Source organism: Ascaphus truei, chromosome 21, assembly GCF_040206685.1.
Source record: "Ascaphus truei isolate aAscTru1 chromosome 21, aAscTru1.hap1, whole genome shotgun sequence".
NCBI classification, from domain to species: Eukaryota; Metazoa; Chordata; class Amphibia; order Anura; family Ascaphidae; genus Ascaphus; species Ascaphus truei.
The window spans coordinates 1,691,296-1,835,474 of NC_134503.1; the positions used below are offsets into that span (position 1 = coordinate 1,691,296).

At 53.3% G+C, this 144,179-nt stretch overlaps 1 protein-coding gene across 2 annotated transcripts; it reads right to left on the bottom strand.

The window, feature by feature from the left end:
* Positions 1 to 5,313: 5,313 nt before the first annotated feature.
* Positions 5,314 to 69,740, bottom strand: AVPR2 (arginine vasopressin receptor 2). Of its 2 annotated transcripts, none has more exons than XM_075578367.1 (3): positions 69,542 to 69,740; positions 15,547 to 16,426; positions 5,314 to 6,804 (listed from the first exon to the last, which is right to left on the bottom strand). In XM_075578367.1, exons 2-3 carry the CDS (start codon positions 16,424 to 16,426, stop codon positions 6,602 to 6,604), a joined length of 1,083 nt encoding a protein of 360 aa, XP_075434482.1. In that variant the 5' UTR covers positions 69,542 to 69,740; the 3' UTR covers positions 5,314 to 6,601. The 2 variants fall into 2 exon arrangements, with proteins under 2 accessions (XP_075434482.1, XP_075434483.1); XM_075578368.1 differs by lacking the exon at positions 69,542 to 69,740 and adding an exon at positions 25,938 to 26,215.
* Between the last annotated feature and the right edge of the window lie 74,439 nt (positions 69,741 to 144,179).

Consider the following 144,179-nt stretch of genomic DNA (forward strand, 5'->3'; position numbering starts at 1 on the left):
ATCCCCCTCTTATCCCGTGATTTGGGAACCCCGCAGGGCTGGGATTTGGGGACCCCTCAGGGCTGGGATTTGGGGACCCCGCAGGGCTGGGATTTGGGGACCCCTCAGGGCTGTGATTTGGGGACCCCGCAGGGCTGTGATTTGGGGACCCCGCAGTGCTGTGATTTGGGGACCCCGCAGTGCTGTGATTTGGGGACCCCGCAGTGCTGTGATTTGGGAACCCCGCAGGGCTGTGATTTGGGGACCCCGCAGTGCTGTGATTTGGGGACCCCGCAGGGCTGGGATTTGGGGACCCCGCAGGGTTGGGATTTGGGGACCCCGCAGTGCTGTGATTTGGGGACCCCACAGGGCTGGGATTTGGGGACCCCGCAGGGCTGGGATTTGGGGACCCCGCTGGGCTGGGATTTGGGGACCCCGCTGGGTTGGGATTTGGGAACCCCGCAGGGCTGGGATTTGGGGACCCCTCAGGGCTGGGATTTGGGGTATGGTTGTGGGTACAGGCTCCGTCACTGACAAATCCAGATGCACAAATAGTAAAAAAATAACCGTGAATATTATTAGCACATTGCAATTTCAGCATAAAAAAACATGCTCAAAAGCAAACGTTACACATTACCGAATCTGGGGGGGAACTATATCTCTATGCAGGATAAAGTTCATTATATCTCTAAGATGGACAAAAACAAAATATTATTCTAACTAAAACCGGACTCGCTGTGAGCAGCCAAGGGGAAATAAGACTAACATTTTCACAATCAGTGCAATCAAATAAGAATATTATCTCTCCCTCTGCAACAGTGCTCAAGGGCCACCAACAGGTCAGGCTCTCAGGATATCCCTGCTTCAGCACAGGTGATGCAGTCGAAGACCGAGCCACTGGTTGAGCCACCTGTGCTGAAGCAGGGATATCTCGAGAACCTGACCTGTTGGTGGCCCTTGGAGACTGGAGATGCCCACCCCCTGCTGTACGACCGGTCAGATCATTTCTAAACCCAATCCCCAAAGGAAATCGGAAATAATAAACTGCTCCAGAGAAGCTGGTTTGAATAAAATCGGTGCGGGAGCCAACAGAGGAATTAATAACTACAGCTGAACTTTCCCCAAGCAGAAGATCTCTCAGAGATAACACGTCTCTGGGACCTGTGTCTGCCCCAGAATTTATTACAAGATCTTTGCCTCGGACCTGGTACCCGAGCTGCAGAAGTTATTTCATCCGGTCCTGTCCATCTTCCATGACGAGAGAAATGATTGTATTAGTTCCCAGGGAAGGAAGAGAACAGACTTATTGGGCAGGTAAGCAACCAGTAGCTCTCTTACATTCAGAACTTGGACTATACGCAGAAGTGCTGGCAATCAGACTTACAGCATCTGGGTTTGTGCCTCTGATCTTGTAGCTTTCATCCCTCGGAGACACGATTGAGACAATACTACATGATTTATACATTTGATCAACTACGATACCACCGCAGAAAACCCACCGCCATCCAGAGCCTCGACACCGAAAATGCATTTGACAGAATCGATTGTCCCTTTGTGTTCAAAACTCTTAAAGCCTTTAATTTGGGGGGTGGGGGATTTCCACAACAGGTAAAACATATTAACCACATCCGTCCGTGATCGGTAAAGTCAGAGTTTCTGACGTATCCCTGTATGTCATCATTGGCCAGCGATTCAAGGCAAAAATCAATCACATTTGATCCAATCCTGAGATCACCGGCGGACCGATTGGTAATTCGGCATGTGATGCCCGCGTGTCGAAATGACATTACCCACCGGTCATTTCCCTCCCTAACTTGTTCCAGGAGTTGGAGACTCTGGGGAAACTGGCAAACGTTAAAATGAATGGCAAAATATCAAAAGATCTTGATATTCCCCAAAATGCAACAAAACACCTGCAAGAAAATGGAGATTTTTTTTAATGGTGTACAACATGCGTTAATATTTCCCCCACATACTGTATGAAACCCTATTAAAGGCTAATTTTACGGCACTATTCAAAAAGATCCTTGACAATATGGTAGACTGGAAGGACTGGGATATCGTGGATAGGGAGGATAATGGTATTAAGATGAATTTACTGCTCAAATGACTATATCATTTCCATACTCTTCCTGTTATTATAATATTATTATTATTCCCTTGTGTGAGCGTGTAAAAACACGAAGCGCATTTGCGCCAGTTATTTGGGATCCCGCGTATCCGACGGCTTGCTTCCCAACGCCCGGCGGATCGGGACCTGCCATTCCTGATCACACGCTACAATGCTTCCCAGGTCAGTGTCCCGGCACTAACGATGGAGAGATAATGAGCACGGGCTTTACCGACCTGCTGAGCCAGGGGGGCAACTCCAGGCCTCAGGACACCACCATGTCCGGTTTTAAGGATATCCCTGCTTCAGCACAGGGGGCTCAATCAGTGGCTCAGTCAATGACTCGGGCGTGATTTCCATGGCTGACCTTGCACCCACGCCGCGATGGGTAGATTTCAGAAAGTTTGGACACCTTGGGTATTAAACTTCAGCCAACCCCCTAAATATAGACAAAACAAAGTAGGGGGAGCGAGGGATAAGTAGATGCACAGATAAATGAATGAGCCTGAGGAAGCCGTCCAATCGGCGAAACGCGTTGCTCTAATTCGTTGAAGTCTTTTGGAACACTGGGGCTTCCGTAGCTGAGGGGAGCAGTCTGCAGTCACAGCCGCGCCAGGAACTGACATCAATCCCAACTCCGGACGCGGAGGAGAGAGCGGCCGGGGACCGGTGCAAACCGCAGCCACGGGAACACACCAGCATATTGTAATACCATGTGAGTGCATTTATTGTGGATTTTATTTATGTGCATTAAACGTTGAAGTTTTAAAGAGCACTGTTGATCCCAATACATTATTTTGCCTCACCCACGCCCCTCTCTGTAACGGGGAGGGGAAGAAGCCCAGAACGGGGGAACCGAAATAGAGACCTGCATTGAACCCCCTGCCCACCAGCAGTAACGTACACAACACCCCTGGGAGTATCTCTGACTGGGAACCTAGGTGTACAGTATACCATAAAGACAACTGCCCTGCGACTTTACTCACACTGGGCCGTGTGAGTATTTCTATATTTATATTGTGAACAATATATTTATATTGTGAACCACAACGACCCCTCCTGCACTCAACTGCGGAAGGGTCACCATCTACCACAAAGATACCAACTTGTATACACACGTATACACACTTAGACATTGTGTCACTGTGTGACTTCCCTGTATACACACAGGACAGAGATGGGACACTTAGACATTGTGTCACTGTGTGACTTCCCTGTATACACACAGGACAGAGATGGGACACTTAGACATTGTGTCACTGTGTGATTTCCCTGTATACACACAGGACAGAGATGGGACACTTAGACATTGTGTCACTGTGTGACTTCCCTGTATACACACGGGACAGAGATGGGACACTTAGACATTGTGTCACATCTTAATAGCTTGATAAACAAAGGAACAGATGGGGTTATAAATCCCAGAAGTAACCGGGCGACATGAAGGGTCAAAGTCCTTGCAGTGTACAGATCGGCAGCATTTTAGGCGCTGTACCGACGCCAGCGCCGCTGTTTGCACAAGAGAATTCCAACTTTGGGGAGAAATCCCGAATTACAATCAAAATTTACAGTTTTTTTATTAGTATTTGAAATGAATCACAGGAAACAAAGCGCACAGCCGAGTGGGGGTTCCCGGCGCGAGTGGGGGTTCCCGGCGTGGGTGGGGGTTTCCGGCGCGAGTGGCGGTTCCCGGCGCTTTTATCGCGTGCGCGGTCGCGCGCTCTTTGTCCTGCCTCAGAGGCACGGCATTGTGAATGCAGCGAGGCACGGGGCTGAGACCGCGGAGGAGGGGAGGGGGCGCAGAGGAAGTGCGTCTGGTTCACTGCGTGACGCACTCTGCGTTGTAATGTTCGTGGGGGATATAATAAGTAACTTATTGCCACGATAGGGGAATTATCGGGGGTCCCCAGAGTGGATCTGTATGTGGAAGGTTTCAGCAGAAGCCGGCGTGTCCCACCACAGCCTGACCTCCATCTTATCTCCCGCGTGGCGCTGACACCCTCAGGGAGCCACGGCCTGCAGCGTCCCACAAGGAATTCAAAGTATCAATCCCCTGTCCGTTATTAGGGGGGGCGGGGGTGCTCCTGTATCTCAGTTATTAGGGGGGCTGCTCATGATAATATCATGAGATATGTACTTTAATCCATCTGGTGCTTCAGGGGTTAATGTGATGGGAGTTTTAGTGTAATATACCACGTGTTGGGTCTGTAACGGGCCAGGACTTTCTCTGGGTTTGTGCATGTCTTCAAAGCGAGCTTAATTGGAGGGTTTCTGTCCTGTATAGCCACTTCAGCACAAAAAGGAAAAAACTGCGACGCAGCGCAGCAAATAGCCAGGAGGAGGGCAACGCCAAAAGTAAAAACGTTTATTTGGCCAATAACAGAAGAGCGACATGTTCCGCGTACGCTGCGCTTTATCAGGGGCCGTGGTAGACATGTTCCGCGTACGCTGCGCTTTATCAGGGGCCGTGGTAAACATGTCCCGCGTACGCTGCGCTTTATCAGGGGCCGTGGTAAACATGTCGCTCTTCCTGTTATTGGCCAAATAAACGTTTTAATTTTTGGCGTTCCCCTCCTCCTCGTTATTTGCGGTGGTTGTGCGTCGCAGTTTTTTTCCTTTTTGTGCTGAAGCAGCAACATCGCAGACAGCGCACCGGAGAAGCCTGCTCCTGCCAGGACGGATTTGGAGGACAAGGATTCGTTCTTCACATCGCAATCGTCCCTGGTTCAGTCAATTTTGGGGAATTTATGTTTGGAATAAGAAGGCTGGGCGTCATTAATTTCATATTCCTGGATGTTGCTCTGAGTCAGAGTAAGGCCAGGCAGACGCCATCTTATCAAATCCCAATTGTTATTGTATCCCCTCAGTCTGGTAACCTCCTATATTTGTGACATATCAGACCTTATTGGACAGAATCAGTTTTGTTCTTGTATATACATATATTTATATGGAGTGGAGACTTCGCTGGTCTTTCCTCCCTCTGCTGGATTACTTTTTAGAGCCTCCGTTTTCCATAAACTTCATATCCTGTATATCCCACTTAAAAGGGCCAGAGGTTTGTATATTACAACCATTATCTGAGTCTCGAGATAAGGGCAGCTGTCTGCTAGAGGTGGATATAAAATCAAGCCCCTGTGACAACTTCCTATAAACATGGTCTTTTTAGAGAACTAGTCTCAAAGCATTCTCTGGAGGGTTCTGCAGGGTTCAGGGGGCTAAGAAAGTATAAAACCAAAGAGTGTGTTTATTAACAATGAGAATATCATGTGATGTCATCTCCTCTGCATAATAAGAGTTACACATCGGGAATCATGTCACAGAATGCCATGTTCTGACATCACACACTGCACGTTCTGACATCATACACTGGGTTTCACAGGAACTGCGGGACAGATATTAATTTGTCACTCAGGTTTAGGGGTAAAACGGTCATGTTTAGTCTTCGCGTCTGCCATGAGCGCGTCAATGTATTAATGTAGCTCACGTGTGTGTAAGTATCACAGAAGTGAGATTATGAGTGTGTATCTACTGAGGCAAAACTTTAAAATGCCGGTTGGTAAAGTTTTTTTTTTTAATCTGTCGTAAAACTGTCAATCTCAAAGCCGATTTACGACGGGGTGGGATTGGGGGTGGGATTATGTGGGATTGGGGGTGGGATTATGTGGTTTCCATGGGAAAAATTATATTTACGCTATATTTGGACCAAACACATGATATCTTATGTTCCTGAACCAGTGACCTCTGGTAATGGATAGGATTTTCTATGTTTATCCTTTTTATTTTGAGAAACTGTTCTGCATTTATTGTATTTGTATGTTCTTGTAATCCCTTTTTCTGTAATATAAGTACTGTATTTTTATATTAAATTAATTATATATATATATATATATATTAAAACATTTAATACGTGATGCTTTGGGCTCTGAATGAACGCTCTGGAGAGAGTATTTACATTTTCTGACACATTTTGCTACAACGGATTTTTTTGTACTAAAGTTAATAGAAAAAACGATTTTTTTCTGTAATAAACAGGGACCTGGGACCCTGGCAAATATAAATGTGACATCTTATTTGCATTTCCCCGGTGGTGGAAGCAGCAGCAGCAGCATATAGATATGATTGCAATTTGAGTAAGGGGTTAATATTAACTCATCAGAGGTACCTTGCGCAGGCGAAAGGTGAGTTGGCTAGAGTAGCCGTGTGTATACACCCTGGTTGCATATCTAAATCACGTGTATCACAGTTATTAGGGGGGCTGCTCCTGTATCTCAGTTATTAGGGGGGGCTGCTCCTGTATCACAGTTATTAGGGGGCGCTGCTCCTGTATCACAGTTATTAGGGGGCGCTGCTCCTGTATCACAGTTACTAAAGAGGAGGTAGGTTGCATCCTTCATTTCCGGCCTCTCGTCCGCTATCACATGTTAGGGGTCAGTTCCACGTGCTCCTCCGTCCTTCCCACAGCCGGGTCCTGCCCTCCCCCGGCCCCTTTGCGTTTCGCTCCCGCGCTGCTCACTAGAGAGAGTCCTTGGGCAGGGAGGAGGAGCCGGTGAAGCAGGAGTCCTCGGGCAGGGAGTTCTTGCGCCTGCGGGTCCTGCAGCCGCAGCACAGGATGGATTGCACGTCCTTGGAGACGCTGCTGCTGAAGATGGTGTAGATCCAGGGGTTGGTGCAGCTGTTCAGACTGGCCAGAAGCATGAGGATGGTAATGGCAGCGTCTGCAGGGGGGAAGCACAAAGCAGTGTGACACAGTGTTAGTGTGCAGGGGGGAAGCACAAAGCAGTGTGACACAGTGTTAGTGTGCAGGGGGAAGCACAAAGCAGTGTGACACAGTGTTAGTGTGCAGGGGGGAAGCACAAAGCAGTGTGACATAGTGTTAGTGTGCAGGGGGAAGCACAAAGCAGTGTGACATAGTGTTAGTGTGCAGGGGGGGAGCACAAAGCAGTGTGACACAGTGTTAGTGTGCAGGGGGGGAGCACAAAGCAGTGTGACACAGTGTTAGTGTGCAGGGGGAGCACAAAGCAGTGTGACACAGTGTTAGTGTGCAGGGGGGGAAGCACAAAGCAGTGTGACATAGTGTTAGTGTGCAGGGGGGGAGCACAAAGCAGTGTGACACAGTGTTAGTGTGCAGGGGGGGAAGCACAAAGCAGTGTGACACAGTGTTAGTGTGCAGGGGGGGAGCACAAAGCAGTGTGACATAGTGTTAGTGTGCAGGGGGGGAGCACAAAGCAGTGTGACACAGTGTTAGTGTGCAGGGGGGGAGCACAAAGCAGTGTGACACAGTGTTAGTGTGCAGGGGGGAGCACAAAGCAGTGTGACACAGTGTTAGTGTGCAGGGGGGAGCACAAAGCAGTGTGACACAGTGTTAGTGTGCAGGGGGGAGCACAAAGCAGTGTGACACAGTGTTAGTGTGCAGGGGGGCAAGCACAAAGCAGTGTGACACAGTGTTAGTGTGCAGGGGGGGAGCACAAAGCAGTGTGACACAGTGTTAGTGTGCAGGGGGGAAGCACAAAGCAGTGTGACACAGTGTTAGTGTGCAGGGGGGGAGCACAACGCAGTGTGACATAGTGTTAGTGTGCAGGGGGGGAGCACAAAGCAGTGTGACACAGTGTTAGTGTGCAGGGGGGGAGCACAAAGCAGTGTGACATAGTGTTAGTGTGCAGGGGGGGAGCACAAAGCAGTGTGACACAGTGTTAGTGTGCAGGGGGGAGCACAAAGCAGTGTGACACAGTGTTAGTGTGCAGGGGGAGCACAAAGCAGTGTGACACAGTGTTAGTGTGCAGGGGGGGAAGCACAAAGCAGTGTGACATAGTGTTAGTGTGCAGGGGGGGAGCACAAAGCAGTGTGACACAGTGTTAGTGTGCAGGGGGGGAAGCACAAAGCAGTGTGACACAGTGTTAGTGTGCAGGGGGGGAGCACAAAGCAGTGTGACATAGTGTTAGTGTGCAGGGGGGGAGCACAAAGCAGTGTGACATAGTGTTAGTGTGCAGGGGGGGAGCACAAAGCAGTGTGACACAGTGTTAGTGTGCAGGGGGGGAGCACAAAGCAGTGTGACACAGTGTTAGTGTGCAGGGGGGAGCACAAAGCAGTGTGACACAGTGTTAGTGTGCAGGGGGGAGCACAAAGCAGTGTGACACAGTGTTAGTGTGCAGGGGGGGAAGCACAAAGCAGTGTGACACAGTGTTAGTGTGCAGGGGGGAGCACAAAGCAGTGTGACACAGTGTTAGTGTGCAGGGGAGAAGCACAAAGCAGTGTGACACAGTGTTAGTGTGCAGGGTGAAGCACAAAGCAGTGTGACACAGTGTTAGTGTGCAGGGGGGAAGCACAAAGCAGTGTGACACAGTGTTAGTGTGCAGGGTGAAGCACAAAGCAGTGTGACACAGTGTTAGTGTGCAGGGGGAAGCACAAAGTAGTGTGACATAGTGTTAGTGTGCAGGGGGGAAGCACAAAGCAGTGTGACACAGTGTTAGTGTGCAGGGGGGGGAGCACAAAGCAGTGTGACCCAGTGTTAGTGTGCAGGGGGGAAGCACAATGCAGTGTGACACAGTGTTAGTGTGCACGGGGGAAGCACAAAGCAGTGTGACACAGTGTTAGTGTGCAGGGGGGAAGCACAAAGCAGTGTGACACAGTGTTAGTGTGCAGGGGGGAGCACAAAGCAGTGTGACACAGTGTTAGTGTCTAGGGGGGGAGCACAAAGCAATGTGACAGTGTTAGTGTGCAGGGGGGGAAGCACAAAGCAGTGTGACACAGTGTTAGTCTGCAGGGGGGAAGCACAAAGCAGTGTGACATAGTGTTAGTGTGCAGGGTGAAGCACAAAGCAGTGTGACACAGTGTTAGTGTGCAGGGGGGGAAGCACAAAGCAGTGTGACATAGTGTTAGTGTGCAGGGTGAAGCACAAAGCAGTGTGACACAGTGTTAGTGTGCAGGGGGGGAAGCACAAAGCAGTGTGACACAGTGTTAGTGTGCAGGGGGGGGAACACAAAGCAGTGTGACCCAGTGTTAGTGTGCAGGGGGGAAGCACAAAGCAGTGTGGCACAGTGTTAGTGTGCAGGGGGGAAGCACAAAGCAGTGTGACACAGTGTTAGTGTGCAGGGGGGAGCAAAAAGCAGTGTGATACAGTGTTAGTGTGCAGGGGGGGAGCACAAAGCAGTGTGACACAGTGTTAGTGTGCAGGGGGGAAGCACAAAGCAGTGTGACAGTGTTAGTGTGCAGGGGGGAGCACAAAGCAGTGTGACACAGTTTTAGTGTGCAGGGGGAGCACAAAGCAGTGAGACACAGTGTTAGTGTGCAGGGGGGAGCACAAAGCAGTGTGACATAGTGTTAGTGTACAGGGGGAATCACAAAGCAGTGTGACACAGTGTTAGTGTGCAGGGGGGAGCACAAAGCAGTGTGACACAGTGTTAGTGTGCAGGGGGGAGCACAAAGCAGTGTGACACAGTGTTAGTGTGCAGGGGAAGCACAAAGCAGTGTGACACAGTGTTAGTGTGTAGGGGGGAGCACAAAGCAGTGTGACATAGTGTTAGTGTGCAGGGGGGAGCACAAAGCAGTGTGACACAGTGTTAGTGTGCAGGGGGGAGCACAAAGCAGTGTGACACAGTGTTAGTGTGCAGGGGGGAGCACAAAGCAGTGTGACACAGTGTTGGTGTGCAGGGGGGAAGCACAAAGCAGTGTGACACAGTGTTAGTGTGCAGGGGGGAAGCACAAAGCAGTGTGATACAGTGTTAGTGTGCAGGGGGGAAGCACAAAGCAGTGTGACACAGTGTTAGTGTGCAGGGGGGAGCACAAAGCAGTGTGACAGTGTTAGTGTGCAGGGGGGAAGCACAAAGCAGTGTGACATAGTGTTAGTGTGCAGGGGGGAGCACAAAGCAGTGTGACACAGTGTTAGTGTGCGGGGGGAGCACAAAGCAGTGTGACACAGTGTTAGTGTGCAGGGGGGAGCACAAAGCAGTGTGACACAGTGTTAGTGTGCAGGGGGGAAGCACAAAGCAGTGTGACACCGTGTTTGTGTGCAGGGGGGAGCACAAAGTAGTGTGACACAGTGTTAGTGTGCAGGGGGGGAGCACAAAGCAGTGTGACAGTGTTAGTGTGCAGGGGGGGAAGCACAAAGCAGTGTGACACAGTGTTAGTGTGCAGGGGGGAAGCACAAAGCAGTGTGACACAGTGTTAGTGTGCAGGGGGGAAGCACAAAGCAGTGTGACATAGTGTTAGTGTGCAGGGGGGAGCACAAAGCAGTGTGACACAGTGTTAGTGTGCAGGGGGGAGCACAAAGCAGTGTGACACAGTGTTAGTGTGCAGGGGGGAAGTACAAAGCAGTGTGACACAGTGTTAGTGTGCAGGGGGGAAGCACAAAGCAGTGTGACACAGTGTTAGTGTGCAGGGGGGAGCACAAAGCAGTGTGACAGTGTTAGTGTGCAGGGGGGAAGCACAAAGCAGTGTGACATAGTGTTAGTGTGCAGGGGAAGCACAAAGCAGTGTGACACAGTGTTAGTGTGCAGGGCGTGTGGGGAGGCAGAGTATCAATACTTATTGGGGGGTTTCAGGGCCTACACTTCCCCCTATTTATTTAACTGCTTTGCAATATGATGCAGGCCCCTGTGTCTTAAGCCAAGGGGGGCTCAACTCCAGTCTCCTCCCCCCCCCCCCCCTCCCACAGGTCAGGTTTTAAGGATATCCCAGCTTCAGCACAGATTGCTCAATCAGATGACTGGGCCTCTGATTGAGCCATCTTTGCTGAAGCAGGGGCTGGGATATCCTGAAAACCTGACCAGTAGAGGGGGGGGGGGGGCTGAGGACTGGAATTGAACCCCCCTGGCTTGAGCAATAAGGCATCTGCTTTAATAATCACCGGTGTTTCTCTGCTCATTATAACATCTGATATTAACCCCCTCAGGGAGGACGCACACTATGTAATCCCTCCAGGCAGAGCATCTGATCCACACGTTTCCTAGAGAGACCCGTACCCGTGTTGGTAACCTTACCCCAAGGTGCTACGCTGGGTTTAAGGAGCAAGCCAAACATTTCCAGGCATATACATGAGATAAGTGTCTGTCTCCGGATTTCAGGATCTGGTTTCTGTGCCAAAGCCTCTGTCCTGTCTCCCTGCTGGGATCCCGCTCTCCTGCCCCTGTCCTCTCTCACAGGAACCCTTTATCTCTCCCAGGAATCCCTTATCTCTCCCAGGAACCCCTTATCTCTCCCAGGAACCCCTTCTCTCTCCCAGGAACCCCTTCTCCCAGTAACCCCTTCTCTCTCCCAGGAACCCCTTCTCTCTCCCAGGAACCCCTTCTCCCAGTAACCCCTTCTCTCTCCCAGGAACCCCTTCTCTCTCCCAGGAACCCCTTCTCTCTCCCAGGATCCCCTTCTCTCTCCCTGGAACCCCTTCTCTCTCCCAGGAACCCCTTCTCTCTCCCAGGAACCCCTTCTCTCTCCCAGGATCCCCTTCTCTCTCCCAGGATCCCCTTCTCTCTCCCAGGAACCCCTCTCTCTCCCAGGAACCCCTTCTCTCTCCCAGGAACCCCTTCTCTCTCCCAGGATCCCCTTCTCTCTCCTAGGATCCCCTTCTCTCTCCCAGGAAACCCTTCTCTCTCCCAGGAACCCCTTCTCTCTCCCAGGAACCCCTTATCTCTCCCAGGAACCCCTTCTCTCTCCCAGGATCCCCTTATCTCTCCCAGGAACCCCTTATCTCTCCCAGGAACCCCTTCTCTCTCCCAGGATCCCCTTCTCTCTCCCAGGAACCCCTTGTCTCTCCCAGGATCCCCTTCTCTCTCCCAGGATCCCCTTATCTCTCCCAGGAACCCCTTATCTCTCCCAGGAACCCCTTCCCTCTCCCAGGATCCCCTTCTCTCTCCCAGGATCCCCTTCTCTCTCCCAGGAACCCCTTCTCTCTCCCAGGAACCCCTTCTCTCTCCTTATCTCTCTCCCAGGAACCCCTTCTCTCTCCCAGGAACCCCTTCTCTCTCCCAGGAACCCCTTCTCTCTCCCAGGAACCCCTTATCTCTCCCAGGAACTCCTCTCTCCCAGGAACCCCTTCTCTCTCCCAGGAACCCCTTCTCTCTCCCAGGAACTCCTCTCTCACAGGAACCCCTTATCTCTCCCAGGAACTCCTTATCTCTCCCAGGAACTCCTCTCTCCCAGGAACCCCTTCTCTCTCCCAGGAACCCCTTCTCTCTCCCAGGAACCCCTTATCTCTCCCAGGTTCCCCTTATCTCTCCCAGGATCCCCTTCTCTCTCCCAGGAACCCCTTCTCTCTCCTAGGTTCCCCTTATCTCTCCCAGGATCCCCTTATCTCTCCCAGGAACCCCTTATCTCTCCCAGGAACTCCTCTCTCCCAGGAACCCCTTATCTCTCCCAGGAACCCCTTATCTCTTCCAGGAACTCCTCTCTCCCAGGAACCCCTTATCTCGCTCCTGTTTCTCTCGGTCACATCTCATAAACTTGACAGCATTCCCTTGTAAGAAAATGTTCTCACAGTCCTGAGGTCGGACAGAATAACAGGCTCGATGTATCATCCCAGGGAGAAGGAGCGGCTCAGTGAGTAAAGACACTGACTGGCACTGAGATTGCTGCAGGGGAACCTGGTTCTATTCCCTGTGTCGGCTCCTTGTGACCTTGGGCAAGTCATTTTATCTCCCTGTGCCTCAGGCACCAAAAACATAGATTGTAAGCTCTACGGGGCAGGGACCTGTGCCTGCAAAATGTCTCTGTAACGCGCTGCGTACAATTAGCAGCGCTATACAAGAACATGCTATTATTATTATTACTTCGTAGCATAACCGTGTTTTTCCCCTGCACCTACGTATCAAAGCATTGTACTCCAACTTTGCCCCGTCGGTCCCAACTTTGCACCTTGGGGAGAGTCAGTAGGAGGAGATGGGGGAGTTAGATGGGGCACAGATTATAATGAGATGTATCACATTGTGTCTCTGTCCCAGCTTGCACCTTGGGGAGAGTCAGTAGGAGGAGTTGGGGGAGTTACATGGTGCACAGATTATAATGAGATGTATCACATTCTGCGTCTCTGTCCCAGCATGCACCTTGGGGAGAGTCAGTAGGAGGAGTTGGGGGAGTTACATGGGGCACAGATTATAATGAGATGTATCACATTCTGCGTCTCTGTCCCAGCATGCACCTTGGGGAGAGTTGGTAGGAGGAGTTGGGGGGAGTTACATGGGGCACAGATTATAATGAGATGTATCACATTCTGCGTCTCTGCCCCAGCTTGCACCTTGGGGAGAGTCAGTAGGAGGAGTTGGGGGAGTTACATGGGGCACAGATTATAATGAGATGTATCACATTCTGCGTCTCTGTCCCAGCTTGCACCTTGGGGAGAGTCAGTAGGAGGAGTTGGGGGGAGTTAGATGGTGCACAGATTATAATGAGATGTATCACATTCTGCGTCCCTGTCCCAGCTTGCACCTTGGGGAGAGTCAGTAGGAGGAGTTGGTGGGAGTTACATGGTACACAGATTATAATGAGATGTATCACATTCTGTGTCTCTGTCCCAGCATGCACCTTGGGGAGAGTCAGTAGGAGGAGTTGGGGGGGTTACATGGTGCACGGATTATAATGAGATGTATCACATTCTGCGTCTCTGCCCCAGCGTGTGATTTGAGGGGTGTCAGTAGGAGGAGTTGGGGGAGTTTGAGGTTCAGAAGTTTAACATTTAAGGGCGTGAGCTCTGCAGAACTGCTGGAAATGTTTCAATAATATCCTGCTTTGTAATTATTTGTATTTATTTTGTTACAAATCTTTGGCATACTGGCTGATTTAACCCCTCCCCTGCCACAGGATCCAGTCCCCTTTAGCAGCGAGGTATGTCATCGACCAGACAGGAGGACACACACAGGCCAAACTATGTGCTTGCCACATGAGCTTGCAATCCGTCCGTGTGTGCGCTCCTGCATTCCATAATCAGGAACTGTATCTTATTTCTGAATGTACGTCACACTGTATAATAACCCCGTTACACATACTCCTTCATAATTCGGAGCTCTGTAGAGGTACTCTGTTTACATCACAGATTTGGGGGGTAATTCTATGTAATCGCAAACAGCCGTTAGGCCCAAATCTCCAGTGATTGTAAAGGGGATTAGAACAAGGCTCTTAGTAATGTTTCTTTTGCTGTTGCCTTAAATCCCAATCCTGCAGTAAGCTTGCTGTGTGAAAGTGTTTCCGTGGCACGAGTATTCAGATCCTTCTTTGATGCTCGTAACGCAGAATTACTACCTGACCCGCTTTGAGGTGGGGTGAAATAAATGCGGCTTTTTAGAAGCGGTTTACATAACGGAGCTACGAGAATTTCAGTGCTGGGCAGAAAGTGCGAGTTTGAGACTTTGTTTGACAAACTGATGGGATTGGCAGAACCGGAGTGAGAACGCTTCTAGAAAAGCCATTTAGACGCTGATTGGACGCGCCTGAAGGGCTTACAGCATAGCGTGCCGATCCACTGCTAAAGGGGCACATTAGAGGCGGTTTGTCGCACTTCGGCGCTGCGAGAATACGCCCCTGTCTCTTGCAGTGTTCGTCACTCCTGGGAAGAGGAGCTCGCTATCAAATCTTTTTACGTTGTGTTTTCAAACGATTAGATTGTCAGCTGTTTGTGACAGAGGTGTCCTGGGCTGCATGTCTGCCGGGCACAGCTTCACATGTATGTGGTGATTTGGCTGGAGCTGCGGTAGAATAGCTGCTTATTATACGCCGGGCAGTAATGTGTGGGACGCTGCGCTGGGTGTCTCGCGCAGGTCCCCGCTCTCTGCACTTGGCCTCTGTGTTTACTTATCACAGCCCTAATGAATGGTTACTAATTAAGAGGCCCAGGGACAGAAAGCTTTGGGAAACTGAGAGAAGTGCCAGAGGACAAGAGGTTATCACATGTTAAAGCATGTACTGAGCGCTCCCATCCCTCCTCTCTGTGCCTATCCCCCTCTCCTCCTCCTCCTCCTCCTCCTCCTCCTCCCCCCCTCTCCTCCACTGTGCTTGTATCCTCCCTGTGACTCTCCCCCTCTGCTCCTCTCCTTCTCCACTGTGCTTGTATCCCATCTGTGCCTCTCCCCCTCTCCTTCTCCACAATGCCTGTATCCTTTCTCTCTCCACCCCCTGCCCCCCCCCTGCGCTGGAGACCTCAGTGGCACACTGCACTGGAGTGTGAGTTGACCCTTGGTGTGTGTGTGTGTTGCTGATGTGCTGTACAGAAGGTTGATACCAAACTGCTATAATGCTGAATGCCGCAGATATCACCTGAATGTCTTTGGTCACATTTGTTGCATTTATGAGGACAACCAAAGATACCGGTTTTAGAAGTGCCAGATCCTCGTGACCTTCAGTATGTCAATGTATCACTGTGCTGGAGTCATATAAAGATTAGATTGTAAGCTCTATGGGGCAGGGGTGGCTGGTGTCTGATACCTCTGCTACGCCTGGCGCTGTACGCACTCCACGAGGATTTAATCGGGGTAACTTACTGTTAGTGGCTGTCGTGGGGTTCCAGACGTTCCAGAGCTGAGCGATAAAGAAGGGGGCCCAGCACACCACGTACACCAGCACGATGACCAGAGTCATCCTCACCGTCTTGGACATGGCACTGGTCACTCCAGAGTCCAGCACCGGTGGCAGGCCGTTCCTCCCGCCCACCAGCTTCCCCTTCCTCCTTGACCCCGGCGACCGCTCAGTACCCAGGTAGAGGCTGTGGTGAATCTCCCGGAAGATCAGCACTTGGCATGTGGCGATGAACATGGCCGGCAGGATGAAGACCATCAAGGTTATCCAGGTCACGTAGGCTTTGAGCCCCCAGGGCTCCACAAAGTGACCCCAGCAATCGTACACCCCTGGGAGGACCTCTGTCCGGGAGAAGATGAAGATCTGCGGAAGGCTGAGGATTGCCGAGCCCAACCAGGCTAAGCAGACGGGGACGTTCCACCGCGCTGAGCCCTTCTTAAAGGTCATCATTGGTCGGCAAATAGCCTGGTGCCGGTCAAAGGTCATGGCCACGATCATATAGGAGGAAGCAAACATCCCCACCACCTGGAGGTACCGAACTCCGCGGCAGAGGATGTCCGGCCCCTGGAAGCGGTCAATAATGTCCCAGACCATCTGAGGAAGAACCTGGAAGAAGGCCACCACCAAGTCGGCCAGGCAGAGGTGGATCATGAAGGTGTGCATGAGGGCGTTGTGCTTCCGCCGTCTCAGCAGGGTGAACAGGACCAGGCAGTTACCAAAGGTAGCGCAGGCAAAGATGATCGCGAGGATGGCGATCTCCCATTGCGCCACGTAAGCGTCCCGCTCATCCTCTGCCACGCCGGTGAGGTTGGAGTTGTTGTCAGGAGGGGACGAGGTCCCGGCCATCTAAAACAAGGACAGAAACTAGGTTAAAGTAATGACTACCAACTGCAGTGGGTCAGGAGGGGGTGAGAGGTATGTGCCCCTGATGTCTGTGTATTAGGAGGGGGTGAGAGGTATGTGCCCCTGATGTTTGTCTATTAGGAGGGGGAGAGAGGTATGTGCCCCTGATGTCTGTGTATTAGGAGGGGGTGAGAGGTATGTGCCCCTGATGTCTGTGTATTAGGAGGGGATGAGAGATACGTGCCCCTGATGTCTGTGTATTAGGAGGGGGTGAGGTATGTGCCCCTATGTATTAGGAGGGGGTGAGAGATATGTGCCCCTGATGTCTGTGTATTAGGAGGGGGAGAGAGGTACGTGCCCCTCATGTCTGTGTATTAGGAGGGAGTGAGAGGTATGTGCCCCTGATGTCTGTGTATTAGGAGGGGGTGAGAGGTATGTGCCCCTGTGTATTAGGAGGGGGTGAGAGGTATGTGCCCCTGATGTCTGTGTATTAGGAGGGGGTGAGAGATATGTGCCCCTGATGTCTGTGTATTAGGAGGGGGTGAGAGGTACGTGCCCCTGATGTCTGTGTATTAGGAGGGGGTGAGAGATACGTGCCCCTGATGTCTGTGTATTAGGAGGGGATGAGAGGTATGTGCCCCTGTGTATTAGGAGGGGGTGAGAGATACGTGCCCCTGATGTCTGTGTATTAGGAGGGGGTGAGAGGTATGTGCCCCTGATGTCTGTGTATTAGGAGGGGGTGAGAGCTATGTGCCCCTGATGTCTGTGTATTAGGAGGGGGTGAGAGGTATGTGGCCCTGATGTCTGTGTATTAGGAGGGGGAGAGAGGTACGTGCCCCTGATGTCTGTGTATTAGGAGGGTTTGAGAGGTATGTGCCCCTGATGTCTGTGTATTAGGACGGGGTGAGAGGTATGGGTCCCTGTGTATTAGGAGGGGGTGAGGGGTACGGGTCCCTGTGTATTAGGAGGGGGGAGAGGTACGGGTCCCTGTGTATTAGGACGGGGTGAGAGGTACGGGTCCCTGTGTATTAGGAGGGGGTGAGAGGTACGTGCCCCTTATGTCTGTGTATTAGGAGGGGGGGAGAGGTACGTGCCCCTGTGTATTAGGAGGGGGTGATAGGTACCGGTCCCTGTGTATTAGGAGGGGGTGAGAGGTACGGGTCCCTGTGTATTAGGAGGGGGTGAGAGGTACGGGTCCCTGTGTATTAGGAGGGGTGACAGGTACGTGTCCCTGCACCACCCCTCGGGGAACAGACTGTCCGGGGAGGGGTGCTGAATGTATAATACGTCTGGAATCTCTTCTGGCGGCAACATGCGAGTTCTGCACCTCACAGGTAACTATTACCCGTGGGTATTTATAGCCAGCCTGCCGGCCTCACCCACATGTGAATAGTACTCGCAGTGCCAGGGTAATTAGTGCTGCTTAATGGCTCTGCCTCCTGTGTTCACAGCGGATGCCCGTCACTTGCGCAATGTTCTCTGGGGAAGGGAGACGGTGGGGGACACGCGTGTCTTCTACCCTAATTACAGTCCGAGGGATGAGAAACCAAATCTCTGCTGCAACCTGGGGCCACGAAGAGGGGTTTAACCAGCTTTATCATCTTCTTGATTAGTGTATGTATGCTGGCCCAATCTCCATGCTTAATAACACCCCCAAACATTCCCAGGGACCATACTTCATCCCACTATGAGCAGCCACTTCGCCTCTAGATGGTAAGCTCACAGGGTCAGGGCCCTTGTTAACGCTGTGTATATGTTTGTGTGTACCTGTTTGTACCGCGCTGTGGAATCTGTTGGTGCTTTACAAATAAGTATTCATAGATATATTTTATTTATATAGCGTTAGCAGGTTATAAATCAAACAACATGAAATTCCTGCCCCGGAGAGCTGACAATCTAAATGGTATGTTGGAAGACAAGTGTCACTATATGAGACTGGCACCTGGTCAGTATATAGTGTGCTGCACGTAGGAATATAGCTCCTCTCTCCCCCTTTCTCCCCCTCTTCCGCTCTCTCCTCTTCTCTCCCCCTCTTCCCCTCTCTCCCCCTCTTACCCTCTCCCCCCTCTCTCTGCTCTCTCCCCCCTCCCCCACTCCAGGTCCACATGCTAGCGCCACTTGCTGGACCATTGCCTCACTAGCTTGAGGTCCATCTCCCGTCCCAACCCCGCGTTCCAATGCTGCAGTTACCTAATGATGTCAGCTGCACCCCTGCCCTCTCCATGTGCCCTCCGCCCTCGTTCGGGAGGCTATTAATATTCCTTGTCTCGCCCACATTTACAAAACAATCGGGCGTAGCTTGGGAAGTGTTTCCGGTTGGTTCAGAGGCACAGGTTGCTTCCAACATCTCCTGACCTTGTTACCCGAGCCCTACTATAAAACGGGTACATTGAAGATGGCGGCTCCAGGAAACGTGCGTACGCATTCATGTATAACAGAGATAAGTATTTTCTGTTGGAGTGTCGCTCTGTTCTCTGATATAGGCAGTAAGGAGAAAGAAATGGCTGGTTATCCTGTGTGGAAGCTTTAAAGGAGAAATCCCCCCGAACTAACCTCCATTGTTTTATAGGATTGGAACAGGGGGTTCTCCAGAACAGAACCAGACTATTTTCATCTCCAGAGACCCGCTTGGATCAGTATATTTAGGCCAGGGTCCTGCAGTTGGTGTGGTCTGCTTAGATGTTGCAAATCCTTTTGATTCGGTTCCGCACAAGAAGTTGGGGTACAAAATAAAGCAAATTGGACTCGGTAAAAATATTTGCACTTGTATTAAAATCTGGTTGAAGGATAAACAGAGAGTTGCAATAAATGGAACTTTCTCTTGTTGGGCTATAGTCGTGAGTGGAGTACCTCAGGGATCGGTACTGGGACCCCGGCTTTTGAACTTGTTTATTAATGACCTTGAGGTTGGGATCGAGAGCAAAGTCTCCATCTTTGCTGGTGACACTCAACGTCAGGCAGTAGCTGCAAAGTCAAACAAGATCTTATTTTGCATTAAACGGGCAATGGATGGAAGGGAAGTAAACATAATTATGCTCCTTTACAAAGCATTAGTAAGACCACACCTCGAACATGGAGTACAATTTTGGGCACCAATCCTTAGAGAATACATTATGGAACTAGAGAAAGTGCAGAGAAGAGCCACCAAATTAATAAAGGGAGTGGATAATCTGGTTTATGAGGAGAGGCTAAATTAGGTTTGTTTACATTAGAAAGGAGGCGCCTGAGAGGGGATATGATAACTACTGTATATACAAATATATTCGGGGACAGTACAAGGAGCTTTCAAAAGAACTATTCATCCCACGGGCAGTACAAAGGACTCAGGGACATCCCTTAAGGTTGGAGGAAAAGAGATTTCACCAGCAACAAAGGAAAAGGTTCTTTACCGTAAGGGCAGTTACAATGTGGGATTCATTACCCAGAGAGACTGTGATGGCAGATACAATAGATATGTTCCAGAAAAAGTTGGATATATATTTAGAAAGGAAAGGTATACAGGGATATACCAAATAAGTATACATGGGAAGGATGCTGATCCAGGGAGTAATCTGATTGCCAATATTTGGAGTCCGGAAGGAGTTTTGACGATGTCACTGGGGTTTTGTGTTTGCCTTCCTCTAAATCAGGGGAGCGCAATCTTTTTCCCTGTGCCCCCCTGCCGGCTGTCCCCCTTTCCGCGAGCCCCCCCACCCCTTACCTCGGCTACTGCATTCTGGGCGTCATGACGTCACGTTGCCTGCGGAGTCATTTGATGCCGCGTTGCCATGGCGACGCGTCTCTAGAAGCCATCTGAGCCATGGTAAGCGCAGTTTAATTTACAGAGACCCTAGCCGCTTCCCCGGCATTTAAATTAAGTGCCTTCAGGAAGCGCGCGGGGCCACTGTAAATCCTGCGCCCCCCGCAGGCAACAAGGGAGGTGCGTCCCCCAGTTTGCACGCCCCCCAATTTGCGCGCCCCCCAGTTTGCGCGCCCCCCCCCCCGTTTGCGCACCCCCCAATTTGCGCACCCCCCCAGTTTGCGCACCCCTGCTCTAGATCAATATACTGTATAAACACAAACATAAGATTAGTATCTGTCATCTAAATTTAGCATAGGTTGAACTATGTAACTATGTAAGGATGTAACTATGTAACGATGCATTGCTCCATTAATTACAGTATAGCTGGACTACAGCATGTGTCCAAACAGGAGGGAACAGTGAGTCATTTATTGGGTTACATTGTTATTATAAGGTTTTGCAAGCAGCGCCATTAGAGGCAATGCAAGCGGCACTTATATATCTATATATATCTATATCTATATATATTCGTGTGTTAATATATCCAGCCTTTGATTACCTTTGTTGAAAACTAATTAGCTAAGCTGCTGATCGATTAGTTCTCCATTGATCGATCAGCAAAGATCCTGCTTCCCTGGGTTCCCTAAATGGCCGCCTTTCAGTTTCAATCAGTCCTTCAGTCTGTGTAACTCAGCAGCTACAATGTATTCTTTTATTACTAAGGTAACATTATCTGTTGTTACAGTTTGCAGCTCAAACTGCTGGGAACTTTGGCAACAGGGAAGTGTTACAAACATCTTGCACTGCTGGGGAGGTGTGCTAAAGCCTGCTATGGAGATCAAAGGATGCTCCGTATATTAAAACTCATTAAACATTGGATACAAAATAAATAATGTTACAAGCTCGTAATGTCACACCGGGGAACCTCCAGTGCCAGCAGCCAAACTGGGAGACGCTCTGATTTACAGCCGGTAAATCCCCGGTTAGGAAAGCTTTACCATTCCTGTGGTTTGATACTAAAACCAACAGCAGAGTAATACCCAGCAGACACAGACGCTGTATGTTAAAAGCGCTCAGCCACGTGACACTGCCTGCCATTATTAGGGACGTATTGTATTAGTTCATCATTTGCGCCATTTAAGGGTAAGAACGGAGGGGCGCAAATGACTTTTTTGGTGCAGGGAAATCTCGTTTTAAATTGTGTGTTGTGCGCTGCTGCACTAACCTGACATCCCCCCATGCGCTGCTGCACTAACCTGACATCCCCCCATGCGCTGCTGCACTAACCTGACATCCCCCCCTGCGCTGCTGCACTAACCTGACATCCCCCCCTGCGCTGCTGCACTAACCTGACATTCCCCCCCTGCCCTGGCACGGTTACACATCAGTTGGAGAGATGCATGCTGGGTATTACCCAAAGAGACTGGGAAAAGAATGAATGGGTTCGATACCAAACAAAAGTCTGTAACATCATCACACGGGGAGGGGAGAAGTTAAAATGGCGGTGGGTCGGACATATCGCAAGAAGAAATGACCATCGCTGGACAAAGATGGTACTCGACTGGATTCCCAGGGGTATGAAAAGTCCAGTACGATGACCAAACGTGAGATGAAGTCAGATGGGAGGATGGGATGAGGGAATGTGTGGGAGCGACGTGGAGAAGAGAGGCTGTAACTGCAGGACCTGGGAGATCACTGGGGAGGCTTCATTCAGCAGTGGGGAGACACGGGCTGGAGAGGATGGGATGAGGGAATGTGTGGGAGCGACGTGGAGAAGAGAGGCTGTAACTGCAGGACCTGGGAGATCACTGGGGAGACTTCATCCAGCAGTGGGGAGACACGGGCTGGAGAGGATGGGATGTGGGAATGTGTGGGAGCGACGTGGAGAAGAGAGGCTGTAACCACAGGGCCTGGGAGATCACTGGGGAGACTTCATACAGCAGTGGGGAGACACAGGCTGGAGAGGATGGGATGAGGGAATGTGTGGGAGCGACGTGGAGAAGAGAGGCTGTAACCGCAGGACCTGGGAGATCACTGGGGAGGCTTCATCCAGCAGTGGGGAGACACAGGCTGGAGAGGATGGGATGAGGGAATATGTGGGAGCGACATGGAGAAGAGAGGCTGTAACCGCAGGAGCTGGGGGATCACTGGGGAGGCTTCATCCAGCAGTGGGGAGACACGGGCTGGAGAGGATGGGATGAGGGAATGTGTGGGAGCGACGTGGTGAAGAGAGGCTGTAACTGCAGGACCTGGGAGATCACTGGGGAGGCTTCATCCAGCAGTGGGGATACACGGGCTGGAGAGGATGGGATGAGGGAATATGTGGGAGCGACGTGGAGAAGAGAGGCTGTAACCGCAGGAGCTGGGGGACCATCGGGGGGCTTCATCCAGCAGTGGGGAGAAACGGGCTGATATATATCCAATACACTGCATATATGTATGCATGATGCACAGTGTATGGATGTGTGTGTGTATATATATATGATGTATCATATGTATATATATATAATATTTTTGTGTGTATATATATAATATATGTATATATATAGATATATATATATATCAAGCAATTCACAACACCATCAGTATCCAAAATGCAGATGCTTGTCCCATATAATATCAATATTCCATGTTCACCAGAATCTAACTGGCAAAAAGAGACAGCACACTGAATGTTATAGAAGTAATATGTATTTAAACATCGGCACCACAACCAACCAACGTTTCGCTCCTCAAAATGGGACCATTTTGGCTTTATTTTTGTTAAATAAATCATGACACGGTGTAATATGTCATGTGTACACACACACACACACACACACACACACACACACACACACACACACACACACACAGTGTAATATGTCATGTGTTGTTGTTCATCTGAGGTTGTATTTACCTCATTTTTAGACCTGCTAAGGAACAGATGATTGTTATTATGTCCTGATATGTAAAACCATGGAATTCACAGAGGGTGTACTTTCTTTTTCACATGACTGTATATGAATGTGTATGTATATATATATATATATATATATATATATATATATATATATATGTACGCACACACCACACACCCAATATATATGTGTGGGTGGGGGGGTCCCTGTGTGTGAGCGGGGGAGGGTGTCCCCGGTGTGTGAGCGGGGGTTGTGGGTCCCCTGTGTGTGAGCGGGGGAGGGGAGGGTGGTCCCCTGTGAGCGGGCTAGGAGAGGGGGGGTGGGTGGCCCCCTGTGAGCGGGGGGAGGGAGGGTGGCCCCGGCCCCCTGTGAGCAGGAGGAGGGGGGGGGGGTGGCCCCCTGTTTATTTCTAGTGCTCGCTCACCGTTGGCAGCAGAAGCCCCCGCGGGAGTAGAACTATTTGATGCATCTTTCGCAGAGCTTGCTTTGCAGGACTGAAATATCCCGGGCGTAATAAATGAAATCCATGAGACCGGGTAGGGGGGGATCTGCAGTGTGTGGTTATGGAAACACCTCGGCGCCTGGAAACCTTTAGCCTTTAATATGCTGGGCTGCACCTCTAAGATCCTGTCCTGGTGAGGTACATGCAGTATAATCCGGGCTGTTTCCCTCTCTCCGCTCTGAGCTCGTCGTGCAGTGCATCACACAAAGCAGAATACACACAATTTGCTGGGCACACATCCTATTTAGTGTAGTGCTCAAACTGTTGGTCTTGCACAGACACTCGCCTGCACACACGCACTCGCCCGCACACACACTCGCCCGCACACACACTCTCTTGCACACACTCACTGTGCTATGTGGGAGAAATCTTTGTGTCATTATCTAATAATAACTGGTATAGTCCCTTTCTCCCTATGAAGTGCTTTGCAATGGATTACAGGCCCCTCTGCAGCTAATGAAGGGTTAAAATCTGTTTCAGCATGTGCAAGAATCCCATTGGAGTAGCTAGTGTTATATTACACGTAGCACTGCTTAGTAAATCAGCCCACTATACTGATTATAGCCACTAGTAGGATTGGTGCAAAGTCTCTTCTCATGTCCCCAAAGATAAACCTGCTCCGTCCTGAGCCCAGGGGCAAACATCTCTCATACAGAAAGAGTCGGTACAACGGCCCCTTCAAGAGTGGGTGCATGGGGAAAGGGGCAGAGGGGAGCGGGAGCGTTTCCTGTATTACATATAATATTATCTTTATTATATGCAAAGATCATGTGTATCTCACAACACGGTATATACATCACATAGAAGTACAGGGAACATCCCTGTAACATGCGGATCGTTATCCAATCTGTGATCAACCTTCAAACCGCTGTGAGCACTGTGAGTCTCCCCAACAATAGACAGGCAGGGGGGCACCCCTCTGCTCTCACACATGGGCACACAGGTATAATAGGTACACCTGGTTGGAGTAGGTACAGGACACACAGGTATAATAGGTACACCTGGTTGGAGTAGGTACAGGACACACAGGTATAATAGGTACACCTGGTTGGAGTTGGTACAGGACACACAGGTATAATAGGTACACCTGGTTGGAGTAGGTACGGTACACCTGGTTGGAGTAGGTACAGGACACACAGGTATAATAGGTACACCTGGTTGGAGTAGGTACAGGACACACATGTATAATAGGTACACCTGGTTGGAGTAGGTACAGGACACACAGGTATAATAGGTACACCTGGTTGGAGTAGGTACAGGACACACAGGTATAATAGGTACACCTGGTTGGAGTAGGTACAGGACACACAGGTATAATAGGTACACCTGGTTGGAGTAGGTACAGGACACACAGGTATAATAGGTACACCTAGTTGGAGTAGGTGCAGGACACGCATGTATAATAGGTACACCTGGTTGGAGTTGGTACAGGACACACAGGTATAATAGGTACACCTGGTTGGAGTAGGTACAGGACACACAGGTATAATAGGTACACCTGGTTGGAGTAGGTACAGGACACACAGGTATAATAGGTACACCTGGTTGGAGTAGGTACAGGACACACATGTATAATAGGTACACCTGGTTGGAGTAGGTACAGGACACACAGGTATAATAGGTACACCTGGTTGGAGTAGGTACAGGACACACAGGTATAATAGGTACACCTGGTTGGAGTAGGTACAGGACACACAGGTATAATAGGTACACCTGGTTGGAGTAGGTACAGGACACACAGGTATAATAGGTACACCTAGTTGGAGTAGGTGCAGGACACGCATGTATAATAGGTACACCTGGTTGGAGTAGGTACAGGACACGCAGGTATAATAGGTACACCTGGTTGGAGTAGGTACAGGACACACAGGTATAATAGGTACACCTGGTTGGAGTAGGTACAGGACACACAGGTATAATAGGTACACCTGGTTGGAGTAGGTACAGGACACACATGTATAATAGGTACACCTGGTTGGAGTAGGTACAGGACACACAGGTATAATAGGTACACCTGGTTGGAGTAGGTACAGGACACACAGGTATAATAGGTACACCTGGTTGGAGTAGGTACAGGACACACAGGTATAATAGGTACACCTGGTTGGAGAAGGTACAGGACACACAGGTATAATAGGTACACCTAGTTGGAGTAGGTGCAGGACACGCATGTATAATAGGTACACCTGGTTGGAGTAGGTACAGGACACGCAGGTATAATAGGTACACCTGGTTGGAGTAGGTACAGGATATAGAGGTAGGGACGGCTGCAGTGTGTGACCAGTTAGAGATGTCCTGTGGTGCTGCAGATGGAAGAGATAGCTGCCTTACCTTGCTCTGAGACGTGTGTTTCCAATCCCGCAGCCTCTACACAATACTACCCACTGCGATAGCCTCCAACATGAGCCCAGTGGTACGCTGGTTCCTCCGGCTGTCTCCGTCCCGGCTGCATTTTGCTGTTCCTCTCTCTCTTATATACGTGCCAAATCATTAATCTCTCTCCTCCCAACTCTTTCACCAGACTCTGACCTCATTTCTCCCTCACCTTCCTCCTCTCTCTTTCTCCTCCTCTCACCTTCCTCCTCTCTCTGCTCCTCTCACCTTCCTCCTCTCTCTCCTCCTCCCTTTCTCCCCCTCTCTCTCTCGTCCTCTCTCTCTCTCTCTCGTCCTCTCACCTTCCTCCTCTCTCCTCTTTTATGTTAATCTGTTATCTCTTCCTTTCATCTTCCTTCTTTCTCCTTTCCTTTTGATCGCTCTCTTTCCTTCCGTCTTTCTAATTTCTATTCTCTCTTTCACCTGTCTCTTATTCCCAAATGTGGTTCCTTTTCACTAGACAGCCTTTCTTTCTGCAGAAGGGATGTGTGTGTGTGTGTGTGTGTGTGTGTGTGTGTGTGTGTGTGTGTGTGTGTGTGTGTGTGTGTGTGTGTGTGTGTGTGTGTGTGTGTGTGTCAGAAGGAGTGCTTCTAAGTGTGGCCAAATGTATACAACAAAAGACAAAAATACTCAATGCTACATCCAAAGCAATGGCGCTATATGAAGACATACATACATACAACATACATACAGTGGTGTGAAAAAAAAAGTACACCCTCTTTGAATTCCATGGTTTTACATATCAGGACATAATAACAATCATCTGTTCCTTGGCAGGTCTATAAATTAGGTAAATACAACCTCAGATGAACAACAACACATGACATATTACACCGTGTCATGATTTATTTAACAAAAATAAAGCCAAAATGGAGAAGCCATGTGTAAAAAACTAAGTACACCTTATGGTTCAATAGCTTGTAGAACCACCTTTAGCAGCAATAACCTGAAGTAATCGTTTTCTGTATGACTTTATCAGTCTCACATCGTTGAGATGTTTAATAATAAATATTTCTATAGATGGTACGCATTGGGGATTTGGGCATCGTTCTATAGGTGGTACACATTGGGAGTTAGGCATCATTCTATAGATGGTACACATTGGGAGTTGGGCATCATTCTATAGGTGGTACACATTGGGAGTTGGGCATCGTTCTATAGATGGTACACATTGGGAGTTGGGCATCATTCTATAGATGGTACACATTGGGAGTTGGGCATCATTCTATAGGTGGTACACATTGGGAGTTGGGCATCGTTTTATAGATGGTACACATTGGGAGTTGGGCATCATTCTATAGATGGTACACATTGGGAGTTGGGCATCTTTCTATAGGTGGTACACATTGGGAGTTGGGCATCGTTTTATAGATGGTACACATTGGGAGTTGGGCATAGTTCTATAGGTGGTACACATTGGGAGTTGGGCATCGTTCTATAGATGGTACACATTGGGAGTTGAGCATCTTTCTATAGATGGTACACATTGGGAGTTGGGCATCGTTCTATAGATGGTACACATTGGGAGTTGGGCATCATTCTATAGGTGGTACACATTGGGAGTTGGTCATCGTTCTATAGGTGGTACACATTGGGAGTTGAGCATCTTTCTATAGATGGTACACATTGGGAGTTGGGCATCGTTCTATAGATGGTACACATTAGGAGTTGGGCATCTTTCTATAGGTGGTACACATTGGGAGTTGGGCATAGTTCTATAGATGGTACACATTGGGAGTTGGGCATCGGTCTATAGGTGGTACACATTGGGAGTTGGGTATTGTTCTATAGGTGGTACACATTGGGAGTTGGGCATAGTTCTATAGATGGTACACATTGTGAGTTGGGCATCTTTCTATAGGTGGTACACATTGTGAGTTGGGCATAGTTCTATAGGTGGTGCACATCGGGAGTTGGGCATATTTCTATAGGTGGTACACATTGGGAGTTGGGCATCATTCTATAGGTGGTACACATTGGGAGTTGGCATAGTTCTATAGATGGTGCCCATTGGGAGTTGGGCATCTTTCTATAGGTGGTACACATTGGGAGTTGGGCATAGTTCTATAGGTGGTACACATTGGGAGTTGGGCATCGTTCTATAGATGGTACACATTGGGAGTTGGGCATCTTTCTATAGGTGGTACACATTGGGAGTTGGGCATCATTCTATAGATGGTACACATTGGGAGTTGGGCATAGTTCTAGAGGTGGTACACATTGGGAGTTGGGCATCTTTCTATAGATGGTACACATTGGGAGTTGGGCATAGTTCTATAGATGGTACACATTGGGAGTTGGGCATAGTTCTATAGGTGGTACACATTGGGAGTTGGGCATAGTTCTATAGATGGTACACATTGGGAGTTGGGCATAGTTCTATAGGTGGTACACATTGGGAGTTGGGCATCGTTCTATAGGTGGTACACATCGGGAGTTGGGCATCGTTCTATAGGTGGTACACATCGGGAGTTGGGCATCGTTCTATAGGTGGTACACATTGGGAGTTGGGCATCGTTCTATAGGTGGTACACATCGGGAGTTGGGCATCGTTCTATAGGTGGTACACATCGGGAGTTGGCATCGTTCTATAGGTGGTACACATTGGGAGTTGGGCATCGTTCTATAGGGGGTACACATCGGGAGTTGGGCATTGTTCTATAGGTGGTACACATTGTGAGTTGGGCATCTTTCTATAGGTGGTACACATTGTGAGTTGGGCATAGTTCTATAGGTGGTGCACATCGGGAGTTGGGCATATTTCTATAGGTGGTACACATTGGGAGTTGGGCATCGTTCTATAGGTGGTACACATTGGGAGTTGGCATAGTTCTATAGATGGTGCCCATTGGGAGTTGGGCATCTTTCTATAGGTGGTACACATTGGGAGTTGGGCATAGTTCTATAGGTGGTACACATTGGGAGTTGGGCATCGTTCTATAGATGGTACACATTGGGAGTTGGGCATCTTTCTATAGGTGGTACACATTGGGAGTTGGGCATCATTCTATAGATGGTACACATTGGGAGTTGGGCATAGTTCTAGAGGTGGTACACATTGGGAGTTGGGCATCTTTCTATAGATGGTACACATTGGGAGTTGGGCATAGTTCTATAGATGGTACACATTGGGAGTTGGGCATAGTTCTATAGGTGGTACACATTGGGAGTTGGGCATAGTTCTATAGATGGTACACATTGGGAGTTGGGCATAGTTCTATAGATGGTACACATTGGGAGTTGGGCATCGTTCTATAGGTGGTACACATCGGGAGTTGGGCATCGTTCTATAGGTGGTACACATCGGGAGTTGGGCATCGTTCTATAGGTGGTACACATTGGGAGTTGGGCATCGTTCTATAGGGGGTACACATCGGGAGTTGGGCATTGTTCTATAGGTGGTACACATCGGGAGTTGGGCATTGTTCTATAGGTGGTACACATCGGGAGTTGGGCATTGTTCTATAGATGGTACACATTGGGAGTTGGGCATCGTTCTATAGGTGGTACACATTGGGAGTTGGGCATTGTTCTATAGGTGGTACACATTGGGAGTTGGGAATCTCATGACAGGCCTAGCACCGACTTTATCATACTTCTCGTGATATAAATTGATATATTTTCATGTATTCCCCTTTCACTACTCACAGCTTTATGAGCTCTGGGGGGAGGGAGGGGGGGGGGTAGGTTTCACAATCTCTGCCTATTACCCGTTACCCCCCTCAGTTTGTGTGAGGAAGGGGCGTCTCCCAAAATTAATGTCGGCAGATATTATGAATTCAGCACAATTTAGTTGCTTTAGCTGCTGGTCTGGGGAATAACCCCCGCTCCTGCTCCAAGGGTCAAGAATGAGTTAAGGCAACACCCCCCCCAGTCAGATTTAATATACACATCTATTGTTGCTGTAACCTTTTAACACATCATGCTTTTGCACAAAGCCGAGTCCTTATCCTTCCTATATACACTGGAGCACCCCGGACATGTTTTACTAGAGTTTTTAGGCCTTTGGGGATGATTAAAGATGGCGCCCATCTCCTGTCTGTATCGTTAAATGAATGCCATGTGATTTCCATAGAAAATCAATAGGATTGAAACAGAGTGCTGAATATTGTCCGGGTTCCTTCTGTCTGTGTCACTGTGTGTCTCCTTTCTTTGTCACCTCTGAGTGGTAGGAAAACGTCAATGTGTCACCGCTCGGTGAGATACTCTGCCCGCGTCACCGCTCGGTGAGATACTCTGCCCGCGTCACCGCTCGGTGAGATACTCTGCCTGTGTCGTCCTCCTGAAGTGTCGTGTTACATAATTAGCAATTCCGATCAGCGTCAATTGCATGCATGACATCTTTGGGTGACACACAGTAAATAATATGTACCCAATATTTAATTGTAGGTGCGCCAGAAAATTGCACATAAATGTGTCAATTTCATCCGCCAGTATGAAAAGTATGTGTGTAATATATCAAACAATATAAAAAGCTGCACAAGGAATGCTGTATATTAAACCCGGAAACTCATTCATATGTATGTGACTAACCTTTTTTACATTTGTTTCTGTAGCTATATCTCAAGTAAACTTGTATACTCATTTATTAAACTGTATATATGTAAGTATTGGGATTTGTAAACTAGAATCTGTTTGGGTTGGTGGGTTTGGGTGGGTTGGTGTGTGTGGGTGGGTTTGGGTGGGTTGGTGTGTGGGTGGGTTGTGTGTGGGTGGGTTGTGTGTGGGTGGGGTTGGGTGGGTTGGTGTGTGGGTGGGTTTGTGTGGGTGGGTGGGTTGGTGGGTGGGTGGGTTGGTGTGTGGGTGGGTTTGGGTGGGTTGGTGTGTGGGTGTGTTTGGGTGGGTGGGTGTGTGGGTGGGTTTGGGTGGGTTGGTGTGTGGGTGGGTTTGGGTGGGTTGGTGTGTGGGTGGGTTTGGGTGGGTTGGTGTGTGGGTGGGTTTGGGTGGGTTGGTGTGTGGGTGGGTTTGGGTGGGTTGGTGTGTGGGTGGGTTTGGGTGGGTTGGTGTGTGGGTGGGTTTGGGTGGGTTGGTGTGTGGGTGGGTTTGGGTGGGTGGGTGTGTGTGTGGGTGGGTTGGTGTGTGGGTTGGTGTGTGGGCTGGTGTGTGGGTGGGTTTGGGTGGGTGGGTGTGTGGGTTGGTGTGTTTGTATGTAAGACGTGAATGTGCTCACAAGTGATCTTTTTATTTGCTATATGCTACACGGTGGAGGTTTTTCACCCACCATAACTTATATAAAGTATGTAAAAATGAATTTTAGGCAAAAGGTGACACGGTGTGCTCATTTGCATGTCATTTCCCAGAATCCCTTGCTGCAGTGGAAGCACTGTATGCTAGGTCAGGGGTGCGCAAACGTACCAACATGCGCCCTGGCTCGCGACCCCCCTCCCTGCACGGCTCCGGCGTCAAATGACGCCGCGGGGGGGGGGGGTCATGTGACGTTGCCATGGCAACGTGACGTCACATGGCCATGGAGACGCATCACTGGGACTCCAGGTAAGTGAAAACTTACAGAAGCCTCGCGCGATCCACAGCATTTATTTTAAATGCCTTCGGGGAAACGCGGGGCCTCTGTAACAGCCGTGCCCCCCAGAAAATCTCACGCCCCCCACTTTGAGCACCGCTGTGCTAGGTGATAATGGTGAAAGGCGGGGCTGCAGACCTGTCTAAGACATGTGAATGTGCTCACAAGTGATCTTATCTCTTATAAGGGTCCATGTTAAAGTGGATTAAAAGCAAAAAGTGGCACTGAGTGCTCATTTGCATGTCATTACCCAGAATTCCTGGCTGCAGTGGAAACATTGTATGCTAAGGCAGGGATGCGCAAACTTTTTCCCCTGCGCCCCCCCCTACTCCTCCTCTCCCTACCATGTCTCTGGCGTTCTGATGTCACAACGTCTTGTGACATCACGTTGCCATGGCAACGCAATGTCAGAAACCGCCAGAGACCAGGTAAGGGAACTTACAGAGGCCTCGCACGGTCCCCAAACGTGGATTTGGGTGAGGTATACATTATCTCTCTATTTGATTGTTATGATACGTGCGCATGCTATAGTTACCCTGTTTGTTTTTGGGGGTGCTTACTTTAGTTTTTTGGGGAGTGCTGTGTGTGTGTGCGCGTGTGTGTGTTTGTTTGTGTGTGTTTGTGTGTGTGTGCGCGTGTGTGTGTTTGTGTGTGTGTGCGCGTGTGTGTTTGTTTGTGTGTGTGTGTGTGTGTGTGTGTGTTTGTTTGTGTGTGTATAAAGACATCAAATGCTGTTATATTTTCATGTTTTTATTCGTATTTCACAATAACATACACGTGTTTTATATATATATATATAACACTTTGCGTCAACGGATGTATAAAAAGCGTGAGCGCTGTGCCGCACAGCACCAGAGAAGGTTTTATCATCGCGAGATTGGTAACACAGGGGCCCCCTTTATACACCCCCATTACTGAGGGAATATAAAGTTAGTCTCCTGGGACTTTATAATGTGTGTGTCACAATATCTCATCAGGGTGACAAAATGGGCAACAAACTCCAGGCGGGAGCAGCGTCAGAATGTGGCGCAGTCCCAAACCTCCGGGAAAAGGTCACACACAGGATGTCACAGCACTGAGACGGAGTAATAATTATATGCACTTAGACGGGAGCTAATCATTAGCTGGGGGCTCCTGGCTGGGGCACTGGTTTGGGGACATTATTTATTTTATTTATTATTTATTTATAAAATATTTTACCAGGAAGTAATACATTGAGAGTTACCTCTCGTTTTCAAGTATGTCCTGGGCACAGAGTAAATAATACATGGTTACAAATACAGGTACATAAATGAACAGGGTATACATTATATACAAGACATTGTAGAGTGATGTCATTATAGGGAGACGTTCCCTCTGGGTCAGTACTGCTCGAAGCACCACTCTGGTCATTGGCTGTACATCAATCAGCTGTGACCTTCAGTGGACGGGGCGCTTGTTTGCATTACAGAAGGACATCTCATTGTTAGGAGGATAAGAGACTCTATCCGCACTGGTGCCATGTAATTTGTGTAATGTGGCTCTGTACACACACACACACACACACACACACACACACACACACACACACACACACACACACACACACACACACACACACACACACACAATGCAGCAGTCCCTGTGGGATGCCTTCGCTGCGGGGAAATGGCGCAGCATTTTGTACCATGCGCTGATGATAAAGGAGACCTCCCTCTCCCAAAATAACCTTTTATTGCGTGAAACACTAAACACACACAAAACTAAGGCGACAGGGCTACTGTGAGGATCCGGCTGCGGAACGCGCGGGCTTTTATCAATACGCCTGCGCATTCCAAGGTGGCCAAAAACCATCGATGCCGCACCTGTTTGTTTGTTTAACACATCCTGTCATTCGATATATTTGAGGACAAAGTAAGATTAGAGGCTCCACGGATTTTGCAAAATGGAAATCTTTATTGAATCAGATTGTCCCAACGCGTCGGCCGCCCGGGCAGACTTATATCTTCAGAGTTAAATCATTCAGATAGGAAACTGCAATCCTAGCAATTTGTTCTGGGGGGATCAGAGGATTTAAGTTGCAACATTTCAGGGGGTCCCAAATACCGAAACCCCCCATTTATTTGAGTCTTCCTGCATTGTATGATGCACGTTTTATTGCGGGTTCTAGTTTAATTAGTCACAGGAATTGGATCCCTTATTGGAATTTATTCAGAGTTTTTTCTTTTTATAAATGTTTTGTATATTCTCGGTTCTTTTGCACTTTCAAGGACTTGGTACCCCACCTCCCTCCAATTCCTTCCCCTGCGCCCGAGTGTCCCCCTGTCCTTCCTATTTGGACCTTGCCTCTTTTATCACCCCCAGCATGTTTGAATTCCCATACTGTATTGGCCGCTACCCCCTCGGCTGGGCGGCGGTTCCACATATCCTTTCCCTAAATGTCACTTTTATGTCTGCAGCGCTTCTTCCCATTGTGTTATTTGTATTACTTGGTATTTATACGATTGTCGCGTGTATTACTGCTGTGACGCGCTCTGTACATTAGTGAGGTAAAAGGGAATATAAAGGTGTCATTTCCTAAAATCAGGAAGCTAGCGGTTGATTTGACATTTGGGTGTATGGTGACGAGCGCGCCATGTATGCACCGCCAGGCACACACCGCCAGGCACACACCGCCAGGCACACACCGCCTTGCACACACAGCTTTGCACACACAGCCTTGCACACACCGCCAGGCACACAAAGCCTTGCACACACAGCCATGTATGCACCGCCAGGCACGCACCGCCAGGCACACACCGCCTTGCACACACAGCTTTGCACACACAGCTTTGCACACACAGCCATGCACGCACAGCCTTGCACGCACCGCCATGTACGCACCGCCAGGCACACACCGCCAGGCACACACCGCCAGGCACACACCGCCTTGCACACACAGCTTTGCACACACAGCCTTGCACACACCGCCAGGCACACAAAGCCTTGCACACACAGCCATGTATGCACCGCCAGGCACGCACCGCCAGGCACACACCGCCTTGCACACACAGCTTTGCACACACAGCCTTGCACACACAGCCTTGCACGCACCGCCATGTACGCACCGCCAGGCACACACCGCCAGGCACACACCGCCAGGCACACACCGCCTTGCACACAAAGCCTTGCACACACAGCCATGTATGCACCGCCAGGCACGCACCGCCAGGCACACACCGCCTTGCACACACAGCTTTGCACACACAGCTTTGCACACACAGCCTTGCACGCACAGCCTTGCACGCACCGCCATGTACGCACCGCCAGGCACACACCGCCAGGCACACACCGCCAGGCACACACCGCCTTGCACACACAGCTTTGCACACACAGCCTTGCACACACCGCCAGGCACACAAAGCCTTGCACACACAGCCATGTATGCACCGCCAGGCACGCACCGCCAGGCACACACCGCCTTGCACACACAGCTTTGCACACACAGCCTTGCACACACAGCCTTGCACGCACCGCCATGTACGCACCGCCAGGCACACACCGCCTTGCACACACAGCTTTGCACACACAGCCTTGCACACACCGCCAGGCACACAAAGCCTTGCACACACAGCCATGTATGCACCGCCAGGCACGCACCGCCAGGCACACACCGCCTTGCACACACCGCCTTGCACACACAGCCTTGCACACACCGCCAGGCACACACAGCCTTGCACACACAGCCTTGCACACACCGCCAGGCACACACAGCCTTGCACACACAGCCTTGCACACACCGCCAGGCACACACAGCCTTGCACACACAGCCTTGCACACACCGCCAGGCACACACAGCCTTGCACACACCGCCTTGCACACACAGCCTTGCACGCACCGCCTTGCACGCACCGCCTTGCACACACAGCCTTGCACACACCGCCAAGCACACACAGCCTTGCACACACAGCCTTGCACACACAGCCTTGCACACACAGCCTTGCACACACTGCCAGGCACACACCGCCTTGCACACACCGCCTTGCACACACAGCCTTGCACACACAGCCTTGCACACACCGCCTTGCACACACAGCCTTGCACACACCGCCAAGCACACACAGCCTTGCACACACAGCCTTGCACACACTGCCAGGCACACACCGCCTTGCACACACAGCCTTGCACACACCGCCAGGCACACACAGCCTTGCACACACCGCCAGGCACACACCGCCAGGCACACACCGCCAGGCACGCACCGCCAGGCACGCAGCGCCAGGCACGCACCACCAGGCACACACCGCCAGGCACACACCGCCAGGCACACACCGCCAGGCACACCCAGCCTTGCACACACAGCCTTGCACACACAGCCTTGCACACACCGCCAGGCACACATAGCCTTGCACACACAGCCTTGCACACACCGCCAGGCACACACAGCCTTGCACACACAGCCTTGCACACACCGCCAGGCACACACAGCCTTGCACACACCGCCTTGCACGCACCGCCTTGCACGCACCGCCTTGCACGCACCGCCTTGCACGCACCGCCTTGCACACACAGCCTTGCACACACCGCCAAGCACACACAGCCTTGCACACACAGCCTTGCACACACCGCCAAGCACACACAGCCTTGCACACACAGCCTTGCACACACTGCCAGGCACACACCGCCTTGCACACACAGCCTTGCACACACAGCCTTGCACACACCGCCAAGCACACACAGCCTTGCACACACAGCCTTGCACACACCGCCAAGCACACACAGCCTTGCACACACAGCCTTGCACACACCGCCAGGCACACACAGCCTTGCACACACCGCCTTGCACACACAGCCTTGCACGCACCGCCTTGCACGCACCGCCTTGCACGCACCGCCTTGCACACACAGCCTTGCACACACCGCCAAGCACACACAGCCTTGCACACACAGCCTTGCACACACCGCCAAGCACACACAGCCTTGCACACACAGCCTTGCACACACTGCCAGGCACACACCGCCTTGCACACACAGCCTTGCACACACAGCCTTGCACACACCGCCAAGCACACACAGCCTTGCACACACAGCCTTGCACACACCGCCAAGCACACACAGCCTTGCGCACACAGCCTTGCACACACCGCCAGGCACACACAGCCTTGCACACACCGCCAGGCACACACCGCCTTGCACACACCGCCAGGCACGCACTGCCAGGCACGCACCGCCAGGCACACACCGCCAGGCACACACCACCAGGCACACCCAGCCTTGCACACACAGCCTTGCACACACCGCCAGGCACACACAGCCTTGCACACACAGCCTTGCACACACCGCCAGGCACACACCGCCAGGCACACACCGCCAGGCACACACAGCCTTGCACACACCGCCAGGCACACACCGCCAGGCACACACAGCCTTGCACACACCGCCGGGCACACACCGCCGGGCACACACAGCCTTGCACACACCGCCGGGCACACACCGCCGGGCACACACCGCCGGGCACACACAGCCTTGCACACACCGCCAGGCACACACAGCCTTGCACACACCGCCAGGCACACACCGCCAGGCACACACTGCCAGGCACACACCGCCGGGCACACACCGCCGGGCACACACAGCCTTGCACACACCGCCAGGCACACACAGCCTTGCACACACCGCCAGGCACACACCGCCAGGCACACACTGCCAGGCACACACCGCCAGGCACACACCGCCAGGCACACACAGCCTTGCACACACCGCCAGGCACACACCGCCAGGCACACACAGCCTTGCACACACCGCCAGGCACACACCGCCGGGCACACACAGCCTTGCACACACCGCCGGGCACACACCGCCGGGCACACACCGCCGGGCACACACAGCCTTGCACACACCGCCAGGCACACACAGCCTTGCACACACCGCCAGGCACACACCGCCGGGCACACACCGCCAGGCACACACTGCCAGGCACACACCGCCAGGCACACACCGCCAGGCACACACCGCCAGGCACACACCGCCAGGCACACACAGATATTCTCTCTGGGCTGTGTATCCGAGTTCCTGGAATAATACTGCAGGAATCGGCACCGTGTGGGTACATTTCCATTGGGGAGTACCGGGAATAGCCACCAGGTAGCAGCAGTGTCCGGTGACAGCCAGCTGTGCCACTGCCCTGAGGGCCGGGACGGTGACACCTGAGCGTGACTCCGGCCTCAGGGCGACACATATCTGCGTTACCTGCTGTCCTCATACAGGTGCGGGGGACAATGTGTCCGCTTCAGCATAGCAGCGAAGGGGACACGTTACATCGGGGGCTCAAGACCGCTCAACAAGTCAGGTTTTAAGGATATCCCAGCTTCAGCACAGGTGGCTCAATTAGTGGCTGAGCCACTGATTGAGCCACCTGTGCTGCTGAAGCTGGAGTATCCTTAAAACTTGGGGGGGGGGGGGCTGAAGTTGAGCCCCCTGCTTTACAAGGTGGAGAGATCCACTTACAAATAGATAAATAGATACGGGCAATAATTAGGAGGACGGGAGAGGAAGTCGCTCTCTTCTCCCCCCCCCCCCCCCTCTGGTATAGCAGAGTCAGCCCCTTACGCAATGAAGAAGTTCATCCAGCCCAGAAACCTGATTACCAACATGGAAGGTGATAGCAGATAAGAACCACGTGCCCCCCCCCGTGGCTGCCTCCCGTGGCTGCCCCCCGTGGCTGCCCCCCGTGGCTGCCCATATTCCTTTCTGCTGTGAGACCTCAGACCCTCTTTGAACGTTGGCCGCTTCATCCTCCCACGCATGGCCACGTATCTATCCCTTCCCAAGTAAAAAGGCCGTTAAAGTAAAAATAACTCAGAACAAGGTCAACAGATACTGACCTTTTGTAAAAACATTATCAGCCTATCCCGGCCCTTCTCGGTGCCGAGGGAGAAGGGATCCCTTTGGGGGTACAGGGATCCCTTTGGGGGTACGGGAGCTGCGGCCATGCGCCTGTCGCCTCAGCGATCTCTGGTCTCCGATGACGCGTGCGACGGGGGGGGGGGGGGGGTTGTGGCTGATTCACCCTCATTGGCTCACGTGACGGGCCGTCGCACATAAACAAACTAATTTGTCTCCTTCAAATGCTGCCGCGCCATTGCTCTTGCGCGCGTGCAGTGTGTCCGGACTGGTTAAGGTGATGCATTTGTTTGCGCCGCGCGCACTGCGTCCGCAGCCTTTGGTGTGGATTGGACGTTTCCCTGGTGGTGGGGTTTGTGATTGTGCAGAACTATGCATGCAATGTTTAACCCCCCCCCCCGCCCCCCCCGTGCCTGCCCAGGGCAGAGGGCACGGCCCGGGCATCCAGTCAGACAGGTTCCTTTAGTGTGTAAGGACAGAGTGACAGTCACAGCGCTCTCTCAGCCCCATGTGCAGCCAGCTCCGGCGTGCAGCCAACCCGGCCCGTATTCACTAAGGAGTGCTTAGCTTTAGCCCGACCTAATGAATGAGTTTGGATGAGCTCAAGGTGGCAGAGGAAGGAGGCAGAGAAGGGGCACAGTACGGGGGGAGGAGGGGCACAGTACGGGGGGAGGAGGGGCACAGTACGGGGGAGGAGGGGCACAGTACGGGGGAGGAGGGGCACAGTACGGGGGGAGGAGGGGCACAGTACGGGGGAGGAGGGGCACAGTACGGGGGAGGAGGGGCACAGTACGGGGGAGGAGGGGCACAGTACGGGGGAGGAGGGGCACAGTACGGGGGGAGGAGGGGCACAGTACGGGGGGAGGAGGGGCACAGTACGGGGGAAGGAGGGGCACAGTACGGGGGGAGGAGGGGCACAGTACGGGGGGAGGAGGGGCACAGTACGGGGGGAGGAGGGGCACAGTACGGGGGGAGGAGGGGCACAGTACGGGGGGAGGAGGGGCACAGTACGGGGGGAGGAGGGGCACAGTACGGGGGAGGAGGGGCACAGTACGGGGGAGGAGGGGCACAGTACGGGGGAGGAGGGGCACAGTACGGGGGGAGGAGGGGCACAGTACGGGGGGAGGAGGGGCACAGTACGGGGGAGGAGGGGCACAGTACGGGGGAGGAGGGGCACAGTACGGGGGAGGAGGGGCACAGTACGGGGGAAGGAGGGGCACAGTACGGGGGAAGGAGGGGCACAGTACGGGGGAAGGAGGGGCACAGTACGGGGGAAGGAGGGGCACAGTACGGGGGAAGGAGGGGCACAGTACGGGGGAAGGAGGGGCACAGTACGGGGGAAGGAGGGGCACAGTACGGGGGAAGGAGGGGCACAGTACGGGGGAAGGAGGGGCACAGTACGGGGAAGGAGGGGCACAGTACGGGGGAAGGAGGGGCACAGTACGGGGGAAGGAGGGGCACAGTACGGGGGAAGGAGGGGTACAGTACGGGGAAGGAGGGGTACAGTACGGGGGAGGAGGGGTACAGTACGGGGGAGGAGGGGTACAACGGGGGAAGGAGGGGTACAGTACGGGAGGAGGAGGGGCACAGTACAGGGGGAAGGAGGGGCACAGAACGGGGGAAGGAGGAGCACAGTACGGGGGAGAAGGCACAGTAAGGGGGAGAAGACACAACACGGGGGGAGGAGGGGTACAGTACGGGGGAGAAGGGGGAGGAGGGGCACAGTACGGGGGGAGGAGGGGCACAGTACGGGGGGAGGAGGGGCACAGTACGGGGGAAGAGGGGCACAGTACGGGGGAAGGAGGGGCACAGTACGGGGGAAGGAGGGGCACAATACGGGGGAAGGAGGGGCACAGTACGGGGGAAGGAGGGGCACAGTACGGGGGAAGGAGGGGCACAGTACGGGGAAGGAGGGGCACAGTACGGGGGAAGGAGGGGCACAGTACGGGGAAGGAGGGGCACAGTACGGGGGAAGGAGGGGCACAGTACGGGGGAAGGAGGGGCACAGTACGGGGGAAGGAGGGGCACAGTACGGGGGAAGGAGGGGCACAGTACGGGGAAGGAGGGGCACAGTACGGGGGAAGGAGGGGCACAGTACGGGGGAAGGAGGGGCACAGTACGGGGGAAGGAGGGGTACAGTACGGGGAAGGAGGGGTACAGTACGGGGGAGGAGGGGTACAGTACGGGGGAGGAGGGGTACAACGGGGGAAGGAGGGGCACAGTACAGGGGGAAGGAGGGGCACAGAACGGGGGAAGGAGGAGCACAGTACGGGGGAGAAGGCACAGTAAGGGGGAGAAGACACAACACGGGGGGAGGAGGGGTACAGTACGGGGGAGAAGGGGGAGGAGGGGCACAGTACGGGGGGAGGAGGGGCACAGTACGGGGGGAGGAGGGGCACAGTACGGGGGAAGAGGGGCACAGTACGGGGGGAGGAGGGGCACAGTACGGGGGGAGAAGGGGCACAGTACGGGGGGAGGAGGGGCACAGTACGGGGGGAGGAGGGGTACAGTTACGGGGGGGAGGAGGGGGCACAGTACGGGGGAAGGAGGGGCACAGTACGGGGGGAGGAGGGACACAGTACGGGGGGAGGAGGGGTACAGTACGGGGGAGAAGGGGCACAGTACGGGGGAAGGAGGGGCACAGTACGGGGGGAGGAGGGGCACAGTACGGGGGAGGAGGGGTACAGTACGGGGGAGGAGGGGCACATTACAGAGGGGGAGGAGGGGCACACAGTACGGGGGGAGGAGGGGCACAATACGGGGGGGAGAAGGGGCACAGTACGGGGGAGGAGGGTAGAGGACACAGACAGAGAAATCGCACTGACAAATAGGATGTGCAATGTGTGTGTGTAGCGATGGGTCGGCTGTGAAAGGGTTAACCTGGCGGTACTTGATGTGAGTGGGAAGGAGGGGGGGGGGGGGATTGGTGCCAGCATTGGTCTGATAACCCATCTCTCCCAGCCCGTGTCATTGCACAATGTTATTTATCTGATGCAGAAAAGTACAGTATGCAGTCTGACTGCCCTCCCTCTATCTCTCTCCCATCTGATCCTCTATCTCTACCTCTCACCCCCCATCTGATCCTCTCCCTCTCTCCCCCCCATCTGATCCTCTCCCTCTCTCCCCCCATCTGATCCTCCCCCTCTCTCCTATCTGTTCCTCTACCTCCTCTCTCCCTATCTCTCTCTTTCAGAACCTCCTATCTCTCCATAGCCTTCCCTCTCTCGCTATCTGTACCTTTCTCCCACTCCCTCTACCTCTATCTCTACTCCCCATCTCTCTTCCTCACTCTCTCTCTCTCTGCCGTTTGTCTGTCCTCTCTCCCCATCTCTCTCTCACTCTCCCCTCCCTCCCCCTCCCCTCTCCCCCCTCCCTCTCTCCCCATCTCTCTCTCACGTCCCCCCTTCCCCACTCTCCCTCCCTCCCCTTCCCCTCATCCCCCCTCCCTCTCTCCCCATCTCTCTCTCACTCCCCCCTTCCCCACTCTCCTCCCTCCCCCTTCCCCTCATCCCCCCTCCCTCTCTCCCCATCTCTCTCTCACTTCCCCCCTTCCCACTCTCCCTCCCTCCCCCTTCCCTCATCCCCCTCTCTCTCTCCCCCCCCTCCCCCTCACTCTCTTCTCCCTACCCCCCCTCCCTCTCTCTTCCCCCCCGCCCCTCCCTCCACGTGAGACCACCATGAAAAGACCCTCCCATTAACAGCTGTAAGAAGCCTCCGGAGCCTTGTGACAAACAGGGATTCAGCTCACAGCTGAGAAAGCTGCATTTCTCCGCTACCCCGTCCCCCCATACCCCCCGTCCCCCCGCCTGCCCCAAGTAATCTTTATAGCAGAGATGCTAGGGACCGTCCGATGCGCACTTCTCCCTTCTCCGCTTCTCCCCTTCTTCTCTGCATCTCCGCTTCTCCCCTTCTTCTCTGCATCTCCGCTTCTCCCCTTCTTCTCCGCTTCTCCCTTTCTCTGCATCTCCCCTTCTCCCCTGCATCTCCCTTCTCCGCTTCTCCCCTTCTCTGCATCTCCCCTTTCTCCTTCTTCTCCCCTTCTCCTTCTTCTCCCCCTTCTCCGCTTCTCCCCTTCTTCTCTGCTTCTCCCCTTCTTCTCTGCATCTCCCCTTCTCCTTCTTCTCCCCTTCTCTGCTTCTCCCCTTCTTCTCTGCTTCTCCCCTTCTCCTTCTTCTCCCCTTCTCTGCTTCTCCTTCTTCTCCCCTTCTTCGCTTCTCCCCTTCTCCGCTTCTCCCCTTCTCCCCTTTTCCTTCTTCTCCGCTTCTCCCCTTCTCCCCTTCTTCCTCGTTTCCATCAAACTTGCCAACAAATATTCTTTTAAAAAACCTCGAATATTTTGATCGAACTTTTGGTGCTAAAAATGTGAACAGACCAAATTGTAAAAAAAAATTATGGCTATTTCACTTTTTTAAACGTGGCGAAAATAGCCGCCACGCGCCTGTTATCTGTTATCTTATTCTTTGGTTCATTCGATCGCATTTTTAAGCCAAAGTAATCCACATTTAGTGAACTTTGAGATCAAAGCAAACAGGGTAAAAACTTGCGCCAGTGGCAGCCACATCCACGCCTGCAGGGCCACCAACAGGCCACATATTAGGGATATCCTGGTGTTCGCACATGTGGCTCAATCAGTGGCTCAGTCTTTGACTGCATCACCTGTGCTGAAGCAGGGATATCCTGACAACCTGACCTGTTGGTGGCCCCTGACGTGCACACATCGGGAACGCCTGGGAGAAGATTGCACATCTCTAGTAGTGAAAATAGATTTCCACGGCCACGAAGTCCCACGGATGTGAGCCTGCGCACGAACGCCGAGCAAATCGCGCGCCCGCGGGAGGGTTTCTCGTCACGGGTTCGGATTAAAGCTCGCGGTGATTTTGGTGAATGGTTTTTTTTCACCCTTTTTTTGCAGATCACCAATTTTTAGGATTGGCAAAGAATTGAAACATCTGTAATTAGAATCCCTGCAATGGGGGGAATATCTGCGGGGTGGCACTGGAGGGGTTACATGCCGTGGTTTCACGTGGATGTACAGAACGGGTGCAGCATAAATACAAACGGACTTGTGCACCTTCGCACGGATACACAGAATCCGGGAAGAACCGTGGACACCCGCTCTGTGGACATCCGTTTCCGTGGCTCCTCTGCCTGGAGTCTTGTGTAAGAGAAGCCACGTCCACGAGAAAATGCTCCATTTAGTGAGTGGAATTTAGTAATGGCGGCACTCGGCCTGTAGCATCAGGTGATTCAGTGACTGAGCCACTGATTGAGCCACTTGTGCTGAAGCCGGGATAATCAGCGGCTCAATCGTTCACCGAACCACCTGCGCTGAAGCAGGGATATCCATAAAACCGGACCTGTTGTTGGCCCTTGAGGACTGGAGTTGGCTGCCCCGATATAGTACATAGAATAAACGTCGAATAAAGACGCCCGTCGAGCTCAGCCTTTTGCGGCACTCTCACAGGGCGAGGTCGTCACGCCATCATTATATGTGTAGCGATTCAGATGAAGCCGGACAGGAAACGCCAGAGCATCATCTGCCCCCCGTGCTTCAGCATCATCTGCCCCCTGTGCTTCAGCATCATCTGCCCCCTGTGCTTCAGCATCATCTGCCCCCTGTGCTTCAACATCATCTGCCCCCCCGTGCTTCAGCATCATCTGCCCCCCCGTGCTTCAGCATCATCTGCCCCCCCGTGCTTCAGCATCATCTGCCCCCTGTGCTTCAGCATCATCTGCCCCCCCGTGCTTCAGCATCATCTGCCCCCCCGTGCTTCAGCATCATCTGCCCCTGTGCTTCAGCAGCATCTGCCCCCCGTGCTTCAGCATCATCTGCCCCCTGTGCTTCAGCATCATCTGCCCCCCCTGCTTCAGCATCATCTGCCCCCCGTGCTTCAGCATCATCTGCCCCCCGTGCTTCAGCATCATCTGCCCCCCGTGCTTCAGCATCAACTGCCCCCTGTGCTTCAGCATCATCTGCCCCGTGCTTCAGCATCATCTGCCCCCTGTGCTTCAGCATCATCTGCCCCCCCGTGCTTCAGCATCATCTGCCCCCTGTGCTTCAGCATCATCTGCCCCCCCGTGCTTCAGCATCATCTGCCCCCTGTGCTTCAGCAGCATCTGCCCCCCCCCCGTGCTTCAGCATCATCTGCCCCCTGTGCTTCAGCATCATCTGCCCCCTGTGCTTCAGCATCATCTGCCCCCTGTGCTTCAGCATCATCTGCCCCCTGTGCTTCAGCATCATCTGCCCCCTGTGCTTCAGCATCATCTGCCCCCTGTGCTTCACCAGGGAAATAAGGATTCCTTCTTAAAATAATTGGCAATCAGAACTCACCGGATCCATGATCTGCGTCTGTTCTATCCGGATTGATCACTCCTTGGATGAATCCTGAACGGATCACTCGCCTAGCTTGCTGCACCGGTACTGGGTATTTATTTAACCTGCTCGCACGGTAAATACCCTTACTGCTGCTGGTGGGATCTGCTGTCCTTTTATCTCAGTGGGTGACCCTGTGTTCATTGTACACCCCTTTGGGGTGAGCGTGTTTGACGCAGGTTTTTAGGGGCGCAGGAATGAAAGCTTCTGGTTCAAGACTTTTGTTCTCTCTTATTGTTCAGCTGGTGAGTTTAATATCAGGGAGGCCCCTGATATCCCTGCTCACTTGTCACGCTGCACCCCTCTTGGCATATTGGGGGATTGAGGGGATCGCTGCCACTGGGAATGCGCTGGTGATTAAATTTTATAAACCCAAGGAGAGGAAAGAATAACATACGTGTTATTCATAGCGCCCGGAGATTCACTGAGAGATCAGCGCGGGGAGATTCACTGAGCGATCAGCGCCCGGAGATTCACTGAGCGATCAGCGCGGGGAGATTCACTGAGCGATCAGCGCCCGGAGATTCACTGAGCGATCAGCGCGGGGAGATTCACTGAGAGATCAGCGCCCGGAGATTCACTGAGCGATCAGCGCGGGGAGATTCACTGAGAGATCAGCGCCCGGAGATTCACTGAGCGATCAGCGCCCGGAGATTCACTGAGAGATCAGCGCCCGGAGATTCACTGAGCGATCAGCGCCCGGAGATTCACTGAGAGATCAGCGCGGGGAGATTCACTGAGAGATCAGCGCGGGGAGATTCACTGAGCGATCAGCGCCCGGAGATTCACTGAGAGATCAGCGCGGGGAGATTCACTGAGCGATCAGCGCCCGGAGATTCACTGAGAGATCAGCGCCCGGAGATTCACTGAGCGATCAGCGCCCGGAGATTCACTGAGCGATCAGCGCGGGGAGATTCACTGAGCGATCAGCGCGGGGAGATTCACTGAGCGATCAGCGCCCGGAGATTCACTGCGCGATCAGCGCCCGGAGATTCACTGAGCGATCAGCGCCCGGAGATTCACTGAGCGATCAGCGCGGGGAGATTCACTGAGAGATCAGCGCCCGGAGATTCACTGAGCGATCAGCGCCCGGAGATTCACTGAGCGATCAGCGCCCGGAGATTCACTGAGCGATCAGCGCCCGGAGATTCACTGAGAGATCAGCGCGGGGAGATTCACTGAGCGATCAGCTCGGGGAGATTCACTGAGCGATCAGCGCCCAGAGATTCACTGAGAGATCAGCGCCCGGAGATTCACTGAGCGATCAGCGCCCGGAGATTCACTGAGCGATCAGCGCTCGGAGATTCACTGAGAGATCAGCGCCCGGAGATTCACTGAGCGATCAGCGCCCGGAGATTCACTGAGCGATCAGCGCGGGGAGATTCACTGAGCGATCAGCGCCCGGAGATTCACTGAGAGATCAGCGCCCGGAGATTCACTGAGCGATCAGCGCGGGGAGATTCACTGAGCGATCAGCGCCCGGAGATTCACTGAGAGATCAGCGCCCGGAGATTCACTGAGCGATCAGCTCGGGGAGATTCACGGAACGATCAGCACCCGGAGATACACTGAGCGATCAGCGCCCGGAGATTCACTGAGCGATCAGCTCGGGGAGATACACTGAGCGATCAGCGCCCGGAGATTCACTGAGCGATCAGCGCCCGGAGATTCACTGAGCGATCAGCGCGGGGAGATTCACTGAGAGATCAGCGCCCGGAGATTCACTGAGAGATCAGCGCCCGGAGATTCACTGAGCGATCAGCGCCCGGAGATTCACTGAGCGATCAGCGCCCGGAGATTCACTGAGCGATCAGCGCGGGGAGATTCACTGAGCGATCAGCGCCCGGAGATTCACTGAGCGATCAGCGCGGGGAGATTCACTGAGCGATCAGCGCGGGGAGATTCACTGAGCGATCAGCGCGGGGAGATTCACTGAGCGATCAGCGCGGGGAGATTCACTGAGCGATCAGCGCGGGGAGATTCACTGAGCGATCAGCGCCCGGAGATTCACTGAGCGATCAGCGCCCGGAGATTCACTGAGCGATCAGCGCGGGGAGATTCACTGAGAGATCAGCACCCGGAGATTCACTGAGAGATCAGCGCCCGGAGATTCACTGAGAGATCAGCGCCCGGAGATTCACTGAAAGATCAGCGCGGGAGATTCACTGAGCGATCAGCGCCCGGAGATTCACTGAGCGATCAGCGCGGGGAGATTCACTGAGCGATCAGCGCGGGGAGATTCACTGAGCGATCAGCGCGGGGAGATTCACTGAGCGATCAGCGCCCGGAGATTCACTGAGCGATCAGCGCGGGGAGATTCACTGAGCGATCAGCGCCCGGAGATTCACTGAGCGATCAGCGCCCGGAGATTCACTGAGCGATCAGCGCCCGGAGATTCACTGAGCGATCAGCGCCCGGAGATTCACTGAGCGATCAGCGCCCGGAGATTCACTGAGCGATCAGCGCCCGGAGATTCACTGAGCGATCAGCGCCCGGAGATTCACTGAGCGATCAGCGCGGGGAGATTCACTGAGCGATCAGCGCCCGGAGATTCACTGAGAGATCAGCGCCCGGAGATTCACTGAGCGATCAGCGGCCGGAGATTCACTGAGCGATCAGCGCCCGGAGATTCACTGAGCGATCAGCGCCCGGAGATTCACTGAGCGATCAGCGCGGGGAGATTCACTGAGCGATCAGCGCCCGGAGATTCACTGAGAGATCAGCGCCCGGAGATTCACTGAGCGATCAGCGCCCGGAGATTCACTGAGCGATCAGCGCCCGGAGATTCACTGAGCGATCAGCGCCCGGAGATTCACTGAGCGATCAGCGCCCGGAGATTCACTGAGCGATCAGCGCCCGGAGATTCACTGAGCGATCAGCGCCCGGAGATTCACTGAGCGATCAGCGCCCGGAGATTCACTGAGCGATCAGCGCGGGGAGATTCACTGAGCGATCAGCGCGGGGAGATTCACTGAGCGATCAGCGCGGGGAGATTCACTGAGCGATCAGCGCCCGGAGATTCACTGAGCGATCAGCGCGGGGAGATTCACTGAGCGATCAGCGTCTGGAGATTCACTGAGCGATCAGCGCCCGGAGATTCACTGAGCGATCAGCGCGGGGAGATTCACTGAGCGATCAGCGCCCGGAGATTTACTGAGCGATCAGCGCCCGGAGATTTACTGAGCGATCAGCGCCCGGAGATTCACTGAGCGATCAGCGCGGGGAGATTCACTGAGCGATCAGCGCGGGGAGATTCACTGAGCGATCAGCGCGGGGAGATTCACTGAGCGATCAGCGCCCGGAGATTCACTGAGCGATCAGCGCGGGGAGATTCACTGAGCGATCAGCGCCCGGAGATTCACTGAGCGATCAGCGCCCGGAGATTCACTGAGCGATCAGCGCCCGGAGATTCACTGAGCGATCAGCGCCCGGAGATTCACTGAGCGATCAGCGCCCGGAGATTCACTGAGCGATCAGCGCCCGGAGATTCACTGAGCGATCAGCGCCCGGAGATTCACTGAGCGATCAGCGCCCGGAGATTCACTGAGCGATCAGCGCCCGGAGAATTCACTAAGCGATCAGCGCCCGGAGATTCACTGAGCGATCAGCGCCCGGAGATTCACTGAGTGATCAGCGCCCGGAGAATTCACTGAGCGATCAGCGCCCGGAGATTCACTGAGCGATCAGCGCCCGGAGATTCACTGAGCGATCAGCGCCCGGAGATTCACTGAGCGATCAGCGCCCGGAGATTCACTGAGCGATCAGCGCCCGGAGATTCACTGAGCGATCAGCGCCCGGAGATTCACTGAGCGATCAGCGCCCGGAGATTCACTGAGCGATCAGCGCCTGGAGATTCACTGAGCGATCAGCGCGGGGAGATTCACTGAGCGATCAGTGCGGGGAGATTCACTGAGCGATCAGCGCCCGGAGATTCACTGAGCGATCAGCGCGGGGAGATTCACTGAGCGATCAGCGCCCGGAGATTCACTGAGCGATCAGCGCCCGGAGATTCACTGAGCGATCAGTGCGGGGAGATTCACTGAGCGATCAGCGCGGGGAGATTCACTGAGCGATCAGCGCTTGGAGATTCACTGAGAGATCAGCGGCCGGAGATTCACTGAGCGATCAGCGCCCGGAGATTCACTGAGCGATCAGCGCCCGGAGATTCACTGAGCGATCAGCGCCCGGAGATTCACTGAGCGATCAGCGCCCGGAGATTTACTGAGCGATCAGCGCCCGGAGATTTACTGAGCGATCAGCGCCCGGAGATTCACTGAGCGATCAGCGCGGGGAGATTCACTGAGCGATCAGCGCGGGGAGATTCACTGAGCGATCAGCGCGGGGAGATTCACTGAGCGATCAGCGCCCGGAGATTCACTGAGCGATCAGCGCGGGGAGATTCACTGAGCGATCAGCGCCCGGAGATTCACTGAGCGATCAGCGCCCGGAGATTCACTGAGCGATCAGCGCCCGGAGATTCACTGAGCGATCAGCGCCCGGAGATTCACTGAGCGATCAGCGCCCGGAGATTCACTGAGCGATCAGCGCCCGGAGATTCACTGAGCGATCAGCGCCCGGAGATTCACTGAGCGATCAGCGCGGGGAGATTCACTGAGCGATCAGCGCCCGGAGAATTCACTAAGCGATCAGCGCCCGGAGATTCACTGAGCGATCAGCGCCCGGAGATTCACTGAGCGATCAGCGCCCGGAGATTCACTGAGTGATCAGCGCCCGGAGAATTCACTAAGCGATCAGCGCCCGGAGATTCACTGAGCGATCAGCGCCCGGAGATTCACTGAGCGATCAGCGCCCGGAGATTCACTGAGCGATCAGCGCCCGGAGATTCACTGAGCGATCAGCGCCCGGAGATTCACTGAGCGATCAGCGCCCGGAGATTCACTGAGCGATCAGCGCCCGGAGATTCACTGAGCGATCAGCGCCCGGAGATTCACTGAGCGATCAGCGCCCGGAGATTCACTGAGCGATCAGCGCCTGGAGATTCACTGAGCGATCAGCGCGGGGAGATTCACTGAGCGATCAGCGCGGGGAGATTCACTGAGCGATCAGCGCCCGGAGATTCACTGAGCGATCAGCGCGGGGAGATTCACTGAGCGATCAGCGCCCGGAGATTCACTGAGCGATCAGCGCCCGGAGATTCACTGAGCGATCAGTGCGGGGAGATTCACTGAGCGATCAGCGCGGGGAGATTCACTGAGCGATCAGCGCTTGGAGATTCACTGAGAGATCAGCGGCCGGAGATTCACTGAGCGATCAGCGGCCGGAGATTCACTGAGCGATCAGCGCCCGGAGATTCACTGAGCGATCAGCGCCCGGAGATTCACTGACCGATCAGCGCCCAGAGATTCACTGAGCGATCAGCGCCCAGAGATTCACTGAGCGATCAGCGCCCAGAGATTCACTGAGCGATCAGCGCCCAGAGATTCACTGAGCGATCAGCGCCCAGAGATTCACTGAGCGATCAGCGCCCAGAGATTCACTGAGCGATCAGCACCCGGAGATTCACTGAGCGATCAGCGCCCGGAGATTCACTGAGCGATCAGCGCCCGGAGATTCACTGAGCGATCAGCGCGGGGAGATTCACTGAGCGATCAGCGCGGGGAGATTCACTGAGCGATCAGCGCCCGGAGATTCACTGAGCGATCAGCGCCCGGAGATTCACTGAGCGATCAGTGCGGGGAGATTCACTGAGCGATCAGCGCCCGGAGATTCACTGAGTGATCAGCGCCCGGAGATTCACTGAGAGATCAGCGCGGGGAGATTCACTGAGCGATCAGCGCCCGGAGATTCACTGAGCGATCAGCGCCCGGAGATTCACTGAGCGATCAGTGCGGGGAGATTCACTGAGCGATCAGCGCGGGGAGATTCACTGAGTGATCAGCGCGGGGAGATTCACTGAGCGATCAGCGCCCGGGGATTCACTGAGCGATCAGCGCCCGGAGATTCACTGAGCGATCAGCGCCCGGAGATTCACTGAGCGATCAGCGCCCGGAGATTCACTGAGCGATCAGCGCCCGGAGATTCACTGAGCGATCAGCGCCCGGAGATTCACTGAGCGATCAGCGCCCGGAGATTCACTGAGCGATCAGCGCCCGGAGATTCACTGAGCGATCAGCGCCCGGAGATTCACTGAGCGATCAGCGCCCGGAGATTCACTGAGCGATCAGCGCCCGGAGATTCACTGAGAGATCAGCGCCCGGAGATTCACTGAGCGATCAGCGCGGGGAGATTCACTGAGCGATCAGCGCCCAGAGATTCACTGAGCGATCAGCGCCCGGAGATTCACTGAGCGATCAGCGCCTGGAGATTCACTGAGCGATCAGCGCCCGGAGATTCACTGAGCGATCAGCGCCCGGAGATTCACTGAGCGATTAGCGCCCGGAGATTCACTGAGCGATCAGCGCGGGGAGATTCACTGAGCGATCAGCGCCCGGAGATTCACTGAGCGATCAGTGCGGGGAGATTCACTGAGCGATCAGCGCGGGGAGATTCACTGAGTGATCAGCGCGGGGAGATTCACTGAGCGATCAGCGCCCGGGGATTCACTGAGCGATCAGCGCCCGGAGATTCACTGAGCGATCAGCGCCCGGAGATTCACTGAGCGATCAGCGCCCGGAGATTCACTGAGCGATCAGCGCCCGGAGATTCACTGAGCGATCAGCGCCCGGAGATTCACTGAGCGATCAGCGCCCGGAGATTCACTGAGCGATCAGCGCCCGGAGATTCACTGAGCGATCAGCGCCCGGAGATTCACTGAGCGATCAGCGCCCGGAGATTCACTGAGCGATCAGCGCCCGGAGATTCACTGAGCGATCAGCGCGGGGAGATTCACTGAGCGATCAGCGCGGGGAGATTCACTGAGCGATCAGCGCGGGGAGATTCACTGAGCGATCAGTGCGGGGAGATTCACTGAGCGATCAGCGCCCGGGGATTCACTGAGCGATCAGCGCCCGGAGATTCACTGAGCGATCAGCGCCCGGAGATTCACTGAGCGATCAGCGCCCGGAGATTCACTGAGCGATCAGCGCCCGGAGATTCACTGAGCGATCAGCGCCCGGAGATTCACTGAGCGATCAGCGCCCGGAGATTCACTGAGCGATCAGCGCGGGGAGATTCACTGAGAGATCAGCGCCCGGAGATTCACTGAGCGATCATATGATGCGTGTTCCCTGTGATTATGGGATTTGATGCGTGTTCCCTGTGACTATGGGATTTGATGCGTGTTCCCTGTGTCTATGTGATATGAAGCATGTTATATGATGCGTGTTCCCTGTGACTATAGGATATGATGCGTGTTCCCTGTGACTATGGGATTTGATGCGTGTTCCCTGTGTCTATGTGATATGAAGCATGTTATATGATGCGTGTTCCCTGTGACTATAGGATTTGATGCGTGTTCCCTGTGACTATAGGATATGATGCGTGTTCCCTGTGACTGTGGGATATGATGCGTGTTCCCTGTGACTATAGGATTTGATGCGTGTTCCCTGTGACTATGGGATTTGATGCGTGTTCCCTGTGACTATGTGATTTGATGCGTGTTCCCTGTGACTATAGGATTTGATGCGTGTTCCCTGTGACTATAGGATATGATGCGTGTTCCCTGTGACTGTGGGATATGATGCGTGTTCCCTGTGACTATAGGATTTGATGCGTGTTCCCTGTGACTATGGGATTTGATGCGTGTTCCCTGTGACTATGGGATTTGATGCGTGTTCCCTGTGACTATGGGATTTGATGCGTGTTCCCTGTGACTATGGGATTTGATGCGTGTTCCCTGTGACTATGGGATTTGATGCGTGTTCCCTGTGACTATGGGATTTGATGCGTGTTCCCTGTGACTATGGGATTTGATGCGTGTTCCCTGTGACTATGGGATTTGATGCGTGTTCCTTGTGACTATGGGATTTGATGCGTGTTCCCTGTGACTATGGGATTTGATGCGTGTTCCCTGTGACTATGGGATTTGATGCGTGTTCCCTGTGACTGTGGGATATGATGCGTGTTCCCTGTGACTATGGGATTTGATGCGTGTTCCCTGTGACTGTGGGATATGATGCGTGTTCCCTGTGACTATGGGATTTGATGCGTGTTCCCTGTGACTATGGGATTTGATGCGTGTTCCCTGTGACTATGGGATTTGATGCGTGTTCCCTGTGACTGTGGGATATGATGCGTGTTCCCTGTGACTATGGGATTTGATGCGTGTTCCCTGTGACTATGGGATTTGATGCGTGTTCCCTGTGATTTATGAGACGTGAGGTATTCTGTAAGAGGAAGTTATTTTCCTTACGTAACGTGCATGACAGGGGCCCCTTGTTATCCGGGCAGCTGTTTAAAACATAACGAAGGATAATCAATTACGTGCTGCTTCCTTGTTTAACCCTTTCCCTGCCTGGTGACCACGTAACACTGCACGGATTTTATCTGACTCGATGAATTTAGCTCTGACAATGAAGAAGTCAGCGGCCCATCCGCCTGTAATCTGCGCGCAACAGCGGCGCCGGCCGCAGAAATACATTCAGGCTGCGGACAGCAACAGGTTGGAGGTTTAGGGAAGGTCCAGTCAAAATGGATTTGGAAGCAAAAAGGCGACACACCATTTAGTTTCTGCCAGAGCGGCCTGCAATGCGCTGCTCAATTATTTTAAAATCTATTATTAATTGTTACCAATAGTTACAGATTGTTACCGTTTGTTACAGATTATTGCCAATAGTTGCAGATTGTTAGCAATAGTTACAGATGGTTAACGATAGTTGCAGATTGTTACCAGTCACATATAACACCGTATCGCCCATTTATAGCCGTTGTCCGGCCTAAAATTGTTTTATTTTTTTAAACCGAATTTGAGCCAGCCGGCCTTTAAGACTGAACCCATCCATTTCCAGCCCCCGCCCCCGCGGGTTCGTTCTTCCAGTTTTTTAGGCGCCGGTGCACTTCTGTTTTAAGATATATATTTTAAAGATGGCGTCCATTGTCATCCAATAGGCAGCCACAAAGTCACGTGTTGCAGCTTCGTATTGGCCAGCGGTGTGGTGGTGATTTTGTTTCCTCGGGATATTAGAACACCGGCGCTTAAAACAGTAAGGGTCCCAGGAGCCGAGGGGTCCCAGGGGCCAACAAGCGAGTAATGGGTCCCCCGATTCCCTCCGGATTGCTGCTTTACGCTGGGGTACGGAGTAGCACTGCTTAGGTAAAACGGCCCTGTATGTGCGCGGTTTATTCCTGGCGCTATAGGCAGAGACGGTGGGACGCGCGTTCATGGATTTGTTGCCCATTCATCACTAAAGTATTGTCGCGATAAGGTTTGACTTTAATACGTGAATAACGAAACCTTCGGATCCGCTGCAACGCCTCTGCGCTGAGAACAAACATCTGGCGGGAAAAGCGGAAATAAACCGTAAATCGGGGAAGTGTCGTACTCGGCAGCGTCATACACAGCGAGGAGAGGGGGGGGTCGTACTTATCAGCGTCATACACAGCGAGGAGGGGGGGGTCGTACTTATCAGCGTCATACACAGCGAGGAGAGGGGGGGGTCGTACTTGTCAGCGCCATACACAGCGAGGACAGGGGGGGGTCGTACTCGGCAGCGTCATACACAGCGAGGAGAGGGGGGGTCGTACTCGGCAGCGTCATACACAGCGAGGAGAGGGGGGGTCGTACTCGGCAGCGTCATACACAGCGAGGAGAGGGGGGGTCGTACTCGGCAGCGTCATACACAGCGAGGAGAGGGGGGGGGTCGTACTTGTCAGCGTCATACACAGCGAGGAGAGGGGGGGTCGTACTCGGCAGCGTCATACACAGCGAAGAGGGGGGGGGGGATCGTACTCGGCAGCGTCATACACAGCGAGGAGAGGGGGGGGTCGTACTCGTCAGCGTCATACACAGCGAGGAGAGGGGGGGTCGTACTCGGCAGCGGAGGACAGGGGGGGGTCGTACTCGTCAGCCGAGGACAGGGGGGGGGTCGTACTCGGCAGCATCATAGGCCGTGAGGGGGGGGGAAGATTCGCACTGTCCAATTGTTCTTTTTAACCTTTTGGGTACAAGACTGTCTGGTAATTGAGGGGTTAAAAAGGAAGTGTATTCACAATGTGCAGTTTTCATTATTATTCCCGTGTTAACCCCTTCAGTGATAGCGGGGCCGGGGCCTGCGATTGCTTTGCAGGCCTCTCTGGCACGGGAGGGGTTAACGTGGCGTCTTGTTGGTTACAATTTGAGCATTAAAACCGAAACATCGGAAAACATAATAAAAGGCAAAATATACAATAGTGTGTTACTGCGGGGGAAGGGATTGTGTGTGTTACTGCGGGGGAAGGGATTGTGTGTGTTACTGCGGGGGAAGGGATTGTGTGTGTTACTGCGGGGGAAGGGATTGTGTGTGTTACTGCGGGGGAAGGGATTGTGTGTGTTACTGCGGGGGAAGGGATTGTGTGTGTTACTGCGGGGGAAGGGATTGTGTGTGTTACTGCGGGGGAAGGGATTGTGTGTGTTACTGCGGGGGAAGGGATTGTGTGTGTTACTGCGGGGGAAGGGATTGTGTGTGTTACTGCGGGGGAAGGGATTGTGTGTGTTACTGCGGGGGAAGGGATTGTGTGTGTTACTGCGGGGGAAGGGATTGTGTGTGTTACTGCGGGGGGAGGGATTGTGTGTGTTACTGCGGGGGAAGGGATTGTGTGTTACTGCGGGGGAAGGGATTGTGTGTGTTACTGCGGGGGAAGGGATTGTGTGTTACTGCGGGGGAAGGGATTGTGTGTGTTACTGCGGGGGAAGGGATTGTGTGTGTTACTGCGGGGGAAGGGATTGTGTGTGTTACTGCGGGGGAAGGGATTGTGTGTGTTACTGCGGGGGAAGGGATTGTGTGTGTTACTGCGGGGGAAGGGATTGTGTGTGTTACTGCGGGGGAAGGGATTGTGTGTGTTACTGCGGGGGAAGGGATTGTGTGTGTTACTGCGGGGGAAGGGATTGTGTGTGTTACTGCGGGGGAAGGGATTGTGTGTTACTGCGGGGGAAGGGATTGTGTGTGTTACTGCGGGGGAAGGGATTGTGTGTGTTACTGCAGGGGAAGGGATTGTGTGTGTTACTGCGGGGGAAGGGATTGTGTGTGTTACTGCGGGGGAAGGGATTGTGTGTGTTACTGCGGGGGAAGGGATTGTGTGTGTTACTGCGGGGGAAGGGATTGTGTGTGTTACTGCGGGGGAAGGGATTGTGTGTGTTACTGCGGGGGAAGGGATTGTGTGTGTTACTGCGGGGGGAGGGATTGTGTGTGTTACTGCGGGGGAAGGGATTGTGTGTTACTGCGGGGAAGGGATTGTGTGTGTTACTGCGGGGGAAGGGATTGTGTGTTACTGCGGGGGAAGGGATTGTGTGTGTTACTGCGGGGGAAGGGATTGTGTGTGTTACTGCGGGGGAAGGGATTGTGTGTGTTACTGCGGGGGAAGGGATTGTGTGTGTTACTGCGGGGGAAGGGATTGTGTGTGTTACTGCGGGGGAAGGGATTGTGTGTGTTACTGCGGGGGAAGGGATTGTGTGTGTTACTGCGGGGGAAGGGATTGTGTGTGTTACTGCGGGGGAAGGGATTGTGTGTGTTACTGCGGGGGAAGGGATTGTGTGTGTTACTGCAGGGGAAGGGATTGTGTGTGTTACTGCGGGGGAAGGGATTGTGTGTGAGCTCAGGAGGTGCGGGGATCCCAGAGGCTGTGGGGATCCCAGAGGGTGCGGGGATGCAGGATCCCAGAGGTGCGGGATCCCAGAGGGTGCAGGGATCCCAGAGGTGCGGGGATCCCAGAGGTTGCGGAGATCCCAGAGGCTGTGGGGATCCCAGAGGCTGTGGGGATCCCAGAGGTGCGGGGATCCCAGAGGTGCGGGGATCCCAGAGGTGCGGGATCCCAGAGGTGCGGGGATCCCAGAGGTGCGGGGATCCCAGAGGTGCGGGGATCCCAGAGGTGCGGGATCCCAGAGGTGCGGGGAACCCAGAGGTGCGGGGATCCCAGAGGTGTGGGGATCCCAGAGGTGCGGGGATGCGGGATCCCAGAGGGTGCGGAGATCCGAGAGGCTGCGGGGATCCCAGGGGTGCGGGGATCCTAGAGGTGCGGGCATCCCAGGGGTGCAGGGATCCCAGAGGGTGTGCGGATCCCAGAGGTGCGGGGATCCCAGGGGTGCGGGGATCCCAGAGGTGCGGGCATCCCAGGGGTGCAGGGATCCCAGAGGGTGTGCGGATCCCAGAGGTGCGGGGATCCCGGGGGTGCAGAGATCCCAGAGACTGTGGGGATCCCAGAGGCTGTGGGGATCCCAGAGGGTGCGGTATCCCAGAGGTGCAGGGATGCGGGATCCCAGAGGTTGCGGAGATCCCAGGGGTGCGGAGATCCCAGACGTGCGGGGATCCCAGAGGTGCGGGGATCCCAGAGGCTGTGGGGATCCCAGAGGTGCGGGATCCCCGAGGCTGCGGGGATCCCCGAGGCTGCGGGGATCCCAGGGGTGCAGGGATCCCAGGGGTGCAGGGATCCCAGAGGGTGTGCGGATCCCAGAGGTGCAGGGATGCGGGATCCAAGAGGGTGCGGGGATCCCAGAGGGTGCGGGGATCCCAGAGGGTGCGGGGATCCCAGAGGGTGCGGGGATCCCAGAGGGTGCAGGGATGCGGATTGAGCTGCAAGGCATTTCTTCCACAACTCACGACAGCGGCCATATTTAAGGGGGTCAGTGAAATGTTTCCGACGTGGATGTCCCTCTGCAGGTGAGGGCGCTGGCTGTGTGACAGGTGAGGGCGCTGGCTGTGTGACAGGTGAGGGCGCTGGCTGTGTGACAGGTGAGGGCGCTGGCGGTGTGACAGGTGAGGGCGCTGGCGGTGTGACAGGTGAGGGCGCTGGCTGTGTGACAGGTGAGGGCGCTGGCTGTGTGACAGGTGAGGGCGCTGGCTGTGTGACAGGTGAGGGCGCTGGCTGTGTGACAGGTGAGGGCGCTGGCTGTGTGACAGGTGAGGGCGCTGGCGGTGTGACAGGTGAGGGCACTAGCTGTGTGACAGGTGAGGGCGCTGGCGGTGTGACAGGTGAGGGCGCTGGCGGTGTGACAGGTGAGGGCGCTGGCTGTGTGACAGGTGAGGGCGCTGGCGGTGTGACAGGTGAGGGCGCTGGCGGTGTGACAGGTGAGGGCGCTGGCGGTGTGACAGGTGAGGGCGCTGGCGGTGTGACAGGTGAGGGTGCTGGCTGTGTGACAGGTGAGGGCGCTGGCGGTGTGACAGGTGAGGGCGCTGGCTGTGTGACAGGTGAGGGCGCTGGCGGTGTGACAGGTGAGGGCGCTGGCTGTGTGACAGGTGAGGGCGCTGGCGGTGTGACAGGTGAGGGCGCTGGCGGTGTGACAGGTGAGGGCGCTGGCGGTGTGACAGGTGAGGGCGCTGGCTGTGTGACAGGTGAGGGCGCTGGCTGTGTGACAGGTGAGGGCGCTGGCGGTGTGACAGGTGAGGGCGCTGGCGGTGTGACAGGTGAGGGCGCTGGCTGTGTGACAGGTGAGGGCGCTGGCGGTGTGACAGGTGAGGGCGCTGGCGGTGTGACAGGTGAGGGCGCTGGCGGTGTGACAGGTGAGGGCACTGGCGGTGTGACAGGTGAGGGCGCTGGCTGTGTGACAGGTGAGGGCACTGGCGGTGTGACAGGTGAGGGCGCTGGCTGTGTGACAGGTGAGGGCGCTGGCGGTGTGACAGGTGAGGGCACTGGCGGTGTGACAGGTGAGGGCGCTGGCTGTGTGACAGGTGAGGGCGCTGGCTGTGTGACAGGTGAGGGCGCTGGCTGTGTGACAGGTGAGGGCCCTGGCTGTGTGACAGGTGAGGGCGCTGGCGGTGTGACAGGTGAGGGCGCTGGCGGTGTGACAGGTGAGGGCGCTGGCTGTGTGACAGGTGAGGGCGCTGGCGGTGTGACAGGTGAGGGCGCTGGCGGTGTGACAGGTGAGGGCGCTGGCTGTGTGACAGGTGAGGGCGCTGGCGGTGTGACAGGTGAGGGCGCTGGCTGTGTGACAGGTGAGGGCACTGGCGGTGTGACAGGTGAGGGCGCTGGCGGTGTGACAGGTGAGGGCGCTGGCGGTGTGACAGGTGAGGGCGCTGGCGGTGTGACAGGTGAGGGCGCTGGCTGTGTGACAGGTGAGGGCGCTGGCGGTGTGACAGGTGAGGGCGCTGGCGGTGTGACAGGTGAGAGCGCTGGCGGTGTGACAGGTGAGAGCGCTGGCGGTGTGACAGGTGAGGGCGCTGGCGGTGTGACAGGTGAGGGCGCTGGCGGTGTGACAGGTGAGGGCGCTGGCTGTGTGACAGGTGAGGGCGCTGGCGGTGTGACAGGTGAGGGCGCTGGCGGTGTGACAGGTGAGGGCGCTGGCGGTGTGACAGGTGAGGGCGCTGGCTGTGTGACAGATGAGGGCGCTGGCTGTGTGACAGGTGAGGGCGCTGGCGGTGTGACAGGTGAGGACGCTGGCGGTGTGACAGGTGAGGGCGCTGGCGATGTGACAGGTGAGGGCGCTGGCGGTGTGACAGGTGAGGGCGCTGGCGGTGTGACAGGTGAGGGCGCTGGCTGTGTGACAGGTGAGGGCGCTGGCTGTGTGACAGGTGAGGGCGCTGGCGGTGTGACAGGTGTGGGCGCTGGCTGTGTGACAGGTGAGGGCGCTGGCTGTGTGACAGGTGAGGGCGCTGGCTGTGTGACAGGTGAGGGCGCTGGCGGTGTGACAGGTGAGGGGCGCTGGCGGTGTGACAGGTGAGGGCGCTGGCTGTGTGACAGGTGAGGGCGCTGGCGGTGTGACAGGTGAGGGCGCTGGTGGTGTGACAGGTGAGGGCGCTGGCTGTGTGACAGGTGAGGGCGCTGGCGGTGTGACAGGTGAGGGCGCTGGCGGTGTGACAGGTGAGGGCGCTGGCGGTGTGACAGATGAGGGTGCTGGCGGTGTGACAGGTGAGGGCACTAGCTGTGTGACAGGTGAGGGCGCTGGCGGTGTGACAGGTGAGGGCACTAGCTGTGTGACAGGTGAGGGCGCTGGCGGTGTGACAGGTGAGGGCGCTGGCGGTGTGACAGGTGAGGGCGCTGGCGGTGTGACAGGTGAGGGCGCTGGCGGTGTGACAGGTGAGGGCGCTGGCTGTGTGACAGGTGAGGGCGCTGGCGGTGTGACAGGTGAGGGCACTGGCGGTGTGACAGGTGAGGGCGCTGGCGGTGTGACAGGTGAGGGCGCTGGCTGTGTGACAGGTGAGGGCGCTGGCTGTGTGACAGGTGAGGGCGCTGGCTGTGTGACAGGTGAGGGCGCTGGCGGTGTGACAGGTGAGGGCGCTGGCGGTGTGACAGGTGAGGGCGCTGGCGGTGTGACAGGTGAGGGCACTGGCGGTGTGACAGGTGAGGGCGCTGGCGGTGTGACAGGTGAGGGCGCTGGCGGTGTGACAGGTGAGGGCGCTGGCTGTGTGACAGGTGAGGGTGCTGGCGGTGTGACAGGTGAGGGCACTGGCGGTGTGACAGGTGAGGGCACTGGCGGTGTGACAGGTGAGGGCGCTGGCGGTGTGACAGGTGAGGGCGCTGGCTGTGTGACAGGTGAGGGCACTGGCGGTGTGACAGGTGAGGGCGCTGGCGGTGTGACAGGTGAGGGCGCTGGCGGTGTGACAGGTGAGGGCGCTGGCGGTGTGACAGGTGAGGGCGCTGGCGGTGTGACAGGTGAGGGCGCTGGCTGTGTGACAGGTGAGGGCACTGGCTGTGTGACAGGTGAGGGCGCTGGCGGTGTGACAGGTGAGGGCGCTGGCGGTGTGACAGGTGAGGGTGCTGGCTGTGTGACAGGTGAGGGCGCTGGCGGTGTGACAGGTGAGGGTGCTGGCTGTGTGACAGGTGAGGGCGCTGGCTGTGTGACAGGTGAGGGCGCTGGCGGTGTGACAGGTGAGAGCGCTGGCGGTGTGACAGGTGAGGGCGCTGGCGGTGTGACAGGTGAGGGCGCTGGCGGTGTGACAGGTGAGGGCGCTGGCTGTGTGACAGGTGAGGGCGCTGGCGGTGTGACAGGTGAGGGCGCTGGCGGTGTGACAGGTGAGGGCGCTGGCGGTGTGACAGGTGAGGGCGCTGGCGGTGTGACAGGTGAGGGCGCTGGCGGTGTGACAGGTGAGGGCGCTGGCTGTGTGACAGGTGAGGGCGCTGGCGGTGTGACAGGTGAGGGCGCTGGCGGTGTGACAGGTGAGGGCGCTGGCTGTGTGACAGGTGAGGGCGCTGGCGGTGTGACAGGTGAGGGCGCTGGCTGTGTGACAGGTGAGGACGCTGGCGGTGTGACAGGTGAGGGCGCTGGCGGTGTGACAGGTGAGGGCACTGGCTGTGTGACAGGTGAGGGCACTGGCGGTGTGACAGGTGAGGGCGCTGGCGGTGTGACAGGTGAGGGCGCTGGCTGTGTGACAGGTGAGGGCACTGGCGGTGTGACAGGTGAGGGCACTGGCGGTGTGACAGGTGAGGGCGCTGGCGGTGTGACAGGTGAGGGCGCTGGCGGTGTGACAGGTGAGGGCGCTGGCTGTGTGACAGGTGAGGGCACTGGCGGTGTGACAGGTGAGGGCGCTGGCGGTGTGACAGGTGAGGGCGCTGGCGGTGTGACAGGTGAGGGCGCTGGCGGTGTGACAGGTGAGGGCGCTGGCGGTGTGACAGGTGAGGGCGCTGGCTGTGTGACAGGTGAGGACGCTGGCGGTGTGACAGGTGAGGGCGCTGGCGGTGTGACAGGTGAGGGCGCTGGCTGTGTGACAGGTGAGGGCGCTGGCGGTGTGACAGGTGAGGGCGCTGGCTGTGTGACAGGTGAGGGCGCTGGCTGTGTGACAGGTGAGGGCGCTGGCGGTGTGACAGGTGAGGGCGCTGGCGGTGTGACAGGTGAGGGCGCTGGCGGTGTGACAGGTGAGGGCGCTGGCTGTGTGACAGGTGAGGGCACTGGCGGTGTGACAGGTGAGGGCGCTGGCGGTGTGACAGGTGAGGGCGCTGGCGGTGTGACAGGTGAGGGCGCTGGCGGTGTGACAGGTGAGGGCGCTGGCGGTGTGACAGGTGAGGGCGCTGGCGGTGTGACAGGTGAGGGCGCTGGCGGTGTGACAGGTGAGGGCGCTGGCGGTGTGACAGGTGAGGGCGCTGGCGGTGTGACAGGTGAGGGCGCTGGCGGTGTGACAGGTGAGGGCGCTGGCGGTGTGACAGGTGAGGGCGCTGGCGGTGTGACAGGTGAGGGCGCTGGCTGTGTGACAGGTGAGGGCGCTGGCTGTGTGACAGGTGAGGGCGCTAGCGGTGTGACAGGTGAGGGCGCTGGCGGTGTGACAGGTGAGGGTGCTGGCGGTGTGACAGGTGAGGGCGCTGGCTGTGTGACAGGTGAGGGCGCTGGCGGTGTGACAGGTGAGGGCGCTGGCGGTGTGACAGGTGAGGGCGCTGGCGGTGTGACAGGTGAGGGCGCTGGCTGTGTGACAGGTGAGGGCGCTGGCGGTGTGACAGGTGAGGGCGCTGGCTGTGTGACAGGTGAGGGCGCTGGCGGTGTGACAGGTGAGGGCGCTGGCTGTGTGACAGGTGAGGGCGCTGGCTGTGTGACAGGTGAGGGCGCTGGCTGTGTGACAGGTGAGGGCGCTGGCGGTGTGACAGGTGAGGGCGCTGGCGGTGTGACAGGTGAGGGCGCTGGCGGTGTGACAGGTGAGGGCGCTGGCGGTGTGACAGGTGAGGGCGCTGGCGGTGTGACAGGTGAGGGCGCTGGCGGTGTGACAGGTGAGGGCACTGGCGGTGTGACAGGTGAGGGCGCTGGCGGTGTGACAGGTGAGGGCGCTGGCGGTGTGACAGGTGAGGGCGCTGGCGGTGTGACAGGTGAGGGCGCTGGCGGTGTGACAGGTGAGGGCGCTGGCGGTGTGACAGGTGAGGGCGCTGGCGGTGTGACAGGTGAGGGCGCTAGCGGTGTGACAGGTGTGGGCGCTGGCGGTGTGACAGGTGTGGGCGCTGGCGGTGTGACAGGGAAAGCTGCAAGGTGTTTCTGAAAGCTAAATATTTAAAAAATGTCTATGGTGAACTGTGGCAGAACTGGTGGCAAGGTGAGTGTTTCAGGCCTGGCAGTTCAGGGGTTACCACACATGAGGGAAAGTGTTTCAGGCCTCTGGCAGTGCAGGGGTTAGCACGTGAGGCAATGTGTTTTTGGCCTCTGGTAGTGCAGGGGTTAATGTGCGAGGCAAAGTGTTTCAGGCCTCTGGCAGTGCGGGGGTTAACGTGTGAGGCAAAGTGTTTCCGGCCTCTGGCAGTGCAGGGGTTACCGTGCAAGGCACAGTGTTCCCGGCCTGTGGCAGTACAGGGGTTAATGCACAAGGAAAGTGTTTCAGGCCTCTGGCAGTGCAGGGGTTAACACATGAGGGAAAGTGTTTTTGGCCTCTGGTAGTGCAGGGGTTAATGCGCGAGGCAAAGGGTTTCCGGCCTCTGGCAGTGCAGGGGTTAACGTGCAAGGCAAAGTGTTTCCGGCCTCTGGCAGTGCAGGGGTTAACGTGCAAGGCAAAGTGTTTCCGGCCTCTGGCAGTGCAGGGGTTAACGTGCAAGGCAAAGTGTTTCCGGCCTCTGGCAGTGCAGGGGTTAACGTGCAAGGCACAGTGTTCCCAGCCTGTGGCAGTACAGGGGTTAATGCATGAGGAAAGTGTTTCAGGCCGCTGGCAGCGCAGGGGTTAACGCATGTGAGGGAAGTGTGAAATCGGAGGTTTCCAGCAATTGAACTAATGTAAATATACTAATTATCCGGCTAACGATGTAATGATCAGGCTAACGATGTAATGATCCGGCGCACACGCGTGCGGATAATTCCGTGTGCGCCGCCGGCACTTCCATGTGCCGGACTTTGTCTGTAAGAAACGTTTGTGCATTGATATTAATCGGGTAATACGGGGTTAAAGTAACTTTGTAACTCCTGAGGTGCCTGACTGGTCTGTATGATGCATTGCCAACTGCTCTGGCACTCAAGGGGTTGATTACAGAAAGAATGATAATACCCCCCCCCCCCCGCATTCTCACTATACACACTCACTCACCCTCTCTGCATTATATCGGTATCCCCTGTATTACACACGGGCCAGTGATTCCTATCTCTGCATTATATCGGTATCCCCTGTATTACACACGGGCCAGTGATTCCTATCTCTGCATTATATCGGTATCCCCTGTATTACACACGGGCCAGTGATTCCTATCTCTGCATTATATCGGTATCCCCTGTATTACACACGGGCCAGTGATTCCTATCTCTGCATTATATCGGTATCCCCTGTATTACACACGGGCCAGTGCGTCTCCCAGACACCTTCTGTAAATAATAGTTACATGACACTGTGTATCTTCTTCTAGATCCTGTTTAAAATGAAACACGAGATGGAATTCGTGATGTGTGGAAGCTGCAGTTTGCACGCTCAGTGTCTGGGCGAATAACAAACACTTAGATTGCAAGCTCCTTTGCACCAGTCTCCTTCTCTCTGGCTTCTTTGCGAGTCACACTTTGATCTCTGTATACAGCACAATGTATTATACGCCTGTCTGTGTTGTAAGGAGACGCTCTGTGTATCTGAAAATACTGATAGCAAGAATAATAAAATGAATAGTAATTTCACTGGTGTTTGTATGCGTCTGTCAGACACACTGCGGGCAGCTCACCTGTGCAATACATCCACAGACACACTGCGGGCACCTCACCTGTGCAATACATCCACAGACACACTGCGGGCAGCTCACCTGTGCAATACATCCACAGACACACTGCGGGCAGCTCACCTGTGCAATACATCCACAGACACACTGCGGTGTGCAATACATCCACAGACACACTGCGGGCACCTCACCTGTGCAATACATTCACAGACACACTGCGGGCAGCTCACCTGTGCAATACATCCACAGACACACTGCGGGCAGCTCACCTGTGCAATACATTCACAGACACACTGCGGGCACCTCACCTGTGCAATACATCCACAGACACACTGCGGGCACCTCACCTGTGCAATACATCCACAGACACACTGCGGTGTGCAATACATCCACAGACACACTGCGGGCACCTCACCTGTGCAATACATTCACAGACACACTGCGGGCAGCTCACCTGTGCAATACATCCACAGACACACTGCGGGCAGCTCACCTGTGCAATACATCCACAGACACACTGCGGGCAGCTCACCTGTGCAATACATCCACAGACACACTGCGGGCACCTCACCTGTGCAATACATCCACAGACACACTGCGGGCACCTCACCTGTGCAATACATCCACAGACACACTGCGGGCACCTCACCTGTGCAATACATCCACAGACACACTGCGGGCACCTCACCTGTGCAATACATCCACAGACACACTGCGGGCACCTCACCTGTGCAATACATCCACAGACACACTGCGGGCAGCTCACCTGTGCAATACATCCACAGACACACTGCGGGCAGCTCACCTGTGCAATACATCCACAGACACACTGCGGGCACCTCACCTGTGCAATACATCCACAGACACACTGCGGGCACCTCACCTGTGCAATACATCCACAGACACACTGCGGGCACCTCACCTGTGCAATACATCCACAGACACACTGCGGGCAGCTCACCTGTGCAATACATCCACAGACACACTGCGGGCACCTCACCTGTGCAATACATCCACAGACACACTGCGGGCACCTCACCTGTGCAATACATCCACAGACACACTGCGGGCACCTCACCTGTGCAATACATCCACAGACACACTGCGGGCAGCTCACCTGTGCAATACATCCACAGACACACTGCGGGCAGCTCACCTGTGCAATACATCCACAGACACTCTGCGGGCACCTCACCTGTGCAATACATCCACAGACACACTGCGGGCACCTCACCTGTGCAATACATCCACAGACACACTGCGGGCACCTCACCTGTGCAATACATCCACAGACACACTGCGGGCACCTCACCTGTGCAATACATCCACAGACACACTGCGGGCAGCTCACCTGTGCAATACATCCACAGACACACTGCGGGCACCTCACCTGTGCAATACATCCACAGACACACTGCGGGCACCTCACCTGTGCAATACATCCACAGACACACTGCGGGCACCTCACCTGTGCAATACATCCACAGACACACTGCGGGCACCTCACCTGTGCAATACATCCACAGACACACTGCGGGCACCTCACCTGTGCAATACATCCACAGACACACTGCGGGCACCTCACCTGTGCAATACATCCACAGACACACTGCGGGCACCTCACCTGTGCAATACATCCACAGACACACTGCGGGCACCTCACCTGTGCAATACATCCACAGACACACTGCGGGCCCCTCACCTGTGCAATACATCCACAGACACACTGCGGGCCCCTCACCTGTGCAATACATCCACAGACACACTGCGGGCACCTCACCTGTGCAATACATCCACAGACACACTGCGGGCACCTCACCTGTGCAATACATCCACAGACACACTGCGGGCACCTCACCTGTGCAATACATCCACAGACACACTGCGGGCACCTCACCTGTGCAATACATCCACAGACACACTGCGGGCACCTCACCTGTGCAATACATCCACAGACACACTGCGGGCACCTCACCTGTGCAATACATCCACAGACACACTGCGGGCACCTCACCTGTGCAATACATCCACAGACACACTGCGGGCACCTCACCTGTGCAATACATCCACAGACACACTGCGGGCACCTCACCTGTGCAATACATCCACAGCAGCCTTCTATATAACCACACAAGTACTATATACATATATACAAACATACGTACAAGTATATACAAACACATACACATATATACAAACATACGTACACGTATATAGCAACTGTAAATATTACTGTATGTTCATTTGCATGTCTTAGACAGGTCTGCAACCCTGTCTTTCCCCATTGTCACCCAGCATACAGCGCTTCCACTGCAGCAAGGGATTCTGGGAAATGACATGCAAATGAGCACTCAGTGCCACCTTTTGTCTCAAGCTCGTATTACACAAGCTCGTATTACACGTATATACAAACATACATACATACAAACATACATACAAACATACATACACATATATACAAACACATACACATATATACAAACATACGTACACGTATATACAAACATGCATACACATATATACAAACATACGTACACGTATATACAAACATACAAACATACATACACATATACAAACACATACACATATATACAAACATACGTACACGTATATACAAACATACATACACGTATATACAAACATACATACACATATATACAAACACATACACATATATACAAACATGCATACACATATGTTATTCTGTTATTTATGTCTTATTGTTTATATGATTGTAACTGTTACTGCTGTGAAGCGCTATGTACATTAATGGCGCTATACAAATAAAGACATACATACACATATATACAAACACATACACGTATATACAAACACATACACGTATATACAAACATACATACATGTATATACAAAACATACATACACGTATATACAAACACATACACATATATACAAACACACATATATACAAACACATACAAATATATACAAACATACATACACGTATATACAAACACATACACATATATACAAACATATTCAAATATATACAAACATACATACACATTTATACAAACATACTGTATGTGTTATTGTGTTATTTATATCTTATTATTTATATAATTGTAACTATTACTGCTGTGAAGCGCTATGTACATTAATGGCGCTATACAAATAAAGACATACATATATACACATATATACAAACATACATATATACAAACATACATACATATATACAAACACATACATACATATATACAAACATACATACATATATACACACACAGATACATACAGTACAATCATACACACATGCATACGCGCACATACACAAAGGCAAATACACACGCTGAAGGGTAATGCGCTATATAATGGGACGATGTAGGGTAAGGGGCTGTATAGTGATGGGCTGTATAATGGGCGCTGTATAGCGAGGCGCTGTAGAGAGGGGCTCATAGCGAGGGGCTGTATAATGGGCGCTTTATAGTCAGGGGCTGTATAGCGAGGGGCTGTATAATGGGCGCTGTATAGCGAGGGGCTGTATAGTGATGGGCTGTATAATGGGTGCTGTATAGTGAGCCGCTGTATAGTGATGGGCTGTATAATGGGCGCTGTATAGCGAGGGGCTGTATAGTGATGGGCTGTATAATGGGGGCTGTATAGCGATGGGCTGTATAATGGCCGCTGTATAGTGAGGGGCTTTCTACATATAGCGCCGCTCACACAAAGTATCAGGGACACCGTTGTGCAAATCCTCCATATTCCCAGGAGTTTTAGAGCGTAAGCTCCTTGGGGCAGTGACTGCCCTCCTATCTCCTCAGTTATTGTCTTATTGTGAAACAATGTTCCTGTCCTCCCTCCCACATTGTACTGCGCTACGGAATAGGTTCGCACCACACAAATAAAAGATAATAATATAATATAACCCGTAAGGGGCTGCTTATTATAACCGCTCCGCTGCATCAGTGGGGCAAAGCGAGCCGCGTGTATCTGTGCGTATCATTGTATTTATACCGCGCCAACATTACAACGCAAGGAAAATCCGCCACAAGCAATATGTGCGCCAGGGAAATAACACAGCAAGGAGATCTCGTGCGGAAGAGCTGACACTCTAAGTGTATCCAAGGCAATTGCGGTCAGTTGGAATGACTAAATCCAGTGCTAATTCTGACCTGGTTCTGACCCGGGACCCGGAAGGTTCTATAAAGGGGAGTTTTTTTTCTATAATAAATCCCTTGGGTCTCCTGGCTGCAAACGTGCGACAAAAACAGCCCCAAAGGAGACCCTTCCTGTCGATGTGAGCGTTTTATTCCGCAGTTTTATTTCTCTCGTGTGTGGCGTCCTGCGCAGGATTGTACGTGCAACAGCGCAAATAAAACGAAATACAAAATGAGACATAAAACCAGAGAAATGGAGCAAACCGCACTGGTATCGCACAGTCTGACATCCAACAACCAGTCGCAGCAGGAAATACCGGGGGGGGGTGGGGGGGGGGGTGTCTCTGAGACGCGGGATAAGCGTGTGAATAATATAAAGCATAACAATGTATAAAACACGGCGCCCCCAAAACAGACGGTTTGGAATTTCACCATTCCATGAAATCTCCCCCAATGTCCCGTTTTCTCCCCCGTTTTACTCCATGGAACGGGGGGGGGGGGGGGATTTGGTAGCAAAGTGTAAGGGAACTAATTCCAGGGACAAAATGTTCCCCGCTCAGCTGGCGGCGGAGCCTGGCTTAGGCCGCGCTTATATCGCCGGCGACGCTGACGTCACGCTGCGGTCGCTGCAAAAAATCAAATTGAAGTGACTTCCAGCGATCGCGACCAAGCCGACACTCCGCGCTTACTATAAGCGAACGCGGCGGCGGCAGTGCATGTTTTGACGCGACGTCGCTGTCACCGGCGCTATAAGCGCAGCCTTACACAGACGGACTGGCCCTTATTCTCGCGGGTCTCTCTTATCCGTGATGTGCTGCGGATAATATTCTATTAGCCAGCCCGTCCTGTTTGTGACGGACAATCCCTGAAGTTTCCCTGACCGCGCACGGTTGTTTTTTGAAACTTTCTCCCTGATAAGAGTTCCCCGGGCATGTGATAGGCACACGGAGAGACCTTCCACATCTCTATGCCCGTGACTCGTTTCATCCGCCCCCCGTGTGTCACAACACAAACCCCACAATGGTGGCCAAGTGGGCAGCGCCGACGAGGCATGGCGTCTCCTTACCTTTGCCGTGGGTATGGTTTTGGCAGAGGACCGCCTATCCTGGCATCAGTCCGCTGGTTCTAATAATCCACAGTGCCCATGCGGGACCCTGAGAGCGGTCCGTGTCGGGGCTGTATTGCCCGCTCCAGGCTGCGGTCCCAGGTGGAATAGGAAGGCTGTCGGGCGAGGAGTTGTGTGTTTGACAGGAGAGCTGCTGTGTGACTTGTGGGCTGTGTGTGAGGGAGGAGGAGGAGGAGGAGGGGGGGAGAGGGGGGGAGGGGGGGGGGGAGGGGGGGGGTAGGAGTGGATCACACAGGGGCTGGCAGTATACACAATCCCAGCACTTGCTTCCAGCTCTCAGCCTCCGGCAGGAGCTGACCAGAAACGGTTACAGTGCTATGGAGCCCAAACAGATTGTTGGCTCACCGCGGCGGGGTTAACCCCTTCCACGTCCCAGGACCGAAGGCAGGTCCCGCAAAGTCACATTTAGTTTATCTCTGTCGGGGCCAGAGGGGGACGGAGCTGATGGGGTTAACCCCCCCGGCACCGGGAGCGGTGCTTGTTCTCCGCTGACTGTAGATCACGGTGGCACTGCAGGGGTTAATGATTGTGACCAGTGAGTGAGCATCGAAGTGTGGCAGAAAATACACGCCCGCTGCAAAGTACTTGTGATAGGGAGTCATATTGTGTGAGAGTCAGATTGTGTGAGAGAGTCATATTGTGTGAGAGTCAGATTGTGTGAGAGTCAGATTGTGTGAGAGAGTCATATTGTGTGAGAGTCAGATTATGTGAGAGTCAGATTGTGTGAGAGAGTCATATTGTGTGAGAGTCAGATTGTGTGAGAGAGTCATATTGTGTGAGAGTCAGATTGTGTGAGAGTCATATTGTGTGAGAGTCAGATTGTGTGAGAGAGTCATATTGTGTGAGAGTCAGATTGTGTGAGAGTCAGATTGTGTGAGAGTCAGATTGTGTGAGAGTCAGATTGTGTGAGAGAGTCAGATTGTGTGAGAGAGTCAGATTGTGTGAGAGAGTCAGATTGTGTGAGAGAGAATCAGATTGTGTGAGAGAATCAGATTGTGTGAGAGAGAATCAGATTGTGTGTGAGAGTCAGATTGTGTGTGAGTCAGATTGTGTGAGAGAGTCAGATTGTGTGAGAGAGTCAGATTGTGTGAGAGAGAATCAGATTGTGTGAGAGAATCAGATTGTGTGAGAGTCAGATTGTGTGAGAGAGAATCAGATTGTGTGTGAGAGTCAGATTGTGTGTGAGTCAGATTGTGAGAGAGAGAGTCAGATTGTGTGAGAGAGAGAGTCAGATTGTGTGAGAGAGAGTCAGATTGTGTGAGAGAGAATCAGATTGTGTGAGAGAGTCAGATTGTGTGAGAGTTAGATTGTGAGAGAGAGTTAGATTGTGAGAGAGTCAGATTGTGTGAGAGAGTCAGATTGTGTGAGAGAGTCAGATTGTGTGAGAGAGTCAGATTGTGTGAGAGAGAATCAGATTGTGTGAGAGAATCAGATTGTGTGAGAGTCAGATTGTGTGAGAGAGAATCAGATTGTGTGTGAGAGTCAGATTGTGTGTGAGTCAGATTGTGAGAGAGAGAGTCAGATTGTGTGAGAGAGAGAGTCAGATTGTGTGAGAGAGTCAGATTGTGTGAGAGAGAATCAGATTGTGTGAGAGAGTCAGATTGTGTGAGAGTTAGATTGTGAGAGAGAGTTAGATTGTGAGAGAGTCAGATTGTGTGAGAGAGTCAGATTGTGTGAGAGAGTCAGATTGTGTGAGAGAGTCAGATTGTGTGAGAGAGAATCAGATTGTGTGAGAGAATCAGATTGTGTGAGAGTCAGATTGTGTGAGAGAGAATCAGATTGTGTGTGAGAGTCAGATTGTGTGTGAGTCAGATTGTGAGAGAGAGAGTCAGATTGTGTGAGAGAGAGAGTCAGATTGTGTGAGAGAGAGTCAGATTGTGTGAGAGAGAATCAGATTGTGTGAGAGAGTCAGATTGTGTGAGAGTTAGATTGTGAGAGAGAGTTACATTGTGAGAGAGAGAGTTAGATTGTGAGAGAGTCAGATTGTGTGAGAGAGTCAGATTGTGTGAGAGAGTCAGATTGTGAGAGAGAGTCAGATTGTGAGAGAGTTAGATTGTGAGAGAGAGAGAGTTAGATTGTGAGAGAGAGTCAGATTGTGTGAGAGAGTCAGATTGTGTGAGAGAGTCAGATTGTAAGAGTGAGTCATATTGTGTGAGAGTCAGATTGTGTGTGAGAGTCAGATTGTGTGAGAGTCAGATTGTGAGAGAGTCAGATTGTGTGAGAGAGTCAGATAGTGATATTTGTGAGCAGACTTTAGCCAGAAAGCGGCATGTTTTGGGGTCTTTTCTTGGCATACATTCACCGAATCCTCTCCCGGGACCCTGCCTCTTACCCCATAACCCTCCTCTTACCCCCATAACCCGCCTCTTACCCCATATCCCTCCTCTTACCCCCATAACCCGCCTCTTACCCCATATCCCTCCTCTTACCCCCATAACCCGCCTCTTACCCCATAACCCGCCTCTTACCCCATAACCCGCCTCTTACCCCATATCCCTCCTCTTACCCCATAACCCGCCTCTTACCCCATAACCCTCCTCGTCCTGTAACTCCTAACGCAGTGAGCACTGTCACAGTATCTGGTTACTGTACAGGACTGCGTGGCACTGCGTGGCACTTTGCGTGGTACTGCATGGCACTGTCAGTGGTGCTGTGTGTGGCACTGTCCGTGGCACTGTGCGTGGTACTGTGTGGCACTTTGCGAGGTACTGCAGGGCACTTTGCGTGGCACTGTGCGTGGCACTGTGCGTGGTACTGCGTGGCACTGTGCGTGGTACTGCGGGGCACTGTGCGTGACACTGTGCGTGGCACTGTGCATATACAGAGATATTACAGGGGCGCAGTTACAAGGTGCTGATCCCGGGATTCCCGCGCTCCTTCTCCGCTGCTCCAGCGTGCCACACACAACGACCTCTGACCTGCAGAGCCTGACTGTTTCACAGACAGAAGGGACCTGTCAAGTGTGTCCCGCAAGGGTGACACAGGAGGGACAGCCCCCCCCCACCACAGGGTGACACAGGAGGGACAGCCCCCCCCCCACTACAGGGTGACACAGGAGGGACCCCACCCCCCGACCCACTACCGGGTGACACAGGAGGGACAGCCCCCCCCCCCCACTACAGGGTGACACAGGAGGGACCCCTCCCCCCGACCCACTACCGGGTGACACAGGAGGGACAGCCCCCCCCCCCCCACTACAGGGTGACACAGGAGGGACAGCCACCCCCCCCCCACCACAGGGTGACACAGGAGGGACCCCACCCCCACCCACTACAGGGTGACACAGGAGGGACAGCCCCCCCACCCACCACAGGGTGACACAGGAGGGACCCCACCCCCACCCACTACAGGGTGACACAGGAGGGACCCCACCCCCACCCACTACAGGGTGACACAGGAGGGACAGCCCCCCCACCCACTACAGGGGGACAGCCACCCCCCCCACCACAGGGTGACACAGGAGGGACCCCACCCCACCCCCCCCCCCCACCACCACAGGGTGACACAGGAGGGACCCCACCCCCACCCACTACAGGGGGACAGCCACCCCCCCACCCACTACAGGGTGACACAGAAGGGACAGCCCCCCCCCCCCCCCCACCCACTACAGGGTGACACAGGAGGGACAGCCACCCCCACCCACTACAGGGTGACACAGGAGGGACAGCCACCCCCACCCACTATAGGGTGACACAGGAGGGAACCACCCACTACAGGGTGACACAGGAGGGACAGCCCCTCCCCCCCCCCACCCACTACAGGGTGACACAGGAGGGACAGCCACCCCCCCACTACAGGGTGACACAGGAGGGACAGCCCCTCCCCCCCCCCACCCCCACCCACTACAGGGTGACACAGGAGGGACAGCCACCCCCCCACTACAGGGTGACACAGGAGGGACAGCCCCCCCCCCCACTACAGGGTGACACAGGAGGGACAGCCACCCCCCCCCCCCCCCACTACAGGGTGACACAGGAGGGACAGCTCCCCCCCCCACTACAGGGTGACACAGGAGGGACAGCCCCCCCCCCCCACTACAGGGTGACACAGGAGGGACAGCCACCCCCCCCCCCCACTACAGGGTGACACAGGAGGGACAGCTCCCCCCCCACTACAGGGTGACACAGGAGGGACAGCCCCCCCCCCCCACTACAGGGTGACACAGGAGGGACAGGCTCCCCCCCCCCTCCCTGCAGGGTGACACAGACACAGATGGATCCCCCCACAGGGTGACACAGGAGGGACAGCCACCCCCACCCACTATAGGGTGACACAGGAGGGACAGCCCCTCCCCCCCCCCCACCCCCACCCACTACAGGGTGACACAGGAGGGACAGCCCCCCCCCCACCCACTACAGGGTGACACAGGCGGGACAGCCCCCCCCCCCACCCACTACAGGGTGACACAGGAGGGACAGCCACCCCCCCCACTACAGGGTGACACAGGAGGGACAGCCCCCCCCCACTACAGGGTGACACAGGAGGGACAGCCACCCCCCCCCCACCCACTACAAGGTGACACAGACACAGATGGATCCCCCCACAGGGTGACACAGGAGGGACAGGCTCCCCCCCCCCTCCCTGCAGGGTGACACAGACACAGATGGATCCCCCCACAGGGTGACACAGATGGGACCTGTAGCCCATGGAGAGTGTTCCCGCCCCCCCTCCCACTACAGGGTGACACAGGAGGGACAACCCCCCCCCCCCCCCACCCACTACAGGGTGACATGCAGGAGGGACAGATCTACAGGGTGACACAGTCGCGGACCCTAAACTGCAGGGGGACACCACGCAGTGTAAGAACAATTCGTTCCAGCCGGACGCCGCCCTCGCTCCCCGGGGCTCACATACCTGTTTGTCCTCCGTCTGTATTTGTATTGTACTGGAATCTTTTTTTATTGGTGTCTCTGAGGCTGAGAACATCAACAAAAGCACCTGTCCCTCTGTACCCCGCACCTGTCCCTCTGTACCCCGCACCTGTCCCTCTGTACCCCGCACCTGTCCCCCCGCACCTGTCCCTCTGTACCCCGCACCTGTCCCTCTGTACCCCGCACCTGTCCCTCTGTACCCCGCACCTGTCCCTCTGTACCCCGCACCTGTCCCTCTGTACCCCGCACCTGTCCCTCTGTACCCCGCACCTGTCCCTCTGTACCCCGCACCTGTCCCTCTGTACCCCGCACCTGTCCCTCTGTACCCCGCACCTGTCCCTCTGTACCCCGCACCTGTCCCTCTGTACCCCGCACCTGTCCCTCTGTACCCCGCACCTGTCCCTCTGTACCCCGCACCTGTCCCTCTGTACCCCGCACCTGTCCCTCTGTACCCCGCACCTGTCCCTCTGTACCCCGCACCTGTCCCTCTGTACCCCGCACCTGTCCCTCTGTACCCCGCACCTGTCCCTCTGTACCCCGCACCTGTCCCTCTGTACCCCGCACCTGTCCCTCTGTACCCCGCACCTGTCCCTCTGTACCCCGCACCTGTCCCTCTGTACCCCGCACCTGTCCCTCTGTACCCCGCACCTGTCCCTCTGTACCCCGCACCTGTCCCTCTGTACCCCGCACCTGTCCCTCTGTACCCCGCACCTATCCCTGTCCCCCGCACCTGTCCCACTGTACCCCGCACCTGTCCCTGTGTACCCCGCACCTGTCCCTCTGTACCCCGCACCTGTCCCTCTGTACCCCGCACCTGTCCCTCTGTACCCCGCACCTGTCCCTCTGTACCCCGCACCTGTCCCTCTGTACCCCGCACCTGTCCCTCTGTACCCTGCACCTGTCCCTCTGTACCCCGCACCTGTCCCCTCGCACCTGTCCCTCTGCCCCCCGCACCCGTCCCCCCACCCCTCCCCCCCCTGTAAAAAAATTCTACTGAAAGTAGCCAAACCTTTGCTATTAACACGGTTAGATTTGTTTTCTGGTCGGCTACATGAAAACAATAACTGTTACTGACTCCTTCCCCTGCGGCAAAAATGTCTGATTTTTGGCTTCTTTTAAAGAATTGGTTTCCCCGTAAGAAATATGTGCAAATCCCGATACCACATCGCACGGCCACGCAGGAGAGAGACCTGGGGGGGGGGGCCTCCACGTGCGGTGAGCAAGGTGAACCCCCCCCCCCAGCAAACACACACGCCCCTCCCTCCCACACATGCACCCCTCCCCCCAACAAACATGCACCCCTCCCCCCAACACACACACGCCCCTCCCCCCAACACGCACATACATGCCCCTCCCCCACACACGCTCCTCTCCCTCCCCCCCACACATACACCCCTCCCCCACACGCACTCCCTCCTACACATGCAGCCCCCCCCAACACACATGCCCCTCCCCCCAACACGCACATACATGCCCCTCCCCCACACACACTCCTCTCCCTCCCCCACACACGCTCCTCTCCCTCCCCCACTCACGCACTCCCTCCCACACATGCACCCCTCCCTCCCCCACACGCACCCCTCTCTCCCCCCCACACACGCACTCCCCCCCCACACATATACCCCTCTCTCCCCCCCACACACGCACTCCCCCCCCACACATATACCCCTCCCTCCCCCACACACACGCACTCCCCCCCCACACACACACGCACCCCTCCCTCCCCCCCCCCACACACGCACTCCCCCCCCACACATACACCCCTCCCACCCACACACGCACCCCTCCCACCCACACACGCACCCATCCCTCCCCCCCACACACACGCACTCCCCCCCACACATACACCCCTCCCACCCACCCACGCACCCCTCCCCCCCACACAGCCCGTGCGTTACTATACTTGATGGTGGCGCTAATCATATGCAAAAGAGGTTACCTTTAATACCGCGCGTCCTCTGAGCGGCGTTATAGTTACCGCAAGAATTCCACGTAATGTTAGGTTAAAACCCGGGCCGGCTGGGAGTTTGGTCAGGCCTCTAACCTCTTCCAAAGCCTGTATCTCCTCCTGCTTCAGCGCGTTACCGTGCCAACGAAACATCCTGTGATGCGCAGGACCTCTTCCGTAGCCTGCATCTCCTCCTGCTTCAGCGCGTTACCGTGCCAACGAAACATCCTGTGATGCGCAGGACCTCTTCCGTAGCCTGCATCTCCTCCTGCTTCAGCGCGTTACCGTGCCAACGAAACATCCTGTGATGCGCAGGACCTCTTCCGTAGCCGGTATCTCCTCCTGCTTCAGCGCGTTACCGTGCCAACGAAACATCCTGTGATGCGCAGGACCTCTTCCGTAGCCTGCATCTCCTCCTGCTTCAGCGCGTTACCTTGCCAACGCGACGTCCCTTGATGCGCAGGGCCTCTAGCTCGCCCACGCGTCGTGTAACGGGACGTTGCGTTGTCATGGTGACGCGGCGTCACATGGTAGTAGGAGGAGATGCCGGCACTTGCAGAACCCCCGCACTCTCCCCCGGCCTCGGCAATCACAGGTTATATGTTGGGGTGCAGGAGGTGGTATCCCGAGGGGGACTGAGGAGGCGATGAACCCCGTTCCAAAAAATGGGAAAAAACTGACGCACGCTGGATCGCTAAAAATAACTTTATTGAGACACTAATGCAACATGGAACAAAACAGGACTCCTGGGAAGAAGCTCCGACGCGTTTCGCGGATGCGTGCGCTTTGTCAAAGAGATTCTCTATATGTTGTGGTGGTTAATTTAACTATGCTATAAGATTAAAGGGTGATTACTGAGGTTGGGTCGGGGGGAAACAGCGGGGGCCCCAGTAAACGCGGGTTCAGGTGCAGTTACCCGATGGCACTTCCATTAAACTGACCCCACAAGCACTGAAAGCGCTCCGTTACAGGGTCCGGGTAAGTTAGGGGGGATTTAACCATCCCATTGTTATTTACGGGTTATTCTCCTCTCCTGCTCTCTTTTTTACTTGAATTAACCACCTATTCGTGGTCCGCCATGTTATTGGACGCTAACGCAAGGCCGTGCTAATTATACGTGGCGCTAAGCGCATGAGATCGCGAGCAGCCGCTGCTTCTGCATATATTTAGCTTAGTGGATTCCCATTAAACTCAGGGACAGTACCAGGATGTTACCTACGTACTAGCCCAGACTTACCGGACCTCTCTGTCTTCCCCAGGTTTCCACGACCCCAAACTCCTATCACCGAGAGAGCCAATATCACCAAATATTGGCCGTAAGTGTCTTTCGGCTGCAGCGCCACGTGGCGACGCGGCGTGGAGTTTAGGATCGCGGTGAGCAGGGCCGTTGGTAAACAGTCTCTGAAATAACACACCGTGTCCGAGTTTCTTGGAAGCAGGAGCGCGCTGGAGGGGTCGGGTCACGTTGCAGGGAGTAACAGGGAAGACGAGTTGTGAAGCAAAATATTTTGGGGTTGTGCAATTGGTTCTGGGTTTTATTAAATACCCCTCTGTTCACTCAACATAAAAACTTCAGCAGCTCCGGGAGTCACCTCCAGCAGGACCCCCAATGCAAGCTGTGGGGGGTCCCACGACTACGGGAGAGCAGACTAAACCCGGAGGCGCTGAAGGGATGCTCGCTAAGCACAGACCAAACACGCTCACGGCTCACGCGCAGCAGAGAGGATTCTTTTGTTTCCTAAAAATATAGACCTTTGCTGGTTGCCAAGAACAACCGTGAAAAACAGGATATCAGGGGGCCGGGCAGTGGCTGGGCTAGTGAGTGGCCAGGCAGTGGCTGGGCTAGTGAGTGGCCGGGCAGTGGCTGGGCTAGTGAGTGGCCGGGCAGTGGCTGGGCTAGTGAGTGGCCGGGCAGTGGCTGGGCTATTTAGTGGCTGGGCAGTGGCTGGGCTAGTGAGTGGCCGGGCAGTGGCTGGGCTAGTGAGTGGCTGGGCAGTGGCTGGGCTAGTGAGTGGAAGAGCAGTGGCAGGGCTAGTGAGTGGCAGAGCAGTGAGTGGCAGAGCAGTGGCAGGGCTTGTGAGTGGCAGGGCTAGTGAGTGGCTGAGCAGTGGCAGGGCTAGTGAGTGGCTGAGCAGTGGCTGGGCTAGTGAGTGGCCGGGCAGTGGCTGGGCTAGTGAGTGGCAGGGCTAGTGAGTGGCTGAGCAGTGGCAGGGCTAGTGAGTGGCCGGGCAGTGGCAGGGCTAGTGAGTGGCCAGGCAGTGGCTGAGCTAGTGAGTGGCAGAGCAGTGACAGGGCTTGTGAGTGGCTGGGCAGTGGCTGGGCTAGTGAGTGGCCAGGCAGTGGCAGGGCTAGTGAGTAGCCGGGCAGTGGCTGGGCTAGTGAGTGGCAGAGCAGTGGCAGGGCTAGTGAGTGGCCGGGCAGTGGCTAGGCTAGTGAGTGGCTGGGCAGTGGCTGGGCTAGTGAGTGGCTGAGCAGTGGCAGGGCTAGTGAGTGGCAGAGCAGTAACAGGGCAAGCGAGTGACTGAGCAGTGGCAGGGCTAGCGAGTGGCCAGGCAGTGGCAGGGCTAGTGAGTGGCTGAGCAGTGCAGGGCTAGTGAGTGGCCGGGCAGTGGCTGGGCTAGTGAGTGGCTGAGCAGTGGCTGGGCTAGTGAGTGACTGAGCAGTGGCTGGGCTAGTGAGTGGCTGAGCAGTGCAGGGCTAGTGAGTGGCTGAGCAGTGGCTGGGCTAGTGAGTGGCAGTGCACACCGATACACACCCAGTGCACACCTATACACACACAGTGCACACCTATACACACACAGTGCACACCGATACACACACACAGTGCACACCTATACACACCCAATGCACACCGATACACACACAGTGCACACCTATACACACCCAGTGCACACGATACACACCCAGTGCACACCTATACACACAGTGCACACCGATACACACACACAGTGCACACCTATACACACCCAATGCACACCGATACACACCCAGTGCACACCGATACACACATAGCGCACACGATACACACAGTGCACACCTATACACACACAGTGCACACCTATACACACCCAGTGCACACGATACACACCCAGTGCACATGATACACACTCAGTGCACACGATACACACCCAGTGCACATGATACACACCCAGTGCCCACCGATACACATAGTGCACACCTATACACACCCAGTGCACACGATACACACCCAGTGCCCACCGATACAAACCCAGTGCACACCGATACACACCCAATGCACACGATACACACCCAGTGCCCACCTATACACACCCAGTGCACACCGATACACACACAGTGCACACCGATACACACCCAGTGCACACCTATACACACACAGTGCACACCGATACACACACACAGTGCACACCTATACACACCCAATGCACACCGATACACACACAGTGCACACCTATACACACACAGTGCACACCTATACACACCCAGTGCACACGATACACACCCAGTGCACACCTATACACACAGTGCACACCGATACACACACACAGTGCACACCTATACACACCCAATGCACACTGATACACACCCAGTGCACACCGATACACACATAGCGCACACGATACACACAGTGCACACCTATACACACACAGTGCACACCTATACACACCCAGTGCACACGATACACACCCAGTGCACACGATACACACAGTGCACACCTATACACACACAGTGCACACCTATACACACACAGTGCACACCGATACACACACAGTGCACACCTATACACACACAGTGCACACCTATACACACCCAGTGCACACGATACACACCCAGTGCACACCTATACACACAGTGCACACCGATACAAACCCAGTGCACACCGATACACACAGTGCACACCGATACACACCCAATGCACACGATACACACCCAGTGCACACGATACACACAGTGCACACCTATACACACACAGTGCACACCTATACACACCCAGTGCACACGATACACACCCAGTGCACACGATACACACCCAGTGCACATGATACACACCCAGTGCCCACCGATACACATAGTGCACACCTATACACACCCAGTGCACACGATACACACCCAGTGCCCACCGATACAAACCCAGTGCCCACCTACACACACCCAGTGCCCACCGATACACACCCAGTGCACACGATACACACACAGTGCACACCGATACACACCCAGTGCACACGATACACACCCAGTGCCCACCGATACAAACCCAGTGCACACGATACACACCCAGTGCCCACCGATACACACCCAGTGCACACGATACACACACAGTGCACACCGATACACACCCAGTGCACACGATACACACCCAGTGCACACCGATACACACCCAGTGCACACCGATACACACCCAGTGCACATGATACACACCCAGTGCACACCGATACACACACAGTGCACATGATACACACCCAGTGCACACCGATACACACCCAGTGCACATGATACACACCCAGTGCACACCGATACACACCCAGTGCACACCGATACACACCCAGTGCACACCGATACACACCCAGTGCACACCGATACACACACAGTGCACACCGATACACACCCAGTGCACACCGATACACACCCAGTGCACACCGATACACACCCAGTGCACACCGATACACACCCAGTGCACATGATACACACACAGTGCACACCGATACACATAGTGCACACCTATACACACCCAGTGCCCACCGATACACACCCAGTGCACACCGATACACACCCAGTGCACACCGATACACACCCAGTGCACACGATACACACCCAGTGCACACCGATACACACACAGTGCACACCGATACACACCCAGTGCCCACCGATACACACCCAGTGCACACCGATACACACCCAGTGCACACCGATACACACCCAGTGCACACGATACACACCCAGTGCACACCGATACACACCCAGTGCACACCGATACACACCCAGTGCACACCGATACACACCCAGTGCACACGATACACACCCAGTGCACACGATACACACCCAGTGCACACCGATACACACCCAGTGCACATGATACACACCCAGTGCACACCGATACACACCCAGTGCACACCGATACACACCCAGTGCACATGATACACACCCAGTGCACACCGATACACACCCAGTGCACACCGATACACACCCAGTGCACATGATACACACCCAGTGCACACCTATACACACCCAGTGCACACCGATACACACCCAGTGCACACCGATACACACCCAGTGCACACCGATACACACCCAGTGCACACCGATACACACCCAGTGCACACCGATACACACCCAGTGCACACCGATACACACCCAGTGCACACCGATACACACCCAGTGCACACGATACACACCCAGTGCACACGATACACACCCAGTGCCCACCGATACACACCCAGTGCACACCGATACACACCCAGTGCACATGATACACACCCAGTGCACACGATACACACCCAGTGCACACGATACACATCCAGTGCACACCGATACACACACAGTGCACACCGATACACACACAGTGCACACCGATACACACCCAGTGCACACCGATACAAACCCAGTGCACACGATACACACCCAGTGCACACGATACACACCCAGTGCACACGATACACACCCAGTGCACACGATACACACACAGTGCACACCGATACACACACAGTGCACACCGATACACGCACAGTGCACACCGATACACACACAGTGCACACCGATACACACACAGTGCACACCTACACACACACAGTGCACACCTACACACAGTGCACACGATACACACACAGTGCACACCGATACACACACAGTGCACACCGATACACACCCAGTGCACACGATACACACCCAGCGCACACCGATATAAAGGCTTTATGCGCCGCCCCTCCTTTGTGACGCTAAACCAAATAATGGAGACCACACAATGTTGGAAGAAAAGGTCACAGCTTTATTTTAACATCCGCTGTTAAAATCACCCAGCCTGCCCGCCAGCCAAGTATGCTCCATGCAAAATGGGGGGTAGGGGGAGATCCCTGCCGACAGCCAGCGATTGGCCCGCTCCCTCCCCCAGCCCGTATCATGTGCATGGGAGGGAGATCCCTGCCGACAGCCAGCGATTGGCCCGCTCCCTCCCCCCGCCCGTATCATGTGCATGGGGGGGGGAGATCCCTGCCGACAGCCAGCAATTGGCCCGCTCCCTCCCCCCGCCCGTATCATGTGCATGGGGGGGGGGAGATCCCTGCCGACAGCCAGCGATTGGCCCGCTCCCTCCCCCCGCCCAAAGGACTGTAAGATGGGAGGGGGAGATCCTCATTCAGCCGATGTTGGGCTGCTTCCCTCCCCCTCCCGCCCCTAGGGTCAGCTTAGGCCCAGCCTTTTACCAGCGTTGATTGGGCATAGGCCGGCCCGGCCCTACAGCCGGCGCCTCCAGCCTGCCGCGCTGTTCTAGGGGCTCCACCTGACAGGCGGACCCTAAAGTCCTCGCCCTTTCTCCGTCTCGTGAGCTTGGCTGGCGCGGCAGCTCCGCTGTGACGAGGAGACAAACAGCTCCTGTGTGATACAAATCATGTTAATATAACAATCCAACAGTTTAATACAATAGCAAAACATTGGGGGGGGTGGGTGGGAATTCCGCTAGCTCTGTCTCTCTCCCCTGGGGCCCCACTCTTTATACCCTCTCCCCCCTCCCCCTGCATGGGAGGGGACAAGCAGCCTTCCCACTCCGTGTGGGAAGGGGGAGGGGGGTTAGCCGACCTCCCCCCCTACCAGCTCTCGCCAATCAGGACGTCGCAGCCCTTAAGGAGCCTACGACCCCATGCTGGGGCCTCTGCCTCTTCACACACACAGTGCACACCGATACACACATTGTGCACACGATACACACCCAGTGCACACCGATATACACACAGTGCACACCTATACACACACAGTGCCCACTGATATACACACACAGTGCACACGATATACACACACAGTGCCCACTGATATACACACACAGTGCCCACTGATATACACACACAGTGCACACCTATACACACACAGTGCCCACTGATATACACACACAGTGCCCACTGATATACACACACAGTGCACACGATACACACACAGTGCCCACTGATATACACACACAGTGCACACGATACACACACAGTGCCCACTGATAGACACACAGTGCACACACTGATACACAGTTGACAATAATGTATTCAGAGCAGAGAGGCATTAACACACTGATACACACAGTGTAATCACAGTACACACTACACACACAGTACCCTCTGTATACACAATGTACACAGTACACACTGATACACACACTTTTTGGTTATATAAGTGCTACACGCCTGTGTTTGTGAAGCTGTCACGAACAAAGCATCTATTAACGCCTTCACTGCCGGAGGCAACACATTGTGTATTGTGACAGCAAAGAGAACCTTTTATTTCCTCTTAAAGGAGCAGTGCCGCAGAATAACAGCCGCATCACAATGAAACAATGTAACCGCGTCTTCACAACTATTTCCTTTCAAATTAAAATGCAATTTATTTGTGTCCTTGGAAAAATAAAGCACATGTTCAGTGGGAGCAATGTAACTGACAGGTCATATTTATCAGGCATAGTCTGCTCTCCTGTCAGAGGATTGCACATGAAGGGCAGGACGTTCCACCAACAAACCATATATACACCATGTACACTACAGGATGTCCACCATATATACCGTGTGCATTATATACATTGTGCATTATATACACCATATACACAGTGTGCATTATATAGTGTGCATTATATTCACCATATACACAGTCTGCATTATATACAGTGTGCATTATATTCACCATATACACAGTGTGCATTATATACATTGTGCATTATATACACCATATACACAGTGTGCATTATATACAGTGTGCATTATATTCACCATATACACAGTGTGCATTATATACATTGTGCATTATATACACCATATACACAGTGTGCATTATATACATTGTGCATTATATTCACCATATACACAGTGTGCATTATACTGTATACACCATGTACACAGTGTGCATTATATACAGTGTGCATTATATACACCATATACACAGTGTGCATTATATACACAATATGCACCAATATGCACAATATACTGTACACCAGTGTGCATTATATACACGATATGCACTATACACACTATATAACCAATGTGTCTAAAACGCGCAGAGCTATGTGTCTAAAACGCGCAGAGCAATGTGACTATAACACGCAGAGCAATGTGACTATAACGTGCAGAGCAATGTGACTATAACGCGCAGAGCAATGTGACTATAACGTGCAGAGCAATGTGACTATAACGCGCAGAGCAATGTGACTATAACGCGCAGAGCAATGTCTATAACGCGCAGAGCAATGTCTATAACGCGCAGAGCAATGTGTATAACGCACAGAGCAATGTGTATAACGCGCAGAGCAATGTGTATAACGCGCAGAGCAATGTGTATAACACGCAGAGCAATGTGTATAACACGCAGAGCAATGTGCTGCATTTCCCCGCAGAGCAATGTGCTGCATTTCCTCGCAGAGCAATGTGCTGCATTTTCCCGCAGAGCAATGTGCTGCATTTCCCTGCAGAGCAATGTGCTGCATTTCCCCGCACAGCAATGTGCTGCATTTCCCCGCACAGCAATGTGCTGCATTTCCTCGCAGAGCAATGTGCTGCATTTTCCCGCAGAGCAATGTGCTGCATTTCCCCGCAGAGCAATGTGCTGCATTTCCCTGCAGAGCAATGTGCTGCATTTCCCCGCACAGCAATGTGCTGCATTTCCTCGCAGAGCAATGTGCTGCATTTTCCCGCAGAGCAATGTGCTGCATTTCCCTGCAGAGCAATGTGCTGCATTTCCCCGCACAGCAATGTGCTGCATTTCCCCGCACAGCAATGTGCTGCATTTCCCCGCAGTGCTGCTGCAGTCCGTAGTTCTGTTTATCACATCGGACACTTTTCTTTCCGACCTGATTTTCTGTCTCCGAGTTATAATTATGTGAGCAATTTTCGCTGTAAACTTCTGTAAATTCCTCCTCGCTGCGATTTCTATTTCATTAATTTTCCATTTTCCTTGCGACTTTCACCCAAACTGCTTTGTAATTCTGCAGCATTGAAAGCGCTGCCACGTCCGGGGGAGAACGTGGTACTCGTATTGTGCAGATTTATATAGTAACGTGGTATTGTGGCAGATTTATATAGTAACGTGGTATTGTGGCAGATTTATATAGTAACGTGGTATTGTGGCAGATTTATATAGTAACGTGGTATTGTGGCAGATTTATATAGTTACGTGGTATTGTGGCAGATTTATATAGTAACGTGGTATTGTGGCAGATTTATATAGTTACGTGGTATTGTGGCAGATTTATATAGTTACGTGGTATTGTGGCAGATTTATATAGTTACGTGGTATTGTGGCAGATTTATATAGTTACGTGGTATTGTGGCAGATTTATATAGTTACGTGGTATTGTGGCAGATTTATATAGTTACGTGGTATTGTGGCAGATTTATATAGTTACGCGGTTTTGTGGCAGATTTATATAGTTACGCGGTATTGTGGCAGATTTATATAGTTACGCGGTATTGTGGCAGATTTATATAGTAACGTGGTATTGTGGCAGATTTATATAGTTACGTGGTATTGTGGCAGATTTATATAGTTACGCGGTATTGTGGCAGATTTATATAGTTACGTGGTATTGTGGCAGATTTATATAGTTATGCGGTATTGTGGCAGATTTATATAGTTACGTGGTATTGTGGCAGATTTATATAGTTACGAGGTATTGTGGCAGATTTATATAGTAATGTGGTATTGTGGCAGATTTATATAGTTACGTGGTATTGTGGCAGATTTATATAGCTACGCGGTATTGTGGCAGATTTATATAGTTACGTGGTATTGTGGCAGATTTATATAGTTACGTGGTATTGTGGCAGATTTATATAGTTACGCGGTATTGTGGCAGATTTATATAGTTACGTGGTATTGTGGCAGATTTATATAGTTACGAGGTATTGTGGCAGATTTATATAGTAATGTGGTATTGTGGCAGATTTATATAGTTACGTGGTATTGTGGCAGATTTATATAGCTACGCGGTATTGTGGCAGATTTATATAGTTACGTGGTATTGTGGCAGATTTATATAGTTACGTGGTATTGTGGCAGATTTATATAGTTACGCGGTATTGTGGCAGATTTATATAGTTACGCGGTATTGTGGCAGATTTATATAGTTATGTGGTATTGTGGCAGATTTATATAGTTATGTGGTATTGTGGCAGATTTATATAGTAACGTGGTATTGTGGCAGATTTATATAGTTACGTGGTATTGTGGCAGATTTATATAGTTACGTGGTATTGTGGCAGATTTATATAGTTACGCGGTATTGTGGCAGATTTATATAGTTACGCGGTATTGTGGCAGATTTATATAGTTACGCGGTATTGTGGCAGATTTATATAGTTACGCGGTATTGTGGCAGATTTATATAGTAACGTGGTATTGTGGCAGATTTATATAGTAACGTGGTATTGTGGCAGATTTATATAGTTACGTGGTATTGTGGCAGATTTATATAGTTACGTGGTATTGTGGCAGATTTATATAGTTACGTGGTATTGTGGCAGATTTATATAGTTACGTGGTATTGTGGCAGATTTATATAGTTACGCGGTATTGTGGCAGATTTATATAGTTACGCGGTATTGTGGCAGATTTGTATAGTAATGTGGTATTGTGGCAGATTTATATAGTAACGTGGTATTGTGGCAGATTTATATAGTTACGTGGTATTGTGGCAGATTTATATAGTAACGTGGTATTGTGGCAGATTTATATAGTTACGCGGTATTGTGGCAGATTTATATAGTTACGCGGTATTGTGGCAGATTTATATAGTTACGTGGTATTGTGGCAGATTTATATAGTTACGCGGTATTGTGGCAGATTTATATAGTTACGCGGTATTGTGGCAGATTTATATAGTTACGCGGTATTGTGGCAGATTTATATAGTTACGCGGTATTGTGGCAGATTTATATAGTTACGCGGTATTGTGGCAGATTTATATAGTTACGTGGTATTGTGGCAGATTTATATAGTAACGTGGTATTGTGGCAGATTTATATAGTTACGTGGTATTGTGGCAGATTTGTATAGTAATGTGGTATTGTGGCAGATTTATATAGTTACGTGGTATTGTAGCAGATTTATATAGTTACGTGGTATTGTGGCAGATTTATATAGTTACGTGGTATTGTGGCAGATTTATATAGTTACGTGGTATTGTGGCAGATTTATATAGTTACGTGGTATTGTGGCAGATTTATATAGTTACGTGGTATTGTGGCAGATTTATATAGTTACGTGGTATTGTGGCAGATTTATATAGTTACGCGGTATTGTGGCAGATTTATATAGTTACGTGGTATTGTGGCAGATTTATATAGTAACGTGGTATTGTGGCAGATTTATATAGTTACGTGGTATTGTGGCAGATTTGTATAGTAATGTGGTATTGTGGCAGATTTATATAGTTATGTGGTATTGTGGCAGATTTGTATAATAATGTGGTATTGTGGCAGATTTATATAGTTACGTGGTATTGTGGCAGATTTATATAGTTACGCGGTATTGTGGCAGATTTATATAGTTACGCGGTATTGTGGCAGATTTATATAGTTACGCGGTATTGTGGCAGATTTATATAGTTACGTGGTATTGTGGCAGATTTATATAGTTACGTGGTATTGTGGCAGATTTATATAGTTACGCGGTATTGTGGCAGATTTATATAGTTACGCGGTATTGTGGCAGATTTATATAGTTACGCGGTATTGTGGCAGATTTATATAGTTACGCGGTATTGTGGCAGATTTATATAGTTACGTGGTATTGTGGCAGATTTATATAGTTACGTGGTATTGTGGCAGATTTATATAGTTACGTGGTATTGTGGCAGATTTATATAGTAACGTGGTATTGTGGCAGATTTATATAGTTACGTGGTATTGTGGCAGATTTGTATAGTAATGTGGTATTGTGGCAGATTTATATAGTTACGTGGTATTGTAGCAGATTTATATAGTTACGTGGTATTGTGGCAGATTTATATAGTTACGTGGTATTGTGGCAGATTTATATAGTTACGTGGTATTGTGGCAGATTTATATAGTTACGTGGTATTGTGGCAGATTTATATAGTTACGTGGTATTGTGGCAGATTTATATAGTTACGCGGTATTGTGGCAGATTTATATAGTTACGTGGTATTGTGGCAGATTTATATAGTAACGTGGTATTGTGGCAGATTTATATAGTTACGTGGTATTGTGGCAGATTTGTATAGTAATGTGGTATTGTGGCAGATTTATATAGTTATGTGGTATTGTGGCAGATTTGTATAATAATGTGGTATTGTGGCAGATTTATATAGTTACGTGGTATTGTGGCAGATTTATATAGTTACGCGGTATTGTGGCAGATTTATATAGTTACGTGGTATTGTGGCAGATTTATATAGTTACGTGGTATTGTGGCAGATTTATATAGTTACGTGGTATTGTGGCAGATTTATATAGTTACGCGGTATTGTGGCAGATTTATATAGTTACGTGGTATTGTGGCAGATTTATATAGTTACGTGGTATTGTGGCAGATTTATATAGTTACGCGGTATTGTGGCAGATTTATATAGTTACGCGGTATTGTGGCAGATTTATATAGTTACGCGGTATTGTGGCAGATTTATATAGTTACGCGGTATTGTGGCAGATTTATATAGTTACGTGGTATTGTGGCAGATTTATATAGTTACGCGGTATTGTGGCAGATTTATATAGTTACGTGGTATTGTGGCAGATTTATATAGTTACGCGGTATTGTGGCAGATTTATATAGTTACGTGGTATTGTGGCAGATTTATATAGTTACGCGGTATTGTGGCAGATTTATATAGTTACGTGGTATTGTGGCAGATTTATATAGTTACGTGGTATTGTGGCAGATTTATATAGCTACGTGGTATTGTGGCATATTTATATAGCTACGCTGTATGACTGAGCCACTAATTGAGCCACCGGTGCTGAAGTAGGGATATCATGAAAACCTGGCCTGTTTGCGGCCCTCGAGGGCTAGAGTTGTGCAGGCCTGCCTTAGAGTGTCTGCTGTCCCTGAGCACTCCGGAGTTGGGTTTCCCTGCAGTAGTGACTTGACTTCTCTTGGGCTAACCTTATCTGTTGCCCCAGTTCATTCTGGATCTAGTGCATTTTGTCCCCGTGCATTCTGGGTATCCGCGTCTATTGCCCCAGTGCATTCTGGGGCTAGTGCATTTTGCCCCGATGCATTCTGGTTATCTGCCTCTCCTGCCCCAACGCATTCCTGGGTGACCCGTAACTGTGCATGGGGTGCTTGGGTTAGGCATGCCACGGAATCGTGGGACAGCCGTGCCGGGCTGATTAATAAGTAATCACATTAAGTGTCGCTCGGAAGGCGCGTGACGTCATCGTCACAGGGCTGGACCGGCGCCAGCCTCGCTGATATCTGCTGCTCATCTGTTCCTTTCTCTAATCCTGGTTTCTGTCTTCCTAATCTCGTACGTTTATTGGTTGAAATGGGTTTAACAGATCACTTGCGCTGTGCCTGGATACAGGAGAGCCTGATCCTAATTACATGAAGTCTTCTTAGCCAGAAGGCTGAAGTAATGCCCTGCGTCAGTAATGAACTATGCTGCCCTTTATAGTGGGAGAGTCTTTTATACTACATTTGGCTTGAGCTCAGACCTGCAGGGTTATTTCCACAAGAGACGAGCGAGCCTGTGATCAGGATCAGGGCGTTAAATCACCCCCCCCCCCCTCCCACTAACTCCTCCTCTCGCGCCGTGTAACTACTCGTGCGCAGCAAGATGCCGCTCCTCTGGGACTGAAGTGGTTAAACCAATCGCATGGTGCTCCCAGGAATACAGCTCTTGCTCGGCACACACGGCACACACGTGACACACGGCACACACGGTGGGAACGGTCCTGTTTAATAGACCCTTTTGCGACATTCTGAAGTCGGGTAATGAGATTTGAGGTCACAAGGAGCGCAGAGATGGGAAGATTAGGGAAACACCGCCACGTGGGAGCATCCAGGGCGGGATTTATAGGACAGGCTGCGTGTCCCTGTGTGTGCGCGGTGACAGGAGGGGACAGGCTGCGTGTCCCTGTGTGTGCACGGTGACAGGAGGGGACAGGCTGCGTGTCCCTGTGTGTGCACGGTGACAGGAGGGGACAGGCTGTGTGTCCCTGTGTCTGTGTGTGTGTGCAGTGACAGGAGGGGACAGGCTGCGTGTCCCTGTGTGTGCACGGTGACAGGAGGGGACAGGCTGCGTGTCCCTGTGTGTGCACGGTGACAGGAGGGGACAGGCTGTGTGTCCCTGTGTCTGTGTGTGTGTGCAGTGACAGGAGGGGACAGGCTGTGTGTCCCTGTGTCTGTGTGTGTGTGCAGTGACAGGAGGGGACAGGCTGTGTGTCCCTGTGTGTGCGCAGTGACAGGAGGGGACAGGCTGCGTGTCCCTGTGTGTGCGCAGTGACAGGAGGGGACAGGCTGTGTGTCCCTGTGTGTGCGCAGTGACAGGAGGGGACCGGCTGCGTGTCCCTGTGTGTGTGTGCGCAGTGACAGAAGGGGACAGGCTGCGTGTCCCTGTGTGTGTGCGCAGTAACAGGAGGGGACAGACTTGGATACAGCACCCCCAGGACATTAGCGCTGCTGGACGTTTCCGTGCAGTGTAATGAAGATACATCTGATATATACTGCCATTCTCTCCAAAGTGAATTTAGAGCTAAACTCACAATATGATTGTCATGATAATATCATGAGATAGTAGGAAGTTTAATCCCTTTGGTGTTTGAGGGGTTAATGAGCTACACTTGTTTTAACAAACTAAAAAATACAAAATGCTGGGCTTTAAACAGGTCGGGCCTGTTTCTTTGGTCGGCCATGAACTTTAAAGGGACATAGTTGGGACGGGGGTCCATGCTGGACAGTCCACTCAAGGTGTCAACTGTTCTAAACAAGTCCTGTAGGCATGGTCTGGGTAGACAGCTTCAAAGCACCCTCTAGAACAGGGAGGCGCACACTTTTTCCCTGCGCCCCCCTGCCGGCTCCGACGTCATGACGTCACTTTGCCATAGAAATAGCATAGCATGGCTGTCGGTGCAGCAGAAGAGGACCAAAGATGCAAAGTTCTGTGGGGAAGATCATGTGACCAGGCAGTCACTAGATACAATTGGTGCACTGCTAGAGGGAGGGCAGGGCTGAAAAATGGGTGTGTCAGAGCCTGTTTCAGAAGAGGAAAGGGATGCGACTGTGTAAATGGTTGCTATAGAAACAAAACATGCTTGTTACATGAAAAATGTCATTCTGAGTTGTTTTTTTTATTTTAATTTATTCCACCTTTAAGACCCACCTTAAGACACACTTGCTTAAAGAAGCATATGAGTAACACCGTGGCTAATTCTATACATGATACATAAAGCTTGGCCCCCTGCAGACGCACTTACCAGAACGCCCTCCTACTGTCTCTGTACGTTCCTCCTACATACCAGTTAGACTGTAAGCTCCTCGGAGCAGGGACCCCTATTCCTTAATGTTACTTTTATGTCTGAAGCACTTATTCCCATAACCTGTTATTTGTATTATTTGTTATTTATATGATTTTCACGTGTATTACTGCTGTGAGGCGCTATGTACATTAATGGCGCTATATAAATAAAGACATACAATACTTACATTTATTTTTTAAATGCTACAAGTATTTCTCATAGTACAGAACTGATTTACTTTAAACACACACACACGTAGGATATTGCTTGGTCTGCAGCTTTAAAAGATACAGAAAGCACAGGAAGTATACATTAGTATCAGTGAGGTGGGTTACAGCCTGGGCAGGTGGCACTGTGTGGCAGGTGTCACCGCAGTGCTGGGGTTAGTAGGGGCAGGTGAGGGGGCGAGGTTTGCTTAGATCCGTCTGCTCCTGAGTGGCCCGGATTACCCTGGCTACGTCTCCTCTCTCAGTCTGTGTCTTGGCTGGCGGGATTGTTGGAGAGAGAGCAGGGTGAGTGTGCCAGGGTGAGCGGCGCGAGGTTTGGCAAGAGAGAGCCACACACATCACAAGCCTGGCGCACATCTGCTCCGTGTTTTCAATACTTATATAGCCATAGAAATGTATGCGCTGAGCCTGCAGTGGGGAGGGAGGTTAGGAGCGTGAGATAAAACCTGCACATGTAAGCATGGCCTCACACACACTGCACAGGCAGGACCTCGCTGTATGCAGGGGTGGGCACAAGGCAGTGCCAGCATCAAAAAGTAGCACTACTGAGCCTGACTCAAATAGAAAAACTCCCCTTGTCATACATTGTGGCAGAGTACAAGCGTTCGACACTCGCAGGTGAGCAGGATCCGTGAGCTCGGGCCGCGGGTTCACTGTACGTTGTTGCTTTCTCAGTAAAATGTGTCAGACTGGGGTTTTTCACATAAATAAGGGACCGATATGGCTTCAATTCTTTTGTGTGTATGGTTGTGTGAAAAAGAAAGTACACCCTCTTTGAATTCTATGTTTTTACATATCAGGAAATAATAACAATCATCTGTTCCTTAGCAGGTCTTAAAATTAGGTAAATACAACCTCAGATGAACAACACATGACATATTACACCGTGTCATGATTTATTTAACAAAAATAAAGCCAAAATGGAGAAGCCATGTGTGAAAAACTAAGTACACCTTATGATTCAATAGCTTGTAGAACCACCTTTAGCAGCAATAACTTGGAGTAATCGGTTTCTGTATGACTTTATCAGTCTCTCACATCGTTGTGGAGGAATTTTGACCCACTCTTCTTTACAACGTTGCTTCAGTTCATTGGGGTTTGTGGGCATTTGTTTATGCACAGCTCTCTTAAGGTCCCGCCACAGCATTTCAATCGGGTTGAGGTCTGGACTTTGACTGGGCCATTGCAACACCTTGATTCTTTTCTTTTTTGGCCATTCTGTTGTAGATTTGCTGGTGTGCTTGGGATCATTGTAATGTTGTAATGTTCATGACTCAATTTCGGACAAGTTTTAGCTGTCGGACAGATGGCCTCACATTTGACTCTAGAATACTTTGGTATACAGAGGAGTTCATGGTCGACTCAATGACTGCAAGGTTTCCAGGTCCTGTGGCTGCAAAACAAGCCCAAATAATCACCCCTCTTCCACCGTGCATGACAGTTGGCATGAGGTGTTTGTGCTGATATGCTGTGTTTGGTTTTCGCCAAACATGGCGCTGTGCATTATGGCCAAACATCTCCACTTTGGTCTCGTCTGTCCAAAGAACATTGTTCCAGAAGTCTTGTGGTTTGTTCAGATGCAACTTTGCAAACCTAAGCCGTACTGCCATGTTCTTTTTAGAGAGAAGAGGCTTTCTCCTGGCAACCTTTCCAAACAAACCATACTTGTTCAGTCTTTTTCTAATTGTACTGTCATGAACTTTAACTTTTAACATGCTAACTAAGGCCTGTAGAGTCTGAGATGTTGTTGCAATTTCTCTGAGCATTGCACGGTCTGACCTTGGGGTGAATTTGCAGGGACGTCCACTCCTGGGAAGATTGGCAACTGTCTTGAATGGTTTCCACTTTTGAATAATCTTTCTCACTGTAGAATGATGGACTTTAAATTGTTTGGAAATGGCCTTATAACCATTCCCAGATTGATGGGCAGCAACAATTGCTTCTCTAAGATCATTGCTGGTGTCTTTCCTCCTTGGCATTGTGTTAACATACACCTGAATGCCCCAGACCAGCAAACTGCTAAAACTTCGGCTTTTATAGAGGTGGTCACACATGCTGATGATCAATTAATCAAGGGTATTTGATTAGCAGCACCTGTCTGCTACTTAGCATCTTAATTCCTATGGAAGCAGTAAGGGTGTTTTTCACACACAGCTTCTCCATTTTGGCTTTATTTTTGTTAAATAAATCATGACACGGTGTAATATGTCATGTGTTGTTGTTCATCTGAGGTTGTATTTACCTAATTTTAAGACCTGCTAAGCAACAGATGATTGTTATTATATCCTGATATGTAAAACCATGGAATTCAAAGAGGGTGTACTTTCTTTTTCGCACAACTGTATACACACACACGCACACACGCACACATATATAATATTTATACACACCCTGCAGCAAATATTCAGTAAATGGAATAGGATTACAGCTCGGGGTGACAGCCCACATACACATTATCACTTCTGCACGGAGCAGGGACAGTGGGGACAGTGGCAGTGCCAGCCCCCCCTTCACATACACATGTACAGACTGTCAGACCCCCTGCGTATGTACCAACCCCTCCAGCACACAGCTTAAGATCAGGTTTTAGCAGCAACCCCCTCTCTGCTATTTTTGGGCTTCTTATGAGGCAGCACAAGATGTGAATGGGTTTTTCTAGTCTGTAATGGGCAGCTAAAAGGCCTGACCTGCAGGGGGGCCATTCCCCGCCCCCCGGCGTGTAACCGTCACGGAGTATCACTTAGTATTAATACTACGGGGAATTCGTGTTATTATCGGAGAGGACACCCCCATTTATAAAACCCTCTACTTACAGCCCCGGCCATTCCCCTGTCTATGGGGGGCGCCCCGTTACAGGATTGCCCAACCTTATAAGAACATTTCCTTACTGCCCCGTGCGCCCCTTCCTATGGGGGGAACCCCTGTTATAAGAACATTTCCTTACTGCCCCGTGCGCCCCTTCCTATAGGGCGAACCCCTGTTATAAGAACATTTCCTTACTGCCCCGTGCGCCCCTTCCTATGGGGGGAACCCCTGTTATAAGAACATTTCCTTACTGCCCCGTGCGCCACTTCCTATAGGGGGAACCCCTGTTAAAAGAACACAACCATTTCAAAGACCATCTCCTCTATAGGTGGAGGCGGACAACTCCAGTCCCCGGGGGCCACCAACAGGTCAGGCTTTCAGGATATGCCTGCTTCAGCATAGTTGGTGAAGTCGCCTGTGCTGAAGCAGGGAGACCTGGCCTTAAAACCTGACCTGTTGGTGGCCCTTGAGGACTGGAGTTGGCCGCTCCTGCTCTAAGGAATCTCTCTTATAAAAACTCACCCCAACTTCCATTGGCCGCGCCCCCCTTAATAAGAGCCCCCGTCACCGCCCTGTACTCTGGGATCCTGGTGTATTTAAAGCTCTCCTTAAGAGAACAAATGGCCCGTATGCTTAACCCTTGCACTGCCGCGGAAGGTTGAGCAGCGCCTTGCAAGGCACAGAGCGGGTTCCTGACGGTGCCGTCAAGTTTCAGGGAACAAAGCGCATGCGGCAGGAATCTGACGTTCTATTGTATGCAGAGTATCCATTCCAGACATTACTCACCCGTCCCAGTGTCCTCAGAGACAAGGTTACACCCCAGGACTGGGCCAGCATTGCAAACACGTCTCCTATACAGCTCCAGCTGAACCCCAGGACTGGGCAGCATTGCAAACACGTCTCCTATACAGCTCCAGCTGAACCCCAGGACTGGGCAGCATTGCAGACACGTCTCCTATACAGCTCCAGCTGAACCCCAGGACTGGGCAGCATTGCAGACACGTCTCCTATACAGCTCCAGCTTAATCCCAGGACTGGGCAGCATTGCAAACACATCTCCTATACAGCTCCAGCTTAATCCCAGGACTGGGCAGCATTGCAAACACCTCTCCTATACAGCTCCAGCTTAATCCCAGGACTGGGCAGCATTGCTAACACATCTCCTATACAGCTCCAGCTTAATCCCAGGACTGGGCAGCATTGCAAACACATCTCCTATACAGCTCCAGCTTAATCCCAGGACTGGGCAGCATTGCAGATACATCTCCTATACAGCTCCAGCTTAATCCCAGGACTGGGCAGCATTGCAAACACCTCTCCTATACAGCTCCAGCTTAATCCCAGGACTGAGCAGCATTGCAAACACATCTCCTATACAGCTCCAGCTTAATCCCAGGACTGGGCAGCATTGCAAACACCTCTCCTATACAGCTCCAGCTTAATCCCAGGACTGGGCAGCATTGCAAACACATCTCCTATACAGCTCCAGCTCAATCCCAGGACTGGGCAGCATTGCAAACACATCTCCTATACAGCTCCATCTGAACCCCAGGACTGGGCAGCATTGCAAACACATCTCCTATACAGCTCCAGCTTAATCCCAGGATTGGGCCAGCATTGCAAACATGTCTCCTATACAGCTCCAGATGAATCCCAGGACTGGGCAGCATTGCAAACACATCTCCTATACAGCTCCAGCTTAATCCCAGGATTGGGCCAGCATTGCAAACATGTCTCCTATACAGCTCCAGATGAATCCCAGGACTGGGCAGCATTGCAAACACATCTCCTATACAGCTCCAGCTTAATCCCAGGACTGGGCAGCATTGCAAACACATCTCCTATACAGCTCCAGCTGAACCCCAGGACTGGGCAGCATTGCAAACACATCTCCTATACAGCTCCATCTGAACCCCAGGACTGGGCAGCATTGCAAACACATCTCCTATACAGCTCCAGCTTAATCCCAGGATTGGGCCAGCATTGCAAACATGTCTCCTATACAGCTCCAGATGAATCCCAGGACTGGGCAGCATTGCAAACACATCTCCTATACAGCTCCAGCTTAATCCCAGGACTGGGCAGCATTGCAGATACATCTCCTATACAGCTCCAGCTGAACCTCAGGACCACGTAGTTACCCAGCGCCTATATATCCAGCGTGCCTAACTGTGCCGTTGGGTTTCGCATGCAGCCACCTCTGGGCTGGAATCCCTGTAGAACGTGTGCGTTTTCCCACTTTGCTTGAATGTGTGCGCGGTTCTCAGCCTTTTAGTATTATTTATTCAAGTCTCTAGGCCCGGGTTGCTCAACTCCTCAAGACCCCTCAACAGGTAAGGTTTTAAGGATTTCCACAAGTGGCTCAGTCGAAGAGCCTGCTTCAGCACAGATGACTCAATCAGTGGCTCAGTCGAAGAGCCACCTGTGCTGAAGCAGGGATATCCTGAGTACCTAACCTGTTGGTGGCCCTTGAGGACTGGAGTTGGCCACTCCTGTCCTATCCCATCAGTCGAAGGCTGAGCCACTGATTGAGCCATCTGTGCTGAAGCAGGGACTGTTTGAGCCACCAGTGCTGAAGCAGCGATATCCTGTAAACCTGACCTGTTGGGGAGAGGGGGGGGGGGAGTCTAGGGACTGCAGTTGAGAAACCCGGCCTGGTCTAGGCTTAAAAAAACAACAGCAGGTTTATAAAAGAAAACACAACCTCGGTTAAAAAAACAAGATTCTTTTCTTTGATGTACAGGTTTGGTGCCACAGATCGGCCCACGTTAGGTGCCACAGACCGGCCCACGTTAGGTGCCACAGACCGGCCCACGTTTGGTGCCGCAGACCGGCCCACGTTTGAAGCCAGGACTTGTAGGAAGACCTGCTCGCACTGGTCCGACGTTTCGAGACCATGTATGGAGGAAGCTTTCATTCCCGGAAAAAGATAAGGAAAAGGATAGCTCCGCAGTGTGTCCCGGCGTCTGGACGTTTACTCGTGAATAATTGTCTTCATAGTTCAAGGAAGTAACAAGAACAAACCCGAGCACATTAACAGCGCGGACTATATGAAATATAAATTAGTCTCCAAGGAGACCGCGAGCTTTGGGAATGTCGGTAACGAGGAATCAAACATGTGGAATAAAACATCTTGTTCCCTACAGAACAAGAAGGGGCGAAGAGTCGGGAGGTCAGGGGAACACCTGCTTACATCTGATGGTTCGTAAAGCCCAGAACAAGTGCAGATAAACACTAACGTTATACATCACCATGTGAAGTCCCGGCCCCAACAATTACTCTGTGCAAATACTTCCAGGGCGGGGCCCTTTGTACGGCTCTCCGTAGGATAAAGGGCTTCAAATGCCACAATGGGTACAGACAGAAGTAAATAAAGTAGAGTTGAATTAGATGGATATAGATTCTTCTGGACGCTCCTTAGGTGGGACAGTATAGAAGAACGGAGGGCATATACCCTAGTATCCTGAGTACTGCAAGATTAACGCGGGGAGCTGGAGAAAAGGGGAATTAAGCTGGCGCCTAATAAAATGGAGAGAGTTAAGCATGGCAGCTGTGAGATTCTATGGGGTCCGTGTGTCGAGGCAATTTTAGAGTAAATCCAGAGCATTTTCATCTTGTACCTATGTACCAAAGCATATTGCCCTATCTGCCCCAGCTGGCACCTTGGGGGCAGTCAGTAGGAGGAGTTGGGGGAGGAGTTACATGGGGCACAGATTATAATGAGATGTATCACATTCTGCGTCTCTGTCCCAGCATGCACCTTGGGGAGAGTCAGTAGGAGGAGTTGGGGGGAGTTACATGGTGCACAGATTATAATGAGATGTATCACATTCTGCGTCTCTGCCCCAGCATGCACCTTGGGGAGAGTCAGTAGGAGGAGTTGGGGGGAGTTACATGGGGCACAGATTATAATGAGATGTATCACATTCTGCGTCTCTGTCCCAGCTTGCACCTTGGGGAGAGTCAATAGGAGGAGTTGGGGAGGAGTTACATGGTGCACAGATTATAATGAGATGTATCACATTCTGCGTCTCTGTCCCAGCTTGCACCTTGGGGAGAGTCAGTAGGAGGAGTTGGGGGGAGTTACATGGTGCACAGATTATAATGAGATGTATCACATTCTGCGTCTCTGTCCCAGCATGCACCTTGGGGAGAGTCAGTAGGAGGAGTTGGGGGAGTTACATGGGGCACAGATTATAATGAGATGTATCACATTCTGCGTCTCTGTCCCAGCTTGCACCTTGGGGAGAGTCAGTAGGAGGAGTTGGGGGGGAGTTACATGGTGCACAGATTATAATGAGATGTATCACATTCTGCGTCTCTGTCCCAGCTTGCACCTTGGGGAGAGTCAGTAGGAGGAGTTGGGGGGAGTTACATGGTGCACAGATTATAATGAGATGTATCACATTCTGCGTCTCTGTCCCAGCATGCACCTTGGGGAGAGTCAGTAGGAGGAGTTGGGGGAGTTACATGGGGCACAGATTATAATGAGATGTATCACATTCTGCGTCTCTGTCCCAGCATGCACCTTGGGGAGAGTCAGTAGGAGGAGTTGGGGGAGTTACGTGGTGCACAGATTATGAGATGTATCACATCCTTTTCTCCTTTTATTAGCCCCAAAAATTCTCCACGTTAAGTGATGTGAGTCTAACATTGTGCATCAGATGTAAGAAATTGTTCTAACAGTCGCAGCTCTGGTCCAAATTACAGAGCAGTGTGCGTCTAAACTCACTTTCTCTTGGTCACTGAACCTGGGCAACTCTCGCTGCTTCTGCCAGTCTCACCGCGTCTCTGCCAGTCTCACCACGTCTCTGCCAGTCTCACCACGTCTCTGCCAGTCTCACCGCGTCTCTGCCAGTCTCACCGCGTCTCAGCCAGTCTCACCACGTCTCTACCAGTCTCACCACGTCTCTGCCAGTCTCATCACATCTCTGCCAGTCTCATCGCGTCTCTGCCAGTCTCACCGCGTCTCTGCCAGTCTCACCACGTCTCTGCCAGTCTCATCACATCTCTGCCAGTCTCACCGCGTCTCTGCCAGTCTCACAGCGTCTCTGCCAGTCTCGCCACGGTCCCTGCCAGTATTGCCGTGTCTCTGCCAGTCTCGCCGCGTCTCTGCCAGTCTCGCCACGGTCTTTGCCAGTCTTGCCGCGTTTCTGCCAGTCTCGCCGCATCTCTGCCAGTCTGGCCGCGTCTCTGCCAGTCTAGCCGCGTCTCTGCCAGTCTGGCCGCATCTCTGCCAGCCTGGCCGCATCTCTGCCAGTCTCGCCACGTCTCTGCCTGTCTCACTGCGTCTCTGCCAGTCTCGCCTTGTCTCTGCCAGTCTCGCCACGTCTCTGCCTGTCTCGCCATGTCTCTGCCAGTCTCTGCCAGTCTCCCCACGTCTATGCCAGTCTGTCCGCCTCTCTGCCAGTCTCACCTCCTCTCTGCCAGTCTCACCGCCTCTCTACCAGTCTCGCCACGTCTCTGCCAGTCTCGCCATGTCTCTGCCAGTCTCGCCACGTCTCTGCCAGTCTCGCCACGTCTATGCCAGTCTGTCCGCCTCTCTGCCTGTCTCACGCGTCTCTGCCAGTCTCACCGCATCTCAGCCAGTCTCACCGCGTCTCTGCCAGTCTCGCCACGTCTATGCCAGTCTGATCGCCTCTCTGCCAGTCTCACCTCCTCTCTGCCAGTCTCACCGCCTCTCTGCCAGTCTCACCGCCTCTCTATCAGTCTCGCCACGTCTCTGCCAGTCTCGCCACGTCTCTGCCAGTCTCGCCACGTCTCTGCCAGTCTCGCCACGTCTCTGCCAGTCTCGCCACGTCTGCATTTTTCCATTCAAATCTGATTTTCTTCAAACCCCACTGGTCCTCGGAAGGTGACAGTCCTGTTTTATGAAGCACATTAACAGAACAATTAAGGGAAAACAATGGTTTAATAGGGGGCGTCCTACATTATAGTGATGCTGATCTTTGAAGTGAGCCCGTCCTGTTGGAATGTCAGTGCCCGCTGCCTTGTTCATGTTAATCAGGGATACATCTCAGTAATCGCTATCGACTAGTAAAGAGGATGGCTTTGAATGATTGCTAATGGCGCTCGGTTTGATTTTCATGTTTCCTGTAAGATGTTTGCGGTAGGAATTCGCTGTGGTCGAGTCTTCTATACACAGCACAGAATAAACGCGCAGAATAAATACATAAACAGCACAGAGAATAGGTTTTTCTTTAGCGCCGGATAAATAACCCAGCAGACCTGGCCAGGGTTTGCTGCTCTTGCCGACATAGATTCAGCTCCGAAGGATGAAAGACGAGCAGTGTGTTTATTTTTAGCGTTCACGCGATAACCCTGAGGCGCGCGATGATGCTCCCCTGTGTGTGTCTCATTACCGAGCAGCGGGGAAGCCGGCACCTGGATCGGGTTACTCACGGAGTACCCACCGGGGACGAGAATACCGCGCAGACCAACTCAGGGCCCCATTAACATACCCCGAGCTCAGGCACGCCTGCAGACCCCTAATCCCTAACGCCTGCTTACCCCTTCTGACTCTTTCCAGTAGTGAAATAGAGACGGCACTTCAGAATGGCGTGTCCGTGTCATTGTATTTATACAGCGCTGACTGTGTACACTGCACTTTACCACAAGGTAAATAATCTGCAGTCAGTGGGGACACGCACGGCAGGTACAGGAGAACATAGGCACCGGGAGTCCGGAACCGGAAGAGCTTACAGTCTAAGCGAAAATGAGTAACACTCAGAACACAGCGCTCTCCTGTGAGGCCGCGCAGTAACGCAGAATATCTACAGCGTATAGATTTCCAGGAGGGCAGGGGCTGCGTTTGTGGGTGGGGGCACTGTGCATAGAAAATCAGTAACATACATACATTAGCCACCCTGTATAGTATGAGGGTGGTTACTTGTGACCCTTTTATCTTTCTCTCCCCGTGGCTCCGTGGCCCCGTGGCCGCGCATGCTTTGGGAAGGATGAAGCACATTGTTATGAGATTTAATATCGGACAATACTGAAATATTCGGCGTCGGGGGAAGGCTGCCACGCTCTTTGGGAATGACTTGTCTGGCCGTTCCGATTAGGGCAGGGGTGGTCAACTGAAGTTCTCAAGGTGCCACCAACAGGTCAGGTTATCCCTGCTTCAGCGCAGCTGGCTAAATCAGTACCTGCTTCAGCACAGGCAGCTCAATCAGTGGCTCAGTCTACGATTGAGCCACCTGTGCGGAAGCAGGGAGATCCTGAAAACCTGACCTGTTGGTGGCCCTTGAGGACTGCAGTTTGCCACAACTGTGTTAGGACATTAGGCACTTCAGAGTTGGGAGACCATCAGCTATCGGCAGCGGGCTGCCTGCATTTCCCAGGTTCTCTGTGTGGAATGTGGCTGCTTTATTTTTATAGCGTACAAACCACATTGAGCTCTGTGGGTATTGCTCTTTTATCTCTTCCTAAATAAATTACTTTAACGTCCCGACCCACCATGCACCATTCCTTTGATCTGCAGCAAAGGAAAAGAGCGCTCAGGAATGTCACATTTTGCCGCTAATTAAGCCGCAATCCCCCCCCCGTCGCATTGATTTTACCCGCCATGTTTTCACAGGACGGGACCAGGGGAGGGTCTCCCAGGGCTGAACCGCTACTATCTTCAGCTTTAGGGACCCCCCCCCACCCCAACATATTTTACGGGTTTACATTTCCATCCAGGGGAAACAAAATGGCTGCCAAATCTTGGAGCCATATGATGCCCCAATTTGATCAGTTGTGACTTCCTATTGGTTGGCCGTTGAAACGCCCGTCAAAACCAGGAAGTAATACTGTATCTTCTCTGGTATCTTGGAAACGGGGGAGCCCACGGAGATAAGGGTAGTGCGGATCAGTCCCAAGGAGCCCCCCGGCGCCAGTCCCATAAGAAAAGGAGGGTTTGTTAGGGGGGGGGGGGGCGCTTTAATCTTTCTGTGAAAGCCCTGAAACGTGCGAAATTCATGTCCCGAAGCTCATATCACGGAATCAACATCCGTTGCTTAGTTAGGGGCTCGATAAGAAAGGGTGGGTCATATTCAGAAAGCATCTCGCTGCCTAGCACCGTTTAGTAATGTGGCCCTAGACTGCAGTGATTCCAAAGCTGCAGGGATTTTGGATATATTGTTGAGGCATTTTTGGGGGGGGAGGGGGGGGAAGGAACATTTACAGACGTGCGGAATGAATTCCATAAACATTTTCCTGAAATGTAAAATTTACTGACACTCTGACAGGGACGGAAAAATAAAGGCAGATGTTATAAGGTTCCCCCCCCCCCCCCCCAAAACCATATGGGAATTTTAAATGCACCTTTTATGACATACTGTAAACAGGGATATTCTCAGTGGGCTGTGCGCACTCATTTCCACAAAACAGGTGTCCCGTGCTCGGAGCGTGACCACGCAGTTTTCTGATTGGCTGTGACCGTTATCACGGGGCACGGCTTCTGGTCACCCCTCCGACTTGTCAAAACATCTCCCCCGAATGTTTAATTCCTCTTCTTCACAGGGGTGTCCACGTGCATTTAATCCCAAACACATGCGCTGCCTCTCGCCGCTAAACGTGACCCTGATTTCTATTAAGTTAATAAGGCTCTCGGCGTCCACTTTTTTTTTACGTGATCCAGTGGGGGGTTGAAGTCGGGCGTTCTTAGAAACCTGGAGAGGTCACTTCTCGGAATCTGGGGTATGAGACCCCCCTCTTATCACATAGCGATGAAGTCATAGTAACACTCAGAACACCGCGCTCTCCTGTGAGGCCGCGCAGTAATGCAGAATATCTAGAACGTATAGATTTCCAGGAGGGCAGGGGCTGTGTTTTTGGGTGGGGGCACTGTACATAGAAAATCAGTAACATACATACATTAGCATAATGTAAAACATGTATGGGGGAGGGGGAGGGTCCCCCTAGTTTCAGCCCCCTGTGTATATATATATATATATATTTTTGCACATAAAGGGGATGCTGTATCCAGGCAACTTTGGAACAAAATTGATGGCAAATTGCGCCATTTTAATCTTGCGTCTCTTTTGCGTCGATCTGTCAAAGTCTTTGCTCCACCGTGCGATTTGGGGGGTGAGGATGGGAGGAGTTTGGGAGGGGTTACATAACGCACACATTATAATGAGATGAAGGGCGCGTCTCAGGCGGCTCCCCATCAGCGCTTAGCAAACAGTGCTTCAGCTGCAGCCAGGGATTCTGGGTAATGACATGCAAATGTGTACTGTGTGACACACTGCTCATTTGCATGTCGTTACCCAGAGTCCCTGGCTGCAGTGGAAGCAACGCATGCGTAATTTTTTTTTATCTTGGGGTGTAAACTTTTTCTGGCGAACAGTTTGTGTCAGATGTAAGAAACTCCGTTACCGAAACGTAACGCGTCCAAACGCACATCTCTGCGCTCTGTCTGTCAGTCCATACATCCCTCCTGTTATCTGCACGCGTGTAATCACTTCCCTTCTGCAGTACTCAGCGCTTCACAGCTTACATTTAGTAGTTAGGTAATGGTTACAAAAGGAAAATCAAGGCGCTAAAATGTGAGTTCTAAATATATATATTAATCTATTAAATAAAATATTCTGCTGCCTCAGTGGAGAGGGGATCTCGGACCCCCACACAAAGTGCTGGAGAGAAAGGAGCACCCTGGTGGGTGAATATATGACTGATGATGTACCAAATGTACACCTTGTACATTGTACGATGTAAAGCTTGTGTCTTTACTCCAACTCCAGGTATCCACGGAAGGCTCAGGTTCCACGGAAGGCTCAGGTTCCACGGAAGGCTCAGGTGCCACGGAAGGCTCAGGTGCCACGGAAGGCTCAGGTATCCACGGAAGGCTCAGGTTCCACGGAAGGCTCTGCTCCGATCCGCTGTGTATCCCACACCCGGCACAGCAGACAGGCAAGATGTCTCCTCCTCGCCGATCCGGTGCCAAACACAGGTAAAGGTGTGTGTAGATGCTGTAATATGGGTGCTCACCAGTTACAAGTGTCTCACCCTACACGTTTCACCAATCTTTGGCTTCATCAGGGGTATGACCAAAAGCTGCTAGAGATGGTAGTGGGAGCACACTGCCAGAAGTGGTAACTAACACACACACTGCAGCCGGAGCCATCTGCACACACACAGACACTGCAGCCGGAGCCATCTGCACACACACAGACACTGCAGCCGGAGCCATCTGCACACACACAGACACTGCAGCCGGAGCCATCTGCACACACAGAGAGCAGACTCAAAGTCAAAACCGGGCAGAGAGAAACATCGGAGAATCGTACCGCTACTGTTGGGCGTCCGCGAGTAAAAACTGTGTATGAGCTGTGTTACCGGCATAAGCGCCCACAAACATACTACATATGCAGCGTTAGCATCTCTTAGGCCGCGGCCCCAGTACCTGGCGTGCGCTGTGCGTTCAAGCTCCGCCCCCCCAGTCAGTCCGGTCCCAGTTACTACCCTGCCGCGCACATTTACCCAGCGGTGTGCGACAGGGTTACCCTGAGACAGGGGAAATTAAGCTCGGAATTTGCGACGGAGGCTGGCCACGCCCCCGCCGGCGGTTCAGCCAATGAGGGCGAACCAGCTGTGTGAGGTCATGGCCATGCCCCTGCAAACCCCCCGAAACGCGCCCTCCCGTCGCAAAGTCTCCCTCTGTCCAAGGACCGCACATCGCGGTGCAGCGCTGTGCACGCGCCCACCAACCCCCCACCCCCTCCGGGCACGCGTGCTCCAGTGCTGACTGGGACCGCACCCTAAAAACCAATAACCGTGGGTGACAGTAGAGTACTAATCTACACATTATAGCAAATACATACCTTCCAGGGGAGCAGCATCCCCAGGAGAACACACAACCTCTTCAAGAAGATATCTCAGGTTTCCAAAACACATTTATATTTGGTGTGCAAAGTCTCCAGTTACTATTTCCTCGGGCAAGAGGTGGCTGCACAGAAAGACGCTGACTGGGTCTCAGCACCAGCAGACTGTTACTCCAACTCCGGACATATTGCTGAAATACTCATCTTTGTAACACAGAGGGGTGTATACCAACGTTTCTGCTACACTCCAATATCTGGACATGTTTGTGTTGGTTTTATAATATTAGTGTGGATGTAATGTGCGGGTTGATTTAAGCTTAATCAAGTCCCAGAGTCCGTGTTGTAGAGACTCCAATTACAGGAGCTATCTGTTATTTTAGTATATTTGTAATAAATGTTATTTGTTTTAATTTCATTACTGCTTATTCTGTGGGAATTTGGGTACACCATCAGTACTTCTAGACATCATCAGTCATATATTCATGCGCCCGGGAGCTCCTTTCTCTCTAGGTGATGGTTACAGTTACCGGACACTCTGCCTGATCACGCACCAAAGTGTATACAACAAGACGTCTGTGCAAATCTGCTTAGAAATGAAAATATAGAGTTTTATTTGGTGCTTGGTAGAGATCCGTGAACTTCTCACCTGACTTTTCAAATACGGCGAAAGCGACCCATTTTCCAGGGGACTTTTTCGTCTAGCAAAATATCAAGTTCCATTTAAAAACTTCTCATTTCTCTTCGACTCCCGTCAGTTTCCGCCGAACTTTAAGGGTAAAAAGATTGGATTGAATATTCTCGATTTGTGGAACGTCAGCGAGTTCCCACGTCTCCAGAGCCTAGGCGACACGTGGGTGCTCAGCACTGCCACTAAAGCACTTCATTAAGGATACACACACACATATGAACCATTTTGTCTCCTGTGCTACAGAAAATAGCAAACCCAGCTACCCTGCGTCTGTCCTGTGGGCGGGTCGTAGAGGGCAGAAGAAGCACCAAAGATTGACTGGCTTCATTACTGTAGAATGGAATGTTCTATCCATGTCTAACGATCAATAAAAAAGATTGCAGGTGTGCCATCCTCACGGGGAACGTGCTATCGGACAGGGGAGCCCGCTGCCAAGACACAATATCCACTTACACGCCAGACACGCAGCCAGCCGCGCATTCACTGGCAATGTCTCCATAGCTGCGCTAGCAGCCCAGGGGTTAAATGACACCCCCTTCCAGATTGGGAATTTGAAGTATACTGTACATTCTGCGGATGGTTTTTTTCGTCTTTCCGCCGCTCTCTGGCTTATTTTTCTCATACCTTTTTAGGCTGCGATGGCGATGCGTTGTTTGGCAGCACATTTTTGGGTTGTGTTGTAATGAGTATTTTTATCCTGTCCGCGGTGAATCTTCCCTTCTGGTGTCCAGCCTGGAGGTCTCCTGGGACCTTCTTTGATCTGGTGAAATCTACCAGCTGCAAAAAATTAAAAAAAAGGCACAAGATTTATCAGAGGAAAAAATCCTAATTAAAACTCTAGTGATTCATTTTTTCGGTATATATGTGGCTTGATTTTATACAGGAAAGACCCCAAATGTTCTTGCTGCTCCTTTGCTGTGACTTCTCAGGAACAGTTTTGTGATTTCATGATTAAATTGTATTTCCTGATGTAAAGCAGCAAAACATTTGAAATCGTGTTTTTTTTTAATTAATTAAATAAATGAGTTCTGAAGTATTAGATAAGCGACTGTTTTTTAAAAAAAATGTGTTTTAAAGCATGCGCAGTGCAAGATCTTCGCACCACTTTCCTGTTTGTGATCATTTGTTGCCAATGTTCCCTGCAGTTTGAGCTGCAAACTGTAACAGTAGACAATGTTACCTTAGTAATATAAGCAAGAAAAAAGCACTGGTGCGCACCAAGGTAAGGGTATAACAATATAATGTAGTGGCAATAATGTGAAAACTTACATATAATAAAAACTTAGTTCATCTGCAGGTCTCGGCGAAACCCTCACCTGCCAGGCGCTACCATGGATCAGGTAATGGGGCAGTGTCTCGTTCCGTCCCGCGCGCTGGGGCTGACTCTAGGGCGCTCACGGCGGTTACACCTCCGCATGTATCAGCGTGGTGTGAGACGCAGTGCGCATGTGTGGAAGAAGAAGGCCGGAGTGAAAACACTTGCGTGTAAACCAGCCACCAAGAGGAGGGTGAGCTGTTAGCACAATTCGCGACGCGTTTCGTATAACTTGTATACATTGTAGCTGCTGTTGCACTAACTGAAGGATTGATTGAAACAGAAAGGCGGCCATTATGTTAGACCCACAATCAGGATTTTGACAGATTTATAACAGGAGCACCAGACGATTGCCAGCTTAGGTAAGAATGTAGAATTATACATTGTCGCACGCGTCACATAAAATAATAATAATTAAAAAAGAAGATAAAAGGCGGAATGTAGTATTTCTGCTTTAACGGAGAGTCAAGAACACGAACTTGGAATAAAAGTGCATTGTTTCTACAAAACACCTACTCTGTTCTGCTTGCAATTATACATCGTACGGAGCAAAAGGTTTTATAGGGAGAGGCTGTATGAAGTTAAATACGGGGGGGTTATATGGGGTAATAGGAGGAGTTCTGGGGAGCGTTAATATGGGGTAATAGGAGGAGTTATAGGGAGCGGGTATATGGGGTAATAGGAGGAGTTATAGGGAGCGGGTATATGGGGTAATAGGAGGAGTTATAGGGAGCGGTTATATGGGGTAATAGGAGGAGTTATAGGGAGCGGTTATATGGAGTAATAGGAGGAGTTATAGGGAGCGGGTATATGGAGTAATAGGAGGCATTATAGGGAGCGGTAATATGGAGTAATAGGAGGCGTTATAGGGAGCGGTTATATGGGGTAATAGGAGGAGTTATAGGGAGCGGGTATATGGGGTAATAGGAGGAGTTATAGGGAGCGGGTATATGGGGTAATAGGAGGAGTTATAGGGAGAGGTTATATGGAGTAATAGGAGGCGTTATAGGGAGCGGTAATATGGACTGCCAGCCTTTTTGGTAGGAAGGGTGAGTAGTGTCACTCCGTGCCCGGGTAAGGTTAATGAAAGCCGTACATAATTGAGCTATTGGCGCACGTGGCTAGCAGCGGGTCCACATGTTGGGAAGCCGTGTCCCCAACCTTCTGTTATTGTGGCTGTGTTATGAGGGAGAGGCCAACCACTCCCCCCAGCCCCCCTCCTCCCACCACTCCCCCCCCAGCCCCCCTCCTCCCACCACTCCCCCCCAGCCCCCTTCCTCCTCCCACCACTCCCCCCCAGCCCCCCTCCTCCTCCCACCACTCCCCCCCCCAGCCCCCCTCCTCCTCCCACCACTCCCCCCCCAGCCCCCCTCCTCCCACCACTCCCCCCCCCAGCCCCCCTCCTCCCACCACTCCCCCCCCCAGCCCCCCTCCTCCCACCACTCCCCCCCCCAGCCCCCCTCCTCCCACCACTCCCCCCCCCAGTCCCCCTCCTCCCACCACTCCCCCCCCCCAGCCCCCCTCCTCCCACCACTCCCCCCCCAGCCCCCCTTCTCCCACCACTCCCCCCCCAGCCCCCCTCCTCCTCCCACCACTCCCCCCCCAGCCCCCCTCCTCCTCCCACCACTCCCCCCCCAGCCCCCCTCCTCCCACCACTCCCCCCCCCCAGCCCCCCTCCTCCCACCACTCCCCCCCCCCAGCCCCCCTCCTCCCACCACTCCCCCCCCCCAGCCCCCCTCCTCCCACCACTCCCCCCCCAGCCCCCCTCCTCCTCCCACCACTCCCCCCCCAGCCCCCCTCCTCCCACCACTCCCCCCCCCCCAGCCCCCCTCCTCCCACCACTCCCCCCCCCCAGCCCCCCTCCTCCCACCACTCCCCCCCCCAGCCCCCCTCCTCCCACCACTCCCCCCCCCAGCCCCCCTCCTCCCACCACTCCCCCCCCAGCCCCCCTCCTCCTCCACTCCCTCCTCCTCCCACCACTCCCCCCCCCAGCCCCCCTCCTCCTCCACTCCCTCCTCCTCCACCATCTTTTTCAAACCCCTTTGGGAGCTGGGCTGTTTGGTTCCTATTAACCCTGAAAAAAGATCTATGGGATCAGGGTCAGCAGTAATTCTAGTGCTCAGTAAAGGTGATATATGGACGTACCAACTGAGGGAGCTCCTGGGGGGGATATCTGGAGATGTATGTATGCGTGTATGTGTATAAGTATGTATGTATGTGTGCGTGTGTGTATGTGTGTACGTCTTTATTTATATAGCGCCATTAATGTACACAGCGCGTCACAGCAGTAATACACAGGGTAATCAAATAAATAACAAATAATACAAATAACAGATCATGGGAAGAAGTGCATGCAGACATAAAAGGAACATTTAGGAAGAGGAGTCCCTGCTCCGAAGAGCTTACAATCTAATGCATTAACCCCTTACTGACAGCAGGGCCTGCAATACATTTATAATAGTGTGGGGGGCCTCCTACAGCGGGACGCGCTTAGTACGACCACCATGTTCTCCTCCCTGGATCTGGAGCTCCCATTCCCCGAAACGTCCGCTAGATAAAACTGCCCACGGAAATGTCCACGAGATAGCCCATGGGTGAGGGGCGGGGCCCCCAATCCTCACAGTCCGCCCCCCCCTGGTTTGTTATTACGATGGCGGAGACGGGGTTAATAATTGGATCCGAGTGACACATTAATCAGAAAAGTACATGTTTATTTTCAACTTTTAAAGCTTCTGCAGCAAACAAATGATTTGGAAACGGGGGTCTGCAGCGGGGGGGGGGGGGGTCTGCAGCGGGGGGGGGTCTGCAGCGGTGGGGGGGGGGGGGGTCTGTAGCGGGCGGCAGGGTCTGCAGCGGGGGGGCGGGGTCTGCAGCGGGGGGGTGGGGTCTGCAGCGGGGGGGGGGGTCTGCAGCGGGCGGCGGGGTGGCGGGGTCTGCAGCGGGGGGGCGGGGTCTGCAGCGGGCGGGCGGGGTCTGCAGCCGGGGGGGCGGGGTCTGCAGCTGGCGGCGGGGTCTGCAGCGGGCGGGCGGGGTCTGCAGCGGGGGGGGGGGGGGGCGGGGTCTGCAGCGGGGGGGGGGGCGGGGTCTGCAGCGGGAGGGGCGGGGTCTGCAGCGGGGGGTCTGCAGCGGGGGGGCGGGGTCTGCAGCGGGCGGCGGGGTCTGCAGCGGGCGGGCGGGGTCTGCAGTGGGGGGTCTGCAGCGGGGGGGCGGGGTCTGCAGCGGGCGGCGGGGTCTGCAGCGGGCGGGCGGGGTCTGCAGCGGGGGGGGCGGGGTCTTCAGTGGGCGGGCGGGGTCTGCAGCAGGCGGGTGGGGTCTGCAGCGGGCGGGGTGGGACCTGCAGCGGGGGGCGGGGTCTGCAGCGGGGGGGGCGGGGTCTGCAGCAGGCGGGCGGGGTCTGCAGCGGGCGGGGTGGGACCTGCAGCGGGCGGGGTGGGTCTGCAGCGGGCGGGGTGGGACCCGCAGCGGGCGGGGTGGGACCCCCAGCGAGCGGTGTGGGACCCCCAGCGAGCGGTGTGGGACCCCCAGCGAGCGGTGTGGGACCCCCAGCGAGCGGTGTGGGACCCCCAGCGGGCGGGGTGGGACCACCAGCGGGCGGTGTGGGACCCCCAGCGGGCGATGTGGGACCCCCAGCGGGCGGTGTGGGACCCCCAGCGGGCGGGGTGGGACCCCCAGCGGGCGATGTGGGACCCCAGCGGGCGGGGACATTGTTATCACGTTTGCTGGATGATTGTATGTAGGTAATTCTGATGCCGTCATTAGTCGGAGAGATAAAGCATCAGTAGCTGATCAGCAGGAATTGGGCGGACCCCGGAGAGAAGGAAACACACATATTATCACAGGACACCAAGAGGCACAAGTACCTGCATTACCCCGCCCTCCCCCCCCTGCATATTACCAGAGCGGGCTGTAGGCCCCCCCCCCTGCTGTCCTGCCTCCCCCCCCCCCCCTGCTGTCCTGCCAGTGATCTGTACAACCCCTCACAATAACACATTATAAATTCTAATTACAGTGACAAGGAACCAAAATACCTCCACACTCTCCCCCACTCTCCCCACTCTCACACTCTCCCACTCTCCCCCCCTCACACTCTCACACCCTCACACTCTCACACTCTCCCCACTCTCACACTGAGGAGGCCGTTAGGATCCTAGAGACGTGGTTTGAGGACATTCTGGCGCAGGAGTTAGCGCATGGCTGACAGACAGTACTGTCAGAGTCCTTCACACACCACATTCCCTAATAATTACCCCACAGCCTTAGAATAACCCCCCCACTCCCCCACCCCGTCTTATACAGATCCATCTGTCTTCTCTCTTCCTGATTCTCACTCATTGATTATTACTATCTCTTGCGTCTCCGCTCCCCTCTCTGTATAAAGACCCCCCTCTGTATAAAGACCCCCTTCTCTATTTAGCGCCTAGTCAATAAGCAGACCAGCTCCAGTCCTAAAGGACCACCAACAGGTTCAGTTTTAAGGATATCCCAGCTTCAGCACAGGTGGCTCAATCAGTGTTCAACTGAGCTACTGATTGAGCCACCTGTGCTGAAGCAGGGACCCATTGGGCCACCTTTGCTGAAGCAGGGATATCCTTAAAACCCGACCTGTTGGTGGCCCTTGAAGACTGGAGTTGAGCCCCCCGGAGGGATCCTTCCTCCTCTCCTTGTCTCTTCCCCTCTCTGCTTCTTTCGCTCCATATCTTTCTTGCCCAACACATACTCCCCACTTGTCTGTCTCGCGCCCTCTCTCCTTTCATCGTCTCTCCCCCCTCTCTCTCCTTCTCTGTGACCATTAAGCAATCAGACTGCGTCCGTGTGGCTGGAGTTGCATTCCCTTCCTGATTAGAGGAACGTTGCATGTTATCCGTGCCCGTGCCAGCTCGCCGCTGCCAGCTCGCCGCTGTCAGCGCTGTGTGTTCCTTCACGCACTCCATCTCCCGCCAGGACTTATCTCTACACGGCCTCACTGGCGAGGCACTGCTCAGCCGCAGGTTCCAATCCCGCCAGCGCAAAATTCTCTTCTCACGCCCCGAGCAAAAATGCACTTTTTTCACGTCCACAAAGAAAATAACACCCGAGTCGTCCCAAAGGCGGAAGCCAAAGGGTGTCACCGTTTGCTGATGTTAGGTAATGTTACAGCCGCTCTATTGGTTCCGATACCCACCAGCCCTCTCATCCCCTGTACACAATGTTTCAACTTACCCTGCCTATAGATTGTAAGCTTCTTGAGACCAAGCCTCTTCTAACACATTGCAGGCCTATCCTACCTCTCCTAACACAGCATATTGCAGACCTATCCTACCTCTCCTAACACAGCACATTGCAGGCCTATCCTACCTCTCCTAACACAGCACATTGCAGCCTATCCTACCTCTCCTAACACAGCACATTACAGGCCTACCCTACCTCTTCTAACACATTGCAGGCCTATCTTACCTCTCCTAACACAGCACATTGCAGGCCTGTCCTACCTCTCCTAACACAGCACATTGCAGGCCTATCCTACCTCTCCTAACACAGCACATTGCAGGCCTATCCTACCTCTCCTAACAGCACATTGCAGCCTATCCTACCTCTCCTAACACAGCACATTGCAGGCCTATCCTACCTCTCCTAACACAGCACATTGCAGGCCTATCCTACCTCTCCTAACACAGCACATTGCAGGCCTATCCTACCTCTCCTAACACAGCACATTGCAGGCCTATCCTACCTCTAACACAGCACATTGCAGGCCTATCCTACCTCTCCTAACACAGCACAATGCAGCCTATCCTACCTTTCCTAACACAGCACATTGCAGCCTATCCTACCTCTCCTAACACCATTTTAATCTTGTCTGTAACTGTTACTTATGCTCATAATCACATCTCCGACTGTCCATGGAATATCTGCAAACTGAATGTATATAACTTTTGTTCACTTAATGCCACTATGTGTTATTATAACTGGCTTTTCCTGTCTGTCTCGTGTAACAAAATAATTGTATTTAATTATGGTTGTTCTCGCACTAAAGTATTGCGCTGCCCCGTGTGCGGAGGCCTGTACAGTGTGTACTAAAAGAATAAATGATGATGATTTGTAACATACAAGTTATTGCCATTCTAAATACATAATAACACACATTATTATTATTATTATTCGAGTACATTAAGCTGAATCGTGCTTGATGTTGGATGTTGCCGCTGGAGCTTCCTTGAGTCGGATTTTGGATAATATCTCCCCGCAGGGAACTGATCGAGGGTCAGAAAAGGATCGGACTCGCTCTGTTTGGCTATTTCTAACAAGCTTCTGAATGACCCCAGGAAGGGGCTATTGTAACATCACAGCGGGGCGGGTGGGGAGGACCACCAACAGGACAGGTCAGGTTTTCAGGATATCCTTGCTACAGCACAGGTGGCCCAATCAGTCACTGCTTCAGCACAGGCAGCTCAATCAGTGCCTCAGTCGAAGATTGAGCCACCTGTGCTGAACCAGAGACTGATTGAGCCACCTGTGCTGAAGCAGGTATATCGAGAACGCCTGACCTGTTGGTGGCCCTTGAGGATTGGAGTATCCCACCCCTGCTCTACGGTGCCGGAGTATCGTTCCATCACGGTTACACCCAAGCATGTTGTTGGCGACTTAGGCCCTGAAGAAGTTAGGCTGGGGCCCCAGTGCTCACTGCTGCACGTGCGCCTGGCGTCCTGCACGAGCGCCTGGCGTCCTGCACGTGCGCCTGGCGTCCTGCACGTGCGCCTGGCGTCGCCGTGACCACCGGAGACTCGGCCTAGCAGAGAGACAAGACTATAGCTACCTTCAGGCCTACACAGCCAGCCCTGTCTAGCTTGAAGGGTTAATCGTTCAGTAGACAGAAAATGAACTACAATTCCCATAATGCACTGCAGGGCCAGCTCCCTGACGGACGGGTGCCATGCGGGCCGGAGTTTCTCGGTGTCACCTGCCCCTGGTGGGATATTTTTAGGAATGGGCCCAGCCTAATGATTTATTACCCCTGGGTGCTAATTATAAGAGGGTGGCGGGTGTTTGAGCCGGAACGTACTCTGCAGGGCGAGAAATGAGAGGGCGGCGGGTCAGGAAGCGCCTGTAACCGACGCGGAGACTCGGAGAGTGATCACCAGCGCAGCGCCGCCTGCAGGGGAGAGGCTACACCGCGTAGATTGCAAGCTCTGTGGGCCAGGCCTCCCTCTGCCTTATCCCACTGTTTGTACTTTGTTTGCCTCCTATTGTAATGTTGTACAGCGCAGTGTACACTGTTGGCGCTATATATAAATAAAGTGATACATACAGCGATGCTCTGCGGGGCTCTGGAAGGGAAGGGGTTACACAGCGATGCTCTGCAGGACACTGGCAGGGACGGGGTTACACAGCGATGCTCTGCAGGGCTCTGGCAGGGAAAGGGTTACACAGCGATGCTCTGCAGGGCTTCGGGGCAGGGAAGGGGTTACACAGCAATGCTCTGCAGGGCTCTGGCAGGGAAGGGGTTACACAGCAATGCTCTGCGGGCTCTGGCAGGGAAGGGGTTACACATCGATGCTCTGCGGGGCTCTGGCAGGGAAGGGGTTACACAGCGATGCTCTGCGGGGCTCTGGCAGGGAAGGGGTTACACAGCGATGCTCTGCGGGCTCTGGCAGGGAAGGGGTTACACATCGATGCTCTGCGGGGCTCTGGCAGGGAAGGGGTTACACAGCGATGCTCTGCGGGGCTCTGGCAGGGAAGGGGTTACATAGCGACGCTCTGCGGGGCTCAGGCAGGGAAGGGGTTACAGAGCGACGCTCTGCGGGGCTCTGGCAGGGAAGGGGTTACACAGCGGTGCTCTGCGGGGCTCTGGCAGGGAAGGGGTTACACAGCGACGCTCTGCGGGGCTCTGGCAGGGAAGGGGTTACAGAGCGACGCTCTGCGGGGCTCTGGCAGGGAAGGGATTGCACAGCGATGCTCCGCGGGGCTCTGGCAGGGAAGGGGTTACACAGCGATGCTCTGCAGGGCTCTGGCAGGGAAACGGTTACACAGCGATGCTCTGCGGGGCTCTGGCAGGGAAGGGGTTACACAGCGATGCTCTGCGGGGCTCTGGCAGGGAAGGGGTTACACAGCAATGCTCTGCGGGGCTCTGGCAGGGAAGGGGTTACACAGCGATGCTCTGCGGGCTCTGGCAGGGAAGGGGTTACACAGCGATGCTCTGCGGGCTCTGGCAGGGAAGGGGTTACACAGCGATGCTCTGGCAGGGAAGGGTTACACACTGACCTGACGCTCGGCGGGGCTCTGGCAGGGAAGGGGTTACACACTGACCTGACGCTCTGCGGGGGTTTGGCAGGGAAGGGGTTACACAGCGATGCTCTGCGGGCTCTGGCAGGGACAGGGTTACACAGCGATGCTCTGCGGGCTCTGGCAGGGAAGGGGTTACACCGCGACGCTCTGCGGGGCTCTGGCAGGGAAGGGGTTACACCGTGATGCTCTGCGGGCTCTGGCAGGGAAGGGGTTACACCGCGACGCTCTGCGGGCTCTGGCAGGGAAGGGGTTACACCGCGATGCTCTGCGGGCTCTGGCAGGGAAGGGGTTACACAGCGATGCTTTGCGGGCTCTGGCAGGGAAGGGGTTACACAGCGATGCTCTGCGGGCTCTGGCAGGGAAGGGGTTACACAGCGATGCTCTGCGGGCTCTGGCAGGGAAGGGGTTACACCGCGACGCTCTGCGGGCTCTGGCAGGGACAGGGTTACACAGCAATGCTCTGCGGGCTCTGGCAGGGAAGGGGTTACACAGCAATGCTCTGCGGTCTCTGGCAGGGAAGGGGTTACACCGCGACGCTCTGCGGGCTGGTATGATGCGAGTGATTGGCAGGAGGTGCCTATGTGACCAGGCGATGTAATGATTGTGTGAAGCAGAACATGGGTATGCAGGGCGAGGGGAGGCTGGCACTGCTCTGTAACCCCTTCCCTGCCAGAGCGTCGCCGTGTAACCCCTTCCCTGCCGAGCATCCCCGTGTAACCCCTTCCTTGCCAGAGCATCACAGTGTAACCCCTTCCTTGCCAGAGCATCACCGTGTAACCCCTTCCTTGCCAGAGCATCGCTGTGTAACCCCTTCCCTGCCGAGCATCCCCGTGTAACCCCTTCCCTGCCGAGCATCACCGTGTAACCCCTTCCTTGCCAGAGCATCACTGTGTAACCCCTTTCTTGCCAGGGCATCGCCGTGTAACCCCTTCCCTGCCAGAACGTTGCTGTGTAACCCCTGCCAGGGTCCTGTAAAGCATAGTCTGTAACCCCTTCCCTGCCAGAGCCCCGCAAAGCATCACCGTGTAACCCCTTCCCTGCAGTGTGCAGGATATAACCCCTTGATGACCTGGTGCAGGTTTGTTCCGTGTGTTACTGTTGTGATATGCGTGTGGTGTGACCGCGGGATGATCTGTGACATGTCATTTCTCTGGGCGGGCCTCAGATAGCACAAACAGGCCGGGGCCGCTGAACTAAACTTAGCCGTGTGTGTAAATACCTGCGGGCCAGACCTGGTTACTGGGAATTAAGTGACAGCTCTTAGAAAGAGATTCCCCTCCCAGCACAGCAAATAACCACAGGGGACAGGCTGTGTGTCCCTGTGTGTGCAGTGACAGGGGGGGGCAGGCTGCGTGTCCCTGTGTGTGCAGTGACAGGGGAGACAGGGTGCGTGTCCCTGTGTGTGCAGTGACAGGGGGGGACAGGCTGTGTGTCCCTGTGTGTGCAGTGACGGGGGGACAGGCTGTGTGTCCCTGTGTGTGCAGTGACGGGGGGACAGGCTGTGTGTCCCTGTGTGTGTGCAGTGACAGGGGGGGACAGGCTGTGTGTCCCTGTGTGTGCAGTGACAGGGGGGGACAGGCTGCGTGTCCCTGTGTGTGCAGTGACAGGGGAGACAGGGTGCGTGTCCCTGTGTGTGCAGTGACAGGGGGGGACAGGCTGTGTGTCCCTGTGTGTGCAGTGACAGGGGGGGACAGGCTGTGTGTCCCTGTGTGTGCAGTGACAGGGGGGGACAGGCTGTGTGTCCCTGTGTGTGCAGTGACGGGGGGACAGGCTGTGTGTCCCTGTGTGTGCAGTGACAGGGGGGGACAGGCTGCGTGTCTCTGTGTGTGTGTGTGTGCAGTGACAGGGGGGGACAGGCTGTGTGTCCCTGTGTGTGCAGTGACAGGGGGGACAGGGTGCGTGTCCCTGTGTGTGTGCAGTGACAGGGGGGGACAGGCTGTGTGTCCCTGTGTGTGCAGTGACAGGGGGGACAGGCTGTGTGTCCCTGTGTGTGTGCAGTGACAGGGGGGGACAGGCTGTGTGTCCCTGGGTGTGCAGTGACAGGGGGGGAGAGGCTGCGTGCACCTGTGTGTGTGCGCAGTGACAGGAGGGGACAGGCTGTGTGTCCCTGTGTGTGCAGTGACAGGGGGGGAGAGGCTGTGTCCCCCTGTGTGTGCAGTGACAGGGGGGACAGGCTGCGTGTCCCTGTGTGTGTGCAGTGACAGGAGGGGACAGGCTGTGTGTCCCTGTGTGTGCAGTGACAGGGGGGGAGAGGCTGTGGGTCCCTTTGTGTGCAGTGACAGGGGGGACAGGCTGCGTGTCCCTGTGTGTGTGCAGTGACAGGGGGGACAGGCTGTGTGTCCCTGTGTGTGCAGTGACAGGGGGGGAGAGGCTGTGTGTCCCTGTGTGTGCAGTGACAGGGGGGACAGGGTGCGTGTCCCTGTGTGTGCAGTAACACTGGGGACAGGCTGTGTGTGAGCGCAGTGACTCGGGGACAGGCTGTGTGTGAGCACAGTGACTTGGGGACAGGCTGTGTGTGAGCGCAGTGACAGAGGGGGACAGGCTGTGTGTCCCTGTGTGTGCAGTGACAGGGGGGACAGGGTGCGTGTCCCTGTGTGTGCAGTGACGGGGGGGGACAGGCTGCGTGTCTCTGTGTGTGTGTGTGTGTGTGTGTGCAGTGACAGGGGGGGACAGGCTGTGTGTCCCTGTGTGTGCAGTGACAGGGGGGGGAGAAGCTGCGTGTCCCTGTGTGTGCAGTGACAGGGGGGACAGGCTGCGTGTCCCTGTGTGTGTGCAGTGACAGGGGGGGACAGGCTGTGTGTCCCTGTGTGTGCAGTGACAGGGGGGGAGAGGCTGCGTGCACCTGTGTGTGTGCGCAGTGACAGGAGGGGACAGGCTGTGTGTCCCTGTGTGTGCAGTGACAGGGGGGGAGAGGCTGTGTGTCCCTGTGTGTGCAGTGACAGGGGGGACAGGGTGCGTGTCCCTGTGTGTGTGCAGTAACACTGGGGACAGGCTGTGTGTGAGCGCAGTGACTCGGGGACAGGCTGTGTGTGAGCACAGTGACTTGGGGACAGGCTGTGTGTGAGCGCAGTGACAGGGGGGGACAGGCTGTGTGTGAGCGCAGTGACTTGGGGACAGGCTGTGTGTGAGCGCAGTGACAGGGGGGGACAGGCTGTGTGTGAGCGCAGTGACGGGGGGACAGGCTGTGTGTGAGCGCAGTGACAGGGGGGGACAGGCTGTGTGTGAGCACAGGGACTTGGGGACAGGCTGTGTGTGAGCGCAGTGACAGGGGGGGACAGGCTGCGTGTTCTCCGGCTCTGAGCATACCTCCTGTTTTCCGAGTGTAAATGATTGTGGATGGTTAGCGTGCAGGTAATAATACTCCCAGTTACTGCTGCAGCTTTGCCAGGGGCTGAAATTACTCCATTCCTTTGCTTCTTGGTGATAACGCGGTGAGGTAACGCGGTGAGGTAACGCGGTGAGGTAACGCGGTGAGGTAACGCGTCTTGTGGGTGAAAGATTAGCGATACCCATCTGAAAAATGCGCATTTTAACTAAGAACATGGAGATTCTGGGACATTTCTGTTTCCTTTCATCCCCGGCTCAAATCCGAGCGGCCCGCGTGTAGCGTCGGAACGTCCCGCGTGTAGCGTCGGAACGTCCCGCGGGTAGCGTCGGATCGTCCCGCGTGTAGCGTCGGAACGTCCCGCGTGTAGCGTCAGAACGTCCCGCGTCAGAACGTCCCGCGGGTAGCGTCAGTACGCCCCGCGGCTCCAGCGTGCCACACGTGGATTCTCTAACTTGCACAGCTGCGGCTTTGTGCTACGTTATAACTAGTGGTCGAAAACCCTAACTCCTTCAGTGCTGAAGAGGTTAAAAATGTACCGCCTGGTAAATATCCGTTCAGTTATTTTCCCCTCAAATACCTTATTTCTACCCCAAAAATGGGAGCGTGTGTTTGTAAAATAAATCCCTGTTTGTAGTGAAATACTCTCCGGGGTAACATTAAGAGTACTGGTACTGTGGGCTTTGTACATCACGTGTGTGGTACTCCTTACCCTGCAGTACCGTTGCCTTGGTTTATAACATACCCGGTGATACTCGCGGTTTCTGACGCAGCACCGCGACAGCGGGACCAGTTCTGAAAGTGTTAAAAAGGTGCTAAATATAGATGTGTAATATTTCTTTGCGTGTTTTTTCGGGAGCGCCCGGCAGGAATGTCACGTCTCGCCCTCCCCGCCGGGGTACCCCTCCTCACATACTGACAGCAAATGTGTTACCTTCAAAGAGTTTCCGTATGTTTTGTACACTTTGAAGCATCCTTGAAATGCAGAAGCGGCACAGCGTCCCTGTGATGTACCCTGAAACGCAGGCGCACCCCAATATCTCACTGACAGCCGCGCAGCATGCAGTCCCGGCACAGCGTCCCTGTGATGTACCCTGAAACGCAGGCGCACCCCAATATCTCACTGACAGCCGCGCAGCATGCAGTCCCGGCTCAGCGTCCCTGTGATGTACCCTGAAACGCAGGCGCACCCCAATATCTCACTGACAGCCGCGCAGCATGCAGTCCCGGCACAGCGTCCCTGTGATGTACCCTGAAACGCAGGCGCACCCCAATATCTCACTGACAGCCGCGCAGCATGCAGTCCCGGCACAGCGTCCCTGCGATGTACCCTGAAACGCAGGCGCACCCCAATATCTCACTGACAGCCGCGCAGCATGCAGTCCCGGCACAGCGTCCCTGTGATGTACCCTGAAACGCAGGCGCACCCCAATATCTCACTGACAGCCGCGCAGCATGCAGTCCCGGCACAGCGTCCCTGCGATGTACCCTGAAACGCAGGCGCACCCCAATATCTCACTGACAGCCGCGCAGCATGCAGTCCCGGCACACCGTCCCTGCGATGTACCCTGAAACGCAGGCGCACCCCAATATCTCACTGACAGCCGCGCAGCATGCAGTCCCGGCACACCGTCCCTGTGATGTACCCTGAAACGCAGGCGCACCCCAATATCTCACTGACAGCCGCGCAGCATGCAGTCCCGGCACACCGTCCCTGCGATGTACCCTGAAACGCAGGCGCACCCCAATATCTCACTGACAGCCGCGCAGCATGCAGTCCCGGCACACCGTCCCTGCGATGTACCCTGAAACGCAGGCGCACCCCAATATCTCACTGACCGCCACGCAGCATGCAGTCCCGGCACACCGTCCCTGTGATGTACCCTGAAACGCAGGCACACCCCAATATCTCACTGACAGCCACGCAGCATGCAGTCCCGGCACACCGTCCCTGTGATGTACCCTGAAACGCAGGCGCACCCCAATATCTCACTGACCGCCACGCAGCATGCAGTCCCGGCACACCGTCCCTGTGATGTACCCTGAAACGCAGGCACACCCCAATATCTCACTGACCGCCACGCAGAGCTAAACCGCCCCAGCAGTTCCCAGTGCTGACAGTAGGGGGGACATGACCCCTCACAGGAGTGTCACAAACCCTGGGGCATTGACCCGAGACTGGGGCAGTTGGCTGCGTCAGTGTGAGACGGTACTTTTCTCCGGTGAGCGTATTGGGGGCAGTTAGGGCAGGAGACCGTTAGAGGGGTATTAGAATTGGCCCCTGTTATGGGGGCAGTTTTCCTTTCACTTTGCGTCAAATAAATGTTCCGAGTCCTGATTGATCTGAGCCAAATGTAACTACCCAGACTGATTGTTACCCAGACTGATTGTGGGGGCTCAGGGGTTCCCAAAAAGAGCTTACTGGGGTTCTGTGTTTTGTTAACCCATTCTCAGCTGTTCCAGCTGGTGGAGGTTAGTGGCTCCTCCTTCCCAGGTTTTAAGCCCGCCCCTCCCCACTTCCCTAGTTTGCAAGTGCCTCATTCTGCTGGATATAGACCCACTGTGGTCTTTCTCCCTCCTAATGAGAAATTTAATCCTAATAGAGGTATATTAGTATTTTATCTGGTAGTGTTAGGACTTGTGAACAGGTGTCTGCCTTGACGTGGCTCGCAAGCTTACAACGCTTTGGCCAAAGGGTTAAACTAAATGACCCTATTTCAAGAGAAATATATAAGTATTTTACTGTGTATTTCTGTCATGTTGGATGTAGCATTGGGCTTCTCTGTCGTCTGATTGTTACCCAGACTGATTGTTACCCACGCTGATTGTTACCCAGGCTGATTGTTACCCAGACTGATTGTTACCCAGGCTGATTGTTACCCAGGCTGATTGTTACCCAGGCTGATTCTTACCCAGGCTGATTCTTACCCAGGCTGATTCTTACCCAGGCTGATTCTTACCCAGACAGCAATCCCTCCAGCCAATTAGGCGAGGGAAGCCCATGACCAGGGGGCAAGCCCCCTCCCCCCTCACCTCGCTAGGATCTCTGGGTCACCGTCGTGACCCCTGAGGGGGGGGGAGGGGCAGGCCAAGGGAGGCTTCAAAAGAGGCAGCCGGGAGCTGAATCTGCCATTCTGCTCCCGGTCTGCAGTGAAATCCCCACCCACCCACCCCATTAGCAAGACAGTCGGGGGCAGATGCTTGCCCCCGGCCACTCTGTGGAGTAGTTACAATTCCCTTGGTTGATAAGCTGTCTGTACTACCTGTAAGCTGTAACATGTACCATCATATTTTACAGGGCAGTGTCCGAAGACCTCCCGAGAAACAAAGGACTGAAGTTCCTTCAGGAGGCTCCAGTTGGTCATTTTGCCACTGTCGCGGCGGCAGTTCGGGGGTAAGTGCTTGTCCTTGCCAGATGGGCTCGGGGCGGGCGTCGCCCGGGGGTAGGAGCGAATGGGCGGGGTCAAGCTAACGTGACACCCGGGAACCCACTCGCGACAACGGCCGGCTCTTTAGGGGTCGGCCGGGTACGGGGGCAGCAGGCCAAAGCCTGGCTGACCCTCTGACCCCACTCTGGCTTGGACTAGCGCTTACTCCAGTATTATGATTGTTAATAAACAAAGCCGCGACCTTTTATACCTCCAAACTGAGTCTGTCATTACTCGTCTGTTATACGTGGGTACCGGTTCCAAGTGGGAGGGGGAGGGGTCCCTCGCAGCCTCCCTGGTCATGATTGTTACCCAGACTGATTCTTACCCAGGCTGATTCTTACCCAGGCTGATTCTTACCCAGGCTGATTCTTACCCAGGCTGATTCTTACCCAGACTGATTCTTACCCAGACTGATTCTTACCCAGGCTGATTCTTACCCAGGCTGATTCTTACCCAGGCTGATTCTTACCCAGGCTGATTCTTACCCAGGCTGATTCTTACCCAGGCTGATTCTTACCCAGGCTGATTCTTACCCAGGCTGATTCTTACCCAGACTGATTCTTACCCAGACTGATTCTTACCCAGACTGATTCTTACCCAGCCACCGACACTGACTCAGATGGAAATGCTCCGAGCCCTGGCAGCGCGCTGGTACAGATCCCTGGTACAGATCCCTGGCACAGATCCCTGGCACAGACCCCTGGCAGCGCGCTGGTACAGATCCCTGGTACAGATCCCTGGTACAGACCCCTGGTACAGACCCTGGCAGCGGGACGGGGGGAGGGTTGTTTTAGGGATGCCCATGGTAATGTCTGAGTGTATCTGTGTGATATATACAGTGTGTGATATATACAGTGTGGGATATATACAGTGTGTGATATATACAGTGTGGGATATATACAGTGTGTGATATATACAGTGTGGGATATATACAGTGTGTGATATATACAGTGTGGGATATATACCGTGTGATATATACAGTGTGCGATATATACAGTGTGCGATATATACAGTGTGGGATATATGCAGTGTGGGATATATACAGTGTGCGATATATACAGTGTGGGATATATACAGTGTGGGATATATACAGTGTGGGATATATACAGTGTGGGATATATACAGTGTGGGATATATACAGTGTGGGATATATACAGTGTGGGATATATACAGTGTGGGATATATACCGTGTGGGATATATACAGTGTGGGATATATACCGTGTGGGATATATACAGTGTGTGATATATACAGTGTGTGATATATACAGTGTGTGATATATACAGTGTGTAATATATACAGTGTGTAATATATACAGTGTGGGATATATACAGTGTGGGATATATACAGTGTGGGATATATACAGTGTGGGATATATACAGTGTGTGATATATACAGTGTGGGATATATACAGTGTGTGATATATACAGTGTGTGATATATACAGTGTGTGATATATACAGTGTGTGATATATACATTGTGGGATATATACAGTGTGTAATATATACAGTGTGGGATATATACAGTGTGTAATATATACAGTGTGGGATATATACAGTGTGGGATATATACAGTGTGGGATATATACAGTGTGGGATATATACAGTGTGGGATATATACAGTGTGGGATATATACCGTGTGGGATATATACCGTGTGGGATATATACCGTGTGGGATATATACAGTGTGGGATATATACAGTGTGGGATATATACAGTGTGGGATATATACAGTGTGGGATATATACAGTGTGGGATATATACAGTGTGGGATATATACAGTGTGGGATATATACAGTGTGGGATATATACAGTGTGGGATATATACAGTGTGGGATATATACAGTGTGGGATATATACAGTGTGGGATATATACAGTGTGGGATATATACAGTGTGGGATATATACAGTGTGGGATATATACAGTGTGGGATATATACAGTGTGGGATATATACAGTGTGGGATATATACAGTGTGGGATATATACAGTGTGGGATATATACAGTGTGGGATATATACAGTGTGGGATATATACAGTGTGTGATATATACAGTGTGTGATATATACAGTGTGTGATATATACAGTGTGTGATATATACAGTGTGTGATATATACAGTGTGTGATATATACAGTGTGTGATATATACAGTGTGTGATATATACAGTGTGTGATATATACAGTGTGTGATATATACAGTGTGTGATATATACAGTGTGTGATATATACAGTGTGTGATATATACAGTGTGTGATATATACAGTGTGTGATATATACAGTGTGTGATATATACAGTGTGTGATATATACAGTGTGTGATATATACAGTGTGTGATATATACAGTGTGTGATATATACAGTGTGTGATATATACAGTGTGTGATATATACAGTGTGTGATATATACAGTGTGTGATATATACAGTGTGTGATATATACAGTGTGTGATATATACAGTGTGTGATATATACAGTGTGTGATATATACAGTGTGGGATATATACCGTGTGGGATATATACCGTGTGGGATATATACCGTGTGGGATATATACCGTGTGGGATATATACCGTGTGGGATATATACCGTGTGGGATATATACCGTGTGGGATATATACCGTGTGTGATATATACAGTGTGTGATATATACAGTGTGTAATATATACAGTGTGTAATATATACACTGGCAGCGCGCTGGCACAGATCCCTGGCACAGATCCCTGGCACAGATCCCTGGCAGAGCGCTGGTACAGATCCCTGGCAGAGCGCTGGTACAGATCCCTGGCAGAGCGCTGGTACAGACCCCTGGCAGCGCTCCCTGGTACAGACCCTGGCAGCGGGACGGGGGGAGGGTTGTTTTAGGGATGCCCATGGTAATGTCTGAGTGTATCTGTGTGATATATACAGTGTGTGATATATACAGTGTGTGATATATACAGTGTGTGATATATACAGTGTGTGATATATACAGTGTGCGATATATACAGTGTGCGATATATACAGTGTGCGATATATACAGTGTGCGATATATACAGTGTGCGATATATACAGTGTGTGATATATACAGTGTGGGATATATACAGTGTGCGATATATACAGTGTGCGATATATACAGTGTGGGATATATACAGTGTGCGATATATACAGTGTGCGATATATACAGTGTGCGATATATACAGTGTGCGATATATACAGTGTGCGATATATACAGTGTGTGATATATACAGTGTGGGATATATACAGTGTGATATATACAGCGTGGGATATATGCAGTGTGGGATATATACAGTGTGCGATATATACAGTGTGGGATATATACAGTGTGGGATATATACAGTGTGGGATATATACAGTGTGCGATATATACAGTGTGGGATATATACAGTGTGGGATATATACAGTGTGGGATATATACAGTGTGGGATATATACAGCGCGGGATATATAAAGTGTGATATATACAGTGTGGGATATATACAGCGCGGGATATATACAGCGCGGGATATATACAGCGCGGGATATATACAGCGCGGGATATATACAGCGCGGGATATATACAGCGCGGGATACGCGGCCGCCTGGGACTCGCTTGTTGTTATTCTGCGCAGACAGGCGATGCTGATTTAACGCTTTCAGTGCCAGCAGACGCAGCTCTGGGACCTGCAAAGCTGTTAGTAAAAGAGTAAACATTTCCGTCCTTCTCCGATTTCTTCTGCGTGTGCCAGGAAAGTGACAGCAGCGGGGGCAGGGGCAAACGTTCACAGGGACGGGGCAGTGACGGGGGCAAACGTTCACAGGGACGGGGCAGTGACGGGGGCAAACGTTCACAGGGACGGGGCAGTGACGGGGGCAAACGTTCACAGGGACGGGGCAGGGGCAAACGTTCACAGGGACGGGGCAGTGACAGGGGCAAACGTTCACAGGGACGGGGCAGTGACGGGGGCAAACGTTCACAAGGACGGGGCAGTGACGGGGCAAACGTTCACAGGAACGGGGCAGTGACAGGGGCAAACGTTCACAGGGACGGGGCAGTGACAGGGGCAAACGTTCACAAGGACGGGGCAGTGACGGGGCAAACGTTCACAGGGACGGGGCAGTGACAGGGGCAAACGTTCACAGGGACGGGGCAGTGACGGGGGCAAACGTTCACAGGGACGGGGCAGTGACAGGGGCAAACGTTCACAGGGACGGGGCAGTGACGGGGGCAAACGGTCACAGGAACGGGGCAGTGACAGGGGCAAACGTTCACAGGGACGGGGCAGTGACGGGGGCAAACGTTCACAGGGACGGGGCAGTGACGGGGGCAAACGTTCACAGGAACGGGGCAGTGACAGGGGCAAACGTTCACAGGGACGGGGCAAACGTTCACAGGGACGGGGCAGTGACGGGGCAAACGTTCACAGGGACGGGGCAGTGACGGGGCAAACGTTCACAGGGACTTGGCAGTGACGGGGCAAACGTTCACAGGGACGGGGCAGTGACAGGGGCAAACGTTCACAGGGACGGGGCAGTGACAGGGGCAAACGTTCACAGGGACAGGGCAGTGACGGGGGCAAACATTCACAGGGACGGGGCAGTGACCGGGGCAAACATTAACAGGGACGGGGCAGTGACGGGGCAAACGTTCACAGGGATGGGGCAGTGACGGGGGCAAACGTTCACAGGGACGGGGCAGTGACGGGGGCAAACGTTCACAGTGACGGGGGCAAACGTTCACAGGGACGGGGCAGTGACGGGGCAAACGTTCACAGGGACGGGGCAGTGACAGGGGCAAACGTTCACAGGGACGGGGCAGTGACGGGGGCAAACGTTCACAGGGACGGGGCAGTGACGGGGGCAAACGTTCACAGGGACGGTCCTTTCTAGGCCCCAGCAGAGTATCACTGTAACCCCTTCCTTACCGGGGCGCTGCAGAGTATCACTGTAACCCCTTCCTTACCGGGGCGCTGCAGAGTATCACTGTAACCCCTTCCTTACCGGGGCGCTGCAGAGTATCACTGTAACCCCTTCCTTACCGGGGCGCTGCAGAGTATCACTGTAACCCCTTCCTTACCGGGGCGCTGCAGAGTATCACTGTAACCCCTTCCTTACCGGCACCCGCAGGTATCTTAAACTGCGATAGTGCCCATCGGGGCACATTGATGTCAAAGGGAGTTTTGCATCCAGTATAGCCCGGATCGGCACTTTTGCAGTTTTACAAATAACCCCCTGAAACTGGGATACAATGTATAGGTATATAGGGATACACTGTATAGGTATATAGGGATACAATGTATAGGTCTATAGGGATACAATGTATAGGTATATAGGGATACAATGTATATGTGTATATATATATATATAGGGATACAATGTATAGGTATATAGGGATACAATGTATAGGTATATAGGGATACAATGTATAGGTATATAGGGATACAATGTATAGGTATATAGGGATACAATGTATAGGTATATAGGGATACAATGTATAGGTATATAGGGATACAATGTATAGGTATATAGGGATACAATGTATAGGTATATAGGGATACAACGTATAGGTATATAGGGATACAACGTATAGGTATATAGGGATACAACGTATAGGTATATAGGGATACAATGTACAGGTATATAGGGATACAATGTGTATATATATATATATATATATATATATATATATATATAGGGATACAATGTATAGGTATATAGGGATACAATGTATAGGTAGCCAGCGTGCGCCCCCCTGCCGTAACGCCCGATGTCCCTCTCCGAGAGATCCCACGCGAAGTTTCCACGTTCCTTTTCCTACGGGAGGAATTCCGGTCATAACAATTATTTTTCCAATCGTATTATTAAGTCAGGATTTCCTTACGAAACGCTGGCAAGTTTGGGGGGTGGAAGGGAGGGGGGGGGGAGGGGGGGAGGGGGTGAAATGTTCTGCAGAGGACTGACACCTAGTGGGGGGTCTCAGAAATGCAGCTATATCTTTCAAACAATTTGTGTTACAGCCACATATCTATATATAGAGAGATCACTTGTTTATTTATTTATAAAATATTTTACCAGAAAGTAATACATTGAGAGTTACCTCTCGTTTTCAAGTATGTCCTGACTTGTGATCACATTCACATGTCTTTTAGACAGGTCTGCACCCCCTGCCTTTCACCATTATCCCCAGCATACAGTGTTTCCACTGCAGCAAGGGATTCTGGGAAATTACATGCAAATGAGCTCACCGTGTCACCTTTTGCCTGAAAAACCATTGTTACATGCAGCCTATGTTGAAAGGCAGAAACAATGTTGGATTCGGCGCAACTGCGCATGTCCGGATCAGAGAGACTCCTGGGTACTTCAAAAAACTTTATTGGAACACACAAGGGCTAGCACCGCATTCTCCCCCTCTACGCGTTTCACCCGCACAGGTAGGGCTTCGTCCCAAGACGAAGCCCTACCTGTGAGGGTGAAACGCGTAGAGGGGGAGAATGCGGTGCTAGCCCTTGTGTGTTCCAATAAAGTTTTTTGAAGTACCCAGGAGTCTCTCTGATCCGGACATGCGCAGTTGCGCCGAATCCACCATTTTTTCAGCCTTCACCTAAGACGGTGGCACGCAGGAGCAGCCGAGGGAGCAGACCCCAGACCGGAGTGCAGGTGAGGTAAGATATCTCCATTCCCCCTGCACCGGTTGTTATTGAGGCGATACGAAGCTCCCCCGTGTGATGCCCCAGTGTCTGACGCATTCAGAACACTGCCCTGCACACGGAAGCGCAAGACAGACACATTGACAATATGGTGAAAGGCAGGGTTGCAGACCTGCCTAAGACAAGCGAATGTGCTCACAAGTGATCTTTTTATTTGCTATATGCAATACGGTGGAGGTTTCTTGTTGCCTTTTTCACCCACCATAACTTAAACCGTATATATATAGATGTAGAGGTTTCAGAACCATGTTAGCCGAGCTTAATAATCAAAACCGAATAGACGATACCGTTCTATGACTAACGAATAGTCACAGATACATTCCGGGATGCACTGTTTTTAAGTAAACCCTTTCTTGCTTTATCCATTGTAACATCGCCGGAAGAAGAGATCAGCGTAACACCGCGGGAAGGAGAGATCAGAGTAACATCGCCGGAAGAAGAGATCAGTGTAACACCGCCGGAAGAAGAGATCAGTGTAACATCGCCGGAAGAAGAGATCAGCGTAACACCGCGGGAAGGAGAGATCAGTGTAACAGCGCCGGAAGAAGAGATCAGTGTAACAGCGCCGGGAGAAGAGATCAGCGTAACACCGCCGGAAGAAGAGATCAGCGTAACACCGCCGGAAGAAGAGATCACTGTAACACCGCCTGAAGAAGAGATCAGTGTAACATCGCCGGAAGAAGAGATCACTGTAACACCGCCGGAAGAAGAGATCACTGTAACACCGCCGGAAGAAGAGATCAGTGTAACACCGCCGGAAGAAGAGATCAGTGTAACACCGCCGGAAGAAGAGATCAGTGTAACACCGCCGGAAGAACAGATCAGCGTAACACCGCCGGAAGAAGAGATCAGTGTAACACCGCCCGAAGAAGAGATCAGCGTAACACCGCGGGAAGAAGAGATCACTGTAACACCGCCGGAAGAAGAGATCACTGTAACACCGCCGGAAGAAGAGATCAGTGTAACACCGCCGGAAGAAGAGATCAGTGTAACACCGCCGGAAGAAGAGATCTGTGTAACACCGCCGGAAGAAGAGATCAGCGTAACACCGCGGGAAGAAGAGATCAGCGTAACACCGCCGGAAGAAGAGATCAGCGTAACACCGCGGGAAGAAGAGATCAGCGTAACACCGCGGGAAGAAGAGATCAGCGTAACACCGCCGGAAGAAGAGATCAGCGTAACACCGCGGGAAGAAGAGATCAGCGTAACACCGCGGGAAGAAGAGATCAGCGTAACACCGCCGGAAGAAGAGATCAGCGTAACACCGCCGGAAGAAGAGATCAGCGTAACACCGCCGGAAGAAGAGATCAGCGTAACACCGCGGGAAGAAGAGATCAGCGTAACACCGCGGGAAGAAGAGATCAGTGTAACACCGCCGGAAGAAGAGATCAGCGTAACACCGCGGGAAGAAGAGATCTGCGTAACACCGCCGGAAGAAGAGATCAGCGTAACACCGCCGGAAGAAGAGATCAGCGTAACACCGCCGGAAGAAGAGATCAGCGTAACACCGCCGGAAGAAGAGATCAGCGTAACACCGCGGGAAGAAGAGATCAGCGTAACACCGCCGGAAGAAGAGATCAGCGTAACACCGCCGGAAGAAGAGATCAGCGTAACACAGCCGGAAGAAGAGATCAGCGTAACACAGCCGGAAGAAGAGATCAGCGTAACACCGCCGGAAGAAGAGATCAGCGTAACACCGCGGGAAGAAGAGATCAGTGTAACACCGCCGGAAGAAGAGATCAGCGTAACACCGCCGGAAGAAGAGATCAGCGTAACAGCGCCGGAAGGAGAGATCAGCGTAACAGCGCCGGAAGGAGAGATCAGTGTAACACCGCCGGAAGAAGAGATCAGCGTAACACCGCCGGAAGAAGAGATCAGTGTAACACCGCGGGAAGAAGAGATCAGTGTATCTCGAAAGCTCGCACAAATAAAAGCATTTCGTTAGCCACAGAACGGTATCGTCTATTTATTTTTAATCTATATCTACAAAATAGAGGAAAAGAAGGCGCACCCAGCACCTCTGAGGACGGGACGCGTTAGTCCCGAGACGTTACCTTTATTCGCTCTGATGCGGTGAATACTTTATTTAAGTTTTTTTCAAACTCAAAACAAGTCTCCTGTGTGCTCCTCTTCTCCTCTATTCTGTGCCGGTTATCAGGTCCGGCTCTGAGACGCCGGGACCATTGGAAGCCAAGCACCGGAAGCAAAATAATATTTATATACTCTTTACAAACAGTGGTTTGCCATTTATACCTACTATTGCTAGTATATCTATATCTATATACATTACTGTTGGAAGTACCATCATTCACCCAGAAACCTGTCGCTTTTTCCTCTGTAATATAACAAAGATACGCCCTTTCCTCTGTTACTCGACTGCTAAAACTGACTCAGGCCCTCATTCTCTCCCGTCTCGATTACTGTAACCTCCTGCTGTCCGGCCTTCCTGCCTCTCACCTGTCTCCCCTACAATCTATCCTAAACGCTGCTGCCAGAATCACTCTACTCTTTCCTAAATCTGTCTCAGCGTCTCCCCTCCTGAAATCCCTCTCCTGGCTTCCGATCAAATCCCGCATCTCACACTCAATTCTCCTCCTCACTTTTAAAGCTTTACACTCTTCTGCTCCTCCTTACATCTCAGCCCTAATTTCTCGCTATGCACCATCCCGACTCTTGAGTTCTGCTCAAGGATGTCTTCTCTCTTCCTATTTCGTGACTAAAGCCCTCTCCCGCCTTAAACCTTTCTCACTGTACCCGACTAGCACCCTCTCTATCCACCTGTAAGACACACTTGCTTAAAGAAGCATATGAGTAGCACCGTGGATAATACTAGACACATGATATAAAGCTTGGCCCCCTGCAGACGCACTTACCAGAATGTCCCCCTACTGTCTCTGTACGTTCTACCTACCAATTAGATTGTAAGCTTCTCGGAACAGGGATTCCTCTTCCTAAATGTTACTTTTATGTCTAAAGCACTTATTCCCATGGCCTGTTATTTATCTATATCTATATTTCTCAAACCGTTGTATGTGCACCTTCGCACTGTCCTTATGGGCAATCTGATTGGTCCCAGCCTCTGGCCAATCAGATTGCTCAGTCAGCCCGACACGGCTCTCATTGGACGGTGGGGTCTAACAGTCTAACCCTTACACACACGCACACACCACCCACACACCGCGTGCTCCTCTCCAAGATGGCCAGCACACGATGTGCAGCAACCGCCACATCCCGCCCAGGTAAGTTAGTATAAAATGCCACCTCACACCCCTCCCGCCTCACACCTCACACCCCTGCGGCCTCACACCCCTCCCGCCTCACTCCTCACACCCCTGCTCCTCACACCCCTCCCGCCTCCCGCCTCACACCCCTCCCGCCTCACACCCCTCCCGCCTCACACCCCTCCCGCCTCACACCTCACACCCCTGCTCCTCACACCCCTCCCGCCTCACACCCCTCCCGCCTCACACCTCACACCCCTGCTCCTCACACCCCTCCCGCCTCCCGCCTCACACCCCTCCCGCCTCACACCCCTCCCGCCTCACACCTCACACCCCTGCTCCTCACACCCCTCCCGCCTCCCGCCTCACACCCCTCCCGCCTCACACCCCTCCCGCCTCACACCTCACACCCCTGCTCCTCACACCCCTCCCGCCTCACACCCCTCCCGCCTCACACCCCTCCCGCCTCACACCCCTCCCGCCTCACACCTCACACCCCTGCTCCTCACACCCCTCCCGCCTCACACCCCTCCCGCCTCACACCTCACACCCTGCTCCTCACACCCTCCCGCCTCCCGCCTCACACCCCTCCCGCCTCACACCCCTCCCGCCTCACACCTCACACCCCTGCTCCTCACACCACTGCGCGTCCCGCCTCAACCGCCCAGGAACGAGCGGGGGAGCAGCCGGCCGGGGGAGCGCACAATAATCACTTAATTATGTCCCCCCCTAACTCACCTATTTCAGGCGCGCATCCTCCCGCCTCAGGCCAGGACCCCACATGGCGCATCCTGCCGCTGCATGCACGCGCCTCCGTCGGCCGGACGACCCATCGGGGGACCAAGCGGACGGCGCGGAGGGAAGCGGCCGAGCCATCGGGGAACGGGGGGGAGGGGGGAGCGGCCGGGCGGCCGAGCCATCGGGGAACGGGGGGGGAGGGGGGAGAGGCCGGGCGGCCGAGCCATCGGGGAATGGGGGGGTGGGGGGAGAGGCCCGAGCCATCGGGGAACGGGGGGGGATAAAGGCCCGAGCCATCGGGGAACCAAGCAGGGGGGGCGGCCGGCCGCCGAGCCATCAAGGTAACGGACGCGCGGACGGGGAGGGGGGGGAGGGGGGCAAGCTGATACATAAATTAAGACAATACAGATGCCCCCTGCTCCACCCCCCCTCCTCCCCCTATCCCCTTCCTCCCCCTACCCCCCCCCCCTTCCCTACCCCCCTCCTCCCCCCAACTCTCCCCCCTCCTTCCCCCACTCTCCCCCCTCCTCCCCCCACCCCCCCTCTTCCACCCACTCCCCCCCCTCCTTCACCCACTCCCCCCTCCTCCACCCACTCCCCCCCTCCTCCACCCACTCCCCCCCTCCTCCACCCACTCCCCCCCCTCCGTCACCCTAGCAGGACCCCCACTCACAGACAGCACTCACAACCCACGCGCCACCTGCCGCCTCACACCCTAGCAGGACCCCCACTCACACACAGCACTCACAACCCACGCACCACCCGCCGCCTCACACCCTAGCGGGATCCCCACTCACACACAGCACTCATAACCCACGTGCCACCCCGCCGCCTCACACCCTAGCAGGACCCCCACTCACAGACAGCACTCATAACCCACATGCCACCCGCCGCCTCACACCCTAGCAGGACCCCCACTCACAGACAGCACTCACAACCCACGCACCACCCGCCGCCTCACACCCTAGCGGGATCCCCACTCACAGACAGCACTCATAACCCACGTGCCACCCGCCGCCTCACACCCTAGCGGGACCCCCACTCACAGACAGCACTCACAACCCACGCGCCACGTGCCGCCTCACACCCTAGCAGGACCCCCACTCACAGACAGCACTCATAACCCACTTGCCACCCGCCGCCTCACACCCTAGCAGGACCCCCACTCACAGACAGCACTCACAACCCACGCGCCACCCGCCGCCTCACACCCTAGCAGGACACACGCCTCACATTTTTACATCTGTTATGTCACCAAAATATACATTGTACTGTGGTGTGTTTACAATAAACCATTTTTATACAACATCGTATTACATTTTCTTCCATCTTTCTTTTCAACATTATTATCCAACCTTTACAACAAATAGTCACCTATTGTTCCACCATTTATAAATAATACTACCTGTTACGCATTTACATCCCGGGCAACGCCGGGTCTCTCAGCTACACTGGCGACACACTTTATTCGAGCTCGGCTAGTCCCACGAATTCGGGTATACCCGGGTGTATTGAGGTTTGTGACTGTTTTCTGCCCGAGTGCATTGAGGTATTTTCCAGGCAGGGATTGAAGCATTTTATTCCCGCTGGCTGCAATACTGCACAGTATATATATATATATATACTGCATTACAATTCATGAATTTATGCCATCTGGTAGACACGCGAAGAATTGCAGCCTATTAAATCCTAATCATTATCATTTAACAGATCAGCCGCCCGTCAGCCAGGCATGAACCCAGGCTGGGAAGGAAAACGCAACGGGGCTTGTCAGAGGTGAGGAGCGGCGCATTCCAGGTATCTGCCAGGTACATACTGGGTATTTGCTCGAATAAAGTGTGTCGGTGCAGTAGTATTATATGTATTTGTATTATTTGTTATTTATATGATTGTCACATATATTACTACCGTGAAGCGCTATGTACATTAATGGCGCTGTATAAATAAAGACATACATACGTAAGAGTCTCATGGAAAGTACCCTCAGTGTCCACCAGGGAGCAGCAGAGGGTTGCACATTATGGGGCCTATGGTTTAACTTCGATAACTAAGTCTGGGGCCATAGACGGACAGGCCGTGCTGAGCCCCTGCATCCTCAATAAGGATGCCTTTAGAAGGGGCTCACGCGAGCGTCCACAGGCGTGCTGAGGCGCTGGAGTTTTCAGCCGACAGCCAAGCTGTTTTTCAGCGCACTGTCGGCTGAAAACATCCAATGAGCCTGAAGCAGCGTCAACGTCGTCAGTGCGTCGCGGGCGATTGGCCCAGCGACGTCACTGCCCCGCCTCCAACCACCTCCCCCCGGCTCCCTTCGCGCACGCTGGCTCGCCTGCAAGTCCGTGGAATCGCGCTGACTTAAGCAGGCGAGCCTCAGCGTTAGCGCGCCTCCGCTCTCCTGAAGCCTCTATGGCCCGGGCCTAAGGCTGGGGCCATAGAGGGGGTAGCAGGGCTGAGGCGTGCTGACGCTAAGGCTCGCCTGCTGAAATCTGCGCGATTTCATGCCCACGCAGGCGAGCCAGCGGGCGCGATCGGGAGGCGGGGGGAGACTGAGGGAGGCGGGGCAGTGACTTAGCTGGGCTAATCGCCCGCAACGCACCGACGTCAACGTCACGGCGCCGTGACGTTGACGCTGCTCTGCGCTGATTGGATTTTTTCAGCCGACAGCGCCTCAGCACGCCTGCGGACGCTCGCGTGAGCCCCCTCTAAAGGCATCCTTATTGAGGATGCAGGGGCTCAGCGCGGAGCGTCCGCACGCCTCAGCGCTGAGTGTCCTTCTATGGACTCGGCCTAACTCATCGAGGCTTGTGAGCAGTTCCCGAGCGATTTGACCAGTCTGCCATTCAGAAAGCTCCGATGACCTGCCAAACTGGTTCGGGAAGGGCATCTCCCCCAGCGGTAGCGCCGCAGCCCGAACACACCGAACGGGAGCGCAAAAAGAGCGACAACCCGCATTATTTCTAAAATCACGCTAGTCTAGTAGCTTCGAGGAGGTCGTCGGAGCTCTTACTAGCCAGCCTGTGCCAGGCCTCATCTCGCCACCCCAAGGGTGGCGGGAGGAGTTAACCCCTTCATTACCTTTGCGGTTACTACCGCTTCGGCAATGAAAGGGTTAACCCCTCCCGCTACCCACCCGGTAGGCATAAACACCCACCACGGGCCAAATACCGCCTTCACCCACCCCCGCTACGCCCAATAAACATTACAACAAAATACAAACACAATATTAAACAATACACCCATTGATTGCCAGTGCGGTTCCCTACGCCCTCAATGGGAGCAAAGATAACCCCAATGGCAATGAATCGGCACCCCCTCTACACCCAACCCCCCACTCCCCCCCAACACATACAGTACAGTAATGGGCACCCTACTACCCACAACTCCCCTCCCTCCCCCCCCCCCAACTCATACAGTAATGGGCAAAATTACTATTACCCAAATCTGGATAATAGCTCATTTGCCAATTAAAACTAAAACATTATCCAGCCAGCATAAAATAAACAAAAGTTGCTCTTACCCCAGCCGGGATGAAGGTCGCCCTCGTGGGCAGCAACAATACAATCAAAAAACAAACTAATTGCCACTAACCCCTTAATCACCTTAGTGGTTAGTAACAGCTATAGTAATAAAGGGGTTAACCGCACTCCCCCCCCCCGTTACCCACCCGGGTGGCGTAACCACCCACCCCGAGGCAACTATGCCCACCCTCTACCCATTGATTGGCACAGTGGTACACCATGCCCATATAATATGGGCATGATTTGCCACTATGGCAGTCACGGGGCAACCTAAAAAAAAACAAGTGCCAAAAAAACACAATAAAAAAAAACAAGGATCAAAGAAACACAATTAAAAAAAAACAAGCACCAAAAATACATAACAATTAAATAAAAACAAGCATTTGCCAAAAAAAGCATTACTTGTCACGGTTTTTATCTGCAGCCCGAATGGGGCGTAGTTAAACACATTAGCAGTCAATGGGCAACCTGAAAATAAATACAATCGATGTTTATCTTACTTTTGACGTCTTTACCCCCGATTCCGAGTCCAGCAGGAACAGGCGGAACCTCCTGACACGCTACGCAATGCTCCTCAATGCCACTGTGATCTGCAATGCATTGCTGTGTGTGCACAGGGAGCTGGGGGGACCTCTCAACAGGTCAGGTTTTCAGGATATCCTTCAGCTCAACACAGGTGGATCAATCAGTCCCTGCTTCAGCACACCAGGTGGCTCAGTGGTAATTTATGGACGCGCGTGCGTCAGCGCAGGTAATTTGTGGGGGTGCATGCGTCAGTGCAGGTAATTTGTGGGGGTGCATGCGTCAGTGCAGGTAATTTGTGGGGGTGCATGCGTCAGTGCAGGTAATTTGTGGGGGTGCATGCGTCAGCGCAGGTAATTTGTGGGGGTGTATCTCTCTCTCCTGTCTCTGTCTCCCTCCCCCTCTCTCTCAGTCTCTCTCCCTGTCTCTCTCCCCCCCTCTCTCCCTGCCTGTCTCCCTCCCTCCCTCTCTCTCTCTCTCTCCCCCTCTCTCCCCCTCTCTCTCCCACTCTCTCTCCCTGTCTCTCTCCCTGTCTCTCTCTCTCTCTCTCTCTCTCCCTGTCTGTCTGTCTCCCTGTCTCTCTCTCCCCCCCCTCTCTCTCTCTCCCTGTCTCTCTCTCTCCCTGTCTCCCTCCCTCCCTCTCTCCTTGTCTCCCTCCCTCCCTCTCTCCTTGTCTCTCTCTCCCCCCCCCTCTCTCTCTCTCTCCCTGTCTCCCTCCCTCCCTCTCTCTCTCTCCCTGTCTCTCTCTCTCTCTCTCTCTCCCTCTCTCTCCCTCTCTCTCTCTCCCTCTCTCCCTGTCCCTGTGACTTACATCTGCTAGTCTCCCTGGCTCCCAGGGGCCGCAGGCTGCAGCTTCACACAGCCTGTCACCCTGAGCTGGTGCCTGGTGAAGGGGAGGACACAGAATGACATGTTCCCCCCCTGTGTCCTCCCAGGACACTGCACATTGCAGCCAGCGGATACACACAGTCCGGGTTACATGGCTTTAGGGAAGGTGACACTGAGCAGGACAGGGAACTGTCACAGGTTCTTTACATCACACAGATGGAGACAATGTTCAAAGTGTGATGCCACTAGACAGGGAGTATGAAATACTGTACTAATACCTTCTATACCCAGCCAGAGTACTAATACCTTCTATACCCAGCCAGAGTACCAATACCTTGTATACACAGTCAGACTACCAATACCTTGTATACACAGCCAGAGTACCAATAACTTGTGTACACAGCCAGAGTACCAATACCTTGTGTACACAGACAGAGTACCAATACCTTGTATACACAGCCAGAGTACCAATACATTATATACACAGCCAGAGTACCAATACCTTGTATACACAGACAGAGTACCAATACATTATATACACAGCCATAGTACCAATACATTATATACACAGCCAGAGTACCAATACCTTGTATACACAGACAGAGTACCAATACCTTGTATACACAGCCAGACTACCAATACCTTGTATACACAGCCAGAGTACCAATACCTTGTATACACAGCCAGAGTACCAATACCTTGTATACACAGCCAGAGTACCAATACCTTGTGTACACAGCCAGAGTACCAATACCTTGTATACACAGACAGAGTACCAATACCTTGTATACACAGCCAGAGTACCAATACATTATATACACAGCCAGAGTACCAATACCTTGTATACACAGACAGAGTACCAATACCTTGTATACACAGCCAGACTACCAATACCTTGTATACACAGCCAGAGTACCAATACCTTGTATACACAGCCAGAGTACCAATACCTTGTGTACACAGCCAGAGTACCAATCTACTATATATTTCTGAAAGTGTCCTATGTGTCCGCGTCTGTATGTGTCTCCCTGTGTCCCTAGCAGCAATCTCATTGGCTCCCTTGGCCCGCCCCCGCACACCTCTCATTGGCCGGACACACACATACACTCACACAGAGATACACACACACACACACACACACACGGAGACACACAGGCAGGACACTGAGACACACACAAAGATACACACACACTGAGACACACACAGATACACACACACTGAGATACACAGACAGGACACACATATACAGACAGGACACACACACACACACTGAGATACACACAAAGATACACACACACACACACACACACACACACTGAGATACACACACAGACAGGACACAGATAGACAGACAGGACACACACACACACACACACCCTCCCCCCCCCCTCTGTCCGTCCCCCCCCCCCCCATCACGTGCGCCGCCCTGCACCGGCTCCAGACGGAGGGGAAGCGCGGCCCTCCAACCCCAGCCGCTCCCTTACCTCCCCGGCGCTACCTCCCACTCAGGTAAGGCACAGCACTGCCAGTAACTCTCCTATTTCAGGCGCGGAGCCTCGCGCCACAGGCCCCACACAGGCCCCACACAGGCCCCACACAGGCCCCACACAGGCAACACACAGGCAACACACAGGCAACACACAGGGCGCTTCCTGCCGCCGCCTGCACACGCCTCACTCAGCCGGGCGGCACATCGGGGGAAAGCGGGCGCCGGGGGAGGGGGGGGGGGAGCGCGAGTCACGAGGAACGGGGGGGGGGGGGGGGCGAGCCGTGAGTCACGGGGAACGGGGGGGGGGGGGCGAGTCACGGGTAACGGGGGGGGGGGGGCGAGCCCCCTTTCCCCCCCCCACTCCCCTTTCCCCCCCCCCCTCACTCCCCTTTCCCCCCCCCCCTCACTCCCCTTTCCCCCCCCCTCACTCCCCTTTCCCCCCCCCCTCTCTCCCCTTTCCCCCCCCCCTCTCTCCCCTTTCCCCCCCCCCTCTCTCCCCTTTCCCCCCCCCTCACTCCCCTTTCCCCCCCCCTCACTCCCCTTTCCCCCCCCCTCACTCCCCTTTCCCCCCCCCTCACTCCCCTTTCCCCCCCCCTCACTCCCCTTTCCCCCCCCCTCACTCCCCTTTCCCCCCCCCCCACTCCCCTTCCCCCCCCCACTCCCCTTTCACCCCCCCCCACTCCCCTTTCTCCACCCCCCCCACTCCCCTTTCTCCACCCCCCCCCACTCCCCTTTCTCCACCCCCCCCACTCCCCTTTCTCCACCCCCCCCCACTCCCCTTTCTCCACCCCCCCCCCCCACTCCCCTTTCTCCACCCCCACCCCCCACTCCCCTTTCTCCACCCCCCCCCCACTCCCCTTTCTCCACCCCCCCCCACTCCCCTTTCTCCACCCCCCCCCACTCCCCTTTCTCCACCCCCCCACTCCCCTTTCTCCACCCCCCCACTCCCCTTTCTCCACCCCCCCACTCCCCTTTCTCCACCCCCCCACTCCCCTCTCTCCCCCCCCACTCCCATCTCTCCCCCCCCCCACTCCCCTTTCTCTCCCCCCCACTCCCCTTTCTCTCCCCCCCACTCCCCTTTCTCTCCCCCCCACTCCCCTTTCTCTCCCCCCCACTCCCCTTTCTCTCCCCCCCACTCCCCTTTCTCTCCCCCCCCTCCCCTTTCTCTCCCCCCCCTCCCCTTTCTCCCCCCCCCTCCCCTTTCTCTCCCCCCCACTCCCCTTTCTCCACCCCCCCACTCCCCTCTCTCCCCCCCCCCCACTCCCCTTTCTCCACCCCCACTCCCCTCTCTCCCCCCCCCACTCCCCTCTCTCCCCCCCCCACTCCCCTCCCCCCCCCACTCCCCTCCCCCCCCCACTCCCCTTTCTCTCCCCCCCACTCCCCTTTCTCTCCCCCCACTCCCCTTTCTCTCCCCCCCACTCCCCTTTCTCTCCCCCCCACTCCCCTTTCTCTCCCCCCCACTCCCCTTTCTCTCCCCCCCACTCCCCTTTCTCCCCCCCACTCCCCTTTCTCCCCCCCACTCCCCTTTCTCCCCCCCACTCCCCTTTCTCCCCCCCCTCCCCTTTCTCCCCCCCCTCCCCTTTCTCCCCCCCCCTCCCCTTTCTCCCCCCCCTCCCCTTTCTCCCCCCCCTCCCCTTTCTCCCCCCCCCTCCCCTTTCTCCCCCTCCGCTCCCCTTTCTCCCCCCGCTCCCCTTTCCCCCCCCCCGCTCCCCTTCCCCCCCCCCCGCTCCCCTTTTCCCCCGCCCTCCGCTCCCCTTTTCCCCCGCCCTCCGCTCCCCTTTCCCCCCGCCCCCCTTTCCCCCCGCCCTCTGCTCCCCTTTCCCCCCGCCCCCTTTCCCCCCGCCCTCCTTTCCCCCCGCCCTCCGCTCCCCTTTCCCCCCGCCCCCCTTTCCCCCCGCCCCCCTTTCCCCCCGCCCTCCGCCCCCCTTTCCCCCCGCCCTCCGCCCCCCTTTCCCCCTGCCCTCCTTTCCCCCCGCCCTCCGCTCCCCCGCCCTCCGCTCCCCTTTCCCCCCCCCGCTCCCCTTTCCCCCCCCCCGCTCCCCTTTTCCCCCCCCCCGCTCCCCTTTTCCCCCCGCCCTCCGCTCCCTTTTCCCCCCGCCCTCCGCTCCCCTTTCCCCCCGCCCTCCGCTCCCCTTTCCCCCGCCCTCCGCTCCCCTTTCCCCCCGCCCTCCGCTCCCCTTTCCCCCCGCCCTCCGCTCCCCTTTCCCCCCGCCCTCCGCTCCCCTTTCCCCCCGCCCTCCGCTCCCCTTTCCCCCCGCCCTCCGCTCCCCTTTCCCCCCGCCCTCCGCTCCCCTTTCCCCCCCCCACTCCCCTTTCTCCCCCCCCACTCCCCTTTCAATAAACCATTTTTAAACAACATCGTATTACATGTATTACATTTTATTCCATCTTTCTTTTCAACATTATTATCCAACCTTTACAACAAATAGTCATCTATTGTTCCACGATTTATAAATAATACTACCTATTACGGATTTACATCCCGGGCAACGCCGGGTCTCTCAGCTAGTACATTATATACACAGCCAGAGTACCAATACATTATATACACAGCCAGAGTACCACTAAATTGTGTAAGGTAATAGAATCAGAGCAGGATGTAATTTCTCTCCAGAAGGACTTGCAGAGACTGGAAACGTGGGCAGGTAAATGGCAGGAGGTTTAATACAGATAAATGTAAAAGACAAAACAGAGAGCGCACGCCCCATAGTGTAACACTGTAACATTTAATGTGGGGAGGGGTGGATGGGGGGGATTAAAAACACTCACAATAGACAAGTGAAATATATGCAGTATGTGATATATAATCACCACCAAGGCGCGTCCAAACCGCAGCCGGGAGTCCAAAGCAGGCTGGAGCTGATCTCACGAACAGCGCAATCCCTCCGGTTCACTCGAAATCATCCAGATAGTTCTGGCATCAGAGTGTGGCCTTCACATCACTACATGTGCCCCCCGGCCGTAAAGGATGCACACAGCGCGGTGACGTAATGTCGTAAAGTACGTCCCTGACGCGTTTCGTCGCAACAAATGCAACTTTATCAAAGGGAATGTCCCTGAACAAGGATAGCAGTGTATAAATACTGGAAGGTCCCTAAGATGATTGGTGGAGGTGCTAAGTGTTTGTCCCTCTCCTATAGACGAGCCGTGGCTTGATATAAATATATAATTGGCTATAAATACCCAAATATACTGTCTATAGTGATTGCCATCTAATTATATCTGATGATAGTTAGACATTTATATAATTAATTAATTTGGAACGGATTCTCCAGTAGAAATACACTGCTAACAACGTAGAGCATAAGAATAAAGTAAATAATGCTTCAATAGCTATACATACAAATTAAAATTGCATAACAATATTATTATTAAAATACATCATGTGTTACACACAGTCATACAAAATACATATTTATCAGAAATAAAATTTAATTTACTTAATTAATTACTAAATCCTACGATTAGATAAATAAACTATTGTATAAACACTTGAATAATATATAATCTATTTAAATGATAAATATTCCACAAACCATAGTTATATATATAAGAGACCAATAGCATATTTTCAGTTTCATTAATGGTGAACACAATCTATAACCCCTGCATCAAATAATATGTAAAGTTAAAAAATTATTAAATTATCATTAAAATGTCCATTTAGATCAATTGATATAGTTCGGAAAAGGAAGGAAAAAGGGGAGGGCGGGGGAAAGGGGGGAAAAGGGAAGGGGGGGGGGGGAAGGGGATTGGGAAAAGGGGGATAGGGAATAAGGGGGAGGGAATTCCAGCATGGGACAAGGATGGTAAAAAGAGAGGTTGGGCAAAGAGCTGCAGAGAGATTGATACAGAGACCAGCAACCTAGATGTTAAAACAGGCTTATACCAGAGTACTGGTATCTAAACACTCATTTAGACCACCGGGGGTGAGTGTCCCCAATCGGTGTATCCAAAAGGTCTCCCTTCTACAAAGTGCCTTGAAACGGTCCCCTCCTGACTCACTCAGAGGAATGTGCTCAATACCCATAATTTTTAACGACTCCGGATCCTTGTTGTGTGTGTTGATAAAATGTCTCGGTAAATTATGGGTAGTGACGCCATTTATAACATTCCTCCTGTGCTCCAGGAATCTGGTGCTAAGGGGCCGAGTGGTGAGCCCTACATATTGTAGGCCGCATCCGCACGGTATGAGATAAACGATAAATGTGCTGAGGCAGTTGATATTGCCCCTCACACAATATCGTTCATCCTTGTGAAGGGAGGCAAACTCCA

Bases quoted from the DNA above. Each gene is read 5' to 3' on its own strand.
- AVPR2 (XM_075578367.1), bottom strand. From the start codon at position 16,426: ATGGCCGGGACCTCGTCCCCTCCTGACAACAACTCCAACCTCACCGGC. The intron at 6,805-15,546 runs GTAAGTTACCCC...TCCCCCCTGCAG, and splicing joins CCCCACGACAGCCACTAACA to ACGCTGCCATTACCATCCTC.